This window comes from Lytechinus pictus, chromosome 3, assembly GCF_037042905.1.
Source record: "Lytechinus pictus isolate F3 Inbred chromosome 3, Lp3.0, whole genome shotgun sequence".
NCBI classification, from domain to species: Eukaryota; Metazoa; Echinodermata; class Echinoidea; order Temnopleuroida; family Toxopneustidae; genus Lytechinus; species Lytechinus pictus.
In genome coordinates this window covers 72853752-72997930 of record NC_087247.1, presented here as the reverse complement: position 1 = coordinate 72997930, position 144179 = coordinate 72853752, and the positions used below count along the sequence as shown (strand labels likewise).

The following is a 144179-nucleotide window of genomic DNA, read 5'->3' as shown; positions in this document are numbered from 1 at the left end:
GGGGGATTTCTGACAAAATAATCTAATTGTGAATTCTGATTGGATGTTTACTACATCACTACTTTGAAACTCAAGGCTGCTATATTGCTTGTATAATTCTCAGTTACATGCTTCAGTATGGGAGCTCATATTATAAAGATTGCATTGTACATACACAGACACATAAACACAGACTGTACATATACACAGTATTGACACAGTTTTGAACAAACTACACTATTTCATCCCATTGTAAATCATGAATTATTGATTATATCAATATCTTATCAATGTATCAAATCTGTGGGAGTCCACCTTGGTTCATGTACCTGGAGCATTTAGGAATTCCCCATTGTTAATATATACAATTTACTTCCTTTACACTAAGTTCATCAGAAAATAACCTTTGGTAAAAGATTCAATATATGACATGGGAGACATTTCCATAGGCTGTTTGTATTTAACTTGGCACAGGTACATACATGTACAAAAATAAAAACATCGCTTTGATTTCTTCCTGTGTTCTCAATAGATCAGCTGTTTGTAGATACATGTAATGCAAAATTTCAACTTCCTTGTTTTGTCTTGCATGGATTTGCACTCACATTGGTAGTTCATGTTCAGTGTAATAGAAACAGAATGATTAGCCAGATGTGCCTCAGTGAGTATTGTTTCAAGCCAAGATTGGTGGTATAGGTTTCATATAGATGTAATTACTTGCTTTTGAAAATAGAAATGAAAAATAATTTACAGTTTAAAGATATGAACTCTCTACCTCCTATTTTCAGTCTGCTTTTCAAGAACCCCTTGTAAAGAAATTTGCAGTGTTGAAAGAATTGTTAAAAGAATAGTGAATGTGATAACATCTAGACTAGAATCTGTTTTATTCATTGATTTTCCCGCCTTCAAATTCCGATGCATCGATGTTCTCGATGCATCAATAATTCCAGTTCTCATTCCTAAATACATGTAGCTAACTGTTAAATTCAACACATATGAGGCCAACTTGATCCATGGACCTAGAGTTCCACAAAAGGAGAGAGTTTTATTACCTGTTGAACCAGATGTTTAACCAGGTTATATCATGACTTGATATAAGACCCCTGTTACATCTGAGAGATTCCCTACCTCGGGCCGGCCCGGGGCCTACCTCGGGTCGGAAAGAAATCAGATGTAAACATCCCAAACCTACCTCTGGCCACCTTTTACCGAACCTACCCGAGACCACATCCAGAGGTAGTCTTGGGTAGGTATCGGGCCGGCCCCGGTCCACCGATTCGTAGATGTAAACGCACAAGCTTTCGAACCTATCTCGGTCCGTTCGCCAGCTGTCAAATTAAGTCATAGCGCGCGCTATCCCCTCCCCAGCCCCGTCGTTCTTCGAATGTTTTGCGGCATGTGAATTGTGATTGATAAAGTCTTTGATTTGAGTGGAAAGAAGGAAGCATTTTAAACGTATCCTTTTCAAGTCGATCATATCTTCAACTTCAAATGGCGAGCTAGCAGCCGACGAGTGTAACGAAATGTAAACAACTTCAATTAGCGCGCGCAAATTATTCAGAGCCTAGATCGAGAGCGCCCTTTGGTGTCAGCAATCGGATACTGCTCGAATTTGTACCGATAGGGGAGGGAATGAACGCTGTGATGTAAATAGACCACATTTCGGACTCTGTCCGTTCGCGAAGCTAATCCACCAATAATCCAGTCAAGGTTGCAAGTGGACTCGGTCGGGTCTCGGGTAGGAAACTTTCAGATGTAACAGGGGTCTAAGACACTCTTTATTTCTTGTCCTGATAAAAATTGATTTGGAGGGGGGGGGGGTTGTGGAATGGGTCTTACCACAAATTTGTTCCTAGTCCCTGTATCTATGGGTGTGCTCAATAGGCGGTGCTGCACCATCCCGAGTTTGCTCAATCTCAAGATTTTAGCCCGATCGGCCCTCTTCGCGATTAATCTCGAGATTCAAGAAACCCCGTCTCCACCATCGCAAGAAGAGCGATTCCTGCTCTAGCGAGGCATCGATGCATTATGGTCTGACGCTGTGAATAAATAATCCCGAGTGCGTCTGCACCTGCGAATTAGCGCGATAATTCGTAAAATAGCGCGCTATTTTGCAAATAATCCCAAGTTGACTTGGGATTGCAATCTCGAGATTAATCTTACGAACTAGCGCGATAATTGCATCTCCATTACAAATAATCTCGAGATTGTTTAGATCGGGATAATTTGCCGGATCAGAAATAGCGCGCTAATTTGAAAACTCGGGATGGTGCAGACGGCCCTATAGTCAGTCTCAAAATTTAAACAGCAACATGAAACATGATTGAAAACGTGATTACAAAATGTGGATGTAATGAGAAACAGAGTGTGTTCATTGTCCACTATTCCCGGTTGTAAAAGTAAACATCTTTCAAATCACGATTCAGAGGAAAATTCAAACGTCGAAAAAGATGCTTTGTAGACATGATCAGCTCAAATTTTAGTCCTTGAGCCTCATAAATGCGACATTGAACACAAAATTTTGCATTTTGAAACATCTTTAAATTTGCTCTCACAGGCGAAGCCTACACAAACAGGTGCCAGAACTGACCTTTCTTGTGATGGGTCAAACTGAGCACTAAAGCTACGCTAACGAAAGCGGGAAATATATAGTGATCAACATATAAACGGCTTTATATTTTTGACACTGAACAGTGCACCACTGATTGTGTTTGTGTTCGGTGTTTTGGAATTCAGTTTTCAATCATGATTCATGTTGCTGTTTAAATTGGAAATTCGACATTGAACACACCCTTATTTGATTCATTCAGCAGGAAAAAATTGGCTAGTATAACATTCTTGAAAGTATAGTGCTTGTCTGACTTTCACTCAGGAGATAGTACTTCAATCTGTGTTGCTTTTGATATATTGGGTCAGATGTATAGAAAGTAGCAATTGCTTCAAGCACAAGCAATGGTGAGCCAAGCAAAATATCATGCTTCAGCAATTGCTTTATTTCATATGCATAACCATTTGCTAGTGCACGAACCCTTTTCTTGCCTTCAGAAAGCAATTGCTAGCGGTTTTAACTTTAGCGACGTCATGCTGGTGTGAACAAGACTCACAGAGAAGGCAGGACTCGAACGCAAAGGTGGCAGTGCAAATGACCACTTCTTTCATCGATCATCTTTTCCTGAGACTTGGTGTCACACTAACTTGTGTTTTTTTATTTTTATTTATATATGTGGCATTTGGTTTTCCTTTTAGGAAGAAAAAATGTATATGTAGGGTATGGAACACCTTTGGGTTCTCTCTCAGGTGCATGAACATGATTAAAAAAAACATTAATGTCCTGATCAAGCAAACCCTCAAGCTGCTCTGACGAAGCTTGAAAAAACAAAAGCAAGTGCTTAAACGCACAAGCGAAATGCTCGCTTTATGCATATGCTTTTGGGCAATAGCTAATAAACCGTCAAGGAAATGCTGGCAGTTAGTTAGCGATTGCTTGAACTTAATAACAAAAGCATTTGCTCGCTCATTTTTATGCATACGTAATCAAGCTAAAGCAATTGCTACTTTTTATGCATCTGACCCATTGTCAAAGAGCGTTACTTAAGTCTATGACTGAGTAAAGAGAATTGGTCAAAACTAGCCACTCAAGGTGCCTCTGAAGCAGTTCTAACACAGTCTCAGCTTAGTTATAGCCAAGGAAATTTACCGAGTATGGGTAGTAATCATACAGATTCTCAAACAAAAAAAAATCACCAAAACTTGATTTTGATGTATGTTATTTCACAACCACAACAGTCATGAGTAACTTTAAAAGGATCTGACTGACTTTGACCCCAGCTGATGCCATTTCTGGATTCGTCTAATGCCAATTCGTCCAATTACCAACTCGTCTACTATCATTTGGTCTACCATCAGTTCGTCCACTCACCACATTGTCTACTTTCATTTAGTCTAATGCCATTCTGTCTAATGATCAGTTGGTCCAATAGTCATTTAGTCCATATACCATTTGGTCTAATTAAACTAAAGTGTTAATTGTGCAAAATGAATGAAAATGAAATGAGTATCAGACCAACTGGTTATCAGACAAAATGGTAATAGACGAACTGGTGATCAATATGAAGTGATGATTGGACTAAATGGTTATTGGACCAAATGGTTGTTGACGAAATGTTGATGGACGGAATGGCATTAGAATGAATGAAGGTAGACCATGTGGTGAGTGGACGAGTTGGCAGTGGATAAATTGGCAAGCAAATACCTGAATTTGATGCTGCAAAGTATGAATGTATGTGAATGGCCTTCTGTTACTCTTCGGTGTCCTCTTATTAATGCCATTTTATCTGAACTCATAGTAGAAGTCTCAGGATACTCCTCTTCCTGACAACCTCAATATGACAGGGAAGTAGTGAGTGGGAGACTGAACATCATTTAGGTTTTGCTTCTTGGCAACGAAATGACACGGTGGCCCCCATGGTGTAGAGAAGCTAAATACGTTCCTTCCTTAAAGTCATGAAACATTAATTGAGAGAATGTGAGTCAAATCGGATGACACCATTGATGGATTGATTCTGATGGCAATACACTCTTATATCTTAAACTTCAAGTGTTTCTTGTTTTCTCTCTTTATGCACTCTTTATATTAGAGTATGCATGTTGAGCCATGATGTTCATGGGGAGAGGCCCACCATTTGCTGCTATAATTTCATGTGGAGAAAATAACTTGATTCATCTTTTCACCATTTTGGTGAAGTCTCATCTATATGCACAAATATGTTTGTTTAATTCTTCCATGCAGTCTTGTACTTCCTAATAATTGTACTCGATAATAAAAGAGGAGTCTTGTTCATTGCAAGTTACTTTACATCTATGATGTAGACAGAGTTTGAGTCTGCACAAAAGGTGACAAACACGAAATATATATGATTGTTAATGTTTTGGGTTTGCTGTCTTTAGTGACTCAAATACACCCATTTATTCCTTTGAGGATTGCCCCCAGGAAAATAGTTGAATTCATATCACTCCGTCTTCACTTCTCAGTCGGTCTATATATACAGTATTGTAACATGTACAGGCGTATGTATGTATGTATGGATACTAGAATTTTGCAATATATCCAATGGTAGGGATAAAGTACATGTCTAGATTTACAGTCCTTCTTACATGTAAGTCTACAGGATTCCTATAGATGATAGCCAACAAGTTCAGGGTATCAAGTTTGCTTCTAAGATATAAATATCATGCTTCATTGCTTGAACTCTTGATGGTTACCAGAGATCTAGTAAACAGTGTTTCATGAAACAATTTGTCAATGATTATCACTGACAACTGTTATAAGTTACTGAAATCCTTGCATCTGATTGGCTATTAACTGTCAGTGAAATGCCAAGACTGTTCATGAAATGCTTGTTTGATAATCTACTGTAGATATGAAAGTATGCCATGTCAAGTGAATGCTTTTGGGGATAGGATTCTCAGAGTGGTAGAAAGGGTATCAAAGGGTCATAGTCTATGGTGAAATATGCAGATGACCGCAAAGTTATTGCAAGCAGAGAGATGAAAATAGATATGAAAGACAGCCAGCATAAATCACTATTGTGGGCAAGCTCTCCATGGAATGCAGAGACTTGTCCCTTTCATGATGTATTATGGTGAATCTAAGGCCGTGTTTATGCTTCCACTTTTCAGGCCAGAATCAGCGTTTCCAAACGTGATTAGTCCAAAACACGGTTGCGTTCATGCTTACTTTCATTTAAACGCTGTTTCAAAACGCCGATCGTAAACTCACAAAAAGGTGTGTTTGTAAACGTCGTTTGACCAGAATCAGGCTTTCTGGGGAAGTATAAACAGAACCACGATCGTAAACGTGTTTAAATGACGTCATTTGGTACATGCTTCCGGTGAGATGAAAATCCGCGGGCAAATACAGTCGCATTGCTGCATGGTCGCATGTTACCTCCACGGAATTACCTCTCATCTCCCTTGTTTTGCATGTGTAGTACTATTACTAGTATTACTCTTCCAATTTGTCATCATGATGAACGTTGAGGGATTTACACCCCAAAAACCCCCTGGAACATATGAGTTATAATGAGGAGACATCGCCAGATGCCCCAGTAGCATAAACAAATAGATATTTTATTATTTTCTACACTTAAATTCTTTATTTTTTCTTACTATTTTCCTCACCATGGTGGAAATTATATGGCTATATCAAGAAGCTCCATGCAATGACTAAAATATCGTAAATTGTTCGATGTTTATAAAACAGTCGACGTACCTTCCCCATAAACAACACTCGGAAAAAAAACTTTCGAAAAAGGGCGCGCCCAATTTGACCTCGCTTTCCTGCTCAACGAAAATTACGATGCGATGCCAGCTTGAGATCGTGATTTCGCCTCTGAAAAGTTCAGCATAAACAGCACTCCCAGAACCACGTTTACGATCGGCGTTTTGGATCGACGTTTGAAAACGCTGATTCTGTCCTCGCAATGGAAGCATAAACACACCCTAAGACCCCCTTCTCATCGTTCCTGAACTGGTTTCCCGGAAATCAGTTTAGGCAACTGGAATAGAAGATTGTTCCTTGAGCATTCTCATCACCATCTCCTGAACTGGTTTACAAGACCACTTCACGTAAAGTGGTCTATTTGCTATGGAAACACTTTCAGTGGACTGCAAGTTTTGCGTGAAATTTGAAACTTTAACATAAGCATCATCATGAGTATTCTACACACCTAATGTACCAAGTAGCGCGCCCAACTTGCACACAATATTCTGGGTGAATCCCGCAGACTGATTGTGTCCTCATCTATGTTTAAATCATTTTAACAAGTCAAAGCGGTTTTGAAAACCATTTTACAGGGTGGATTTCCAAACTGATTTTGAAGACCGCTTTCACTTCCAAGACCACTTCCAGTGCCCCAATTGAAACATTAACCTGGCCTCCACTAGTCTGGTTTAAGGAGGTAGATGAAAACAGGGTCCAAGGTTCACTATAAGAGTTAAAGGGCAAGTTCACCTCGGGAGAAAAGTTGATAAATGAATAGAAATGCATATCCTGGACAGTAAGCCAATTGATGATGCACCCACTCACTATTATTATTTTTTTTCTTATTTTATGAAATATGAAATATCTGAATATTTTCTTTATAATGATGTGAAATAAGGTATCTTTCTTGAATATATGGGATTGCTAGATTCATGAAGATGCTTTCTCATTGTCAGGTGTGCAAAAATTGAAATATTCTCTAATAAAAAAAGCAAAAGAAATAGTGACATCATCAACTCTCTCATTTGCATATTTAACTCTTTCGTGAAAAATAATTTCAGCATTGTTGTTAGATATTTTATTTCATTTTATTCAAATACATTTTTTGTTGGAAGGACTTAACCTTTATGGATTTTCACGAGATTACTTTTAATTCTTCAGTATAATTGAGTAAACCAACATCCATTCTTTTTTACCTATTTCTTTAGTGAACTAAACTTATTATTTGTGGTGAAAGCATAGTGCTCAAAAGATTATGTAATCGTCAATGTGGTTTCCCTATTTTAGAAGAATTCACTGATGATATCCCATGCAGTACTTGTCCAAGTAAAAAAAAAATGTGCATTTACTATTCAGGCAGACTGATGTTCAGAGTAAGAAAGGCACAAATTTCCCCACTAGGTTCCAAGCTGTCGTAGATGTATGATATAGGGTGTGTATTATCGCATCATCCGTCAGTTTCAAGACCACTCTCTATTTTTTTAATTGCTATCAGCTCTTTATATCTGTGTAGACATAATGCATGTATACATACTGTCAGTCATTAGTTTAGATAGACATGGATGTCATCATTGGTAAAGTAAAGGTATCTTATCATATCTGTTAAACACATATTCAGACCAACTCGAAGATCATGAATACCAGTATTTTGGGCAGTGGGAAAGCAATTACCGGTACTCATATTCCAGAAAGAAAATACCTGCTAAATAGTAGGTACTTATAAAAATTACAAGAACTTTCGTAGGGAATTTTCCAAGGTCACAGGTAATCTTGCAGTGTGAAAGCAAATTATGAGAACTTTCTCAACCCAGTGAGTAGTTGGGAGGTGGCCCCATAGGCTGCTGAGCTAGCGATTTTCAATCACGTGCCTCGCCTGCTATCTAGACCTTACTGCGCATGTTGTAACTTTGAAAACTTGACCCGAAAGGTTTTGCTTCAGGCTGGTGGGTGAAAACTGTGAATGCAAAAAATAATTTTAGGGTATTTTACTATTTTTTTACCTGAACAACTTCATGTATTAAAAATTTAAAAGTTATTCAGGTGCTTGAGCCGATTTGAATACGCCTTCTGTAAATCTCAGAGAGGGAAATTTTGGGGGATTTGTGTTATAGTAATCTGCATGCCACCCAATCTATGGATATCGTCCTTTTGTGTACTTTTCTAATCTAATCAGATTCTAACATATGATATTTGATAATTCATCTAATGATCAAAAGATGGTCTAACTAGTCTCCAGTCTTCTGTACAACCTCTTCTGATACAGAAAAAAATAATTACTTGTATTTTCATTATTGAGTGAAAAGTTTTTATTTAATCTTTTAAAACCAATATATATTATGATCTTGATTAGAAACCCTTTTAATCTTGCTCTATTCTGTTTAGATTTAATCAATATGGGAATCTGATACAAGCAACCTAAAATGAAAATTATTATGAAGTCATTCTAGTCCTCCCATTGTTATGCTACAACCAAAGATATTTGATTATCACAAACATGTGAGGTATTATACATGTACAGCAGGTTACATGAAATAGATGTGACATTGTTAATAGTTTATATCCCTCTTATGAATATTCATGAGTATTCTAGATAAACGATTGGTCAATTCGTGATCATGTGACAAAGTATAATTTCAATAGGAAAACACATCGCTGCGATTAGCTCCGTATAGTTTTCTTGTAGCTCCGTATATTTTTCGATATACTTTAATGGGCAGAACTGTGCATGCTCATGCTCGGTATTTTCTCTCAACTTTGAATTGTGCATGCTCCCTGACTTAACCCAGATATCGATCATCCGCAAAAAGTAAATAAAGTAAAATACAAGATCTCGCCCAAATTTCCGTACCGACAATCTGAAAATCAGTGTGGAATTGGGGCTAGATTACAATGCAGAAAATCTTATTCCGACGGCCATTCATATACAGGATCCTTTAATATGGAATAGACATACCTAACAAGGTGAGTCAAGATCCGATACTAATTTTTAGAGCATACATTTTAACTGCGAGTATTTAGTTTGAGTGCCACTGCAGCAACGGCCAACGCAGCGCAGCGGACCTCTCATTAAGTGCAGTCGGGTAGAAGCCGCGCGCAGCCTACCCATGAACTGCCTAGAAATTAGCTCGACACAGGCTGAGTAGGACTAGGTCCGGCAATGTTAGATTTGGTCGAGATTGGACAAAATCTAGGTCCACAAAGTTAAAGAGGGATAATATATAAAACAAATATATCAGGCGTTTCTTTCTAAAACATAGTGGGATTTATTAATCCTCGGTTGGACTGGCAATGTAACTATTTTTCCCTCGGGGGGAAAAATAGTAATTGCCAGTCCAACCTCGGATAAATAATTCCCACTATACTTTCTCAAAGCCTGATATATTTGTATAATGTCTGTTTTAGGCCAGTGGTGTTTGAGGTAAAGAGAATAGGAAATTACTTCTCTGACTCATCACATAGGGGCCAAGGAAAATAAACTTTCAGAAAGTTGATGTAACTGACAACTTTGCATAAACAATTGAATTTTGGTGTTTATCAGATGGTCATTTACCCAGTTTGTCACCCGTGATTGTGGTAGAATTAATTTCTAGAATGTTGGAAGGACATTCTGATTGGTTTGCAATTGATGTAGTTACCCTGCTTGCTGACAGTCACTGGTGCTCTATAACAGGAAAGTTGTATTAAATTTTACAATGTATTTTTGTCTCACCTGCATAGCAGAGTGAGACTATAGGCGCCGCTTTTCCGACGGCGACGGCGGCGGCGGCGGCGACGGTGGCGGCGGCGGCGGCGGCGGCGACGGTGGCGGCGGCGGCGACGGTGGCGGCGGCGGCGGCGTCAACACCAAATCTTAACCTGAGGTTAAGTTTTTGAAATGACAGCATAACTTAGAAAGTATATGGACCTAGTTCATGAAACCTGGCCATAAGGTTCATCAAGTACTACTGAACATCCTGCCTGAGTTTCATGTCACATGACCAAGGTCAAAGGTCATTTAGGGTCAATGAACTTAGACCATGTTGGGGGAATCAACATCAAAATCTTAACCTAAGGTTAAGTTTTTGAAATGTCATCATAACTTAGAAAATATATGGACCTAGTTCATGAAACTTATACATAAGGTTAATCAAGTATCACTGAACATCCTGCATGAGTTTCACATCACATGACCAAGGTCAAAGGTCATTTAGGGTCAATGAACTTTGGCCGAATTGGGGGTATCTGTTGAATTACCATCATAACTTTGAAAGTTTATGGATCTGATTCATGAAACTTGGACATAATAGTAATCAAGTATTACTGAACATCCTGTGCAAGTTTCAGGTCACATGATCAAGGTCAAAGGTCATTTAGGGTCAATGAACTTTGGCCAAATTGGGGTATTTGTTGAATTACAGCCATAAATTTGAAAGTGTGTTGGTCTAGTTCATAAAACTTGGACAGTAAGCCAATTGATGATGCACCCACTCACTATTATTATTTTTTTTCTTATTTTATGAAATATGAAATATCTGAATATTTTCTTTATAATGATGTGAAATAAGGTATCTTTCTTGAATATATGGGATTGCTAGATTCATGAAGATGCTTTCTCATTGTCAGGTGTGCAAAAATTGAAATATTCTCTAATAAAAAAAGCAAAAGAAATAGTGACATCATCAACTCTCTCATTTGCATATTTAACTCTTTCGTGAAAAATAATTTCAGCATTGTTGTTAGATATTTTATTTCATTTTATTCAAATACATTTTTTGTTGGAAGGACTTTGGCCAAATTGGGGTATTTGTTGAATTACAGCCATAAATTTGAAAGTGTGTTGGTCTAGTTCATAAAACTTGGACATAATAGTAATCAAGTATCACTGAACATCCTGTGCGAGTTTCAGGTCACATGATCAAGGTCAAAGGTCATGTAAGGTCAAAGAACTTTGGCCACGTTGGGGGTATTTGTTGAATTGCCATCATATCTCTATAAGTGTATTGGTCTAGTTCATAAAACGTGGAAATAAGAGTAACCAAGTATCACTGAACATCTTGTGCGAGTTATAGTAGTTTTCAAAATCAGCACTGCTGCTATATTGAATCGCGTGATGCAGGTGAGACGGCCAGAGGCATTCCACTTGTTAAAATTAAATCTCTGTTGAGCCAAGTTGTAATTTGGGCACAAATTTGTTTGTGGGGAAATATCCACACATTTAGTGACAGATCTTAGATTCTTATCAAGACACTGTTATACTAACTTATATTTGTAGTATGGTCTGTATATAACTGATTCAGTCCAATCTGGAATTGATTTAGTGCTATCTATTGCTTAATCAATACACTTGCTGATAAGACTGAAAAACAACAAATTTGTGTTCAATGTTTTTTACTCTTTTTGTAGGGGTTGCAAGAATACTGTTTAAAACACAAAATGTTTGAGCGATGTGATTGATATCCATATCTTTTTATTGTTCGAAAAACAAATCTGGAAAAAAAAACCTCTGAATTTTTAAACCCAAATGATCATGGGCCTGGCAGCCACTGTGGAGTGCCAGATCGACATTGCTGTATCCCTGTAATCACTGAATGTCAAACAATGTAGCAGCAACTCCCATCTTCTAACGTCTTTTTGGTTTGACGCGGCTGGGGCTTTGTAAACGAAGAAAACACAGAACTCAAGAAATCAATGAATTTATGGATATACATTTATAACTAGAAAAATTTGAGCAAACATGCATTTTATATGTTGACTTTGCTGGCTTTCTATAGTTGCAATTGATCGGATCAATTGCAAGTCTGTGTAAGATGGGTCCCCTGACCTAGATGCTGCGTGTATTCGGCACGCACATGGTATGCGCCTCTAAAAAACATGGCATCGCATGTATGATTATATGAACTGACTCAAACTGTGGTTTGTGCCACTAAAAAACAGTGCGCATGATTAAGAAACTGACTCAAACCCCGTTCTTTGCAAAAATTAGCAGCTTCTAAAATGCTTACAAGCGCTTCATTTCAAATCTTGAGAATATGATTACGAATTGCAGACCAGACCAAATTTTGTTTATTATGAAAGAATTGAATGTATGCTTTAATTGGTATAAATAATTGATCTGGTTTCTTTCAAAGCGCAAAGTTAGTATCAACTGAAAAACATAAAAACTTTGAACGCGATTTTCTCAAAATCATGTTTTGGAGACCTGCCGAGGTTTGAGCCAGTTCGTAAAATCACTAACGATTTATCATACATTTTTGTTAAAATTTGCAATAAGAACTTAAAGTACCTTTTCAACATTGATTTTTTTTTTTTTTTTGGGGGGGGGGGGGGAGGGGTGAAAGGGGGAGGCAACTGCCCACTTTGCTGTATCTACCAACAGGTACTGTACATGTTTTGTGTGCTTCTAATTCAAAGATTGTCATTGCCTTTGAAAAATAATGATAATCCTATAGGACAAATGCCAGAAACTTCACTTGGTTCACTTTGGTATAAAGTAATTCATAGACATACATTATTGACAATTCAAATCAAACACAATTACTTGAAAAGAACTGCTATATCAACTATAATCATTAGTTAACTGACTATTAATGATAATTGTTCTTTCAACTATCACTTTCAAGACCTTGAACATGATACCATGCTTCTGAAGAGCAATTGGTATGAAATGTAATTGAAATGATGATACTTGAAAGTAAATGGGAAAACTTTCATGTCATGTGCAATTAATGCTGATTAAAATGATAATTATAGGAAGTAACACTGACAGTAAATGCATATTTCCTTGTGCCTATTAGTTCCAATGCTGTAGATAAAAGATTAAACATTTTAATATCCATTAGTGTTTAAGTACCCTTTTAAATAAGCTAGCATGAGCATGGTTTACAATTACAGAACATCCAAATTCCAACTTAGGTGGCCGTTTTGAGAGGGCCTATAGTGGATGGAGAAAAATTGGCATATGCTGTGTATATTCAGAATAAAATTTCAAGAGTCCTTTAGTATTCTCCAACGATGAGTAATTGGTAGTAAACACTGGTTTAGTTTCTAAAATAGCCTTATAGGCTTTTTAAACAGGATTTTCTTAACCCTGGACTATTGCTAACCCCATACTATCTTTTACCCTGTACTATTTTGTTTTCCTTTTCACACACGCCAAACTTTCTGCCTAACCTTGGCTAAGGAATGCTTGCTTTTCACACACGAAACTCGCTAACCCCGGACTAGTAGTAGCTCATGAATATTCATGAGCGCACTGTGAGGTCATTCGGGTCATATCTAAGATTGCGCATGCCTTGAATCGATTTTGTTCGTTCTGACAGTACCGTCCAGTTGTTATGGACCTCCTCATCAGCCCAGAAATTGAGGAAACATGGCACCTCAGCATCGTCCCAAATTTTTGGTCTTTTACCTCCAGCCATGCTTTGAAAAATAATACAACAGATCCAGTGAAAAGATATTTGAACCACAGAAATACAATAGACCCAACGTTAACAATTCGTTGACTTGAACACGTGTGTGATGCGATGTGATATTGCTTAGCCAATGCCTGTTCTAGATCAAGGCTCCCAAAATAATAAAAACAAAAGTGTATTCATATTTCATCATAAAATTATGTTCATTAATCCATTATCTAATATTTAAATGATGATTTATGAAATACAATAAAAGTTTCGATTTCAATTGTATCAAACCGTAGACGCTATTTTGAAAACTAAATACATGTTGCCTCAAAATAGACTAGTTTAATTACATGTGGATGTCGATGAGGAAAGTAAACACGAATTTCAACTCCCGCTTTTTCTCGTCGCCCTGTTTGTTGTACATGAATATTAATTTGTGCTTACCTCTGATTGGACAACAGGGATGGGTCTGTTGCCGAGGCGAGCACCATCCTTGACTTAGCCCACTTTCATTTTACACTAGCGATCTTAACCCCGTACAATCCCTCTTAGCACAGCAATTGCTGGGCTATTCCTGCTTTTTTGCAGGGTCAAATCATAGAGCTATAGCTCTATGGTCAAATAATCCTGTACTAAAGGTTGGGTTAGCCGACTTTGCAAAAATGCTTTGTAAAAAGAAAGTGGGCTAAGCTTAACCCCGTACTATACATGTAGGTGGGGCTAAATGGCAATGTAGCCCCACCTATAGTACAGGGTTAAGGAAATTTTAGCGCATGTAAAAAGGGTATTAGTAGTTGCATGATGTACACAGTACTTAAAGGGATGGTCCAGGCTGGAGATATTTATATCTCAATAAATAGAGTAAATTTCACAGAGCAAAATGCTGAAAATTTGATCAAAATCGGGTAACAAATAACAAAGTTATTGAATTTTAAAGATTTGCATTATTCTGGTGAAACAGTTCTAGGCATGTCTTTATGAATATTCATTAGGTGGCCTGATGATGTCATATCCCCACTTTTTCATTTGTATGTTATTATATGAAATTAGGTTTATTCAAAAATTTTATACGAAGAACTAAAACAATTGGATTGACAAGTGATAAATTGCATTAGTTATTTATTGCTGCAACTTATTATTTCATAATGGAGACACATCATTTACACATGTATGAAAAAATGAAACATTTATGATTTCATGTAATAACATAAGAAAGAGGAAAGTGGAGATGTGACATCATCAGCTTAACTATGAATATTCATAACCATGTGCATATAACTGTTTTCACAAAATTAAACTTTAAAATTCAATAACTTTGTAATTTGTAATCCGATTTTGATGAAATTTTCAGCATTTTGCTCTGGGAATTTTACTCTATTTATTTAGATGTAAATATTTTCAGCCCGGACCATCCCTTTAAAAAGGAAACAGGAAAGTACATACATGTATACTGAGTTTTGGTAACTAACCCAAAAGTGCACATCACTATTACAATTCTTACAATATTAATATACCAGTAAATGTATGTGCCCTTAAATGGTTATGATGTGAAGGATATGAATAAAAATTTATTTCACTAGAAGAATTTACAGATTTTACATCAAAATAATAATCTGCACATTTTGTTTTGTTATATACATTCTCGAGCATGGAATAGACTGAAAATTTCAGGACATAATTGTTGTCTTTAACTTTCTATTATTTAATTACTAAATTTGTATAGTAAATGCTCAAAGAGCTATTTTTTGTCTCACCTGCATAGCAGAGTTGAGACTATAGGTGCCGCTTTTCCAATGACGGCGATGGCGGCAGCGGCGTCAGCACCAAATCTTAACCGAAGGTTCAGTTTTTGAAGTGACACCATAACTTAATAAGTATATGGACCTAGTCCATGAAACTTGGACAGAAGAGTAATCAAGTATCACTGAATATCCTGTGCGAGTTTCAGGTCACATGACCAAGGTCAAAGGTCAATGAACTTTGGCCATGTTGGGGGTATTTGTTGAATTACCATCATAACTCTGAAAGTGTATGGATCTAGTTCATAAAACTTGGACATAAGAGTAATCAAGTAGATATATTCAGATATTCAGATATTCAAAATTTATTGTCATGCTCAAAATAAAAATTACATTGGCACAAAAATCATATTCCGGCTGTTGGTATACAAAGAACAATATATAACATATAATAAATAAATTACAAAAATAATGGCATTAAATAATATACAAAGCAAAAATTACACAAAGACCTAATACTAACCCAGAACAGTATGATACCCTGCAAGGGCAGCTGCACTGAAAACTTTACCTGGTGCCGAGGGGGGAAATGCCTCGAGCACGGTGCCAGTCCAACACATCCATGGGCCCCGGTTCGACATTGAAACAATCACAACACATCACACTACAAAAACACAAAAAACCCATCCACACCACACCATGCCGATAAACACACCCCCAAAACTCCACACCAAAAACACACCACACACCACAGAAACATCTCACACCACAACACAACACACCATACCAACCCACACTACACACTACAAGTCATCGATAACAATGATGTCGAAACGGCACCCATCCAGTGCTGGAAACCACCACCACGCCCGGCGGTCCCCCCTCAGGACCAAGCAGCATTGCCTCAGCACAGCCGTCCCCGCAACGTATAAAAGTAATATAGCATGACAATTAAGTACAATACAAGAAATCAATTGGATTAAAATACATGTTGGAGTAAGTACTTGGCGGTATTTCGGTTTCAGTTTGAAGAGTATTGCCCACTAACAAAACAATATTGCACATGATATAAATTTAAGGGGGGGGGCTCATCGTTTAAACTCTGCATTGTACAGAACCATTGCATTTGTGAGGAAAGAACATCTAAACCTACTAGTCCTTATTCTTGGTAACCGGATCCGCCCAGACCTATTAAAAACTACAAAGTCATGGAGGGGATGGGTATCGTCTCTGATGATACTATGTAGCTTATCCAAGACTGCTTTGTAAGCTATGTCTTCCAACTGGGGTATTGGCAAACCTATCACTTTACTGGCATTTTTTATTGCCTTGCTCAGCCTATCCTTATTCTGGGAAGTTAGACCAAAAAACCAGATAGCACAGGAAAAAGAAATGATAGGTTTGATCAAACTTTCAAAACAGAACAGAAGAGTCTCTCTTTTGACGCTGAAAGATTTCAACTTCCTCAGAAAGTATACTCTCTGGTTCGCCTTTGAGACAATTTTTTGAGTGTTAACATTCCAGTTCAGATCATTATCTATGTGGGTGCCAAGATATTTGTATTCTGACACTATCTCAATTTCATCTTGATCAATGACAATTGGGCAAGGGTCATAATTCTTTTTCCGAAAATCCACTATCATTTCTTTTGTTTTCTTAGTGTTTAACAACAATGACATCTGTTTGCAACTTGCAACAAAATCAGCTACCTTATTCCTGTACTCAACTTCATTATTGTCTTTAACTAGTCCAATTATACATGTGTCATCTGCATATTTAACTACCTTACAGTGTTCTGTATTAGACTGATTATCTGAATCGCTTGTGAAAAGAGTATACAACATTGGCGACAATACACAACCTTGCGGAGTGCCTGTGTTGAGAATTTTTTCTTCAGAGAGCACATCCCCCATTCTTACTCTTTGGGGCCTATTTGTCATGAAATCTCCTATCCATAGTAAAAGCCGTGGGTTGACATTCATGTCATACAGCTTTCTAATCAACATGTGAGGTACAATAGTGTTGAAAGCCGACGTGAAATCTGCAAACAAAATTCTAACATATGTAAGTGGTTTGTCAAGATGACCTAATACAGTGTGAGTCAAAAAAGCATATGCATCTTCAACACCCCTGTTATCTTGATATGCAAACTGAAGTGGGTCCACAATGTTCTTTGTTTCTTCCTTTAAAATATCTCTAACAACCTTTTCAAAACATTTCATAATCACAGGTGTTAAAGCTATAGGTCTGAAATCATTTAACTGCCTTGGTTTGGCAACTTTGGGTACAGGGGATATAATGGCAGATTTCCACAACAATGGAATTGTGTGCGAGTCTAATGACCATTGGAATAATCGACTAAAAATGCCACACAACTGTTGACTACATGATTTTAACATTCTTCCGCCTAACCCATCTGGGCCTGTTGCTTTACTACTCTTTATTGACTTAAGCACCTTCCTAACAACCTCTTCAGTAATAACATTCCTGTCTTGCTCTGTTACATGACCTAATAGAACCCTCTGAATGTTTCCTAATTCTATCTTGTTCCTATCTACGTTAACATCAAAACGTGAGAAAAAGGCATTCAGATTTCCAACAAAGACATTTGGGTTATCAATAAAAGTGGTTTTCTTTTTCTCATACCCAATTATTCTTCTTAGACTTTCCCAGGCTTTCTTTGAATTTCCATTTTTTAAGTTATTCTCCATCTTAGATCCAAAATCTTTCTTCCTACGAACAACATACTTCTTGAATTCTTTCATAATTTCTTTCACTTTATTGTTATCATTATTACTGTATGCATTTTGTTTTTCCATTAATAACATTCTACTGGTTTTGTCCATCCATGGCTTGCTGTTTGGATATATCTTAATCTGTTTTGAGGGAAAAGCCATATCTTCGCAAAACTTAATGTAATCGTTAATTACAGTTACTGTTTCATTCAAAGATGATTCATTAACTAAAGTGTCCCAGTCCGTACATTCCAGGCAACTCTGCAAGGCCATCATATTGTTCTCATTCCACTCCTTAACGTTCTTCAACACTGGTTTAAACCTTTTTAATTTCTGCCTGTACTTGGGAACGAGTTGGATGACATTGTGATCCGAACTGCCAATTGCTGGTTTTGAAACTACTTTATATGCATTAGCAATGTTACCGTAGCACTTATCTAATATACGGTTACCTCTAGTTGGTGTATTCACATACTGGAAATATTGCGGTAGAACCATTTCCAATCCACAATTATTCATATCCCCTAAAACAAGCTGAACTGCATCTGGAGATTTTGTCTCTAGTTGTTGCACCACCTCTAGAATTTTCCTTGCTGCTTCTGCGACATCGGATCTAGGGTGAACATAGACAATGGTGAAGAAAATTTGTGTGAACTCTCTCGGTAAATAATGGGGCCTAACTCCAATGCTGAGTAGTTCAATGTCCTTGTTACATAACTGGAATTTGACACTTACATTGCTGTCATTACACCATCTGTTGTTAATGTAGGCGCACACACCACCACCCCTCTCCTTTCCAGATTCCGTCAAAGAACGGTCTTGCCTTACACATGAAAAACCATCTATAGCAGTGTCTAGTTCAGAGTCATTTGAAGTAAACCATGTCTCACTCATACACATGATATTACAATCACGGTAATCACTTTTATGACTCACCAGTGAGTGTAATTCGTCCATCTTATTTCTTAGTGACTGGCAGTTTCCCATAATCACAGAGGGTAGAGGGGAGTTGAATTTCCTTCTTCTCAAACGTTCACGCACACCTCCTTTCCTCCCTCTTTTACGTCTTTTAATTTCAGCTGGTATATCACAATCAGGTTTGGCTGTAGATCCATGACTCAACGCGAGATTCAAAAGCTCATCTCGACCGTACATTATCTTCGTATTGACCGGAAAATGCCGCTCAAATTTCATACCTGTCTCTAACGTGGGTAAAGCTTGTGTCGTTGCAACACCAAGTAACATGACCACGAAGAAAAGTCCCCAGTAGAGTTTCTCCTCCATGTTTTCATTAAAAAACCAGACACAGAGAACATCAAACTATTCACGAAACTTATGCACAGGTGAAGAAATGAAAAAGTCGTCACAAAAATGATAAAAAATAAGGAAAACGAAGAGACAAACCAACAGCCGGACAGTCGCCGTAGAACAGCGCCCTCAATTTATCACTGAACATCTCATGTGAGTTTAAGGTCACATGACCAAAGTTAAAGGTCATTTAAGGTCATTGAACTTTGGCCATTTTGGAGGTAATTATTAGATTACTGTCATAACTTTTATAGTTTATAAAATATGGATATAGGGGTAATCAAGTATCACTGACAAGTCCTAGGTTGCATGATCAAGGTCAAATGTCTTTTATTGTCAATGAACGTAGTAGTGTATCAAATATATGAATGGTGTTTTTGTGAATAATTATTTTATAGTAGTTTACTAAGTCAGCACTGCTGCTATGTTGAATCGCGTGATGCAGGTGAGACTGACAGAGGTGCTCCACTTGTTAAATGAAAGTTGATAACATTGAGGGAAGCCACTAGATGCCTGATTTCAATTCTAACAGCTGAAAATTGTCAAATTTGAGTTTTAACGACTAAAGTCAGAAGAAGCATACAATGACCACTACACTTTTATAATATTTGAATGTTTTATGATACTCTAGTATAATTCACATTTCTGATTCTTTTACCAAGGTGTTAGAAGACTTTGATAAAACATTCTGTTTATGGGCAAAAAGTTTTAGGGTGTTTTTATGCTTTCCTTTCGAAGACAGAATCAGCATTTTTCAGGCATTATATTTTCCCATCTAAAATTGGAATTCTGATTTTTTTATTATTTGTTTTTCAGATTTTTTAAAACGTTAAATGATCCTTTGCCCAAGAACATTCTCATACTGATGTTTTACTGCTTCCTTAAGTCAAATAGTAAAACTATGGAGACTCACCTTGAAATTTTTTCGATTACTTTACTATGCAAGAGCTTGTAACCCCGACCGAGGCGCCTCAGACTTCGGTGGTAACTTAGCGACCTTGGCTATTTTTCAGATTTTTTTTTCAGGGGGGAATATCATGCCTGATTTCCAAACGTTGTTTCAGAATGCCGATCACAAACGTGGTTCTTGAATTGCTGTTTATATTTCATTTTTCAGAGGTGAAATTACAATCTGCAGCTGACATCGCATTGTAATTTTCGTTTAGCAGGAAATAAAGGCTAAATTGGGTGCGCCATACTCGATTTTTGTTGTTTTGGTCAACTATTATTTCAACTTCAAACAAGTCCTGTCTGTATTTGCATGGAGCTTCTTGTCATAGCTGTAAAAGTTCCACTATAGCGAGGATAATGATAGGTCCACGATAATATTAAGACAAAATAAAGTAGATCTATAGTATATTAATATATAAAAAAATAAGACATCAGTGATGTGTTTGATAATCACACAAACCAAGGAGTTCATTCCCTGTTGTAACCATGCGACAGACATATATTTATGCACAGATTTTCATCGCACCGGAAGCATGTTCCAAATGACGTCATTTAAACACGTTTATGATCGTGCATGGTCTTGTTTATACTTCTTAGGAAACCCTGATTCTGGATAAACAATGTTTTGAAAAGAATCTTTTTGTAGGTTTACAATCGGCGCCCTGAAACGTTGTTTGAATTAAAACGAGCATGGACTCAATTGTGTTTTGGACTAATCACTTATGAAAATGCTGAGTCTGGCCTGAAAAGTGGAAGTCTAAACACACCCTTAGATGCCATTTTTAATTTGATACATTTTTAAAGTTAATAATTTTTTAAACATAAAATCACAGCCCTTTAATAGCTCATAGGCTAAACGATTTCTTACCAAATATAAGCTTAATGTATGATATAAGTTGCTTTTTTCAATTTCATATCAAAACAAATCCAGGCTAAGGTTTCACAAACAAGAGAGTGATTAAAGGGATGGTCCGGGCTGAAAGTATTTATTGCTTAATAAATAGAGTAGAATTGACTGAGCAAAATGCCAAAAATTTCATCAAAATCGGATAACAAATGACAAAGTTATTGAATTTTAAAGTTTAGCAATATTTTGTGAAAACAGTCGTCATGAATCAGGGCGCGACAAACCCGCTTGCCCGGGGCAAGTGAAAATGACGTGCGGGCAAGCATTTCTCAAAGTCAATTGCCCGATTGGGCAAGTGGTTGTTTTGAAAATGAAAAAGATAAATTGACAGTAAAGTTTAATAATTTTTTGATAAATTGCAATTATCGGCCAATTATCTCTCATACAATGTCATACCAGTAAAAAAACAGTGGAAACATGTCAAATCAGCGCAAATTTACCGACAAAAGGCGACAATTTATCGCCAGCGGTCCCGTTCGATGGAGGCTGCCATCTTTCTAAACTACAATGTGCGCATGCGCTACTAATCGACGAAGGAGCTAGCTGGGGAAACCCCTCTCTCGCACTCTGAGCGCATGTACGGACGTACACGAGCGATCGCGCCAGCCGAGTCTCGAGCTAGATCGCGCTGAATGCATGCAAGCTTCGGACTGACTCGGCCAGGACCAGACGTCCTGTATTTTATTCATTTCTAAAACATTTTAGTTTTTTTTTTTTTTTTTAAATATATAAAAAAAACACCAAATATCATTAGGATTTTTGTTATATGATTGGATTGTTTTTATTTGCTTGAAGTTTGAATTTTTTCCTCTTTCTTTCTTTTCTATCCTTCTATCTTAATTTTTCCTTCTTGCCCTTTCTCTGTTCATTTTCTTTCTTTCCTTCTTTCTCTTACTTGCCTTCTTTATTACATTTCCTTTTTTTGTTTCCTTCATTCCTTCTCCCTTCCACTCGTTTTTATTTTCGTTCTATCTCTCCTTCCATTATTTCTTTTTTTTCCATTCTGGCCTCCCTTCATTCTTTCCTCCCTCTCTTTCCTCCCTCCCTCTCTTTCCTCCTTTCTTTCTTTCATTATTTATTTCATTTTGTCCTTATTCTTTTCCCTTATACTTTCTTTCCCTTTCTTCCTTCCTTCCTGTTTTCTTTTTTCTTTGTTTCTTTCCAAGAATGAAGGAAAATTTGCTTTCCTTCATTCTTTCTTTCCTCCTTTTTTCTTACTTTCTTTTTGTCTTTCTCTTCTTTGTTTTGACTTTCACACATTCATCTTCCCTTTTCTTTTTTTTTATTTCTATATTAAATTCAAAGAATGACAGAAACCTTTTTATCTATTTTATTCTCTCATCCTTCTTTTATTAGAACTTTCTTATATTTTTATTATTTCCTTCATTTTCCCCTTCATTTCTTCTTTCTTTCTTCTCAATTCATCTCTTTTCTTTCTCTCCTTCATTCTTTCGTTCACCCTCCCTTCCAATTCTGTACTTTTTTCACAAGTCTAACACTGTGTAGCCTTCTTTCTTGATCTTTTTTTTTTGTCGATTGTCCCGTATTTCATTTTGTGAAATCTGGTCACCCTGGCCAGGACTCGGCTTCAACTTCAAACCAAATAAACAATGAGTCGTCAGACTAAAATAGGCGACTTTTGTCGTCGTGATCGGCGGCCAGAACAACTTGAACAAGAGTCAAGAAAAAGAAATGCCAAGGGCAGCGCCAGTAAATCAAGTTCAGCCAGGACAGAAAAGAATAATTAAGAGCAAAAGAATTTTTGAAAAAAATCGGGCAAGCAGTTTTTTCTATCGGGCAAGCAAATTTTTTAATCACTTGCCCGACAGGGCAAGTGATGATTTTTTTTTGTAGAGGCCTGATGAATATTCATTAGGTGGGCTGATGATGTCACATCCCCACTTGTTCTTTTGTATTTTATTATATGAAATTAGGTTCATTCAAATTTTTTCCTCCAAGAACTAGAAAAATTGGATTGACAACTGATTTAGTGCATTAGATAATTATTGCTGCAACTTATTTCATTATAAGGGAGACATATTATTCACACAAGTATGAAATAATGAAAAAAATATGATTTTATGTAATAACATAAGAAAACGGAAAGTGGAGATGTGACATCATCAGCCCACCTAATGAATATTCATGACGACTGTTTTCACAAAATATTGCTAAAATTTAAACTCAAATAACTTTATTATTTGTTACCCGATTTTGATGAAATTTTCAGCATTTTGCTCAGTGAATTCTACTCTATGTATTAAGATATAAATATTTTCAGCGCGGACCATCCCTTTAATGTTAATAATCACTCTTGTTTGTGAAACCTTATCCTGGATTTGTTTTGATATGAAATTGAAAAAAGCAACTTATTTTATATTATAATAAATATAGAGTCTTCAATAGGAGGAAATTATAATTTGTATCAAAATTTTCGGCATTACTCCTATGTGGTTAAGATCACGTGGTCTATCTGTAGTGAAAATCATAAGTCAGAAAGAGTCAGAAAAAAAACTTTTGATTTCCATTTTCTTCCATTTCCACAGGTCGATCAAGCGATCTGAACCACATAGGAGTAATGCCAAAAATTTGTTTACAAATTATATATTATACATTAGGCGTATATTTGGTAAGAAATCATTTAAACTATGAGGGAGGGGCTGTGATTTTATGTTGAAATTTTTTCCATTTGACTAGAGAGATGTTAGGAAGGAGAAGAGTCTTGTTGCTTTCCTTTTCCCCCATACTCAACACGGCTGATAACTTATGCACTGATCTGCATCTGTTGACACATGAATAATGAGTGTTTAAAACTCCCATATCTGAATATCATATCTCGATTTCTTATCAATGGTCAAATGTATAATGCGTCTCATGAGCGAATCCAAACTAGTGTAATTTCATACTTTTTTCAACTACAAAAATAATAGAAACATGTGGAAACAAGCACAAGCAAAATGCATGTATCCATTTAATATCAAAGATTGTAAATCATTGATTAAATTACAGGACATTAAAATGTCTGGAAATGACTGGAACATACTCAAATATTAAAATTTTGAAAGAATATAATTTTCCTTTGATTGACTCTGGTATGCAAATTATGAGATGGGCACAGCGCTAACTTTGAGAACTTGTTAAGTGTGCTATTTCTAACACAATCCATTCATGAGCATTATAATTTGAATTGCAATTTAACTAATATTTTTATTAATTCGAAACTGGTACCAGGGTTCCGAAAATCACCTCAGCAGAAGAATGGTGTGCCGCATGGAGGCTCAAAGCCAAACAGAATTTAGAATCCCATTGTGATGCTTTAGAACTCATGTATTTTGCATAAATTACACTTTCTAACAACTTCTTAATTTGACAGGATCAATCTAAATTGAATAATGGAACAAATTATATTTCAATTAGAAATAGTGAGTCATAGGGTGGTATAAAAGAGGAATTGGTATGGGAAAAAAATAAAACTTCTTCCTTTTCTAAGCATCATTAAGTAATGTTTATCAATGGCATATGTTGATTTGAGCATGGGGAGGTGCACATCTTGGAGAGGTAGAACTAAAGTGGTATGGTGGGTGCACATCTTGGAGAGGTGGAACTAAAGTGGTATGGTGGGTGCACATCTTGGAGAGGTGGAACTAAAGTGGTATGGTGGGTGTACATCTTGGAGAGGTGGAACTAAAGTGGTATGGTGGGTGCACATCTTGGAGAGGTGGAACTAAAGTGGTATGGAGGGTGCACATCTTGGAGAGGTGGAACTAAAGTGGTATGGTGGGTGCACATCTTGGAGAGGTGGAACTAAAGTGGTATGGTGGGTGCACATCTTGGAGAGGTGGAACAAAAGTGGTATGGTGGGTGTACATCTTGGAGAGGTGGAACTAAAGTGGTATGGTGGGTGCACATCTTGGAGAGGTGGAACTAAAGTGGTATGGTGGGTGCACATCTTGGAGAGGTGGAACTAAAGTGGTATGGTGGGTGTACATCTTGGAGAGGTGGAACTAAAGTGGTATGGAGGGTGCACATCTTGGAGAGGTGGAACTAAAGTGGTATGGTGGGTGTACATCTTGGAGAGGTGGAACTAAAGTGGTATGGTGGGTGCACATCTTGGAGAGGTGGAACTAAAGTGGTATGGTGGGTGCACATCTTGGAGAGGTGGAACTAAAGTGGTATGGTGGGTGCACATCTTGGAGAGGTGGAACTAAAGTGGTATGGAGGGTGCACATCTTGGAGAGGTGGAACTAAAGTGGTATGGTGGGTGTACATCTTGGAGAGGTGGAACTAAAGTGGTATGGTGGGTGCACATCTTGGAGAGGTGGAACTAAAGTGGTATGGTGGGTGCACATCTTGGAGAGGTGGAACTAAAGTGGTATGGTGGGTGCACATCTTGGAGAGGTGGAACTAAAGTGGTATGGTGGGTGTACATCTTGGAGAGGTGGAACTAAAGTGGTATGGAGGGTGCACATCTTGGAGAGGTGGAACTAAAGTGGTATGGTGGGTGTACATCTTGGAGAGGTGGAACTAAAGTGGTATGGTGGGTGCACATCTTGGAGAGGTGGAACTAAAGTGGTATGGTGGGTGCACATCTTGGAGAGGTGGAACTAAAGTGGTATGGTGGGTGCACATCTTGGAGAGGTGGAACTAAAGTGGTATGGAGGGTGCACATCTTGGAGAGGTGGAACTAAAGTGGTATGGTGGGTGTACATCTTGGAGAGGTGGAACTAAAGTGGTATGGTGGGTGGACATCTTGGAGAGGTGGAACTAAAGTGGTATGGTGGGTGGACATCTTGGAGAGGTGGAACTAAAGTGGTATGGTGGGTGTACATCTTGGAGAGGTGGAACTAAAGTGGTATGGTGGGTGCACATCTTGGAGAGGTGGAACTAAAGTGGTATGGTGGGTGTACATCTTGGAGAGGTAGAACTAAAGTGGTATGGTGGGTGCACATCTTGGAGAGGTGGAACTAAAGTGGTATGGTGGGTGTACATCTTGGAGAGGTGGAACTAAAGTGGTATGGTGGGTGTACATCTTGGAGAGGTGGAACTAAAGTGGTATGGTGGGTGCACATCTTGGAGAGGTGGAACTAAAGTGGTATGGTGGGTGCACATCTTGGAGAGGTGGAACTAAAGTGGTATGGTGGGTGTACATCTTGGAGAGGTGGAACTAAAGTGGTATGGTGGGTGTACATCTTGGAGAGGTGGAACTAAAGTGGTATGGTGGGTGTACATCTTGGAGAGGTGGAACTAAAGTGGTATGGTGGGTGCACATCTTGGAGAGGTGGAACTAAAGTGGTATGGTGGGTGTACATCTTGGAGAGGTGGAACTAAAGTGGTATGGTGGGTGCACATCTTGGAGAGGTGGAACTAAAGTGGTATGGTGGGTGTACATCTTGGAGAGGTAGAACTAAAGTGGTATGGTGGGTGTACATCTTGGAGAGGTGGAACTAAAGTGGTATGGTGGGTGCACATCTTGGAGAGGTGGAACTAAAGTGGTATGGTGGGTGTACATCTTGGAGAGGTGGAACTAAAGTGGTATGGTGGGTGCACATCTTGGAGAGGTGGAACTAAAGTGGTATGGTGGGTGTACATCTTGGAGAGGTGGAACTAAAGTGGTATGGTGGGTGTACATCTTGGAGAGGTGGAACTAAAGTGGTATGGTGGGTGTACATCTTGGAGAGGTGGAACTAAAGTGGTATGGTGGGTGTACATCTTGGAGAGGTGGAACTAAAGTGGTATGGTGGGTGCACATCTTGGAGAGGTGGAACTAAAGTGGTATGGTGGGTGTACATCTTGGAGAGGTAGAACTAAAGTGGTATGGTGGGTGCACATCTTGGAGAGGTGGAACTAAAGTGGTATGGTGGGTGCACATCTTGGAGAGGTGGAACTAAAGTGGTATGGTGGGTGTACATCTTGGAGAGGTGGAACTAAAGTGGTATGGTGGGTGTACATCTTGGAGAGGTGGAACTAAAGTGGTATGGTGGGTGTACATCTTGGAGAGGTGGAACTAAAGTGGTATGGTGGGTGCACATCTTGGAGAGGTGGAACTAAAGTGGTATGGTGGGTGTACATCTTGGAGAGGTAGAACTAAAGTGGTATGGTGGGTGTACATCTTGGAGAGGTGGAACTAAAGTGGTATGGTGGGTGCACATCTTGGAGAGGTGGAACTAAAGTGGTATGGTGGGTGTACATCTTGGAGAGGTGGAACTAAAGTGGTATGGTGGGTGCACATCTTGGAGAGGTGGAACTAAAGTGGTATGGTGGGTGTACATCTTGGAGAGGTGGAACTAAAGTGGTATGGTGGGTGTACATCTTGGAGAGGTGGAACTAAAGTGGTATGGTGGGTGTACATCTTGGAGAGGTGGAACTAAAGTGGTATGGTGGGTGCACATCTTGGAGAGGTGGAACTAAAGTGGTATGGTGGGTGTACATCTTGGAGAGGTGGAACTAAAGTGGTATGGTGGGTGTACATCTTGGAGAGGTGGAACTAAAGTGGTATGGTGGGTGTACATCTTGGAGAGGTGGAACTAAAGTGGTATGGTGGGTGTACATCTTGGAGAGGTGGAACTAAAGTGGTATGGTGGGTGCACATCTTGGAGAGGTGGAACTAAAGTGGTATGGTGGGTGTACATCTTGGAGAGGTGGAACTAAAGTGGTATGGTGGGTGTACATCTTGGAGAGGTGGAACTAAAGAGGTATGGTGGGTGGAACTTCAGTTAAGAAAATCAACTGTTGAAAGCTGAAGAAGGGGTACAAATTTTGTTTTGCTTGACAGTGTTGGAACTCTTCTGCCTCAGCGGGAGGGTCCTCATGAAACCCTGTATTGTGGGTCTTAGGAACTAGGGGGGGGAAAAAGGTGTCTTAGGAACAAAAAATATACCGGGCGGTGTGAAAACGGTATATGGAATGGGATCATGGTACTTTACTGTGTGGTACAGTGCACGTTAGCACTATACATGAATGTGGGTGCAAGCCGTGCATGGTAGCGGCTGGTTTGGAGGGATATGTGAAACCATGCTTTGTGGTGCTTGCGCCGGACAATTTTGGCAGGGCTGGGGAACTGAGATGTTTCGTTACTGGTCTAATGAGCAGGGTGGCTTCTGAATGGAACTTATGTCATTCAGAGTATCTAGAGAACTGAAGATTAGGTCTGAAAAAGGGGTCATCAAAGCGGCACGTCCCCGTACCACCGATATATGTGAGTGCCCCCCCCCCCCCCCCGGATGCACATGCACTCAGTGCACCTCCCCCCCCCCCCCTCAATCTATACCCTCGATCATCACAGTATGTCCCACCAGTTATGCGTCCCTGGTCCCACTCAGTTTCCTAGTATCCAAACAAGCTTTGGGAGATATGTATACATGTAGGCATATATGTTTACTTGAGATCACTGTAGACACTGCAGATGTTATTGAATGTATACATGTATACCATTTTGTATTTGATACCAACTTCCTCCTTTGATGCTCACTTTGATAGAATAAGACACTGTTCTCATTACTCTTCAGGAAACCAGTTTGGAAGATCGCTTTGCTGGAGTTCCCATTTGATCACACAAAAGTGGTTTTGAAAATCACTTTACATAAAGCGATCTTATTGCTATGGAAATGCTCTCAGTGGGGTGACATATTTCGCACAAAATTCGAAACAGGCTAGGCATTCTACATCTGTCGTGTGGAGTAGTGGCTCAAAATGTGTAAAAATCGCTTTTCGAAGAATGGTTGTGTTTTCACGCTAAAACCAGTTTAACGAGGCAAAGCAATCTTGGAAACTTCATCGCGAGGTGGTTTTATGAACCGGTTTAGAAGATCACTTCCAAGATCGCTTCGACCATTCTCATTACATGATAAACTAGTTTCCAATAAACTAGTTTTAGGAAAGTAGTGAGAACAGGGTCTAAATCAATGTATTGGTGCAATTCCGTGCAAAAACGCTGATGCGGTGCCCAAAAATGTTTTGTGGCGTTTTTGCACCGACACAATGAAATGAAATTGTATTTAATTCATGTTGCTAGCTCTGTACATTTACATGAATAAATCCTCATTCTTATATGTGACGAAGCTCAGCAACATTTGATTTCAGATATGAAAAGAAATTGCATTATTTATGCTAATTAATGCACATTAAACACTTCATTTCTTAATATATGGTTGGATAGAAGGTTAGCGAACAAACCCATGTTATACCATTAATGAGTATCATATTTCATGATATGTTTAAGTTTGGTCCCACATCTCTTGACAAATAAATCATGCTCTTGTTTTAATTTACACTAAATCTGATTGCAAATTTTGTTGCTGCATTTATTTGTTTTGTGACAAAAGTGTTGATGGTCACTGAAACATTTTATGCCTCATGTCCCGTTGGCTCTGCACACAGAATTGTTGCTGAGTGTTGTTATTGACTTTAATGAGAAATGCATGTCATACTTTGCGCCATTAGAATATTTTTGGGCAATAATCACCCTGTTCAGACTGTCCCCCGTCACCTGGGACATCCCCCGGGGATCCCCCGTTACCTGGGACATCTCCCGGAAAATCAACAGTCTGGACGGTCTGGAGGATTGTCCCCTGTCTCCCGGTTCTATCCCGCGTTTTTCGAAGGAAGAGCGACCTTGGCTTGTAATCCGAGATCGCGCACCTGTTTTAATCGTAGGTGCACATGCGCGAAATGTGGTGTCAAGAGAACTGCTTCCGCTCAGTGCTCGGCTAGCTGCAAGTAATTGCATTTCCCCCGTTATCATGTGCGGGCGCGCCTTACGTTACCATGCCGATGACCTAGCCCACTCGTCCCCTGGTGCCAATCTCCCGGACACCGGGGATGTATGGACGGTCGGTCGTAAAGAGATAAGATTTCTCTCCCCCTTCCCCCGGGTGGGTGACGGGGGACAGTCTGAACGGCCTGAAAAAGAGACCCTTTCTAGAAAAAGTGCAAATACTAATCAAACAAACATGAATCATGCCAAGGGTATTGTCTGTTGCCATAGCAATGCTAAAGAGTATACTCTATTTTTACCCAGCATGATTGAATTCCTAGGGCAAAGCAATATCTTTGTTCTATGATTTCCAACTGACTTTTGAATGTTTATTTATTTTTATGTGTAGAAGGGGTCAATATAACATGACAATATGACATGGAACTCAAGTTTACTTCAAATAATTGTTTACTCTTTTCTTTAATCTAACTATGTGAACAATGTGTGAAAACAGTGTGCCCTAGGTTTGTTTGACCGGGGGGGGGGGGGGGGGGGGGGACTTGCATTGACGAGCGGATACCATGCGCGACCAAAAAACATGTAAAAAGGATCTCCTTTTCAAGATAGGGCATGTTACGTAAGAAGGGTGTCAAAAACACTAAAATAATGAAAAAAGAGTATCTATTTCGCTAGGAAAACTACATGATTACGGTCCAATTTGCGAGGGTATAATAAAAGAAATACATTATAAAGGATGTACTTTTTGCCCCAAGAGTCAACACTACGTGTTTAGAGTACGATTTGCGCAAGATGTGGGAGGTGGGGCTGTAATACACCCAATGATGTAGGTATAAAAGGTAAAACCGACGTTTATTACATTACAATAAAAATATCGCTGTACTTGTTTAGGGGGTCTATTCAGGGAATACTTGGCAAGACTATTGGTTTGTTTCCAATACTTGTTAAGGGTAGGGTTTCACACGCCAATACTTGTTAAGGGGTGCATTTTCAGAATATGGAAAATATGTGTTTAGGGTGCTTTTGGAGACCCCATGGTCAATCACTTTCAGCTGATCAAATCACCTGCTGCAGTGTGAATGAAATTTATCCTGGGTCTAAGTCTGGATAACTCTTCTACTGTGAATGCATTTATGGGTTATGGGCTGGGATAATATTTTGAAGGTGTCATTAGGCTCTTGCATTATAGTGATTGGTTAAAGCCCGTCAAAAGTTTTGGTAAAGGGGCGGTAATGTGAATTATAACCAAGTATTGTCTGATTTTTCAACATTACAATATTGTAATAGTCGTTATATGTGTTATTCGTCGTTTTAAATTTGGCATATTTTCAGATGTCAGAATTTAATTATGGCTTATAGCGTGCTCTCCGTAATGTTTTTATTTTTTGTTTAAGATATTCCTTTGAGCACTTTGCAGTCTTAGTAATGTATAATAGAAAACTACTGACAAAGATTACATCTTGACATTTTCAGTACATTCCATGCTTGCCTATATATACAAGACAAAAACATGGAGATATTTTAATTTGATGAGGCACCTGATTGAAATAAATTTTGATCAGTAAATTTATCCAATAAAACACATTTTAGTTTACCCATCTCATGATAGTTTTGGGGCACGTGCATTAAAGGTCAAGTCCACCCAAGAAAAATGTTGATTTGAATTAAATAGAGAAAAATCAAAGTAGCATAACGCTGAAAATTTCATAAAAATCGGATGTAAAATAAAAAAGTTACGACATTTTAAAATTTCACTTATTTTTCACCAAACAGTGATATGCACAACTCAGTGACATGCAAATGAGACTGTCGATGATGTCCCTCTCTCACTATTTCTTTTGTCTTTGTTCGAATTATACAATATTTAATTTTTTACAGGTTTGACAATAGGGACCAACTTGACTGAATCATATTGGATTAAGTAATGCAAATTCCACATGTTCATGGAGGAATCAATCGTTTCACTTGACAATGAGGAGAAAATTAGAATAGGGATTCTCTTCATCAGCCTTAGTGTGCGCAATCTCAAGACTCTTGCCTGATAAGCCCTCTTTGGGCCTTGTCTCAAGATTCCAGATATCCTATCTCCATCAGCCTCAGTGGTAGCCTAACCCCCGGGGGGGCACTCACATATATTGGTGGTACGGGGACGTGCCGCTTCGAAGACCCCCTTTTCAGACCTAAATTTCAGTTCTCTAGCATCTACATTTTACAAAAGTTCCGTTCATAAGCCACCCCAACCAGCTCCCAAGACCCCTGTTACGAAACACCTCCGTTCCCAAGCTCTGCCAAAATTGTCCACCGCGAGCCGTGAAAATCTACCGTACCCCGGATCGGAGAGCAAGCTACACGCACGGCTCCATCAAGCCAAAAGTCCTTAGCTACAATACAGAGCCAGCTATAGAGCGCGCGCGATCGCAGTCGTTACGGTACAATGTGCCGTTCCCACGACCTCATTTTCCCCGCCCTGTTTGATTTGATTTAGTTCCGTAGACCCTGTTTTTCACACGGCCAGGTACATTTTTAGTTCCCAAGACCCCGTATTTCACCCTTGTAGTCAGTTCCTTAGACCCCCATTTCACTGTTTCGCGAGGCACACCCCCATCAAAGAATAATTTGAGTGCAGACTAGTCTATACCCTCCCATCTCATTGTTTACTTATTATCAACAATTGTCCAGTCATGGCCTTAGGAAGCTGGGGATGCTGAATGTTATACATCATATGCAGCACCCCCAGAAAATCAGGTTGGTATTGTGAAATTTAGAAATTTGACCAAAATCACCTTTATTTCATCTTTTTTTTTTTTTTTTTGGGGGGGGGGGGGGTTGTCAGTTTTTCAGTTATTTTTTAAACCAGCATCCCCTCTTCAAATATATAGCTGTAGCCTCTGCATAGATTATCATCTTGTTAAAATTGGATAATTTGCTGGATCAGAAATTAGGATAATAATTTTGAAAAACTTTGGCTGATTGATAGAGATGTGCTTTTAAGATCATATTTTGCTTTCTGTGTTGAGTTTCGGAAGCTACTTAACAAGTCAAAGGAAACGTATCCTCATCAAGGACTGAACTACATTCATTTCCTTACACCCATTTCCTCTACATACGTAAAGGGAAAGTACACTCACAAATTAAATACATTTGAATAAAAGGAGTAAAATGACAGAAATATATCAATGAAAGGTTTGAAACTTTCAATGGTGCCAAATGGTTCAAAATTTCTTCCAAACCCAAGGCATGATCAATGCTCAGTCTACCTTGTGAAACCATCCTTCCTTACTGACCCTTTTTATCTTTCTAATTGAGCTGGACCATTTTTGATTTTTTTTCTTTAAAAACGATTTTGTGGTGGCATATAATGAATCATATATATTTGGAATTCAACATCTTCCACCTTTGATACATTTTAGCTCGCCATTTTTATCTCTCTTGGCAGAGTAATAGTTATTACTGGCAAAGTGAAGCTTGAAGAAAATTCATTTTTGTCTCGGCTGCATAGCAGAGCGAGACTATAGGCGCCACTTTGTGACGGCGGCGGCGTCGTCAACATTGAAATCTTAACCAAGATTAAGTTTTGAAATGTCATCATAACTTAGAAAGTATATGGACCTAGTTCATGAAACTTGGACATTAGGGTAATCAAGTATTACTGAACATCCTGCCTTAGTTTCAGGTCACATGACCAAGGTCAAAGGTAATTTAGGGTCAATGAACTTAGACCATGTTGGGGGACTCAATATCAAAATCTTAACAAAGGTTAAGTTTTTGAAATGTCATCATAACTTAGAAAGCATATGGACCTAGTTCATAAAACTTAGACATAAGGGTAATAGTGTATCACTGAAGATCCTGCCTGAGGTTCAGGTCACATGATTAAGGTCAAAGGTAATTTAAAGGTCAATGAACTTTGGCCATGTTGGGGTTATTTGAGGGATTGTCATAACTTTAAACTTTTATGGATCTAGATCATGAAATGTGGACATAAGAGCAACCATGTATCCTTAAACATCCTGTGCGAATTTTTGGTCACATGACTAAGGTCAAAGGTCATTTAAAGGTCAATGAACTGTGGTCGTGTTGGGAATATGTGTTGAATTGGCATCATATCTTAGAAAGTTTATGGATCTAGCTCATGAAACAATGACATAAGGGTAATCAAGTATGAATGATTGTTTTGCACATGTCTTAGGTCACATAATCATGGTCTAAGGTCATTTTAGGTCAATGGACATGATATTTTATTATCATATTAGTGTTTTCTTCTGTGAATAATTATTCATTAGCTGTTTTCAAAAGCAGCACTGCTGCTATATTGAATTGTGTTAAGCAGGCGAGACTGCCAGAGGCAGGGTTGTAATAAAAAACGTTTTTTATATAAAAAAACAAATAAAACGATTTTTATTGTTTTAAAAAGTTTTAAATAGTTATAAAACGTTTTTTTCTTACGAACAATGTAATTTTCTGTAAATAAATTAAACTGTACACTCAATACAGTATGATTTAAGCTCTTGATGTTTTCAATACATTTTTGGAGTAAGTAAGAGATGACTACAATTTTTGTTACTGAATTTTCAACTGAAAAGTTCATATTTTTCCCAAAATTACTAAATCAAGGAAAGTAAATGCCGAAAAAGTAAGTTGACATTTTATAAGTTTATTCCTCATAAATGTACATACATGTAGTCTTAGGGTATTTGAGTCTTGTCAATCTAGGGGGTGAGAAGAATTTGCACAATAAAGAAAATGACATAATCTAAAGACTATAGGCTTTCAAAGCTTAATTTCATTTACTCAATATGCTTTATTTCATTTGAATCAATTTTAAGTAACATAATGATAATAATAGTCCACTTTTATACAGCGCTTAATACATCGGAACGACGTGTCTATGCGCTTTACAGATATATTATTACCCCAGTCATCGGATTCAATCAGTTATTCCCGCACACAATGTATGCACATCCTCCACTCCCTGGGTAGTATTCCAGTAAGTCGCCAGTGAGGCGCACACAGTACTGGACAAGCTACAATGACTTTCACATCCTACCGGGTATCCATAAATACATGAAATACAAGTTTGGGTTTAAATCTATTAATGTTAGGCCCTTGAACTGCTTATTTCTTTAATTGAGGAATTTTGATCAAATCGTTTTTTTTTATGTTTGTTTTAACTTTTTTTTTTATATTTCTTATTTACAGTTTTGTGGTTACTTTTTGTTTTTTTATCGGTTTTATTAATGGAAATTATTGGCAATAATTTTCCAATCATTAACTAAAAGTACAAATATTGATACAGATAAAAATGTTGGCGAAAAATTTGCAATGGCTTTATACATGAAATCACGATATTGAGCAATGCTGGTCTGACATGCACTAGTGTAATATCATGGAGCTATCAATGTTTTGATAGCTCCATGGTGATGTCATAACCGCATATCCATGCATGTATCCAAAAAATGGTCTTGAACAATATGGCGTGGCCCTGTTGTGCTTGTGGATTTATCATCAAAATTGTTAAGGGGGCCATTACGGTCCCCTGGGATTGTTAGGGTTAAAGGTCAAGTCCACCCCAGAAAAATGTTGATTTGAATCAGTAGAGAAAATTCAAACAAGTATAATGCTGAAAATTTCATCGAAATCAAATGTAAAATAAGAAAGTCATGACATTTTAAAGTTTCGCTCACTATTTCTTTTGTTTTTTTTAATTGTTTGAACAATACAATATTTCAGTTTTTACAGATTTGATAATAATGACCAACTTGACTGAACCTTTATTTCACATGACAATGAGAAAATAACGATTTACAAAATAAATAGTGAGTGATGTCATCAGTCCCCTCATTTGCATACCGACCAGGATGTGCATATAACTGTTTTGCGAAATTAAGTGAAACTTCAAAATGTAATCACTTTATTATTTTACATCCAATTTTGATGAAATTTTCAGCATAATACCTTTTTCTTGGTTTGCTAGCTGATTATCTTATTCTAAATTAAAGTACTTTTCATCATCTTTACGAAGCACAAAGTTTCACCTACTTTCGTGTGTACCTCAAGGTTACAATGTCCGTTATACAGTCTATTTGCAAAATATTATTATGCTTGTGCAACACTTCCATTTCATTCAAGTACTACTATTACATATTTGAGCTTATTTTGAATAGCGTTTCTTTCCTTGTCTAAAAGTGAGCACAACACTCGGATGTTTGTTAAAATGATTTATTAAAGCTACGCGGGTCCTAAAGCTACGCACCACTCATCGCTCATGCAGTTTTTAATGGAAAATGCGCACTCTGTGTGGAATTGTGACTGCAGTGTGACGAAAGATTCCTATTCATTTTCTACAGAGGCTGCAGTATTAATCTCTAAATGCATAGAAAACCCACAACTGTTTGGAATTTTGGAGTTACATTCGCTTTAATTTCATATTATCCTATAATAATATGAAAATACTTTATAAATTGAGGCACAGGAAATACTATTTTTTGCATGATAAATCGAGAGTGTAGCTTTAGGACCCCTTCTACATCGGGCGGCGAAATCAAGAGGTGTTCGGAAAACACGGCGGAATTTTCGTATTAGTGAGTTTTGTGATATTTTCTCCTTGGTTAATGATCTTTGGAATGTTTGCAACGAATTAGTAAAAGATAGTTTGTTCAAATATTAAAATTGGCATAGTTTTTATCATTTGTAAACAAAGTGCGTAGCTTTAGGTTCCCCCATCATAGATTGATGTGCACAATTGAACAGGAGGAAAGCAACATGACAAAGCAATGGAGAAAGGGAGAATAAGGGGGAAAAAGAGAAAGGAGAAAAAGAGTGGTGTTGAGAGAGATTTAGTTAGAATAAAATAATATACCATTTAAGAAATAAAAGTAAAAAAAACAATATTCATTTAAAATCACATCCATGCATATGAGGTGTTTTAAAACATGTTTTTTTTGTAAAAAAAACGGGTGTTTTAAAACGCGTTTTAAACAGTGTGTTTTAAAACATGTTTTAAAACGCATTTTAAAACATGTTTTAAAAACACTGTTTAAAACGTGCCAAAGAGGCATTCCAATTGTTAATGTAAAATTATTATTCTATGATGTCATGTGCAAGGTGGTCTGTCTTATAGGCATAGCCACAAACTAGTATTTTTCCAGAAGAAATATTGAACTTACAAAAACTTGTTAGTTTAAGAGTATTTGCTAGTCTTGCAGATAATAAATTGACGATTGGACAAAACCAGATAAAATGACTCTCAAGTAAACATGTGATGTATTCACATGAAAATCAGATTTTCCACCCTTGAAATGATAAAAGGTACTACCTGAATGGGAAGATATAGGCCTACTTCACGTACAGGTCAGTTCACATTTGTTTCTCCATAGTAAACCAGTATCAGTAAAGTTGTTGGAACTTCTGTAGGTAAGACTCCAGCACTTGATGCTGTTCAAAAATAAAATTAGAAGTGCTCCCTCTCTAGCCATCTTTCTACACAACCTTTCGTGGACATGCATTTTCCCTTTGTATTTATTCCCCCACCAATATGTAATTTTTTTTAATTATATTGTATTGTATTGTTTTATTTTTCACATTTATTCCTCCTCTGTCTCATTATAATAATCATTGATATTACTATGTTTTAGAATCTGCATTACATTTAATTTTCTGGAGAGCTTCAAATGACAGGAGTGCAGGATTAGGCCCTCTCACAATATCTGCTCTACAATGTGTATAGTTGTTTCTGTATATGTTGTTTCTAAATTTTCATGAATTCATAAAAAAAAAAGAAGTATGATTTCTAATAGCAAAAAAAAAAAACCTTTTTCATTGCCTAGAAAATATAAACATTAAAGGAGAATGAAACTCTTGGAGCAAGTTAGCTTTTGTGAAAGCAGAAAAATCAAAGAATAAGATCAACAAAAGTTTGAGTAAAATAGGACTAGCAATAGAAGAGTTATGAGCATTTGAATGTCGAGATCACTAATGCTATGGAGATCCTCCCATTGGCAATGCGACCAAGATCTATGATGTCACAGATGAACAACTCTCCCCTTTTGGACACTGAAAATATACCCCAAAACATATCTTTTTGCTCATTCTAATCATATGACAAACGATTCATCAATGATATAATGTTGTGAAACCTCTGTACTTGTCTTCTCATAAAGAGAACACCTCACCTTGTGATAGACTCTATAAAAGTGAGAATATAAGTGAAATAAGTACTAAAGTAATGAGGGAGTTGTACGTGTGTGACATCACAGATCTTGGTCGCATTGCCAATGGGAGGATCTACATGGCATTAGTGATCTCAATATTCAAATGCTCATAACTTTCTTATTATTCATTCAATCTTCCTCAAACTTTCAACAATATGTTTCTTTGATTTTTCTCTTTGATATGGATTCAGCTGGTTTCAAGGGTTTCATTCTCCTTTAAATCCATTTTCATTTTTTAACATAGCATTTTGTGTCTTATATCGTTTTTGTCTCGCTGCATAGCAGAGTGAGACTATAGGCGCCGCTTTTCCGACGGCGGCGTCAACACCAAATCTTAACCGAAGATTAAGTTTTGAAATGACAGCATAACTTAGAAAGTATATGGACCTAGTTCATGAAACTTGGCCATAAGGTTAATCAAGTATTACTGAACATTCTGCCTGAGCTTCAGGTCACATGACCAAGGTCAAAGGTCATTTAGGGTCAATGAACTTTGGCCAAATTGGGGTATCTGTATAATTACCATCATAACTTTGAAAGTTTATGGATCTGATTCGTAATAACTTAAACATAATAGTAATCAAGTATCACTGAACATCCTGTGCAAGTTTCAGGTCACTTGATTAAGGTCAAAGGTCATTTAGGGTCAATGAACTTTGGCCAAATTGGGGGTATTTGTTGAATTACCATCATAACTTTGAAAGTTTTATGGTCTAGTTCATAAAACTTGGACATAAGAGTAATCAAGTATCACTGAAAATGCTCAAAGAGCTATTTTTTGTCTCACCTGCATAGCAGAGTTGAGACTATAGGTGCCGCTTTTCCAATGACGGTGATGGCGGCAGCGGCGTCAGCACCAAATCTTAACCGAAGGTTCAGTTTTTGAAGTGACACCATAACTTAATAAGTATATGGACCTAGTCCATGAAACTTGGACAGAAGAGTAATCAAGTATCACTGAATATCCTGTGTGAATTTCAGGTCACATGACCAAGGTCAAAGGTCAATGGATTTTTGCCATGTTGGGGGTATCTGTTGAATTACCATCATAACTCTGTATATTGGTCTAGTTCATAAAACTTGGATATAAGAGTCATCAAGTATCACTGAACATCTCATGTGAGTTTCAGATCACATTACCAAAGTGAAAGGTCATTTAAGGTCATTGAACTTTGGCCATTTTAGAGGTAATTATTAGATTGCTGTCATAACTTTCAAAGTTTATAGATATAGTGTATAAAATGTGGATATAGGGGTAATCAAGTATCACTGACAAGTTTTAGGTCACATGATCAAGGTCAAATGTTAATGAACGTAGTATTGTATCATTATATGAATGGTGTTTTTTGTGAATAATTATTTTATAGTAGTTTTCAAAGTCAGCACTGCTGCTATATTGAATCGCATGATGCAGGTGAGACTGCCAGAGGCATTCCACTTGTTTTTAAGTGCAGTAACTTGCTGCATTCATTGAATAACACCTTTTTTATATAGCTCCCTCTTAAGATGGTTTATGAATAATGGGTGTGACCTGCATGAAGTTATGTAAGGAGCGCATGGTTCAATTTAACTGTTGATAAGGAACTTGTCTGGTGTACCATGAATCTACTACTGTATGGGTATTCACATCTCTATGGTTTACAATAGTGTAGGGTACTTTTGAGTCTTGACAATACTTTAAATTAAAGTATAATTTGCTCTTTTCCCAATAATCTTCTTTTGTTTTTCTTGTTGTAAACTTCCTCTATTTGTTGTAGTGCTTCTCTTTTACAACCCTGATTCTTTGTTTTTTGATGCGTTTATGCGCCACTTTTTTTAACCCTAGAATCATGATTTGAATCATGATTCAAATAATGATTCTGCAGAATCACGATTGCGTTTAATCAAAAGTGAAAATAAACGTCTTTCAACTCACAAACATGAAACACAGAAAAAGGGATGTTTGGAAAGATGTTTCTGTAGAATCATGAACGAAAAAATTGTATAAAAGTAATTGTAATTTAAATGATTCTATGACGTCACGGTGCCGGGCTTCTTCCGGTATGACTCTTGCAGCTCAAGGTGTGCGCTATTACATGTGCTATGCATGCATTTCTTGTCACATGCATTTTAACTTCAAGTTCTGTGTCGGTCATCGCATCGTCCACTGTTTTTTTGTTGTAATGGCTTCAACTACAAGTTCTAGTAAATTAAATAAATGGACAGACAATGATCTCAGTTGTTGTTGAGTTGTCAATATTAAATTGGATTACGCTGAAATTCACTTCCGAACAACATTTTTGATAAACTGACAGGATGAATATAAGTTAACAAAATGAGGCATAATAGACTGAATTCTGGAAGCAAAAGGTTGATTTTTCGAGAGCTGAAACACACATGAAACAGTTGACCGTACTTCTGCCCACTGTGATGCACACTGGATCGGCCTGAATCTGAGGAGAAACAGAGTTAGAATGAAGATCGTCTAAATGCTCATTCTGTGGTGTTGTGATTCAAGTTGGTGCTTTGAATCATATTCAAATCATGATTCTGGCTTGAAATTCTGTGAAACGGATTATTAAGTAGGTCCTATATCTCAATATGCAGGGATCAGACTTTCAGGTACACAAGAAACTGTCAAATTTTGTTTTGAAACAATAAATACCTGGACATTTCTGTGATGAATAAAGAAGAATAGAGGTTTATTCCATATATTTTAAAGACCTACAGTCTTCTTGAAGTCAAGGCTGGGCAGCTTGACCCCCACCCCCTTCTCTACAGGCCTATATGTTTCTTTCTTCAGAGGAGAGAGTCAGTGTGCCCTTATTTCAATAGGTTGCATATATATTTTTGTTGATTGATTTGCAAGAATGAGACTTGAGATAAATCTTTGAATACCCTGGTCAGTTGAAATGAATAGAAAACTGAATAGGTTAGAAGTATGAATGAAGAAAGGAGTGAATAAATTGTATGCAACGTAAAAAAGACTCTCACTTCACAATGATGAGCTAAAAATTCTTGGCAATACAAATTAACATGTGAATGGGAGGTTACCTTTGTGAAAAGGTGTGTGGGTTTGGATCTCCACTATACCCATTTGGCAAAGCACATGGTCCTCTCAATAAATTGAATCCTGGATATTTACCATCAGAATGGCGGGAACTGCAGTATACAGCATGTGAGGTGTGGTAACATGCTGATTCGCCCCACCCCCTGCCCTTTAAGGGTAAATGAATGGAATCATTTTGAGTACATTAAAAAACAAGCAGAGGGAAAATATATTTCCTCTTTTCACCATTTGCATTCATGGAAAAGAAAGTTTAGTTTCCAGTCACTTTCTTAGTTATAGCATGGACCTATTACGAATGGACATTCAACGAGAGTATTTTATGACCACCACCTGTTTCCAGCTGTCAAAATCGCTGTCTAACCCTTAACTTTCTCTTTACGCGGTTTTTACGACCACCGCCCGGGCGATTGTTTACACAAGCTCCTTTCGCCCATTGATCGTCACCGATCGATCACTGGCCCTCTTTCGACCAAAGGCGGTCATGTTTTAGCCCCGATTGCCAAAAGGGAAAGTCCCTACATTACCTAGAATGCAATGCGCAATTCATATCCGGTTTTTCAGTACATTATTTTAGGCTGTCTATAATGTGCGATGGTCGTCTGTCCATCAAAAAAAATCCTGTTAAATTTCATCAATCCTGTGGAATTTTATGCCCAAATGAAAATCAACTTCTGACCGAAGGAAAGCGCTACTATCGACATCAATACTGTCCGAAAAAGATGAAATTTTAACGTTTTTCCGCAGATTTTTTCGTCGAATTTCAAGTGCTTTTTTGCCATAGATATACGGATCTGCAAGGTGATGTCAATGCATTTCATTTCCGGTTGTTACCGATGTACGTAAAAAATACGTTTATGCACGCCTGTTTTCTTGTTTCTGCTATCATTTTCATAGCGCTAACGTTCGCTATTGTGCGTTGCTGTTGATAAAGCTAAAGTGAACGAACAACATCGCAATGTGTAGGAGCAGCGTACAATTGATTTCCGCTGTCCATCAGTGAGAGCATGGTGAGAGCGTTTTTTACGACCGGCTTGATGGGTGTCAGCTGCCAGCGCTCTGTTTATAAAAGGATTAGCGGCGACGGTCTTTGTGTCAAAGGAGGGGATTCATTGAATGTCCATTCGTAATAGGTCCATGGTTATAGTCACCTTCAAATCAGCTAGCATGCATGGAATCTTTATGAATTTGAACCTTTTGAAATATTTATAATGGATTTAACAGCCTACTTTTAAGACAAGTTAAAAGTTGTAATTTTTCAGGGGTACTCCAGTCCACACTGTAAATAGTAAACTTCCAATTTCTGTCAGTTTTTTAGAGGCAAATCCTTTAGAACTTGCAGAGTGATAAATTATTAATCAATCGTGACCAGTTTTGGTTGTTAAAACAAATTTCATAAATTATTAAACAACCAAAACCGGTGTGTTGGCTCAGTTGGTAGAGCGTCCGTCTCACAACCGGGAGGTCGGGGGTTCAAACACCAGGCCGCGTCAGACCGAAAGACGTTAATAGATGGGAGTTGCTGCTACCCTGTTTGGCGTTCAATGATCAAAGGGATAGAGCTTCGTCGACACACATTGCTTGCTCGCCTTGGCTGAGAGAGTAGATGCACGTGTTGCACAGCTCTCAATCGGCATTTGGGATGGTTTGTTTACAATCACATACGAGCTACGCATGTTGGGGAAGATCTTTTACACCTAATTTTAATTTACCTCAACTTTTTGCTTCAAAAAAGGTTTTATCGTAATTTAAAAATAGTACGAGGTGTTACTATAGTTTTATATAGATAAATAATTCCCCGAGTTTCGTAATTTTGTCAAAATAATGAGGTAGAAATTATATGTAACAGAACGAGTGACAATTTATCCCAGCCACGTGAAGTTTATCGTCAGTGAATATCGTCTGCTGCTATTCGTTGAGTTGATTTGCCTTCAGATTCAGATATATTCACTTGTTTGTAAGTACAGTTATATCATTATTTTCCTTCTTTAGAGCCTTGACAGAGGGAAGAGACTCTGTATGGCTGGTCAGGCTGGAATTTTCATGGATTTATTTTGGCCCGCGGTAGGCCTACGTGCAGCTAGCACTAGCAGCTGCATGAGTTGGTAGCGAATCGGCATGCAACTAAGTTGAATTGTCCGACTCATCATCATAGACATAATTCCCCTAATTTACCTCCATCCACGTCACTAGAGCTAGAAACTTCATCATCATTCTCTTCATCTTCAAAATCATCAATTTGAAAATCCAAAATCTAGATAAACTTCTGGGTTTTCTTTCATTTCGTGATCGAAGTATTCAGTGACAGTGTGGAGAAAATGTACCCTCGCGACAGGTTTTGCATGCAAGTGGAGCTTGACGTGGGAGAGCCAATCACGTTTCTCGTACACTTATACACGTCATAAAAAAAAAACAATTTCGCGGACGTAATTGAACGTGTTTGAAGCATTCAGAGAGAGAACTTTAAACTATCAATTAAGTGAGTTTCATCGGTCTCCATGATAAATGATGTACACCATCGTGTTCTTCTTATTTTCCCCTTCAATTTGATATATAATTCTTCATTTTTATGATTTTCAATATATTTCTACTTTAATGATAAATTCTGAAAATTGGGCCATCAACTTTTACCTATCAGTCACTTAATCAATTTATCAATAAATCAACTCTATCAATGTGTAATGTTATCAATCAAACATTCATTTTTTAAAATAAATTATTTCATAAAAATCGTAATCAGTCAATTTTTTGGTAATCATTTAATGAAAAAAAAACTGACCATCAGCCACCGGTCACTTGGCAGTTATGTTTTGAATTGGCTACCTTCCAGGAAGTGAGAGAGAGCATGGACCTATTACGAATGGACATTCAACGAGAGCATTTTATGACCACCACCTGTTTCCAGCTGTCAAAATTGCTGTCTAACCCTTAACTTTCTCTTTACGCGGTTTTTACAACGACCGCCCGGGGTGATTGTTTACACAAGCTCCTTTTGCCCGATGATCGTCACCGATCGATCACTGGCCCTCTTTCGACCAAAGACGGTCATGTTGTAGCCCCGATTGCCAATAGGGAAAGTCCTTACATTACCTAGAATGCAATGCGCAATTCATATCCGGTTTTTCAGTACATTATTTTAGGCTCTCTATAATGTGCGATTGTCGTCTGTCCATCAAAAAAAATCCCGTTAAATTTCATCAATCCTGTGGAATTTTATGCCCAAATGAAAATCAACTTCTGACCGAAGGTAAGCGCTACTATCGACATCGATACTGTCCGAAAAAGCTGAGATTTTAACGTTTTTCCGCAGATTTTTTCGTCGAATTTCAACTGCTTTTTTGCCGTAGATATACGGATCTGCAAGGTGATGTCAATGCATTTCATTTCCGGTTGTTAGCGATGTACGTAAAAACTACGTTTATGCACGCCTGTTTTCTTGTTTCTGCTATCATTTTCATAGCGCTAACGTTCGCTGCTGTGCGTTGCTTTTGATAAAGTGAACGAACAACATCGCAATGGGTAGGAGCAGCGTACAATTGATTTCCGCTGTCAATCAGTGAGAGCATGTTTTACGACCGGCTTGATGGGTGTCAGCTGCCAGCGCTCTGTTTATAAAAGGATTAGCGGCGACGGTCTCTGTGTCCAAGGAGGGGATTCGTTGAATGTCCATTCGTAATAGGTCCATGGAGAGAGAGAGAGAGAGAGAGCGCGCAGGAGAAATGGAGGTGGAGGGGGGGGGGGAGTACATATGAATTGTAACTTGTAAAAGGACACAAAGAAGAGGAATGCCCTTTTAACCAAGTCTTTCCTTATCTCTCTTGCTTGTAACAGGTACCATCACATTATTCTGACTCTCACAAACACACTGCTGAGGTCGACAAGAAAAACTTAAAATGCTACGCTAAAATTACAATTCTTGTTCACTCATGCATTAAATTTCAATTTAGTAACTCATGAAATTTGCCTAAGAAACTAAAATTTATCTCACTAATTTAGCATAACACCCTTAACTTTGCAAGTTCCAAAGGACTAACCATGGGGCTCAATTGACTAACCTCTAACAAAAACCAAGTGGGGGGGGGGGGGGTAGAGATGGAGAGAGGGGTGGCTAAATTTGTTGTTGACCGTTATCCCATCAACCTACTTCACCTATCTTACCCCCTATTCTCCTGACTCTCATGAACACATTGCTGAGATCCATATGATTAAGTCAAAATGTTGCACTAAAAATTGCAATTCATGATCACTCATGCATTAAATTTCATTTTAATAACTCATGAAATTTTCTCAAACAACAAACTGATCACAATTGATCATTAATTCATCATAATTCATCACAAAACCCTCAACTTTGCCAGTTCCAACAAAAAGAAAACAAAAGAAAATGGAAGGCTAATTCCTGCCCAGTCTCATTTTCATACCCCTGGTTTAAAGGGATGGTCCAGGCTGGAAATATTTATATATCAATAAATAGAGTAAAATTCACAGAGCAAAATGCTGAAAATTTGATCAAAATCAGATAACAAATAACAAAGTTATTGAATTTTAAAGATTTGCATTATTCCGGTAAAGCAGTTCTAGGCATGTCTTTATGAATATTCATTATGTGGGCTGATGATGTCATATCCCCACTTGTTCTTTTATTTTTATTATAGAAAATTAGGTATATTCAAAATTTGTCTACCAAGAACTAAAACAATTGGATTAACAACTGATAAGTGCATAAGTTATTTATTGCTGCAACTTATTTCATCATAATGGAGACACATTATTAACACATGTATGAAAAAAAATGAAACATTTATGATTTCATGTAATAACATAAGAAAAAGGAAAGTGGAGATGTGACATCATCAGCCCACCTAATGAATATTCATGACGATGTGCATATAACTGTTTTCACAAAATATTGATAAACTTCAAAATTAAATGACATCGTTATTTGTTATCCGAATTTGATGAAATTTTCAGCATTTTGCTCTGTGAATTTTACTCTATTAAATTAGATATAAATATTTTCAGCCTGGACCATCCCTTTAAGCAGGGAAGTGAGAGTTCCTGGTTTAAGTGGACAGTGTTCACTCAAGCATGTATAGATTTCCAACTTTTTGCTGTCATTTGAAAGTTTATTTTATTGGCTTTCCATATGAGTCTTTCCCCCCAAAGTGATATATTTTTTATTTGGCAGCCATTTTAAAAGTGTATAGTTTTGGGGGGATGCACTGCAGTTTAATCAATTCAATCAGTTCAATCAATGAATCCCAGTTGTGGGTTGGTCATTGGAGGTGCACACCAGTTTTAATCTGTTAGTATTTTTTTTCTTTTTTCATGATTTTTTTTTGTCATACCTTGTGTTAATATGCCCATTTAATATTTTTTCCCCCATGTAAAGTTAAATTCAGAACACAGTGCGCTTAGAAACGCCCGTATTAAGCGCCCTATAAATGTTTTGTATTATTATTATTAATGGAATCCAGTTTAACATGTAATGGAAATGCTTGGAGTGGTCCTCCAAATCAGTATGGAAAACCATCCTGTGATATGCTTTGCTTTAAAGGAGAATGAAACCCTTGAAACCAGCTGAATCCATATCAAAGAGAAAAATGAAAGAAACATATTGTTGAAAGTTTGAGGAAGATTGAATGAATAATAAGAAAGTTATGAGCATTTGAATATTGAGATCACTAGTGCCATGTAGATCCTCCCATCGGCAATGCGACCAAGATCTGTGATATCACACACGTACAACTCCCTCATTACTTTAGTATTTATTTCACTTATATTCTCACTTTTATAGAGTCTATCACAAGGTGAGGTGTTCTCTTTATGAGATGACAAGTACAGAGGTTTCACAACATTATATCATTGATGAATCGTTTGTCATATGATTAGAATGAGCAAAAAGAAATGTTTTGAGGTATATTTTCAGTGTCCAAATGGGAGAGTTGTACGTGTGTGACATCACAGATCTTGGTCGCATTGCCAATGGGAGGATCTCCATAGCATTAGTGATCTCGACATTCAAATGCTCATAACTCTTTTATTGCTAGTCCTATTTTACTCAAACTTTTGTTGATCTTATTTTTTGATTTTTCTGCTTTCACAAAAGCTAACTTGCTCCAAGAGTTTCATTCTCCTTTAAGCATAGGTGAGGACACAACCATTCTTCAGGAAGCGATCTTCGCATTGAAGTAAGAGAGTGTGCATGCTTGGATGTGCTACTTGGTACTGAGAGCATTCCCATAGCAACAAGACTGGTTTGAGTGAAATGGTTCTGGAAACACTTCAACCATAGAGCTACTAGTTATTTTGCTAAACCTTTATGTGTATGGACAAGGAGATATCCTTGGTATGGATGGGTGGGGCTCTATAGTTTTGTGTTCATGTTCCAGTGTGGTGTTGATGTTCTGTGACATGTAACTAAATTTCCAATGTGTATTGCACTTGTATCAAATGACCAGGTATACAAATTCCTTTCTCTAGCTCTTCCTGCATTTTTGCTGACCATCTGGGTGGGCTCAAGGTCTCTGGTCAGCGAAGCATATGAGAGAGAGAGAGAGAGAGAAAAAGAGGGAGGGATTGGTTCACCATTCACTCTGAAGAAAGTTTGTTGCCAAAATAGTAGAAAAAATGATAAAAAATAATTTGAAAATATTGGTGAAGGTTTGAGGAAAATCCATTGAAGATCAAGAAAATTATTAGAATTTTAAGTTTTGGATTCGTGACATTAACGAGCAGCTCAATCTTTAATCAGTTTTCCTCAAATCTTCACATATTTTTTGATTTTTGCAGTAAACACTGATTTCATGAGAAAGTCTGTAAAACCAGGCTTAATTGTCAGTATATCATCGAGGATCTAGATCTGGTACAGTTACATAAACTGAACTTTGTGAAATCTTGAAATCTACGCTGAAAAATGTTCAGACTGAACTTCCCCAACACAGATAAGCGCACGTGGGACAGTGTATAATTATTGCTTTGAGCGTCGGGCCCGACGCTCTACCCGAATCCTGTGCTTATTTGCTGATTTCTCAGCAATTACACAATTTCTTCCAGAATCCTTTGGCACATGCGTTTTATTTATACAAACAGACACTTTGGTGGTCATTTCATTGGATTCTGTATGAACTCATTTTGATATCGTTACCAAAACTAGCATTTACCTTTAAGGGGCCTATATTCTTTCCAGTTCACTTTTCCTTCTCTCTATCCAGTTTTGTGTTTTTCGCCGGGGGGGGGGGGGATCTTTTTTTTGCTTCTATTTTCTCTATCATATTTCCCTGTTCTTATCTTTTTCCATTCTTTTCCTTCCTACTCTCTCTTTTCCATACTTTTCTTCCCCTCGCCCTCTTTTACTTTTCTTTCTCTGTCCAGTCTTTTCATCTCTCTTTCCCCCCTCTTTGTTCCTTCTTCCTTCTTTTTTTTTTTTTTGGGGGGGGGGGGGCCAAGGCTTCCTTGTGCTTCCAGGTATCCCTGTCTGGTTGTCTGTCTCTTGGGATGACTCAAACTTTTCAATGGCTTTAGAACTTCTTTTTCAAAATTCAACTATGGGATTGTAATCCTGGTCATCTTCATGAGGTGGTTTCAGACCGCCTCGAAGTTCGTCAGTTCCAGGTATTCTCTGATCGGGAAATTTACCCCGATCAGAAAATACCAGGTATTTTGGTAATGTGAAAGCAAACTACGCGTAATTTCCCCGAAAGGAAATACCCGCTAAATAGTAGGTACTTGGCGAAATTACGAGAACTTTCGCGGGGATTTTTCCAAGGTCGCAGGTATTTTGGCAATGTGAAAATAATTTACGGGAACTTTTAGCCCAGCGTGTCGTTGGGCGCGGGCGCCGTGGGTGGCTGCTGGGCTAGTGGTTTTGAATCTCGCGCCTTGCCTGCTTATTAGACCATACTGCGCATGCTCCTAACTTCAGGAATTTATCCCGAAGGGTATGTTTCGGGGCGATGTGAATGCAGGAATAATTAATGGGTATTTTTCAGCCTTAAAATGTTCTCGTAATTTAATGGGGATTCTTGTGATCGAGGCAGTTTGCGGTTTGAAACCGCCTATGGAGTGAAAATAGAGAGTTTTAGGAGCAGTGAACGAGAACAGCGTAGCAGTCGTCTGATCGTTCGAGTCACCGTCGTCTGCCCTTGTTCACTACAGATGCGAATACTGTAGATTTCACTCGACTTGTACGTGTCCATACGTCCACGTGAGTCAGCGCGATAACCAGCGGGTCATGACACGTTGCCCGACCCGGAAGATTTGGCGTACCATCTCCTGGCGACCCGGTTGGGTGATGCGAAAGTGCAACTTGTGCACACTTGCCCTTTCACTTGCTTTGATTCCTTTTTACGCGAGTTAGGATATATATCGATATATATTTTGGAGATCAGAAATCAGTTTCAAATTTGATAAACATAATGCAGAGTACAACTTACATTAATTTTTTGAAAAGTCACTGAAAACTGTTTTAAAAGGGAAAGGTTGATCTTCATGCTGACTGGACTTCGTATGATCACAGCGCATCTCGTGATTACCACAGACTTTGGTTCTAATCTAAACGGCCGTCACATGTGTACCTCGTGTTTTGATTAGGAATTTCATGCCGTGTGACACCTTCTGATTTTGGCCGCCGTTTGTGAGATGGCGCCGAAATTTGACATGCACATTCTTTACCGCATAAACTACAAACCAGTATAAAAAAAATTCTGAAAATAATTATTTTTTATGTATTAGGAATAAAATATGCAAATTTATTCGTGAAAACCGTTATTTGCATATTTAACACCCAATTTCACTTCAAATTTTTCTTCTTTTTTTTTCCAGATGTCATCTTTGTTAACTAATTTAAAGGTTTCCACAAAGAAAAATAGCTAAAGCTAATTTTGTCTCACGTGCGAAGCAGAGTGAGACTATAGGCGCCGCTTTTCCGGCGGCGGCGCAGTGGCAGCGTCAACACCAAATCTTAACCGAAGGTTAAGTTTTTGAAATGACAGCATAACTTGGAAAGTATATGGACCTAGTTCATGAAACTTAGCCATAAGGTTAATCAAGTATTACTGAACATTCTGCTTTAGTTTCAGGTCACATGACGAAGGTCAAAGGTTATTTAGGGTCAATGAACTTAGACCATGTTGGGGGAATCAACATCAAAATCTTAACCTATGGTTAAGTTTTTGAAATGTCATCATAACTTAGAAAATATATGGACCTAGTTCATGAAACTTGGACATAAGGTTACTCGAGTTTCACGTCACATGACCAAGGTCAAAGGTCATTTAGGGTCAATGAACTTTGGCCAAGTTAGGGGTATTTGTTGAATTACCGTCATAATTTATTGATCTAGTTCATAAAACTTGGACATAAGAGTAATCAAGTATCACTGAACATCCTGTGCGAATTTCAGGTCACATGACCAACGTTAAAGGTCAATGAACTTTGGCCATAATGGGGGTATCTGTTGAATTACCATCATAACTTCAAAAGTTTATGGATCTGATTCATGAAACTTGGACATAAGAGTAATCAAGTATCTTTGAACATCCCCTCCGAGTTTCAGGTCATATGACCAAGGTCAAAGGTCATTTAAGGTCAAAGAACTTTGGCCATGTTGGGGGTATTTTTTGAATTACCATCATATTCGTGTAAGTGTATTGGTCTAGTTCATAAAACATGGACATAAGAGTAACCAAGTATCACTGAACATCTTGTGCAAGTTTCAGGTCACATGACTAAGGTCAAAGGTCAATGGACTTTTGCCATGTTGGGGGTATTTGTTGAATTACCATCACAACTCTGTAAGTATATTGGTCTAGTTCATAAAACTTGGACATAAGTGTCAGGTATCACTGAACATCTCATGCGAGTTTCAGGTCACATGACGAAAGTCAAAGGTCATTTAAGGTCATTGAACTTTGGCCATTTTAGAGGTAATTATTAGATTGCTGTCATAACTTTCAAGGTTTATAGATATAGTGTATAAAATGTGGATATAGGGGTAATCAAGTATCACTGACAAGTTTTAGGTCACATGATCAAGGTCAAATATCAATGAACGTAGTATTGTATCATTATATGAATGGTGTTTTTTGTGAATAATTATTTTATAGTAGTTTTCAAAGTCAGCACTGCTGCTATATTGAATCGCGTGATGCAGGTGAGACCGCCAGAGGCATTCCATTTGTTTTCCTTATGTATTTCTTTGTTTTTAGATTTTTTTAATGTATTTATTTGTTTTTCATCTTTTGTTTTTCATTGTTTTTCATCTTTTGTTTGTCATTGTTTTTTTCAATGTTAATTATTACAGACTATTTAACAACTAAATTAAACCCTAAATTAATTAAGCAGACCAATTAGAATGAAAAATAATCACCCTTTTATGAATTTCATCTCCCATAGACTTTGTACACAATGACATTGTCTCATAAAAAGTCACGTAGCGTCACGATGCTATACCCGTAGGTCACGAATTTGGTCTTAAAAAAATAGTCATAAAATTTTATGGTCCTACCTTTTTGCTTTTCGGAAATATTGCGTGAAGCGTCGAGGGGGGGCCATCATGGCCTTCCAGTCCTTTCAGGGTTAACGAGTTTTTATCTGCGTACAAAATAATTGGCGTTCTTCATGTAAACATTTTGGCCCCTTAACGATTAGTCATGACCCCCTAAACAAGTTTTGTTTTTTTCTACTTCCTAACAATAATAACTTAAATAAATTAAAGGGATACGCCAGGCTGAAGATATTGTATCTCAATAAATTGAGTAAAATCCATAAAGCAAAATGCCGAAAATCTGATCAAAATCGGATAACAAATAACGAAGTTATCGAATTTGAAAGATTTGCATTATTCTGGAAAAACAGTTCTAGACATATCTTCATGAATATTCATTTGGTGGACTGATGATGTCATATCTCCACTTGTTCTTTTGTATTTTATTATATGAAATTAGGTTTATTCAAAACTTTTCTACCAAGAGCTAAAACAATTGGATTGACAACTGATTAAGTGCACTATTTATTTATTGCTGCAACTTATTTCACCATAATGGAGACACATCACTTACAGACTTATGAAAAAAATGAAACAATTATGTCATATGAAGCGGAATACATTTATCAAGAACTTACTAAATGCCAGTGACTCTCAAGACATTGACCCTTTGAAATATATTTTTTTCTGAACGTAATTTTATAGGATTGTGTCATAGTAACTGAAGGTATAAAAGCTATAATAAGGGTGATATTTTCCTCACCCTATTTCATGATAAAACTCTGGTTCCTTTTACATCTCCTTCACTGTGTTCAATGTCTCTGTTCTTTTTTCTTTTGGTTTATGAATGTTGCACAAAGTGAAAAGATCCAAAGATCCTTGAAGAGTTTTAACCACAAATTGGTTGGAATTTACAGTTTCCTCACCTCCCATGGTTTTTTCTACCAAGGAGCAATAAAAACTGGACAATGAGGCCCAGAGAAGGGGTAGATCAAAGAAAATGATGGAACAAAACTCTTGATTCCTTGCTGGAACATGATGTGGTTTCTCAAACCACCTAGATCACAAGAATCCACATTAAAGAGAAATTCCAGTATTTGCAGTAAACACTGATTTCATGAGAAAGTCTCTAAAACAAGGCTTAATTGTCAGTATATCATCGAGGATCTAGATCTGGTACAGTTACATAAACTGAACTTTGTGAAATCTTGAAATCTACGCTGAAAAATGTTCACACTGAAGATCACCAACACAGATAGGCACACGTGGGACAGTGTATTATTATTGCTAAAATAAAGACCCGACGGAAGTGACCGAATCCGCGCTTATTTTGCTTATTTCTCAGCAATTACACAATTTCTTCCAGAATCCTTTGGCACATATTTTTTATTCATACAAACAGACACTTGGGTGGTCATAATATTAGATTATGTAAAAAGTCATTTTTAGATCGTTACCAAAACTGGAATTTATCTTTAAATGACAAGAATTTTTCAAGCTACAAAATACCTGATAATAATTTTTGCATTAACACTGCCCTGAAACATATCCTTCAAGTTCAGGGAAAGTTTCCAAAGTTACAAACTTGCGCAGTGTGGTCTGTTGAGCAGGCAAGGCGTGAGATTAAAAATCCCTGGCTCAGCAGCTGCCCACGGAGCCTGTGCCCAATAACATGCTAGGCAAAGAAAGACCCATTATTTGCTTCCACACTACTAGAATATCTGCAACCTTGGAAAATTTCTCGTACTTTTGACAAGTAGGGCCCTACCTTGTATTCAGAGGGTATTTTCTTTCGGGGATATTACGCATAATTTGCTATCACACTGCCAAAATTACCCGTTATTTTCTGATCGGGGTAGATCTGGGCAAATTTTTATACAGTAGGCCCTATGTGATTTAAAATTTCAGTAGGAATATGATAAAGCTTTGAAAAAAATTTGCCAATATTGAAAATGACATTAAACTCTATAAGAAATGTAGACCTACTAGTTGCCTTTGCTATTTCGGTATTATCATGGAGCTATTACAGAAGGAGGACTGGCTCTCTGGAACACTTTGCCCCATGCCGCACCGCTAATCCCCTCACAGCAGGGTGGTCCATCACGGCACTTTCACACTTACAGGCGCAGGCCGCCCGTAAATTAGCCCTAAATCAGATAGGGAAAGTTGATCGAATGCAATTTGAAACGCTGTCATTCTTACCCATTCAGTAATATTGATATAAATAATATTTACAGATCATAATCAACGAAATATCATAAAAAATAGGTCTAGATCTATCTCTTCAAATGCGTCAATTCTAATATTTTTCCGAAACGGCCCGAAGCCGAGGCCTGTACCGTGTGAATGAGCTGAGCGCGCGAGCTCGGAGCTCTGGCATCACACTCACCTTCAACTTACACAAATATGAGTATGTGGGGCACCAGAGGATACTCGACGATGCAACAATCGTTGTAGAAATGCCCCCTAGATTTGTTGTTATATTTTCAAGGCGAACATGACCAAATAGTCTTACCATCGAAATCAAGTTTAAAGTATGCTTTTTCCCCTCATTGTAATTTTTAAGACAGTGCACAGGAAAAGGTTTAGTCCAGGATAGGCCCCATAGAAAACCGACCAAACCTTGTTTTTTCATATATACAATATTTTTTGATGGTTTCTTGTCAATTCGAGGGTGCTGAAATAATATAAGAAATAAAAAATAATTCTTTGTACAGGGTGTCTCAGAGGCGTTCTCATCACGCTTTCTAAAACTAGTTTCTGGAAAACGATTCAGGAAACCAGTTTGGAAGATCGCTTTGCGAGCGTTCCCAGTTGATCACATGTAAGTGGTTTTCAAATCACTTCATGTAAAGCAATCTTGTTGCTATGGAAACGCTCTCAGTGAGGTGACACGTTTCGCGCGAAATTCGAAACCGCAGCGTAGGCATTCTACACATGTCGTTTGGAACAGCACGCTAAAAAATTGCGAAGATCACTTCCCAAACGGTTGTGTCCTCACGCTAAAACCAGTTTAACGAGGCAAAGCGATCTTGAAAACTACATCGCGAGGTGGTTTTCTGAACTGGTTTGGAAGATCATTTCCAAGATTGCTTTGACCGTTCTCACTACATGTAACTAGTTTTAGGAAAGGTAGTGAGAACTGTGTCCTAGAATGTTCAGGTAGTGCATTTTCATCTTAATAGGCCGGGGGGGGGGGGGGGGGGCTATGCCTTGACATATGTTTTTTCCCTATCCAATGTGATGTCTCTCAAAGGGCCGTCTGCACCAGCACGAGTTTTCAAATTAGCGCACTATTTCTGATTTTCGATAAACCAACAAGATGAATAGAAGTAAACAAAATGAGGTATAATAGACTAAATTCTTGAAACAAAAGATTATTTTTTTGACAGCTGAAATACGCATGAAAAAAGTTGACCTATACTTCGGGCATAGACCCCTGTTACATCTGAGAGATTCCCTACCTCGGGCCGGCCCGGGGCCTACCTCGGGTCGGAAAGAAATCAGATGTAAACATCCCAAACCTACCTCAGGCCACCTTTTAGCGAACCTACCCGAGTCCACATCCAGAGGTAGTCTCGGGTAGGTATCAGGCCGGCCCCGGTCCACCGATTCGTAGAAGTAAACGCACACAAGCTTTCGAACCTATCTCGGTCCGTTTGCCAGCTGTCAAATTACGTCATAGCGCACGCTATCCCCTCCCCAGCCCCGTCGTTCTTCGAATGTTTTGCGGCATGCGACATGTGAATTGTGATTGATAAAGTCTTTGATTTGAGTGGAAAGAAGGAAGCATTTTAAACGTATCCTTTTCAAGTTGATTATATCTTCAACGACTGCTGGGATCATCAGCATTCTTCCAGAATCTCGGGTAAAGGTGAAGTCGTTTGGACTTTCTCTGGAAATGATCAGCACATGTCCCACCCTGTCATTTCTGTGTAGCAGCCGACGAGTGTAACGAAATGTAAACAACTTCAATTAGCGCGCGCAAATAATCCTAGATCGAGAGCTGTCAGCAATCGGATACCGCTCGAAACCGTACCGATAGCGGAGGGAATGAACGCTGTGATGTAAACAGACCACATTTTGGACTCGGTCCGTTCGCGAAGCTTATCCACCAATAATCCAGTCAAGGTTGCAAGTGGACTCGGTCGGGTCTCGGGTAGGAAACTTTCAGATGTAACAGGGGTCTTAGAGCTATTAACAGAAGGAGATCTGACTATCTCAAACGCTTTGCCCAATGCGCGGCACCGCTAATCCCCTCTCAGTAGGGTCCCTCACGGCGCATTACGCAGGCCGCTCGTAAATCAGATAAGGAAAGTTGATCGACGCGGTCGACAGCTCGGGTTTGCGCTTGCGCAGAAGCGTTTTCACCCATAATGCATTTCACATCGGCTTCACAAATTTTATGCAAACATGGTGGCTCATGATTTCGAAGACGAAAATCTGGTTTTTGAACCAGCTGAATGCAGGGTGACCAGATTTCACAAAAAGAAATACGGAACAATCGACAAAGTACGCTGCATGAGCGGATCGACCGAGCCAGGTCTTAAAAAAAAGATCAACAAAGGAGGCTACACGGTGTTCGACTTGGGGAAAAATGTACAGAATTGGAAGGGGGGTGAACGAAAGAATGAAGGAGGGAATGAAAAGGCGAAAGAAAAGAGTTGAATTGAGAACGGAAAGAAATAAAAAATGAAGGGGAAAATATATTTTAAAAAAGGAATGTTAGAATAAAATGATGAAAGATAGAATAAAAGAAAAAAAATGTTTCCGTCATTCTTTGAAATGAATTAAGAAGGAAAGAAAAAGAAAAGAAGGAAGGGAAGATATGTGAAAGAAAACATAAGGGAGAGAAAAGAAAAAAAGAAGCAAGAAAAAAGGAGAAGGAAAGAAAGAACGAATAAAAGAAAAATGTTTCCTTCATTCTTTGAAAGAAAGAAATAAAGAAAGAAGAAAAACAGGAAGGAAGGGAGGGAGGGAAAGAAAGAAAGAAAAAAGGACACAAATTAGAAGGAAAAAATAAAATAAATAAAAGAAAGGATGAAAGAGAGGGAGGAGAGAATAAATATAGAGAAAATAATGGAAGGAGAGAAAGAACGAAAAGAAAAGGGAGAAGGAGAAGGAAGCAAAGAAAAGTTTAATGAAAGAAAAAATGAAGGGAAAAAAGGAAATTTAAAAAAGGAAGGAGAGTAAGACAAAGAAGGAAAGAAAGAAAAATAAACAGAGAGAGAAGATCAGGAAAGAAAGATAGGGAATAAAGATAGATGGAATAAAAAAGGGGCAAAGAGGAAGGATAGAATGATGACGAAAAAAGGATATGAAAGAAAGAAAGAAAAAAAGTACAATCTTAAAACAAACAAAAAATCCCATAATCTAACAAAAATCATAATGATATTTCGTATTTCTAAATATATTTAGAATAGAAATATAATGTTTTATAAACGAGGGGGGGTCGGGTGTCCGGACACTTTATATTTTGGAAGCCTTCTTTTTTTTCTTTAGATTAAACTAAAAATATGAATTCAATAGTTGTAATCATCTTTTATTTTGTTCTCTATAATATCTTTTAAATCATAATTATTTTTTGTACTAAAAATTGTAAAACTTCGCTTGTAAATTTTTCCAAATGACTTTGTAACTTAAAATGAATCGTCCTGACACAGAACTGGGTATACTTCTTTGTGGTCCCAAACATGTTATTTTTAAGTTCTTTTTTATGTAGAATAACAATTTTTTGTACTTCGTTCTCCTTTTTGCTGGTTTGTAAATTGAATTTATTCGCTCCGCGGCCCGTGCTTTTTTCCAAAAACGATCCTTGTCAACGAGACAAGAGCTGAGCGAGCACGGAGCTCCCGTCATTCATTACACTCACTTTCAACTTACACAAATAGGAGTACGGTACGTGGGGCACCGGAGGGTACTCCACGATGCGACGATCGCCAGAGAAATGCCCCGCAGATTATTATCAAGACCATTGTAAACACGCAAATGATTTTTGCATAAAAATAAAGCTCAAAGTATGCTTTTTCACCTTATTATAATTTCTAAAACATGTACGAGCAGGGAAAGATTTAACTACGTAAGACAGACAGACATACCTAAAATGACCAATCTCCAACTTCCTCCGTTTGTAATTTTGTTGAGTCAAATCAGATTGTGACGTATTTGGTATGTATGCAAAGGGGATCATCTCAGAAGTTCAACCATACATAAAAGACGTACATCAGGAATCCGTACGAAGAGATATGGATGTTAGAAGAACAGCAAGACGAGCAAGTCGTGTTTCAATTTTGAAAAAAAACTGAGCTCGGAGAGAAGTTATGTGGGAGAACGTCGCTTACGGCGGTGCCTCGCAGGGTCCTTCAAAAAATCTCTGACCTCGGATTTTACGAGGGGGCTTATCGCGTTATGTAAGCGGGCTCTAACTTTCGCCTGGCGGCTCGCCGATTGATGTTAGATATCGTTCCTTCGCCCGAAGGAAGCGATAACAAAGGGTTAACAGAGGATTTGGAAGATGGTTCTCCTTCTCTTAATAGCTCCATGCTTCGGGTGTCAAACTGCTCACTTTGAGAATGAAGGTTGTCTAAACCTTTATTCTATGGTATTGCATACAGATTTGACATTAAGGACCAACTTGACGATAAATTCCAGTTTTGGAAACGATCTCAAAATGACTTTTTACAGAATCTAATATAATGACCATCCAAGTGTCTGTTTGTATGAAAAAAAAATATGTGCCATATGATTCTGGAAGAAATTGTGTAATTGCTGAGAAATAAGCAAAATAAGCGCGGATTCGGTCACTTCCGTCGGGTCTTTATTCCAGCAATAAGAATACACTGTCCCACGTGTGCCTATCTGTGTTTGTGATCTTCAGTGTGAACATTTTTCAGCGTAGATTTCAAGATTTCACAAAGTTCAGTTCATGTAACTGTACCAGATCTAGATCCTCGATGATATACTGACAATTAAGCCTGGTTTTACAGACTTTCTCATGAAATCAGTGTTTACTGCAACTACTGGCATTTCTCTTTAACCATAAACTGTTAGAATAATGGTCATTTTACTTATTAAAGGAGGAATATATTGATTTTTTTTTTCATATAAAAATAATTGCACGATTAGAATTATTTTTTTCATCACGATTAACACTTTGTTGAATGAAATATTTGAGATAAATTAAAATGAGATGTAAAACTAAAAGATCATCCAGCTAGCTTGCATGTGCAGCTCTCGTTTACAAGCTAGCTAGCTGGTTGATCTTTTAGTTTTATATCTCATTTTAATTTATCTCAAATATTTTATTTAACAAAGTGTTAATCGTAATGAGAAAAATAATTCTAATAGTGCAATTATTTTTATATGAAAAAATTCCATGAATTCAGTTAGTCAGGATAATGATATCGAAATTCAAACAGAACGAGCGATCGAGGATCCATCCTACGCATGAAGTTCACTTTCTCGTCAGTGCATATCGTCTGCTGCTACTCATGAATTGATTTGGATACATACATTATTTGGTCCGGATCCCTTTCGGACATATTATTTTACTTGTTTGTAAGGTAAGTACGTGCGATCACTATTTTTAATTATATTTTATTATTATATTTCGAAGTTGTTGAGTGAGTGAAGAGACTCTGTCGTGGACTTTTTTTCATTGTTTGGGCTTTTGAGTGGTGCTATAAGTGCAAATGAATGTGGGTTGACTTGATGCGATGGGTTCGTTCCACTCTCCATCACCGGCACAATTCCCCTAATTTTCCTTTTTCCATTTCGCTTTGTTGTCAACTCGATCGAACTACTCAGTGACAGTGTGGAGAAATCGCACGTTCACTAGCATTCACAATAGGTTTTGCACGCAAGTGGAGCTCGATGTGGGAGAGCCAATCACATCTCTGGTACCATCATACACGTCATCAAATTTGAGTCAATTCAGAGACCGATGTGAGGTATATTTCGGAGAGGCATTTTAGCGCTTTTTAATCTGCGATTTCCATCTTTTGTATTATTTTCGTTATTTTCAAATGGCCTAATGATAATCCCCAAATCATTACCTTTCCATTGATATATAATGAGGCATATGTTCATAATCAATATATTTCTCCTTTAAGGGAAGAATAAAATTTTGTTTCACATGACAATTAGGAGAAAATAAGAATTTTTCATATTTCATATAATAAAATACAAAAGAAATAGTGGGTGACGTCATGAGTGTGCTCATTTGCATACCAACCAGGATGTTAATATAACTGTTTTGTGAAATGAAGCGAAAATTTAAAATGTCATAACTTCCTTATTTTACATCTGATTTTCGTTTCGCCTGCATAGCAGAGTGAGACTAAAGGCGCCGCTTTTGTGATGGCGACGGCGGCGGCAGCATCGTCAACATCAAATTCTTAACTGAAGGTTAAGTTTTTGAAATGTCATCATAACTTAGAAAGTGTATAGGCCTAGTTCATGAAACTAATGGTCATCAAGTATAACTGAACATCCTGCCAGAGTTTGATGTCACATGACCAAGGTCAAAGGTCATTTAGGGTCAATGAACTTAGACCATGTTGGGAGAATCAACATCAAAATCTTAACCGAAGATTAAGTTTTTGAAATGTCATCATAACTTAAAAAGTATACACAACAAAAAAAGGGGGGCTGGGCGGGGGGCTTCAGTCCCCCCCCCCCCACTTTTTTCCAAAAGCATGTACAAAAATGTAAAAATGACCATACGATTGTGATTTTTTGCATGGTCAGCCCCCCCCCCCCCCACTTTGAAAACCCTTCCCCGGCCCCTGTATTGTGACGTATCATCATAGGGGTTTATGGTAGTATCCTCTACAACTTGTTAGATCCATGTTAAAATTTGAAAATGTTGGTGGCTCCCCCGATTATAGGCCCCTCCCCCATTTTAAAATTCTGGATCCACCACTGATTTGTCCATAAATTAAACTGATCATGAGAAATTGTTAGGAAAAGAATAAATTTATGCAGTATAAAGAGAATTCATTCCTAAGTTTTCGAATGTGCTCGCTCAACCATGAAAATGTTTAAAGTTCGGAAAGTGTGTGGTGATAGAAATGATGAATGATAAAAACAATAGCAATTAAAGTAACATTTGAAACCGAATTTGCCCCCAATATCACTTTATTACCCTTTAAAATGAGTCTGTGACATTGAAAATACCAATTTTCCCACTTTGATGCATGCTCACTCATCCATAAATAAACAAATCGATTTCATTTTTGCACAGAATTCTGCCCATAGGTTGATAAACATTACAGCCAAATGACATTGCTCAAGACAGCCTTGAAAAAAAGTTCCACCATATTGAATAAGGGGTTACTTATTCTTAAACATGTGCACCCATAATGTACACAAGTCTATGAGAGACGAAGTCAAAATTTAAAAAAATATGAAATGAGGGTTTGTTTCATGGACGGTTTTTGTTACTTCTGCCAACAGTTATTTCATGAAACTTCGTACATGACTTCAGAGTAACACTATCCAAAAGGCGCGCACACCAAAATAACCATTCGATACGACACAGAGTGGGGCCAAGGCCTTGAACTTTCTTCTCATTTGCATAATTTTCGAATATTGTGTGCTCACTGATGCATTAAACATCGGGATTTTCATAAAAATCAAATCAAATGAACTATGCAAGGAGGTTTGTGACAGATATCCATAGTAACAAATTGCATTTTTTCCAATAACGTAAAAAAGAGCTAATCGCATTCCACATGTTCATTCAAGCGTGGATATTTAATTAAACGCCTTTGAATCATTGAAGCATGTTAATTGGTCATGATCATAACAAAAAAGTAGAGAAAAGATCATTTTCAGTAACAAAAATGAAACAATACTTGCCTATGATATTTGAAAATCATATTTTTTGTTTTCAATATATGTTTATTGAACCGTGAAACGATGAATATTGTTGAAGAAACTCTTCCAAAAATAATTGTCATCATTTTCTATCATTTGTATTGATATAAATGTGTAACAAGTTTAATTATAGCAAATTTGGACTTGTGTTTATTCAACCGTGAAATTTAGCCAAAAAAGTTGTATTGTCTTTAAGAGAGTACCTTTTACAAGCCTTCTGACTATTTTTTATGATGAGAATGTGGAATTAGTTCCAATAAAATGGAATCAAAGTCATGATATTTGGCTTGTGACTTTTGAAAAGTGACATTTTTGCCTTCTGACGGTGCTCACTGAAGCATGACGTGAAATACATCCATAACGTTTACTCAGAGGGTAGCTTATAAAATTATCTACACGCTCATGTAAAAATATATTAAAAACTTGATGTTTGTTTAAGGGGGGACTTACTTTTTTTGTTGTGTATATATGGGCCTAGTTCATGAAACTTGGACATATGACATAAGAGTAATCAAGTATTTCTGAACACCCTGTTTGAGTTTTAAGTCACATGACCAGGGTCAAAGGCCATATAGGGTAGACAAACTTTGGCCACGTTGGGGGTATTTGTTGATTTCCATCATAACACTAAAAGTTTATGGATGTGGTTCATGAAACTTGCACAGAAGAGTAATCAAGTATCACTGAACATCATTTGTGAGTTTCAGGTCACATGACCAAGGTCAAAGGTCATGTAGGGTCAATGAACTTAGATTATGTTGGGGGTATTTGTTGAATTGCCATCATAACTTTGAAAGTTGATAGATCTAGTTAATGAAACTTGGATCTAAGAACAATCAAGTATCAGCAAACATCCTGTGCAAGTTTCAGGTCACATGACCAAGGTCAAAGGTCGTTTAGGGTAAAAAACTTTGGCCATGCATGTTGGAGGTATTTTCTGTCATATGTGAGACTTTGAAAGTTTATGGATCTAATTCATGAAACTTAGACATTAGAGTAATCTAGTATCATTGAACATCCTGCTCGGGATTCAGGTCCCATGGCCAATGTCAAAGGTCGTCTAGGATCGGTGAGTGTAGTATTTTATTATCATATGAATTGTGTTTTTTTTTAGATAACTATTAATAGTTGTTTTTCAGCAGTGCTGCTCTGTTGAATGACGTAATGCAGGTGAGACTGCCAGAGGCCCTCCACTTGTTATGAAATCTTCAGTGTTATGCTCGTTTTTTTTCTCCTTTTATTCAAATCCAATTTTTGTTGGGGTGGACTTGTCCTTTAATGGACAAATGAAACCATCAGCGTCATTGAACTCCACCTCAAATCCTAAATTTCATATTTTGCCAGGTTCATTACTTATTATGCAACATTCTGTGCAGAGTAGTCGTATGATATTAGCCAATTTGAATGATAACTTATTAATTCACTATACAATACAGTATATTCATATTCACATAGGGTCGAGCTCGTAGGTCGTATGATTCGTGGGCTGTAAAACTCTTGGTTATCAGTCTCTACCTGCTAAAACACCCTCTGTGAATTACAGTATATCAGAATATCTATCATTCTTATCTTATAAGCAAGAATCGCAAACATGAATCATGGTTCAAAACACAAACATAAATCATAGTAACTGCAAAATCAGTTAAAGTACACACCCGAAGAATCAAAAGTATTTCATAATGAGTTTTTGTGGTCATCATTGTAAAGGGGAAGTATTACTAAGAGATATATAACTTCACTTTTTAAGATAGTGATTAGAGTTTGCAGAAATCAGCTCTAAAAAATGACTTATTTTCATGGCATATTTCTGCCTTCGTCGGTCCTCCGGCGAGCTCCAGCTGAGTGACGTCACACCAAGAGCAGTGAGCAACTGAGCTGACAGCAGCCCATTGAAGACGATCTTTCCAATCAGCGTTTTTTGCTCTTATAATTGTTTATTCCTCTCAAGATTGGTCTTATTATATTGATAAAAGTTTGAATTTTCTGAACAGTAAAATGAAATGCACATTTAACATATTTTGGTAACCGATATTTAGCTTAGAAATTTTTTTTTTTTCAAGAAATATATGTGAATAAACAAAGCATATTTTCACTTAGAAATCACACTTGCGCCACATTGATATAATCAATATAAAGCATAAACATTCTTCTTCACGACTGAACAAAAATTATGAAATTTCATTACGTAGCAAAGTTAGGAACCACAAAAAAACATGGCAATATCAATCGCGAAATGATTGGAATTGCAGTTGAATTGCCGAAGCATTATGAGGCAACAGCGGCGAACGGACTTTGTTTCATATATCATTAGGGGGTTTCAACCGCCTCGATCAAAAGAATCCCTGTTAAATTACGAGAACATTTACATGCTCAAAAATACCAGATAATTATTCCGGCATTCAGACCGCCCCGAAACACACTCTTTGGGGAAATTTCTCGAAGTTATGAGCATGCGCAGTACTGTCTGGTAGCAGACGAAGAAGCGCACGCTTTTAGCGGTACGATCAGGGGACAGCCGGGGAGGGAAATCCACCTGCGGCCAGCCTAGCTCTAGCACGTACAAACTATACTCGATCGTATGCGTAAATCATTTGTTCCCTTGATCATCTGCAATTGCACTAGATTTCTCTCCACATTGAAATCAAGGCCTTGGTGGCCTCCTCACTCCAGTGCGATGTCATCTGGTATGAAAATTCAGAATACCGGTAAATATCACCCTTAATTCGTAAAACTATCTTTTTAAAGGAGAATGAAACCCTTGAAACCAGCTGAATCCATATCAAAGAGAAAAATCAAAGAAACATATTGTTGAAAGTTTGAGGAAGATTGAATGAATAATAAGAAAGTTCTGAGCATTTGAATATGGAGATCACTAATGCCATGTAGATCCTTCCATTGGCAATGCGACCAAGATCTGTGATGTCACACACGTACAACTCCCTCAGTACTTTAGTACAAATTATTTCACTTATATTCTCACTTTTATAGAGTCTATCACAAGGTGATGTGTTCTCTTTATGAGAGGACAAGTACAGAGGTTTCACAACATTATATCATTGATGAATCGTTTGTCATATGATTAGAATGAGCAAAAAGAGATGTTTTGGGGTATGTTTTCAGCGTCCAAAAGGGGAGAGTTGTTCATCTGTGACATCATAGATCTTGGTCGCATTGCCAATGGGAGGATCTCCATAGCATTAGTGATCTCGACATTCAAATGCTCATAACTCTTCTATTGCTAGTCCTATTTTACTCAAACTTTTGTTGATCTTATTCTTTGATTTATCTGCTTTCACAAAAGCTAACTTGCTCCAAGAGTTTCATTCTCCTTTAAGAAGAAGAATCAACCGCCTAGTCAAAGTCAAACCCCGAGTCACGTCGCATGAAAAGTTTACGTATGTTTATCGCTGCATGCACTGGCTTGCTCGCTCGGTAGGCCTCACATCAGCTAGCCTCGCATATCCATGCATATCGAACAGCGCGGGCTATGAACCGGAAATTCACTTATCGCGGTGATCGATGGGATACAAGTTCCCGTAGTTTGCTTTCAGATTGCCAAAATACCCCGACCTTGGAAAAATCCCCGCGAAAGTTCTCGTAATTTCGCCAAGTACCTACTATTTAGCGGGTATTTTCTTTCGGGGATATTACGCGTAGTTTGCTTTCACATTACCAAAATACCTGGTATTTTCTGATCGGGGTAAATTTCCCGATCAGAGAATACCTGGAACTGACGAACTTCGAGGCGGTCTGAAACCACCTATTAAAAACCCGGTAGAGAATGAGAAACGGTCTGTGGCCAAATCTGTAAGAACGTTGTTTTGATGAGTGCGGGGACCCTGGTTCGAAACTCTGATTTTTTTTGCTTCAGGGATTTTTTTAATATTATATTCCTTCCCCGTTCCTACCCAGCTCTTTTTTTCTCTTTTTATTTTCATGTGAGATTCTATTCAGACCTGCATTTATTAAATCTTACTTCTTAATTGCTGCTTTTGATTTTCAAGTTCTTGATTAGATTCTACACTTATTTGGGCAGGGATGGGAGGGGTAGAGGATGAGTTAAATGTCAAGTCCACATCAACTAAAAAATTATTTGAATAGAGTAATTTCCCTTGTTTTTTTTTTTACTCAAATCAGTTATATACACAAAACAATGGTATGCAAATTAGAGTTGATTATGTCACTCACATCACATTCATTAAAAAAAAAAATTGGCACTTTATTTTGTATTATTTAAATTTGAATCAAAGTTTTTATGAAATTTTCTGCAATATTTTATTATTTTTCTTTAAATTCAAATGAATTTTTGGTTGGGTGGACTTATCCTTTACTCTTCACATGGAATGCATAGCAATATTCATCCAGAAACAAAATTGTCTTAAAATATGCAAACCAGTAATTGGACACATGTTCACTTTCCTTTCATTCAGGCCACTTCCTCACATCCACCAGGCTTACAGTCTTATAACAAACATGATGAACCATCACACAACTGCACACAACATTCACAATGCTTCACAATAAATATTTCACTTTTGTTCATACATGCAATGAATATTGTGGAAAACAAATAAAAGGCGTACCCATACTCAAATACCGTTTAAAAGGACAAATATATTATACCTTTCGAGAAAAAAATTGTGACAATATATACACGACACTTAACTTTCAGCAATCAGCACGTTTGATAACTGATACAGAGTTGCTAACAAAATATAACTATGGGGCATTGCAAGAAACTTATGTTCAAAGCGTAAGTCTCAAACTCAAATTTAAGCCTAATAAGGTCGAGTTGCACGTGCAATTCAACTACATGTTTGGGTTTAATCAAAGGACTTACCCTTGATTTGGGACGTGTGATTGAGTAGAAAATTTCTCACAAAATGCCCTAGTTACATTGAAATTGTTCTTTCGTTTTAAATTGTGTGTTCTTATTTTTGACAAGCTGTATTCCTGTCAAAGTCAATGTTATAGTCCTCTCCAAAACTGCTCTAAATTGTTGTTTCCAAGATCAATAAAGATAAATTTCCTGTTGTATCATTATCAGTCTAAAACTTGCAAACCGTAGCTCCAGGAAAGCAGAGTGAAGGAAAAAAAATGGCTACATGTCCAAATCAGTTAAAGGACATGATGGAATCTCCCAGATTGAAGTAGTAAGCAGAGACCAGAGTCAGCAAGTGTGCAGATCTGTATGTAGAAGAGAAAAAAAAGAGAGGAATAGTCTAAATAATCAAATCAAAGTATGAATTTTATTATGTTGATGATTATGAAGGACTACAAGAAATACTGTCTGCAACAGCCACAATATTCTTTAACAAACTGGTTGATAAATGTACTACAGGCTACGGTAGGAAGTATGTACACCAATAAGAAGCCTACCAGACATTTTTAGTTTGACTTTAATCAGTTTATATTCTAGTTTTGGTGCACAGATTATCATCATCATCATCTGATACAGGAATAAGTCAGTGCAGTGGCATGTAATTCCCGGTCGACGACAAATAATAGTAGGTTTAGACTGGGAAAAGTTCCACTCAGAGCACCAGTGCTATACCTCAAGTGATGTTCGTGTAGGCTCCACTCCACTTCACTACCGCTACACTACATGTACGCTACCCGGGTAGGTAGGTCATTACAAAGAGTGCATTTATCTTCATTGTTGAAAGAAACACCAGACTCTAATTTTGGTCAGGAATCAGGGTAACCACTGCTGAAATTTTGTCTGGCTTCATGACATCCTAATTCTGAGTAGAATAAAAAAATAGCTTAATTAAACATTCCTCTGAAACAGCAGATTTTTCAGTCTAACCAAGCCAAGCCATTGCCTGGCCAGTTTATTTAGAAATCTGACTGAAGAAAAAATCTGCCGCAAAAACATTATAAAAAAGACTTACGTAGTCATTGATGGTAGATTGGTAGTACAGCACGAAATAATGCATGATTCTATAATGATATTAGATCTGTATCTGTCATCTGACCTGAATGCATCGTCAGTCAGACGCCAGAACAAGTACAATTTCCAAACATGCTTACCTTGACTTTAAGGTATGACGCCTTTTGTGGATGGATCAAACAGCGTAACGTGCAGCATCGGCTCCCCTGCAGTGCCCCAGCGGCAAGCAGTGAATGGCCCGCTACAGCTTGGAGTTTTTCAATAAACACTGACTGACTGGAGTGGAGCAACACAACAACGACTGTCCAGTGGACAAAATCGGTCTTTACAGTTCACAATTCACAGAGAGATGATGAGCTCGTCGATTATGTGACGTCATTATTCTCTACTGTTTTCGACTGCGTGATTGTCGGTTTGGGGGGCTGAGAAGGGTCTCTAATAATTTAATTTCTTGCATTTCCTCGACATCTATAAGACTTTTTAGTGACATATTTGTGTATAAAAAGACAAGACATTTCCAGCCATATAAAATTTGTCTATAATCATCACTTTCGTGAATTTTCTTCTTGTGTGTACTTTAACCCTCTCTCCAACACCGCTGTTTCTCCCTCACTTCAGGCCTCGCGAGTGTGCATTGTAGTGCAGTTTGTCAACTTCAACGCGGGTTTAATTGCAAAGATGCACATGCACATCGATTATCAATTTGTGTGTACAGCTACTGTGTGAAGCGAAAATGAAGAATACCCCCGGGGGGGGGGGGGGGGGCACTTCCATTGACGAGTAGATACCATGCGTGACCATGGGGTTTCGAAAAGCACCCTAAACAAGTATTTTGGCATGTTCTGAAAATGCACCCCTTAACAAGTATTGGTGTGTGAAAACCTACCCTTAGCAAGTATTGTAAACAATAGGTTACCCTTGACAAGTATTCCCTGAATTGACCCCTAAATAAGTACGATATCTGAATTGTGTCACAACACACGACGTCGGCTTTACCTTTACTGTAATTGGGTTTAGTACCACCCCACACACCTCGCTCAAATCCGACCCTAAACATTAGTGTTGGGGCAAAAAGTACATGCTTTATAAAGTATCTTAGTTTTTTAGGTCTATACCCTCGCAAATTGGACAGTAAACATAGTTTTCATAGCGAAATATATACCCTTTTTTCATTATTTTAGTGTTTTTGACACCCTTATTACGTTATGTATGTAACGTGCCCTATCTTCTGTGTTTTTGGGGTCACGCATGGTATGCACTCAATGGAAGTGGCCCCCGGGGGAATACCACTGGCTACGCGCAGTATTGCACGAACACGAAAGTAGGCTGACACGATGACGTTATAGAATCATGATTTATATCACTGTTAAGTTTATTTGACCTTTTTAAGATGTGATTCTGCATCAACATCTTTCCAAGTCCCCCATTTTTTGTATTTCATGTTTGTGATTTGAAACATGTTTACTTTTACTTTTGACTAAACATAATCGTTGATTCTGCAAAAACATATTTTCGTGTTTCAAATCATGATTCTAGGGGTTAGGTAGTCTGCAGGCATAGACCATGATTGAAACTTTGATCAACAAGTATGTCTCCATGCAAAGACTGGCACATACAAAACTTGCTGTTGAGAGGGCCTTCGGTACACAAGGCATAAGTAGGCTGCAATTCAGACCCTTTACTTGAGTGAAGGGTGGCAGTCTAGGGGTTAATAAGGAGCTTTCGATTGTCTGCGACTGCAACGTAGTCCTAGTTCACCGGAAGTGGTGACACCGCTCGTTTAGTATCACGTTCGTACATTGATGAAAACAGTTTCGATTTAAGTCGACGTACCCGTACCAGGCCACATCATATACCAGCGTGATAGCGAGCGGGCTGTGGGCCGATGCTCGCCCGGAGAATCGGGCGTAGCATCACGCTACGAACCAGTGGGGCGACTGTGGGTGCAACATTTGCACTCTTGCGCAAAAAGCCGAAAAAAACACAGTTGTTTGGAAATAGAACATCAATTACCTATCGGATATGTAGTGTCTGAAAACAGGACACACTAAATGTAATGGAAAAGCTGGTAACAAGAAGTAATTTGCAGTTTACCGGCCCTGCTGAATCAACGAAACTCGAATGTTGATGCGGCTTCATTCATTTTTGCTAAGCTTGGATGACGTCATCATGTACGAATTAGCGCTCGTTCGAGCACTATGACACCGAACGTCAAAACCCTCAAATACGAGTCACAGATTTGGGCAGTGAACGAGAAGGCTCGAGAAGCGCTCCCAAAATTCCTTAATCTCGTACGTCCACATGGCTCGTCACAGAAAACGAAAGGTCTCCAATAATTACCCCAAATCTGATGAGGGAAATCATTTACAGTGAAGAGTCGAGATTATTATTTCTTCTTCTGTCAGTGTGAGCTGAACATTAGGGAGGGGGGCAGCGATAGGAATCTATTTTGAGATGCCAACCTTGAACAATAGTTCCACTAATTCAGGAGCAGTTTAATGTGTGTAGGTCCTCCCCCACCCCATCATGCATATGTATTGGGGTACATGAATCAGGGGACTAATGGATAATTCGTTTTTCCTTTCCAATCATCGCAGAGCAAAAACGGAAATCAGCCCCATGGTTCGGTCTTTGAAAACACTAAAACGAAATCACAACGAGAAAAACGTGTTGTGATTTCGTTTTTGTAGATCAAAAACAGAATATTAAAATCAGAAATGCTTTTGGGCTCTTTCTGATTTCTCATTCTATATTTGTGTTTGTTATATATCAAAAACAAAATCAGAACACGCTCTCCGCTCCGTGATTCTGTTTGGAAAAACGCAGACAGCGAAAACGAAATCGGAAACTAGCTTTGTACTTCCTGCTCTTTGATTTTGTTTTTCGCACAGCCAACAGCCTTATCGAAATACGGTTTCCGCTCGTCCTTTCTTTCAAGTATATTAAAGAGCGCCCTTACGTTTCCGATCGTTATACACGTGCATGCGTGACTATTAAATCTTCTCTCATAAATCTTACTAGTAGTATTTTAATAACTTACAGGTTTCTTTACAGATTTTTTTTTGTGATACAACCAGCAAGAAATGGTGAATATTTTGTTTGACTTTAATAGGTTGTACTGCTTTTCAATTAGATATATATATTATGTATGTTCATCAGTGTAATACCCCTTTCATAAACCCAATTATGCGGCTAATAGCAGCATAATTTGGTCGAAAAATTCGGAGGAGGACCAAAGTTATCCGCATTATTTTGATGCTGCAATTATCCGCATAATAGCAGCATCGGGACAAGATTTTGAGTTTATGAACGTATTTCCAAATAATGCGGATAATTGCCATGGTGCGGTCACAAGGTCACCCTTTTCCAACACAACCGCATCGGAGGGGGCGTGTCCAGTTGTCATGACGATTATCCGCCTTTTTCAGGACGGGCGCTCGTAAAAATAATGCGGATAATTTTCGGAGTTTGTGAACGCAATTTTTATTGAATTATCCGCATTACTATTAGGCGGCTAATTGGAGGATAGGCTTATGAAAGGGGTTTAAGAGACTAACTAGGGGATTTAACAGGTGAAGCGCGTCTCGGACAACCATAAAAACACTGGCATGCCCAAATGCAAGAACATTTAGGGGACCAACTTGAGTGAATAAAAGGGCATACAATTTTTGATTTTTTTTTCAAGGGGCCCCCAGGGATATCCCAACGGCCTAGCCGGGGTAACAAGGTATACTAACTCGTAAAACTCGACTTCGGCAATGAGATAAACACTAGCTTGACCCGATGCATGCATATTAAGGGGGCTCAAATTTGCAAATTTAAAGGAATAAAGGGCTCTTTCAAGCATTTTTTTTTATTTACAAAAAGGAATTTTTTCAAGGGGCCCCCAGGGATATCCCGACGGCCTAGCCGGGGTAACAAGGTATCCTAACTTGTAGAACTTGACTTGATGGGCAACCAAACACTAGCTTGACCCGATGCATGCATATTAAGGGGTCTCAAATTTGCAAATTTAAAGGAATAAAGGGCTCTTTCAAGCATTTTTTTAATTTACAAAAAGGATTTTTTTCAAGTGGCCCCCAGGGATATCCGACGGCCTAGCCGGGGTAACAAGGTATCCTAATTTGTAGAACTTGACTTGGGCAACCAGATAATTACTAGATTGACCCGGTGCATGCACATTTAGGGGGCTTAAAGTAACAAAACTAAAGGAATAAAGGGCTATTTCAAGCATTTTTTTATTTAAAAAGCATTTTTTTCAAGGGGCCCTTTATTCCTTTAATTTTGTTAATTTGAGCCCCCTAAATGTGCATGCGCCGGGTCAAGGTAGTGTTTATCTGGTTGCCTGGATACCTGGTTATTCCGGCTAGGCCATAGGGATATCCCTGGGGGCTCTTGAAAAATTATTATTTTTTTTTTTAATACTTGAAATAGACCTTTATTCCTTTTATTTTTTTAGATTGAGCCCCCTAAATGTTCATTGGCCGGGTCAATCTAGTAGTTATCAGGATGCGCGAGTCAAGTTCTACAAGTAAGGATACCTGGTGGGTGTTTCATAAAGCCGTTCGTAAGTTAAGAGCGACTTTAAGAACGACTGGTGATCCTTTCTTGTGGTAAATGGTATATTGATTGGCGATGGTTTAGCGCGTAAAAAAGGTTCACCAGTCGTTCTTAAAGTCGCTCTTATCTTACGAACAGCTATATGAAACGGCCCCCTGGTTACCCCGGCTTGGCCTTCGGAATAACCCTGGGGCCCCTTGAAAAAATTCCTTTTTGTAAATAAAAAAAATGCCTGAAAGAGCCCTTTATTCCTTTAAATTTGCAAATTTGAGCCCCCTTAATATGTATGCATCTCATCAAAGAAATTGAACATAGTAAAATATTACATTCACTATCATAAATTAAAAAGCGATGTAAAAAAAAATTTCACCATAAATACAAAGCTTGGTTTAAATGTACAAATATTGTGATCAACACATCCATACATTTGACAATTCTTAACGAAAATGAAGTAAAACGATGTCATGAATAAATTCTAAATCAATTTGATTTGTTCTCAAAATATCTGATATACATTTTTTTCTAACAAGATCTTACATTGATCAACATACATAACATATATGTCTAATTGAAAAACAGTACAACCTGAAGTCAAACAAACTATTCACCATTTCTTGATGGTTGTATCACAAAAAAAAACATCTGTAAAGAAACCTGTAAGTTATTAAAATACTACTAGTTAAATTTATGAGAGAAGATTTAATAGTCACGCATGCACGTGTATAACGATCGGAAACGTAAGGGCGCTCTTTAATAATTATACTTGAAAGAAAGGACGAGCGGAAACCGTATTTCGATACGGCTGTTGGCTGTGCGAAAAACAAAATCACAGAGCAGGAAGTAGAAAGCTAGTTTCCGATTTCGTTTTCGCTGTCTGCGTTTTTCCAAACACAAATATAGAATGAGAAATAAGAAAGAGCCCAAAAGCATTTCTGATTTCAATATTCTGTTTTTGATCTACAAAAACGAAATCACAACACGTTGTTCTCGTAGTGATTTCGTTTTAGTGTTTTCAAAGACCGAACCACGGGGCTGATTTCCGTTTTTGCTCTGCGATGATTGGAAAGGAAAAACGAATTATCCATTAGTACCCTGATTTACATGGGTTCCTCTCTTCTTTGCTTTCCTCATTTTTGATTACCAGGGTCTCCTTACCAGGCATATTTAGAAGGTCACAGAAGAGTCAGGGTGATCTAATGATAATGGGCCAAGATTAACTGGGTACCCTGTTATATAATAGGTAAATTGATAGCAGACTCTTTTTATTTATCCCTTGCAGCAGTGGTTATCCTGTTTGTTGGTTGGCCCACCATGGTTGGCCTGTCTGTGATAACATTTATTGTTCTATTTTAGTCTTGGATACCAGTTGTTTGAAAGGGAAAACATAGTTTTAAGGTTTTCTTGTTTTCTCTCCTTGCACCACCCCTGTACCCTTTTCAGATTAGTAATTTTCCCTTTTTGTATTAAAAACAAAGTCGAGAGCAAGATGGAGCCTAGATAACAGGCTAGCCTGATAAGTAGGCCTATTCTTCTATTAATCTGATACTTAAAGGACAAGTCCAACCCAACAAAAAGTTGATTTGAATAAAAAGAGAAAAATCCAACAAGCATAACACTGAAAATTTCATCAAAATCGGATGTAAAATAAGAAAGTTATGACATTTTAAAGTTTCGCTTAATTTCACAAAACAGTTATATGCACATCCTGGCTGGTATGCAAATGAGGAGACTATGACGTCATCCACTCACTATTTCTTTTGTAATTTATTATATGAAATATGAAATATTCTAATTTTCTCCTCATTGTCAAGTGATACAACGATTAATTCCTCCCTGAACATGTGGAATTAGCATTGTTTAATACTATATGGCTCAGTCAAGTTGGTCCTTATTGTCAAATCTAAAAAAATGAAATATTGTTCAATTCAAACAATAAAAAACAAAAGAAATAGTGAGTGATGGACATCATTGACTGACTCACCTAGTTGTGCATATTACTGTTTTGTGAAAAATAAGCAAAACTTCAAAATGTCATAACTTTCTTATTTTACATCCGATTTTGATGAAATTTTCAGCATTATGCCAGTTTGATTTTTCTCTTTTTATTCAAGTCAGCATCTTCCTGGGGTGGACTTGACCTTTAAAGGGGTATTCAAGGCTGAACATTAAATGATTTGAACAGATTAAGAAAAATTAGACAAGTAATATTCCTAAATTGTCATGAAAAATCGAACAAGGAATGATGAAGTTATAGCATTTTAGAGATTTCATTATTTCAGAGAATTCCTAGTTCTATGCATATCTTCATGCATATTCAATGAGCAAACTGAAGATGTCATATTCCCTGTAGTTCTTTTGTAATGTTTTACATGAAATTATGTTTATTCGGATTTTATCCCCCAAGAACTAAAAAAATAGATAACTTCTGATTTATGCAATTTGATATTCATTGCTGCAAATTATTATATTATAAGGGAGACATATCATATACACATGTTTGAACTTATTAAATAATTATGATTTCATGTGATAACATAACACAAAGGGACAGGGGATGTGTCATCATCAGCCTACCTATTAGATGTACCCCTTTTACCTTAAAAGAGCAGGGTTATTTGGATCCCTCACACAGCCGGGGGGGGGGGGGGGGGGGTCCACCCCCCCTTCGGAAAACCACCTTGTGATGTGATTTTCAAGACTGCTTTTCCTCGTTAAACTAGTTAACACTGTGTGTAGAAACTATCTATGCTGTTGTTTCAAATTCTGTGCGAAACATGTCACCCCACTGAGAGCATTTCCGTAGCAACAAGACCTCTTTCCATGAAGTGATTTTGAAAACCCCTTTCAGGTGATCAGATGCGAATGCTTAGCAAAGCTTTCTTCCAAACTTGTTTCCTGAACCGGTTTCCATTTAACTTGTCTTGGGATTGTAATGAGAACAGCGTCATAGGGTCCATGCTAGACCAGCCTTGAAATTTGATTGGTCAAGAATTGTGATTTTTCACCCCTTGCTGTACCAGCAGTTTCTAGATATTTCATGTGAATATTGTGTTCAAGGTCATTTTCAGTTGTTTGAGTTATATAATTCCTTCCACTTGAGATTGGATGGAAATTATCTAAGCAAATGCAGAATAATGCAAATACTAGTAAAGTAGGAATATAAGCTTTGAATTGATTAATTGAGAATGCCAAAATAGGATATCCGAATGTCCATATCTTTGACATTCCCATAGAAACCAGTTCAACGTGCAATTGGAATGCTGGCGATGGTCTTGGAAGCGATCTTAAAGATGAATGCCAGGAGTCGTTTCGATTTCAAAATGAGTTTATACAGAATAAAATGACCACCCTAGTGTCTGTATAAATAAGAAATATATGTATGGAAGAAATTTTGTAATAGCTGAAAAAGTTAGTAGAACAAGCATGAAATTGTTGGCTGAAAAGGGATTCATTAGCCGGGGGGGGGGGGCAACTTCCATTGACGAGTGGATACCAGGCACGTAAAAAGGGTCTCTTTGTCAAGATTCGGCACGTTACGTACGTAGCGTAATAAGGGTGTCAAAAACACTTTAAAAAAGGTATATGTATATCATTAAAGTTGAATTAAGAAGACGATTCCAAATATTGAGATATTTACATTAATAGCAACCTTACAACCCCCCAAACACTAATAGGTGATTCGACCCCCCATTTTCTTTTTTCAAAATAGTGAATTTGAACGATTTATCCCTACCCATTTTCCCTGAGTTCGCTCCTGCAATGCCTACCGAGACGGGTGTTCTTTGAGTGTGACGTCACCGGGGGGTATTCGGTCCCGGTGTAGTAAGCAAGGCAGTGCCGTTTTGTGTACTATGCACGTACTCCTTCATATGGAATAACTGCAGTTGAAATTGTATCTGCGAGCCATAGAACTTGCAAAGAGGAAATGATTAAAATATTTGTGGCCGTACTATTATTCCAAATATGTGAATTCCCTCAGAATGATACCATAGACCCTAAAGGAATAATTTCAAGGTGAATAATATGAAATTTGATCGAGATCTTCTCACCAGTCGATAACGTAGCAGACGTGTTATTATGACATATTTATCCGCGTGTGACGCGGCTCTTGCAAAAAAACACAGTTGGTTGCGGAATTGCTTTGTGCCGACCGGCCGCCCGCTCCGGCGCAGCTAGCTGTCGAGCTACCGTACCGTTCTTGTTGTCTTCAACCATAGAGATGTATACTAATTACTATATATCTTTCTGTCTTCAACTCACTTCCGAATTGCGTTTGTATGTGTGACGGTGACCCCTAGCGTAATTAAATATAGAAAACAACTCAGAAAGCCGAGAAAGAATACTATACGTTTGGTTCAAGATTGTTCTGTGGAACGAGCTATGAGTGGAAATGATCCAGAGGATATAAAAGTGGAGTCAAAGACAAAAGAAAAGAAGAAAAAACGCCAGGGGATCGCTGCACGGCCATGAACTAAGTCGACATACCAGACCATAACAGTACACTCAATGCCTGGGTGTTGTGTGTACTAGTATTATGCGTTCAGCGCGCGCTGAGCTAGCCGCCGGAATTACTTTCCAGCTACTCACTTGATTGAACATCGTGATAAAATAAATGAGAAATAGTGAAAATATCATTCAATAACTCACTGTTTGCTATCTTACATCATGATTGAAGAGTTCATGGTGGTTATTCATACTGTTTTTTATACAGGGAAAGTAAAGATTTGTACATATCAGTCCTATTTGTTTGATTTGAGTTGCTTTGAAAAAAAATTGTAAAATATCTTTCTCTCTCTGCATAGCATTTCTGTATGACATTCAGGCACCTCTTATACTAAATTCCCCCCCGGTGACGTCACACTCCGAGTGACTTTTCTGTACACTCGTCTCTCGGGCTCTGACAGGTGGCTAATTTCATAGACTTTCAAAGCAAAATATCGAGAAGGCAGAGGATTATTGTGACATGCTATGTGTTTGAACAACTTATATATACTATATATTGTATGTAGAACCTATATTTATGGAAACTCACCCCCTTCTTAATTCAACTTTAAGAAAGCTATGTGTTTACCGTCAAATTTGCGAGGGTATATAAAAGACTAAAATGCTTTATAAAGGATTTACTTTTTGCCTCAACACTACGTGTTTAGAGTCCGATTTGAGCGAAGTGTAAGAGGTGGGGCGGTACTAAACCCAATGTAGGTAAAGGTAAAGCTGACATCCATTAGGGAATTTCAGAGAATAGGCCTATTTGTCAAGGGTACCGTTTTGTTTCCAATACTTAAGGATACGGTTTCACACGCCAATACTTGTTAAAGGACAAGTACACCACAACAAAAAGTTTATTTGAATAAAAAGAGAAAAATCCACCAAGAATATCACTGAAATTTCATCAAAATCAAATGTAATATAAGAAAGTTATGACATTTTAAATTTTCACTTAATAATTTCACAAAACAGTTATGTGCACATCTTGGTCAGTATGCAAATAAGGTGACTGATGATGTCATCCACTCACTATTTATTTTTGTATTTTATTATATGAAATATGAAATATTCTAATTTTCTCCTCATTGTTAAGTGAAACAACAATTAATTCCTCCCTGAACATGTGGAATTAGCATTGTTGAATATGTATATGGTTCAGTCAAGTTGCTCCTTATTGTCAAATCTGTAAAAAATGAAATATTGTATAATTCAAACAATAAAAAACAAAAGAAATAGTGAGTGATAGACAGAAAACAAAAGAAATAGTGAGTGATAGACATCAACTGTCTCATTTGCATGTCACTGAGTTGTGCATATCACTGTTTTGTGAAAAATAACCAAAACTTTAAAATGTCATACCTTTCTTATTTTACATCCAATTTCGATGAAATTTTCAGCATTATGCTAGTTTGATTTTTCTCTATTTATTCAAATAAAATTTTTTCTGAGGTGGACTTGACCTTTAAGGAGTGCATTATCAGAATATGGAAATTACTTGTTTAGGGCACTTTTCGAAACTCCATGGTCGGGCCTGATATCCACTTGTCAATGGAAGTGGTCCCTGGGGGTATAAACAGCAGTTCCAGAACCACGTTTGCGATCGACGTTCTGAAACGACATTTGAAAATGCTGATTGTGTCTTCGAAATGGAAGCATAAACATCGTCTTAGAAAATCTATTTAGCTGCTGCATTGTTCATTTAGATGATGCTAAAAAATGATTTGAAATAATTTTTCGTGAAATATAAATACATTTGAAATAACACATCTGACATGACACAGGGACTTAGTATTGTGACAGCATATTAGAGGGGCCTACGAGTACTGGTTTCATCTAAATATGTATGGTACTGTATTATTATGTTGCCTGTATCACATTCATCTAGAATTGATAACCTGGGCTCATCATTGTAACTGATTCCCTTTTTGTCTCACCTGCATAGCAGAGTGAGACTATAGGCGCCGCTTTTCCGACGGCGACGGCGGCGGCGGCGTCAACACCAAATCTTAACCTGAGGTTAAGTTTTTGAAATGACAGCATAACTTAGAAAGTATATGGACCTAGTTCATGAAACTTGGCCATAAGGTTAATCAAGTATTACTGAACATCCTGCCTAAGTTTCATGTCACATGACCAAGGTCAAAGGTCATTTAGGGTCAATGAACTTAGACCATGTTGGGGGAATCAACATCAAAATCTTAACCTAAGGTTAAGTTTTTGAAATGTCATCATAACTTAGAAAATATATGGACCTAGTTCATGAAACTTATACATAAGGTTAATCAAGTATCACTGAACATCCTGCATGAGTTTCACGTCACATGACCAAGGTCAAAGGTCATTTAGGGTCAAAGAACTTTGGCCGAATTGGGGGTATCTGTTGAATTACCATCATAACTTTGAAAGTTTATGGATCTGATTCATGAAACTTGGACATAATAGTAATCAAGTATTACTGAACATCCTGTGCAAGTTTCAGGTCACATGATCAAGGTCAAAGGTCATTTAGGGTCAATGAACTTTGGCCAAATTGGGGTATTTGTTGAATTACAGCCATAAATTTGAAAGTGTGTTGGTCTAGTTCATAAAACTTGGACATAATAGTAATCAAGTATCACTGAACATCCTGTGCGAGTTTCAGGTCACATGATCAAGGTCAAAGGTCATGGAAGGTCAAAGAACTTTGGCCACGTTGGGGGTATTTGTTGAATTGCCATCATATCTCTATAAGTGTATTGGTCTAGTTCATAAAACGTGGAAATAAGAGTAACCAAGTATCACTGAACATCTTGTGCGAGTTATAGTAGTTTTCAAAATCAGCACTGCTGCTATATTGAATCACGTGATGCAGGTGAGACGGCCAGAGGCATTCCACTTGTTTATGAATAAAAGGTGATTAATGAAAACAAATTGGGAGGTACTATATGTACATTATTGTCATGATTAATTCTTTTTGTCACTGACCCTGTATAGGAAAGCAGCAACAGTAATAAACCATGATTACCTGTCATTTGTTGTGTACTAATAAGTAAATAAATTCTGTATTTTGGACATTATTTTGTGTAAAAAAGGGAGATTAAACCATTCTATCATCTCATGATATTAAAGATTAATCTGTATCTATAGACTTGAAACTATGAATAGTGTGCTGAGAGTCCTTCTTTCCCTTTATTTCCAAATCGAATGACGCAAAACCCCTCTGTTAATCAATTGTGCAAATAATCAGCATACAGGTCAGTATCTGCTTTGTTCTGGTTATTACATAACAGGGTAAAGAGAAATGAGCCCTTGATTAGTGATTAGCACTAAGGAGAGTGGTGTTGTTAAAGTCTATTACATCTCTCTGAATCTCTTATTTCCTCTTGAATATTCCCTTTAATGAAGCACAAATTATAATGAGATCCAGAGAGTACAGAAATGAATGGGAGAGAAAGCGTGTAAGTGTTGGTAGTAGGCCTATTGACTTTCATTATTTTGGAAAATCTCATACAAAAATGCATATTGCATTTTTGTATTCATGTCAATTAGGGCGTGTTTATGCTTCCACTTTTCATATGTGATTGGTCCAAAACACGGTTGCGTCCATGCTTAATTTCATTTAAACGACGTTCAGAACGCCTATCGTAAATTAAAAAAAAGGTATGTTTCAAAACGTTTGATCAGAATCAGGGTTTCTGGGGAAGTACAAACAGAACCACGATCGTAAACGTGTTTAAATGACGCTATTTGGTACATGCTTCCGGTGAGATAAAAATACGCAGGCAAATACAATTATCGCGTGGTTCTATAACGGACTTACCTCCACGAAATTACCTCTCATTTCCTTGGTTCTAATCATGACCAATGTACATTTGCAATTATTAAGTTAAGTCTATCACTTACTACTCATCTAATTTGTCATCACGATGTATGTTGAGGGATTTACAAAAAACCTGTAACATGAGTTATGATGAGGAGACATCTCTGAGCCAGTAGCATGAACAATTGAATAGATATCTTTTTATTTGTTATGTGTACTTTGATATTCTTTATTTTGTCTTATTATCCTCACCATGGTAGAAATTGTATGGCTATGTCAAGTAGCTCCATGCAATCTCTAAAAGATTGGAAATTGTTCGAAGTTTAAATAACAACACTTGGAAGAAAAAACTGGCGCGCCCAATTTGACCTTGCTTTTCTGCTCAACGAAAATTAACGATGTGAAACCTGCTGCAAATTGCGATTTTGCCTCTGAAAAACGAAGCATAGACAGCACTTCCAGAATTCCGTTTGTGATCGGCGATCTGAAATTACCTTTGAAAACGCTGATTCTTTCTCTGCAATGGAAGCATAAACACACCCTTAGATGTAAATAAAAAAAAGGATGGGCCTGTTGCCCTATGGTAGTTGATTCTCTTTTACCTTTTTCTGTTCGTTAATTAGTGAATGTTAGAGGCCATATTGGACCAATGTGAACTCAATGGATGCTCCTTAATCAGTGGGAAGAAAATACACAAGAAGAGAGGAATTTATTTGCTTCCATCTCTAAAAGCTTTCATTCAAAAGATTTAGATTGGAAAGGAAAATAAATCATGAATGTAAACAAGATAGACATTCAGTCTACATGGGCTTCTTTTAGAATTTGTTATGCTCTTTCAGGGAATGTTGGGCCATAAATAAGCGCCATTAAAGCCTGAATTTTTTTAAAGAATCAAACATAATATTGGAAAGAGAAGAAAAAATGCATTTTTGTCTCACCTGCATAGCAGAGTGAGACTATAGGCGCCGCTTTTCCGACGGCGGCGGCGGCGTCAACACCAAATCTTAACCTGAGGTTAAGTTTTTGAAATGACAGCATAACTTAGAAAGTATATGGACCTAGTTCATGAAACTTGGCCATAAGGTTAATCAAGTATTACTGAACATCCTGCCTGAGTTTCATGTCACATGACCAAGGTCAAAGGTCATTTAGGGTCAATGAACTTAGACCATGTTGGGGGAATCAACATCAAAATCTTAACCTAAGGTTAAGTTTTTGAAATGTCATCATAACTTAGAAAATATATGGACCTAGTTCATGAAACTTGTACATAAGGTTAATCAAGTATCACTGAACATCCTGCATGAGTTTCACGTCACATGACCAAGGTCAAAGGTCATTTAGGGTCAATGAACTTTGGCCGAATTGGGGGTATCTGTTGAATTACCATCATATCTTTGAAAGTTTATGGATCTGATTCATGAAACTTGGACATAATAGTAATCAAGTATTACTGAACATCCTGTGCAAGTTTCAGGTCACATGATCAAGGTCAAAGGTCATTTAGGGTCAATGAACTTTGGCCAAATTGGGGTATTTGTTGAATTACAGCCATAAATTTGAAAGTGTGTTGGTCTAGTTCATAAAACTTGGACATAATAGTAATCAAGTATCACTGAACATCCTGTGCGAGTTTCAGGTCACATGATCAAGGTCAAAGGTCATGTAAGGTCAAAGAACTTTGGCCACGTTGGGGGTATTTGTTGAATTGCCATCATATCTCTATAAGTGTATTGGTCTAGTTCATAAAACGTGGAAATAAGAGTAACCAAGTATCACTGAACATCTTGTGCGAGTTATAGTAGTTTTCAAAATCAGCACTGCTGCTATATTGAATCGCGTGATGCAGGTGAGACGGCCAGAGGCATTCCACTTGTTAAAATTGAATTCTGTTTGAAAGGGATAGTCAGCCCTGAAAATCAAGAAGCACTTAACTGTGAAAGTTTGAGCAGATTCTATTCAATGCTACTTTTAGGAGCACAAGGTGGACCCAAGATCAGGCCAGACGCAGACCTGAGAAGTGCTGAATTAGGTAGTACAAATGCCTGAGCTCAAATTTCCTGCGTGGTCAAAATCAAAGGTCTATCGTTAAGCAAGCAAACCGATTTGCTAGTTATGATTCATTCATTAAAACATCAATTTTCTTTTATGTGTATATTGGATCATTTGCATGTTGATAATAGAGTTATTCATTTATATATCCTTAAAAAAACTGTAATGCTTAAAACATTAATAACCAAACAATGTTTCTAAATTCCCCCATTTTCTATTTTATCATTTTTACAGGGGTTGCAAGTCCACCGTCTCATCCCCCGCTTCCAAAAAAGCCATCCCTTGCCCCGAAGCCAAAAGTACTTGCTGTAACATCACAACACAACACACTCATAGAAGGAGAGAGCATTGAGAGCATCTGCAGTTCTTCCTCCTCAGATGCAATTACCAATGACTCCTCTCATGTAACGCAAGAAATACAGGTACAGGCTAGTACCCCTGAAACTTCTAAATCCACTGGCAACCCAAGCAGGCCAACTCCAAAGCCACGGAAGACTATCAACTTAAACGCAAATGGCACTCCAAGTGAGGTTGCACCTAGTCCTCGACCTCGAGTGCTGCCAAAACGCAATGCCCCTCAACGAGAATCAGAACAATCTACACCTGCAGAAGAGTCATCAGTATCCTCATCATCCACATTTCTCAATGGTAATGAAAAAGATGTCACTAATAGTTCCCCTCCAAATACTCAGGAGAGACCAAACACACCTGTCAGAAGATTGACATTGGGTTCGTCTGATTTTACTCCTAAGGTGTCTCCAAGAAATCCTAAATGGTCTCCTGTACGAGGTCCATTGCAACGTTCTAATTCTTCCACATCAGATTATTCTGCTTCTTCTAGCACAATACTTGATGTGGATGTGGACACAAAGTCAGATAATCTAACACCAGACACCAAAGCTAATGGGCAAAATATATCATTGACAGATACACTGATAAAAACTGAGAACAAAGATGAAGATGCAAGTTCCAGTGTGCCTACACATAGACCAAAGCCAAATGTTAGTCCCAAGAAGCCTAGTCTTGCTCTACTCTCGAAGAGAAAGACTATGTCTTCCATTGGTCACATTTCTTTAGATAAAGATAATGAAAAGTTACTTTCTGAGAATGGCAAGAAAGCAGTACCTCAGCGCCCATCTTTGCCACCAAAGAGACTTTCTGCAATACCTATTCAAAATGGCTCTTCTTCCCAATTAACTGGGAAATCAAAATCTCATGCACAGGAATTGCCAAAGGAGGATCCTCCACAAAGTAATGGCAATAAAACACAAGAGCTTTCAGAAGATGTGTCTTCCAGTAGTGAATCAACGAACAATAACTCTCCAGCAACCAAGGAAAGTGCTGAGCAAAATAGTACTGTTAAATCAACAAAATGTGAGTCAACTTCTGCAACAATTTCAGGAACTAACATCAGTAAACCTGCAGAGGATTCTAAGGCCCCTCCGATTCTCCCCAGGAAAGCTATCCTGCGCAATCCTGTAGCACCACCAAGACGTGTTAAGAGTATGTCCGAGAGTGATCCTAACTCTGAGTTGAGTACTGATATGAAAAGAAATGGAGGTTTTAATAATGAGAGGTCTTGCCAACAAAAGTCACTGGAGAGCCAAACAAAATTGCAGAGCGAAGGAGAAGAGAAAACTGAAGACAATAGTAACACCGAAAGGAGTACTCTGAAGAGAAATAGGAGAGCTGTGAAGTCTTGTGATCCACTAGCTTTTGAGAATGTGAAGCCTTTCAAGGATAAACCAAATGTTCCTAATGGTGAGGTTCAACAGAAATCGAAGCCACCAAGGCCTCCTCCACCAAGTAAACCTTCAGGACTGATTCATCAAACATCGCTTCAAGGGCCACCTCCTAGACCAAAACCAATTAGAGCCAAAACCATTGATGTAACATCACATGTGAATGAAAACTTCAAATCAACATCAAATAAAACACACAATCAAAACTCACCATTAAGAAGCAAGAAAATCCACCAGGTCACCTATGAAAAGTTTGACTGTTCGGATTGGGAAATTGTTGATATAACACCCCAACAAAAGCAGAAGATTGATGAAAAGGGAAGAGAGAAAATTATTTCCAGTGAGTTCTTTGAAGATGTGGCAGCTCAGAAGTCAAAGAGTGATGCTGAAATTGAACCAGAGTTAAAACAGTCCTCATCAAAGAAATCTAATGATGAACAACTACAACAACCTAAACAATTGTCTAAAGGAGAAGAAACCATACTGACAAAAGTATCAGAAACTGAAAATCAGCCAGAAGGAGAGGCAGTGTCCCAGCTAAAGCTAAGAAAGGCACGACCTCCTGTACCAGCTCAGAGAAATTCCATTGAGGGAAGCCCTGTCCACAAACCATCCTCTACTTCTGTCCTTGAAGAAAAGGATGTAAGTTTCAATGATGGCAACTCACAGGAGATCAATGGACGTCCTTTGAGCCAAGGAAGTCCTATAAATGGACGTTCTCCTAACTCGTCTCCGAAGAAGATGCTGAAAGACAGGGGAAGAGGCTCCTCTCCAAGGAGACCTAGTTGTCCTCCGCCTCCTCCACCTGGTGTACCTCAACCAAATGTTGCAACACCGCGTGCACAGTCACCATCTCCAAAGATAACACCAGCTCAGCCGAAGTCTCCAACTCCTTCAGAACTTTCTCCAGCCATCAAACCAAAGAGACCAGCTCCTCCAAGACCAAATGCTCCTCCAGTCAAAATGTCTCCAAATAGCCGTAGTAATTCACCTAAGCCTGCTCTGCCCCAAAACAATGATGCTGAGGAAGACCAAAACAACATTTACTCCGAAGCAAATGTTAACTTCCAGAACAGGGATGATGATGATGAAGATTCAGAAACATCCAGTAGAGACCATGACTATGAACTTATCCCAGATCCCAGGAGGACACTTACCAGAAACTCGGAGCCAACCTCATGCAGTGATGGAGAAACAAGAAAAGATAGCTCTAGTAGGGCGAGTGGGTACATTGATGATGGATTATACTTAGAACCCAACCAAAGAGAAGATGAGGAACTTAATGATAATGAGTATGTGTATCCCGAATTCATGCCTGCAAATAACATTCCAATCTCACCCCCTACACCCCCTCCTAACCCTGAACTAGACCCAGTTTTTACCCAAGAACACCCACCTGTGGTACCTAAAAATCGTCTCTCGTCTGGAGCTAGGAGGAAAGCACCTCAAAAACCCAAGAGATCTCCCAGTGTTCAATCTGATGCATCTTTTGATAGCCATAGTTACTATGACATGACAGGTGGCATGGAGCACATTGAAAGGTAATAATTATCAAGTTCATTTAAACCTATCTTAGTTTCTTCCACTTCTTTTCCTATGTTGTATTGACATCTTGTTGATGGAAATTCTCTTTTGTCTTTAGGCCGACCTATTTATCAGGACTTTGTGGTTTTTTCATAGAGTACCTTTACTTTTAGTGGTTATCATATTATTACAAATGTAGCATATTGTTTAACTTCCTTATTAAAGGTCAAGTCCACCCCAAAAATGTTGATTTTAATCAAAATAGCAAAATCAAACAAGCATAACGCAAATTTTTTTATCAAAATCGAATGTGAAATAAGAAAGTTAACGATAATTTAAAGTTTCGCTTATTTTTCACAAAACAGTTATAATGCACAACTCAGTGACATGCAAAAGAGAGTGTTGATTGTGTCCCTCACTCACAATTTCATTTGTATTTTCTCGTTGGAACTATACAATATTTCAATTTTTACAGATTTGACAATAAGGACCAACTTGATTGAACCGAAAATGTTAAAACAATGGTACTAATACCACATGTTCAGGCAGGAATCAAACTTTGTTTTTCAGGATAATGGGAGAAAATTTGAATATTTCATATTTCATATTTAACAAAATACAAAAGAAATAGTGAGTGAGTAATGTCATCAGTCCCCTCATACCAACCAGGATGTGACTATAATTGTTTTGTGAAATTAAGCAAAACTTAAGAATGTCATAACTTTCTTTTTTAACATCCGATTTTGATTAAATTTTCAGTGTTATTCTTGTTGGATTTTTCAATTTTATTCAATTCAACCTTTTATTGGGGTGGACTTGTCCTTTAAAGAAAATCATTGTGACTAAATGGTTTGAAAAGATGACAATTTGTTTCAATTTTGGAAATGGGGTCCTTCCTATACCGTACATTATTTGCAACATTATCCCTTTACCCTTTTCTCATGAGACAAATTTTCCTTAAATATAAATTGTTGCCCACTAGGATGGAATCATTGCATCATAAGGGCTCTTTGAGATGGGGAAAAGGGACACTTTTATTTTAATGAATAGGCCCAGGGGGCCACTTCCATTGACGAGTGGATACCGTGCGTGACCATAGGGTTTCGAAAAGCACCCGAAACAAGTATTTTCCATGTTCTGAAAATGCACCCCTTAACAAGTATTGGCATTTGAAACTCTACCCTTCAGGAGTATTGGAAACAAAACGGTACCCTTGACGGGTCCTTGACAAGTATTCCCCGAATTGAACCCCTAAACAAGTACAACGATCACGGACATCAGCTTACCTGTAGTTTCATTGGGTTTAGTATCACCCCACACACCTCGCTCAAATTGGACCCTAAACACATCGTGATGGGGCAAAAAGTACATCCTTTCATCATAAATTATTTTAGTCTTATTAAACCCTTGTAAATTGGACCGTAAACAGGTAGGTTTCCTCGCGAAATATATACCCTTTTTATACACTCGTCTAGACGTGACGTATTATGGTATCACGCTCAGTGTCCGTCAGTTAAATTTTCCTTGTAAACGCAAGAACTTAGTCAGTCCGCAGCCCGTCCGAAAGTTTTCTATTTTATTCAACGGTATGCATAACCGTCCGTGGTTATGCATACGTAATGAGCTGTGAAGACGAACTTTTCGATCAGTGTTTTTTGCTCTTAGAATCGTTTATTCCTCACAAAATTGGTCTTATTTTATAGATAAAACTTTGAAATTTCTGATCAGTTAAATAAAATGCACATTTAACGTATTTTGAAGACCGATATTTAGCTTAGAAAAAATGATTTTTTCAAGAAATATATGTGAATAGATGGAGCATATTTTTGCATAGAAATCACACTTGCATCATTATAATCAATATAAAGCGTAGACATTCTTCTTTATGACTGAAAAAGAATTATGATATTTCATGATGTAGCAAAGTCAGGAACCACAAAAAACCACGGCAATGTCCATCGCAAAATGATTGGAATTGCAGTAGAATTGCCGACGCATTCTGATTGGTCAACAGCGGCGCACAGACTTACAACATTTCATATAGCATTAAAAACCCGGAAGTAGTACGAAAATGATCTATGGCGACGTGCGTAAACGTAATGTTTTGACGTGTGCAGAGACCCTGGTTCTAACCCACCGGGTTGTATTTTTTTTTTTTTTTTTTTCGGGGGGGGGGGGGGGGTGGTGGGGATATATTTTTGCTTTTTCTTTAAATCTTATTCCTTCCCCATTCCTACCCAGCTTTATTCTCGTTTTACTTTCATGTGAATTTCTATTTAGGCCTGTATTTATTAAATCATGGAGCTATCAGTATTAATAGCTCTATGATTAAGTCTTACTTCTTCTTAATCACTTTTGATTTTCAAGTTCTTGATTACACTTATTTGGGCAGGGGTGGGAAGGGAAGTGAGTTAAAGGTCAAGTGCACATCAACAAAAAATTATTTGAATAAATAGAGAAATTTCCCTTTTTTAACACAAAACAGTTATATACACAAATCAATGGTATGCAAATAGAGTTGATTATGTCACTCACATCACATTACTTTCTTAATTTTTGTTGCATTTTATTATATAGATTTGAGCAAATTTGATATAAAAACTCTTCATCGAATCACAGTAGGTTACATTCATGGAAACTATTTAATGTTAATGGAGGAATTAAAATCCCTCTCAAAATTTGTTAAAGAAAATTAGAAAATTAAAATAAAATATACATGTCACGTACATGTATCAAACAAAAAAATACACAAGAAATTAGAGTGTGTGTGACATAATCAATTCTGTAATTTGCACATTGACCAAGATGAGCATATAATTGTTTTATAAAATTAGGCAAATTTCTTAATGTCAAAATAGTAATTTTTGTCTCACCTGCATAGCAGAGTGAGACTATAGGCGCCGCTTTTCCGACGGCGGCGGCGGCGTCAACACCAAATCTTAACCTGAGGTTAAGTTTTTGAAATGACAGCATAACTTAGAAAGTATATGGACCTAGTTCATGAAACTTGGCCATAAGGTTAATCAAGTATTACTGAACATCCTGCCTGAGTTTCATGTCACATGACCAAGGTCAAAGGTCATTTAGGGTCAATGAACTTGGACCATGTTGGGGGAATCAACATCAAAATCTTAACCTAAGGTTAAGTTTTTGAAATGTCATCATAACTTAGAAAATATATGGACCTAGTTCATGAAACTTATACATAAGGTTAATCAAGTATCACTGAACATCCTGCATGAGTTTCACGTCACATGACCAAGGTCAAAGGTCATTTAGGGTCAATGAACTTTGGCCGAATTGGGGGTATCTGTTGAATTACCATCATAACTTTGAAAGTTTATGGATCTGATTCATGAAACTTGGACATAATAGTAATCAAGTATTACTGAACATCCTGTGCAAGTTTCAGGTCACATGATCAAGGTCAAAGGTCATTTAGGGTCAATGAACTTTGGCCAAATTGGGGTATTTGTTGAATTACAGCCATAAATTTGAAAGTGTGTTGGTCTAGTTCATAAAACTTGGACATAATAGTAATCAAGTATCACTGAACATCCTGTGCAAGTTTCAGGTCACATGATCAAGGTCAAAGGTCATGTAAGGTCAAAGAACTTTGGCCACGTTGGGGGTATTTGTTGAATTGCCATCATATCTCTATAAGTGTATTGGTCTAGTTCATAAAACGTGGAAATAAGAGTAACCAAGTATCACTGAACATCTTGTGCGAGTTATAGTAGTTTTCAAAATCAGCACTGCTGCTATATTGAATCGCGTGATGCAGGTGAGACGGCCAGAGGCATTCCACTTGTTTGAATTTTGAATCATAGTTTTTATGAAATTTTCTGCAATACTTTATTTTTCTTTAAATTCAAATTAATTTTTTGGTGTGGTGGACTTCTCCTTTACTCTTTGCATGGAATGTAGGGAGTGCTCATTAATATTTATCCATGAACAAAATTGTCTAAACATATGCAAATCAGTAATTGGACACATGTTCACTTTCCTTTCATCCAGGCCACTCCCTCACATCCACCAGGTTTACAGTCTTATAACAAAAATGATGAATTAATTATAATACCATCAAACCATAGCTCCATGATCACACAACATTCACACAGTGCTTCACAACAAATATTCCACTTCTGTTCATACATGCAATAATTACTGTGGAAAACAAAAACAAGGCGTAACCACATTCGAATACCGTTTAAAAGGACAAATATATTATACCTTTCGAGAATTTTTTTTTTTTAACATACATATCTAATGTGCTGAATTAGATAACATTTAACAGAGTTGCTTGAGAATAAAATATAATTATGGGGCATTGCAAGAAACTTATGTTCAATTGCAAATCAACTACATGTTTTTGTGTTAAATCAAAGGACTTACCCTTGATTTTGGAATGTGTGATTGAGTAGAAATTTTCTTGCAATGCACTATTAGTAACATAAAAAATGTTCTTTGGTTTTAAATTGTGTATTCTTATTTTTGTCAAGCTGTATTCCTGTCCAAGTCAGTACTCTTAGTCCTCAATTTTTTTGTTTCCAATATCGATAAAGATTGATTTTCTGTTGTATCATTATCAGTTCTAAATTTGCAAACGAAAAAATGGCTTTGTCCAAATCAGTCTGACCGTTATAGTACATGATGGAATCTCCCAGAATGAAGTAGCGAGCAGAGACCGAACGTAATTTTTGCATTATTTTGTGCCATCGTAGAGTGAACGAGAAGGTTACTTCCGGGTATAACGTAAATTTCTTGATTTTTAGGGTATAATTTTCTCTAAAATAAAAATATAAGGTGAGTTTGCGTCAAATTGATCTGACTTATTTTGAACAGTGACTTTTCTTCTTTCGAAACAATTTGGTTATGTAGCAAAGTCAGGAACCAAAAGTGAAATTCCGACTACAAAATCGCAGTTAAAATATTACTAAAATAAGCATCAATTAAAGAGGTAAAAATGGTAGGTTGAAAATGTCGAAATATGGAAAATTATATATCAAAATGTAGATGAAGGCCTTGAGAATAATTTACCACAATTCATTTTGACGTAAACCGAAGTTAGCGACCAGTACAGAGCTATAACTTCAGCCCCTCCAATTCACTGGGAAAATCAAGCCAAATTGATCGCACGTTTTTCTTCGGAGACCGCTAGAGGGCCGCTAAATAAATCTTCGTGAATATGCTCATTATCGCGCGAGCTGCGGCCTGACTGTAGTTGTTTAAATATATTTCACCAATAAACTGCTTGGCTTTCAGTGTGAATAGGCAGTCTAGCTGTACACTACATGTCACCCCCCCCCCCACACACACACACACACACACCTTAATAAAAAAAAAATGATATACCCCTGTGCTGCCACAGGTAATTGCTGCTAGTAACTTCAGTTTTAACTTAACCTAATAACCTAAGCTCATTTAGTTTGGTGTGTATGATACTAGCATGGATCCCAGGAAGCCTATTGATTTTGAGGTTAAAAGGTCAAAGGTCAAGGTCACAGTGACATGTTTCATCTTACCCTTCTGCAGTCCTTGTAAACTTGATAACTTCAGTTTAACTTAGCGTATTCTCATATAATTTGGTGTGTATGATACTTACTAGCATGGATCCAAGGAAGCCTATTGATTTTGATGTAAAAAGGTCAAAGGTCAAGATCACAGTGACATGTTTTCATCTTATCCTTCTGAAGTCTGTAAACGTGATAACTTTAGTTTGACTTAACCTAGGCTCATGTAATTTGGTGTGTATGATACTATCATGGATCTCAGGAAGCCTAATGATTTTTGTCTCGCCTGCGTAGCGGAGCGAGACATAGGTATCACTATTTCCGGCGTCGGCGTCGTCGTCGTCAACATTTGTGTTGTACACCCAATAACTTTCTATAGCTTTGAGGTGGGATCACCAAATTCATACCAGAGGTCCATCTCCTGAAGGCACAGGTCAAGTTCGAATATGAGTCAAATTGGAATAAGGTCAAAGGTCAATGAACTTTCCATGATTGGCACTGCTGTGTTGTACACATAATAACTTTGTACACCCAATAACTTTCTATAGCTTCGGAGTGGGATCACCAAATTTATAACAGAGGTCCATCTCCTGAAGGCACAGGTCAAGTTCGAATATGAGTCAAATTGGAATAAGGTCAAAGGTCAATGAACTTTCCATGACTGGCACTGTGCTGTGTTGTACACATAATAACTTTCTATATCTTCGAGGTGGGATCACCAAATTCATACCAGAGGTCCATCTCCTGAAGGCACAGGTCAAGTTCGAATATGAGTCGAATTTGAATAAGGTCAAAGGTCAAAGGTCAATGAACTTTCCATGACTGGCACTGTGCTGTGTTGTACACATAATTTTCTATATCTTAGAGGTGGGATCACCAAATTCATACCAGAGGTCCATCTCCTGAAGGCACAGGTCAAGTTCGAATATGAGTCGAATTTGAATAAGGTTAAAGGTCAAAGGTCAATGAACTTTCATGACTGGCACTGTGCTGTGTTGTACACATAATTTTCTATATCTTAGAGGTGGGATCACCAAATTCATACCAGAGGTCCATCTCCTGAAGGCACAGGTCAAGTTTGAATATGAGTCGAATTTGAATAAGGTCAAAGGTCAATGAACTTTCCATGACTGGCACTGTGCTGTGTTGTACACATAATAACTTTCTATATCTTCGAGGTGGGATCACCAAATTCATACCAGAGGTCCATCTCCTGAAGGCACAGGTCAAGTTTGAATATGAGTCGAATTTGAATAAGGTCAAAGGTCAATGAACTTTCCATGACTGGCACTGTGCTGTGTTGTACACACAATAACTTTCTATAGCTTCGAGGTGAGATCGCCAAATTCATAACAGACGTCCATCTCTTGAAGGTACAGGTCAAGTTCGAATATGAGTCGAATTTGAATAAGGTCAAAGGTCAATTAACTTTCCATGACTGGCACTGTGCTGTGTTGTACACACAATCACTTTCTATAGCTTCGAGGTGAGATCACCAAATTCATTCAAGAGGTCCATCTCTTGAAGGTGCAGGCCAAGTTCAAATGTGAGCCGAACTTATATAAGGTCAAAGGTCAATGAACTTTCCATGACTGGCACTGTGCTGTACTGTACACACAATAACTTTCTATATCTTCGAGTTAGGATTGCCAAATTCATACAAGAGGTCCATCTTTTGAAGGTGCAGGTCAAGTTCAAATGTGAGTTGAATTTGATTAAGGTCAAAGGTCAATGAACTTTCCATGACTTGCACTGTGCTTTGTTGTACACATAATAACTTTTTATATCTTCGAGGTAGGATTGCCAAATTCAAACAAGAGGTCCATCTCTTGAAGGTGCTGGTCAAGTTCGAATGTGAGCTGAATTTGATTAAGGTCAAAGGTCAATGAACTTTCCATGACTGGCACTGCTGTGTTGTACACACAATAATTTTCCAGAACTTCGAGGTGGGATCGCCAAACTCGTAACAGAGGTCCATCTAAGTCATATAGCATACATGTAGTTTTGACATGCAGTCTCTTCATGACTGCAATATGCAGGCGAGACAACGCTTGGCGTTTGCCTTGTTAGGTCAAAAGGTCAAGGTCACAGTGACATGTTTTCACCTTACCCTGCTGCAGTCCTTGTAAGCGCGATAACTTCAGTTTAATTTAAACTAGGCTCATATAATTTGGTGTGTATGATACTAGCATGGATCCCAGGAAGCCCTTGTAAATGAGATAACTTTAGTCTAACTGAAAGGTCAAGTCCACCCCAGGAAAATGAATAGAGAAAAATCAAACTAGCATAGTGCTGAAAATTTTATCAAAATCGAAGGAAAAATAAGAAAGTTATGACATTTTTAAGTTTCGCTTATTTTTCACAAAACAGTGATATGCACAACTCGGTGACTCAGTCGGTGATGTCGATCACTCATTAATTCTTTTGTTGGTATTGTTTGAATTATACAATATTTCATTTTTCATAGATTTGACAATAAGGACCAACTTGACTGAACCATATAGTATTAAACAATGCTAATTCCACATGTTCAGGGAAGAATTAATTGTATCACTTGACAATGAGGAGAAAATTAGAATATTTCATATTTCAAATTATAAAATACAAAAGAAATAGTGAGTGGATGACGTCACAGTCTCCTCATTTGCATACCAGCCGTGATGTGCATGTAACTGTTTTGTGAAATTAAGCGAAACTTTGAAATGTCATAACTTTCTTATTTTACATCTGATTTTGATAAAATTTTCAGTGTTATGCTTGTTGATTTTCCTCTTTCTATTCAAATCAAATTTTTGTTGGGGTGGACTTGTCCTTTAACCTATGCTCATATGATTTGGTGTGTATGATACTAGCATGGATCCCAGAAAGCCTATTGATTATGAGGTCAAAGGTCAAGGTCACAGTAGGTGGTTTCAAACCGCCTCGATCACAAGAATCCCCGTTAAATTACGAGAACTTTTTTAGGCTGAAAAATACCCATTAATTATTCCTGCATTCACACCGCCCTGAAACATATCCTTCGGGATAAGTTCCTGAAGTTACGAGCATGCGCAGTATGGTCTGATAAGCAGCAAGGCGCGAAATTCAAAATCACTAGCCCAGCAGCAACCCATGCACGGCGCCGCACCCAACGACACGCTGGGCTTAAAGTTCCCGTAATTTGCTTTCAGACCGCCAAAATACCCACGACCTTGGAAAAATCCCCGCGAAAGTTCTCGTAATTTCGCCAAGTACCTACTATGTATCGGGTATTTTCTTTCGGGGATATTACGCGTAGTTTGCTTTCACACCGCCAAAATACCTGGTATTTTCTGATCGGGGTAAATTTCCCGATCAGAGAATACCTGGAACTGGCGAACTTCGAGGCGGTCTGAAACCACCTAGTGACATGTTTTCATCTTACCCTTCAGAAGTCCTTGTAAATGCGATAACTTTAGTTTAACTTAACCTATTGATTTTAAGGTCAGACAGTCAAAGGTGAATTCGCCACCTTCCACTTTTCTTTCTTGACCAATAACACCATTTTTTGCTTTACAGGCGGGCGTATTATGTGCTCGCCTTAGCGACACTCTTGTTCACTGATCATCTTGTATTAGTTTCCGGTCACATGGTCAAGGTAGAAAAAAATCATTTAGGGTCAATGCATTTGATCATGTTTCTTAACCAATGTCAAGTTTTTAAAATATGTCTTCATAACTCTGAAAGTCCAACTTTTACATATGGGTAATCAAGTATCAATGATCATCTTGTATGATTTGCAGGTCACATGATCAATGTCAAAGGTCATTTATAGGTCATTAAGCTGATACCAACTTTGACAAATTACCAAATGATAGGACAGGCCTCTACAATTTTTTTTGCCCTGTCGGGCAAGTGATGAAAAAATTTGCTTGCCCAATAGAAAAAACTGCTTACCCAATTTGTTTTATTTTCTTTGTTTTTTCATTATTTTTTTATTAAGATACTACTCTTTTTTCTAAAGGTCATACAAAATAACAACAATTGGGAATCGTGTACAGTAAAGAACACACATTTAAAAGTTATTTTCAGCAAAGAAGGCCTGAGCCATTATGTTAATTTTGAAAAAACTTTTTTCTATTTTTAAATGGGCGATAAAGGTTTAAAAAAAACTTCACTGAAAGTTGCCAAAATTTCAAATTTCAAATCTTTAAATCCATGAAATTGTCATCTGTTTCTTATATTTCCTTGGAATTGTTTTGATGTAGTTAGAAACTATCAAGAAAATGGAGAATATTCAGCTCTTTCTTGACTCTGAAAAAGATCGTTTTGTGATGTTACAAAAAAAAAAACCTTCACCAAAAGCAGAGTAGCTAAAATTTCACATGTTGCATCTTTAAATCCATGAAATGGCCATTTATTTTCCATATTTCCTTGAAATTGTTTTGATTTAGTTGGAAACTATCAAGAAAATTAAGAATATTCACCTCTCTCTTGTCTTTTCTTCATTTTATGATGTAACACTCGGTCAATATATATTTTTTTTTAGTCCCACATGTAGACTTACATGGTGTTGCAACATTAACTGAAAACGACTGTTGATTGTTTTTGATCGTTTTACACTTGGTGAACACCATAAAAGTCTACATGTGGGACTACAATAAAAAGAAAATATTTACAAGTGTAACATCAGAATTCAGAGTCAAGAAAGAGCTGAATATTCTTCATTTTTTCGGTAGTTTCCAACTAAATCAAAACAATTTCAAGGTAATATGGAAAATAGATGGCCATTTCATGGACTTAAAGATGCAAAACGTGAAATTTTAGCCACTTTGGGTGGTTTTTTTGGGGGGGGAGGGGGGTTGTGCAAGATAGTAGTGCATGCGCACATAGAACGTAAGATGCGATGGCACGGTTCTTCGAACGAGTTACCTGGCGATAAATTATCTGTATTTGATGCTCATTTTACATCAGTTTTAGCCTATAATCTAGACGGAGGCTGCAGTTGTTGTCTTTGCTGTTAAGCTGAATGCAAGCGATACGTCTGATCTGGCAAAGACTACGCACTGTGGCTGCGTTAGCAGACACCGCCTATACACTCCCGTCTGCCCAATCAATATTAATGTATTCATCTCGTCGTTTGATGTGTTGTGCTACCGGGAACCGTACCGGTACCTGTATTGCTGTCATGTGCCAATGACTTGAGATCATAAAAGCGAAGATATTGTCGTTACACAGAGGGATTGCCTGGTAGATTTCACTTTTCCACATCCCTCCGTCGTCAATAATGCTACGAATGGCAGATTCTTAAAGGTCTCTGAATTTTCCACTAGGAATGCGGAGTTTATTGGCAGCATAATCTAAACTCTTGCAGAAGTTTCTCGCGTGTACTTATATGCGCCATTGTGGATGAAGAAAGTGACGTCATGTCAAGTGACTTATATGCATTACCTTCTTCTTTCCAACGTATTTCTGATTGGTCTGATTTATTTCTTCTCATACATATGCATGATGATTTTTCGTACGAAAAACTGGCGTCATTTCAAAGTTGATAATAAAAAACAACATCCAAAGCAAGCCGGGAGTGTATAGGCGGTGGCTGCTAACGCAGCCACAATGCGTAGTCTTCGCCAGATCAGACGTATCGCTTACGTTCAGCATAACAGCAAAGACAATAACTGCAGCCTCCTCCTAGATTATAGGCTACATCAGTTTCCACTGTTTTTTGACTGGTTTGACATTACATGAGAGATAGTTGTGATTATCCAAAAGATATTGAAATGAACAGATATTTTATTATTTATTACCAAAACAACCACTTGCCAGATCATGCAATTGACTTTGAGAAATGCTTGCCCGCACGTCATTTTCACTTGCCCCGGGAATACGGGTTTGTCGCACCCTGGATAGGATTTAGAATTTCCGAAGATAATTTTGAAATTATCTGTCAGTGTTTTATAAAACATGGATATAATTGATAAAACAGGTATCAGAAATTGGTGAGTATTATTTCAGGTTACTGGCTACAAGGGTCATTTCAGATCAATTACCTTCGATAAGAATTGGTATCTTGTTCAGTAGGCCTATTAAAAGAATAAGAAGATGGTTGTTCGATATCACAAATGTTATGAAATGAAATAAAAGTTTCTTAATCAAGGTCAATGAACTTAGACACCATTCTCATTATACTTTCTAAAACTAGTTTACTGGAAACCGGTTCAGGAAACCAGTTTGGAAGATCGCTTTGCTTGCGTTCCCATTTGATCAGCCGAAAGTGGTTTTCAAAACGACTTCACATAAAGTGGTCTTGTTGCTATGGGAATGCTCTCGGTGGTGGTGACATGTTTTTTTACCGCAAAATTCGAAACCGCAGCGGACATTCTACACACATTGTGTGGAGTGGCGCTCTCAAAATGTGCGAAGATCGCTTTCCGAAGAACGGTTGTGTCCTCACTTCCGCCTAAACCAATTTAACGAGGCAAAGCGATCTTCAAAACTACATTGCGAGGTGGTTTTCTGAACCAGTTTGGAAGATCGCTTCCAAGACCCCTTCGACCGTTCTCATTACATATTAAACTAGTTTCCAGTAAACTAGTTTTAGGATGGTAGTGAGAATGGTGTCATAGGACTTTATTGTCTAATAAATGTTCATCTTACATGGTATTATCAAAGTCTGCACTGCTGCTATATTGAAATTGGATAATACAGGCAAGACTGCCAGAAGCATTCCACTTGTTTTAATTGAGTGATAATATTTCTAATAAGGCACTTTGTGTTTTCAAAAATATATCTAATTGCAGAAAACTTTTATACATGTTTAAAGTCATAAAAATGACTCACCAGTTTGATGAATGGATGGTTATCAGGGCCATGGAAAAGGACAAATAATGCAGGAAATTCTCTGATGTGGTTTTTGACATTGAAATGATAACAGCTAAAAAGTTCTCCATGGAACTTCTCAAAAGCCATTCAACTTCCAATATCTTAAATGATAAACATTGTCCAAAGTGAAGAGATTGCATTGTGAACTACTGATGAGACATTGTGAAATTAAAAGGAATTAAGTCAAAATGTATGACAATATTTTATATTAATTGTTAATATATGATGCCGCACACTCACCTTCCATTTATACTTGTAGGTTTATATATCGTAACATTAAATTAAAAATGCGAATTTCATAGATGTGACAAGGATCCTATCCATAAATCCATAATGATTAATGCCTATAAATAATAATGATTGAAATAATTCACTCTTTTTATTTATACCATACATTAATATGCATTCATCTGAAGGAAAAATGGAATTGTTTAAAGTCTACATATCATTTTGATGAAAAGTGGTTCTTCCAAGTCATCTTGAAATTATGATGGACATGACCTTTCCCTACTTGAAAGAATGAGTGTGACACTGTCAACACATGACTATGTGAAAATGTGTTCACATTTTTTTTCCAGTCTGTTCTGTTAACTGAAAAGAGTGAAGTTGCAGCAAACAATTATTTCATGAAAAAGTCTTTAAAATCAAGGTTAATTGTCACTTTATTATCATAGATCTACATCTGGTACATAAACTTATCTTTGTGAAATCGTGACATCTTATACCCCTTCATACTGCCCTCTTCATTTTTCACCGGCGAACTTCTCCGCCTCGCATTCCTCACTTCCCCGGCAAAGAAAAAAATGTACCCTTTCGCACTGACATTTCTTCCCCGGCGAAAGTCAACGGGCGATTGCAGAACAAACGAAAGAAAATTGTAAACATTACTTCTTACCTATTACAAAAAGGTATCAAAAAAATTAATTACAACATAATTTGGAATTATTACGATAAAAACAAACAATATCACCTTGTTTTTATATTTTAGCGCATTTTATACATGTAAAAAGTGCTTTTTAATAAATATTGTTAGTAAAAAAAAATCATGTTCGAGGGTATCTACTTGGCCATAGCATTCAGCTGAGCTTGCAACTATCGTGCGCGGAATCTCGGTACAGGGGACTTCGGGAGAGAAAAAAATTGATCTCTGATGTCATTAAAGAGGAGAAGTTCTCCGGTTTGCTTTCATACTGGCCTTTTCACCGGCGAACTTCGCCGGTGAAACAGTTTTGCCGGCGAAGTTCACCGGTGAAGTTCTCCTGTGTACCTTTCAAACTGGACACTTTCCCCTTCGCTGGCGAACTTCGCCGGTGAAAAGCGCAATATGAAAGGGGTATAAGTTGAAACCCGACAACACTTATGATCAATAACGCAGAGAAGCATATGTGGGACAGTGTATAGATATCGCTAAGAGGGTTTATTTCCAGTTTGTCAAATAATAATACCAACATGCTTATATAGCGCATATCACTGCCAAATGCATCCCTATGCGCTTAATTGGATATATTATTACCCTGGCTTTAGCCCCGCAGCCTTTTGCAGCGCGGTGGCATTTCAAGGAATAAATTCCTGCCAGGTACCCATTAACCTCACCTGGGTCGAGTGCAGCACAATGTGGATAAATTTCTTGCCGAAGGAAATTACGCCATGGCCGGGATTCGAACCCACAACCCTCTGTTTCAAAGTCCGAAGACTAATCCACTGGGCCACAACGCTCTAATGCCAATTCGTCCAATTGCCAACTTGTCTACTATCATTTGGTCTACCATCAATTCATCCACTCACCACATGGTCTACTTTCATTTTGTCTAATGCCATGTCGTCTAATAACCAGTTGGTCAAATAGCCATTTAGTCCATATACCATTTGGTCTAATGGGACATATACCCTTTTTACACAGGATTTTCTTAACCCCGGACTATCGCTAACCCCGTATTATCCTTAACCCCGTACTATTTTTTTTCCTTTTCACACATGCCAAATTGTTATTGCTAACCCCGGATAAGGAATGCTTGCTTTTCACACACGAAACTCGCTAACCCCGGACTAGTGGTAGCTCATGAATATTCACGAGCGCACTGAGGGGTCATTCGGGTCATATCCATAATCGCGCGCGCTTTAAATACATTTGTCGATCATTCGTAGTACAAGTACTTCACTCGGAATTTCTCATCGCCGTGTTCGCTGTTCATGAATATTCATTATGCTTACCTCTGATTGGATAACAGGGCCTGCTCTGTTGCGGGGCATGGATGGGAGCGCTTAGCCCACTTACGTTTTACACTAGCGATCTTAACCCCGTACTATCGCTCTTAGCACCGCAATTGCTGGGATAACCCTGCTTTTTTGCAGGGCCAAATAATCCCGTACTAAAGGTGGGGTTAGCCCACTTTGCAAAAATGCTGTGTAAAAAGAAAGTGGGCTAAGCTTAACCCCGTACTATAGGTGGGGCTTAGCCCCACCTATAGTACGGGGTTAAGGAAATTTTAGCGTGTGTAAAAAGGGTATAAGTGTTAAATTGTGCAAAATGAATGAAAATGAAATGGGTATTAGACCAACTGGTTATGAGATGAATTGGTCATAGACGAAATGGTGATTAGATGAAGTGATGATTGGACTAAATGGTTAATGGACCAAATGGTTGTTAGACGAAATGTTGATGGACGGGATGGCATTAGACTAAATGAAAGAAGACCATGTGGTGAGTGGACAAGTTGGCAGTAGTCAAATTGGCAATTTACCCTTGGAAAGTCCCTGACATTTGATGGAATTCCTTCTTTATTTTTCTCAGTTTTCAGCAATTAGGCTCACACATTTTCTTCCAGAGCCATTTGGCACATATTTTATATTTGTACCTACAAACATTTGGGTGGTCATTTTATTGCAATCTGTTCACACTCATTTTTGAGATCATTACTACAACTGGCATTTCTCTTTAAAGGACAAGTCCACCCTAACTAATTAAGTTGATTTGAATCAATAGAATCAAACAAGAATAACACTGAAAATTTCATCAAACTCGGATGTAAAACAAGAAAGTTATGACGTTATAAAGTTTCATTTATTTTCACACAACAATTATATACACATTCTCGTTGTTATGCCACTGAGGGGACTGATGGCATCAACGACTCACTATTTCTTGTGTATTTATTATATATTTGAATATTTTAGTATACATAGTTAATTAGATATTTTAAATATTTTAATTTTCTCCCCATTTTATGGGAAACAAAGTTTTATTCCTCCCTGAACATGTGGAATTGGCATTGTTCTAACATTTAGGGTTCAGTCAACCTTGGTCATTATTGGTCAATCTGTGAAATTGAAATATTGTATAATTCAAACAATAAAAAACAAAAAATAGTGAGTTAAGGACTCTCTCATTTGCATTATCATTGGGTTGTGAATATAACTATTTTGTGAAAAATAGGCAAAATTTTAATGTGTAAAAACTTTCTTGCTTTACATCCTATTTTGATGAAATTTTCAGAGTTATGCTCTGCTCGTTTGATTCTATTGATTCAAATCAACATTTTTCTGGGGTGAACTTGACCTTTAAGATTTCATGTTAAAGGTAAATTCCAGTTTTGGGAACGATCTCAAAATGGCTTTTTACAGAATTTAATATAATGATCACCAAAGTGTCTGTTTGTATGAATAAAAAATATGTGCAAAGGATTCTGGAAGAAATTGTGTAATTGCTGAGAAATAAGCAAAATAAGCGCGGATTCGGTCACTTCCGTCGGGTCTTTATTCCAGCAATAATAATACACTGTCCCACGTGTGCCTATCTGTGTTGGCGATCTTCAGTGTGATCGTTTTTTAGCTAGATATTATGATTTCACAAAGTTCAGTTTATGTAACTGTACCAGACCTAGATCCACGATGATATATCAATACTTTACCTTGGTTTTACAGACTTTCTCACGAAATCAGTGTTTTATTGCTACTACGTTCATTTGGCTTTAAACCACTTATATTTCTTGTTAGATTTGATGAAGAATCAATGGCATTTGTAAAAATGGTTTGAACATATTTGAGTAGGCCTGAAATGAAAATCTTCAGAATGTTTCAAATTGTAATTAATATTCATGGGATTTGATAGTAAAAATCTGAGCCAATCAGTCCTTCCTATCAGTGGTTGTGTGGGACTTAATCATACAAATGCAAATTTATTATAGGAAACAATATTGCTGTAGTCTAATAGGTAACTATCCAAAACCCATGTCATTCACTTTTTTATTTACTTCTGAAACTATGTAGGCCTATGCAATTCATCCCGACTTAAATTTATTTTTTGTTTTATTTTATTCTCACATTTTCCCCTTATGTCTTTCATAGATTTTGTCACGAATTATGCAATGATTTAAATCCAGCCAGCCTTCTTAACTTATTTCAGGCAAAGAATATGAAGGTGATATTGATGCTTGGTAGATGTTTGTGAAATGTGGTCACAATTGCAAGTAAATCCTTGAAACTGCTGGTCTGTCATTTTAAGGGGGGACACATATTATCTTTTAATTTTCATTTCTTTCAGGTCATTGATCTCACTGATTCATTTTTTGCTACAGTTTGTTTCATACATTATTCCATGTGACTTTGTGTGGGGAAAGCATTATGAAAGAAAGAGAAAATGGCTGCCATTTTCTTAGGATTTATTTAACCAGCTGCCTAGAGCAGTCACACACTCATTACCCATAGCTTTAATAAGGCCCCCTTTTCCTCATTACAACAGCTGAGCATTTCTATGCAATGCATTCATTGGACCTGTATATTATTACAACTGCCTGCCATCTTTTATTATCAGCTTGCCCTTTACCACAGCATTTTATTATGCAACATTACATAACCATCCTCTCTTAATCCCAGCATATTATTATTACTGGAGGCACACACACACAAGCACACACATTGATTACTATCTGTGGTTTGCATTCATTTTGGATGAGAAAAAGGGTGTGTAGTTTACATTTGTTATGCAGTGTCAAATACATGGAATGCCTTGGCCAGTCCACAGAAGGAAAGGGTAAAAAAAGCTAAAGGAGGAGGATCTGGACAAAAGAGCCACAGAGAGAGCCCCCTAAGAATGTGAATTTGCATACTAAGCACACTGCGAGTCTTTATGGTTTGTGGCAAGCAAGTGATTTAGTTTGGTGGTGTTGGTCAGCAGCTTAGGGTGTTGGTGGACCATGCTTGGAGGAAACTTGTTCATTTATCATATTGTTGGTTTGCCTTTTGCTGAGAGAGCATGGTCCTGGGCCAGTGTGGGACTGACTCTCAATCATGGGACTTTTGAGTTTTACCAAAGATATTTGGCATAGAACTAAAGCCAAGGAAATGTTACCCATCCCTTAAATACTTCTGAGTCCTTGTGAAGATTTCATCTGCAAAATTCTGCATTTCCTGTGGCTGTGGGATAACCTCATTGCTGAAGTATTACTTTTCTCTAGTTAACACAGGTAACATGTTTTATTCATCATAATTTATGTATGTTGGTTTCATGTTAGGCATTTATTGCACTAGACATTCATTGTAACTAATGCCAAATTTTGCTGGTTATTTTGCACCATTTTTACCTTTTTAAAATTAAACTTTGGTCATCATGTTCATTTTGCTGAATTTAGTCGAGTCATGTTGGATATTAAATTGGTAATCTTGTCATTTATTATTTATGTATATATAATTCTCTTCAATCATGAAAGTACATTAAAATGATTTTAGGCCTTTTAACACATCATGAAAAACTTGTCAAATAAAGACCTATAATCTATATCTATGAACATAATGAAAGAAGGAAAATGAAGAGTACGATTTCTAGTTTTTCCTCAGAATTGAAAATGATTAAGTTATAAACTTAGGCTCCTAAACTTATGTTAGGTATATCTCACATGGTTGTAAGAATAATTCTATATAATTTGTAATTGTATGTAGCTTGCCTGACTGTTAAAGTAGATGGAAATTCTTATTAAAGCCAATGTTTCAGGTTATAATAAGTTCATTTGAAACTGGAAAAAAATAGGTTTTTAATTTTAGTAAGATGAGCTAGTGTAAAGAGAAATTAAATGTGCAATCATAGCATTGATGGGAGGCATGGGAGTGGTTCAGTTATACTAGTATTTGACCCTTTCTGAAAGTTAATCTTATTCAGATAAAAAGAATCGCAAAGAAATAGAGAAGTACATCTGTAAAAGAAATTACATGTACCACACAACCTGATACCACATGGGTAAAACAAAAAACTCAACCCCCAAGCAAGTGTTTGACCTAGTGGAACTGATATTGTGTGATACTTGGAAGAATAGGAGGGGGAAATAGGCAGGGGATGGTTCAGAAAGCACATGGTCAAGACAACACTAAAGGCCCTTGTCTTTATAGTAATCTCATTGTCCATTGCTTCAATTACCCTTCCAGATACTTTATGTCTGGTTTTAGGAGCCAAATACCTCTTTTGTCCATGTGGAGGGATTGTTCAAAAGACACCATTGATTGGAGGCCACATAAAAGGATTTGCCGCCATTTCGAAAATGTCCACCCCTCCCCTCCCTTATAGCATACCTTGAAACCCATGCTGGCATTGCACACTGCACATAGCAGCGTGTTGAGATACACCCACCGCCCAAGCATTACATAATCATCCTCTTCAAGCTTGGCTTCTCTATGGCTGAGTGTATTGACCAATGGGCAGTCAGCTGTGGCTTGGCTTCAAGCATGGCTTGAGTGACTGGAGTGTGAAGTGACCAATCCTGGTTGGACAAGTAAGTTCCCTCAGACCATGGAGATAACAATATTTGAGTCTCCATGCGCTTACCAGTTGGTATGATTGAACAGGATCATGTTCTCATGTTAGTACCCTTCACCATGTTCCAAGTTTGCTTGAATAGTGCTGCTGGAAACTGGGTTGAATTCTGTTCACCATCTAACTCGTCTTCCTCAGTGTATGTCCTAACGACCAGAATGTTACCACAAACATTGGTAAAGCCCCCATCACACTTATTCAGAATCAAGCAGAATTATAATTCGACCACCAGTTTCGTCATTTAAATATATTTCGAACACCAAAAATACCCTCAAATGTTTTGAACATGACCAAAACCTTCGGAACGGTCAAAAGAAATGACAAAAATATTTTGAATGCACTCAGAAGTAAGTCCAAGAATGTACTTGGTATGATGTTCCTCCGAAATACTCCAAGGAGAGTTTTAACTGGAGGTAGCATGAATTATTAATCTGACTCCATTTTGGTTCATTTTGACTAGTGTATGATGATTCACTTGGTCAATTTACTGAATTTCAACTCCAGTTTGGTGAATTCATTAGTTCCTCTAAAAAAATTTCTATGATTTTTTGAATATTTTTCTCGTTCCAGCTTCTGCTTGATTCCTGTTGATGTGATGGAGGCTTAATGTTGGTTCAAATACATATAAAGCCGAGTTTGTAAGAAAACAATGAATAGTCTTAACTTCTATTTTCAGTGTTTCATGAGTTTCAATCTTCAATTAACATTTTTAACGTTAGGGGACAGAGACAAAAAAAAATGAGACATGGTATTTAATATCAGTCCATATGACTAATTTGCATTTCCATTGAAAATTTATACGAAGAAGAATGGTATGCATGTAATGGTGACTCATTATCTAGTGGCCAAAGGTTGCAGAGGTCAAAAGAAATGGCTTGACCACTTGGTTAAGGTGTGAATTGCTTTTGAGAAGCCTGCCTACTAAGTATCAGGGAGAGAAATAAAATATTAGTACGAGCATAGTGAAACCCCATAAATATGACCCCTTGCAATTATAGTCAATTATCCCTTCTGCCATTGGGCTTGGTTTCTTGGAAAGAAAGGTCAAAGACTTCATACAGAATGTTCATTGCTTACTCCCCTGCAGGGAACACTAATATGTACAAGGACAGTGGTCAAGCTTTTTTTTCCCTCAGGTATTGACCATTGAAGTGATCAACCAGTTAATGACTTTTCCTTTTTGGTATGGGTTTGTACTAATAAAATTTACAGTTTAAATGATTGATATAGGTTTATTCCTGTTACTTTTGTCTCTAATGCCTTTGGCTTGTGTGTATTTTCCAAGGACTTGGATGATCATTCTTCCAACCACTAAATGGACAATGGTAGCGATCACAATTTGATATATCTGAGCCTAGCCCAAGTCATTGGGTTCAATTAAATGGGTCATAAGTTTTATTTAAATGACAAGTCTATTCCAACAAAAAGAGGATTTGAATAAAAAGAGAAAAATTCAACAAGCTTAACACTCAAAATTTCACCAAAATCGGATGTAAAATAAGAAAGTTATGATAGTTTCAAGTTTCATTTAATTTCACAAAACAGTTATGACATCCTGGTCAGTATTCAAATGAGGAGGCAGATGACATCATCCACTCACTATTTCTTTTGTATTTCATTATATAAAATATAGAAGCATCAATTAATTTCTCCCTGAACATGTTGAGTTGGCAATGTATAATACTATATGGTTCAATCAAGTTGGTCCTTTTTGTCCAATCTATAAAAAAATGAAATATTGTTTAATTCAAACAACAAAAAATGAAAGAAATAGTGAGGGACATCGTTTGCCTCATTTGCATATCACTGTTTTGTGAAAAAATAAGCGAAACTTTTAAAAAATGTTTAACTTCTTTAAAATCTGATTTTGATGAAATTTTCAGCTTTATGCAAGTTTTATTTTTCTCTATGTATTCAAATCAACATTTATTTGGGGTGAACTTGACCTTTTACAGAAAGTTAGCAATTGGTTTATTTCAGTGGGTTATACAGTAAGTATCTATGGTTTAGGGGTTTATAAGTATTAATTCTAAATTACTATTGGGGAAAGCAATGACCAAAGAGTTAATGACCCTCGTAGTTTCTGTGATTCAGACTTTCTCTGTCTCGTTCTCAATTTAGGGTCGATGTGAATATATTTTATTTCGGATTGCCTTTTTATGTATGGTGAAACACCAAGCAATCACCTGTGTTCTTGAGTCATTTATCCTGTCACCCATATAAACCTTTTGAACTTCCTGGAGTAAGATGGAATCATAGAAATTGTATGAATAAAGTGGAAGGATATCCTGACACAGTATCAAGACATTGTTTTGATTTGGTAGGAAGATAGTATTGATCAGTCACATGTCAAATGGAAAGCTCTCAAGTGTGTATGTGTAGGTGGAAGAGGAAAAAGAGACAATGTATTTTCTGCTGTCTTCATTTGGAATATCAAGGGCAGTTTATTGCTATTACCAAGGATTGCTTATCAGAAATATGTAGATTAAGAATCTCATGAATGTGGTATCTTTTTGCTTTCCTGTTGTTGATATGACGGTATGGATTTTCGTAAATTGCAGTTATTTTGGTATGTATTGACTGTTAAGGAAGAAATGCCTGTAATTAATGCTGTTGTGTACCTGAATGGAGAGTCTGTAACAGTTTCTAATGTACAACACATAAGTACCTAGCTATTTCCTTGTTCATGCAGTGTACACTGTACTGTGTCTATCACGCTATACAATGTTTTTACAAACATCAAATCTACTTATTTTATTTTGGCTGAATATTTTTTCAATGAGTCTTCATTGGATTACATATATTTGAAAAGAATTGATTTTAACTTAGTCTACAAATTATATCTACCGTGCTTGCTTTTTTTTAGATTAAGGAAGTAGGTGGCCTTTATCAGATCTCTGATGAAACATGTGGTAAACTACAATCTTCACTAAAAACTCATTTATTTCGATCTTTTAAGAGGTAGTACCAGCTCCATGCTCATACCATGGATCTTACTAGGTAGACTGTCATAGAACTCCATTTGTACTTTGAAGTAGGCTAACTTTTGAAAGTGAGAACTATAACTTACACAAATTTTGAGCAAGTTTATAAGAAGAGATTATAAATGTAGTTTGAACTTTGTTTCAGGACTCACAGATCACCATCAGACCGGAGTGGTGGGAGCCTGACTGATAGCAGTGGTAATGAAGATGGATCTTTATCAGATGACTTTGATGATGATGAAGGGAACTATGCTGGAGTTGCTGATCTCCATGACAGTGAGGACGGCTTTGATGAGTTTGAGCTCCCGGAGGCTCGTAAGAGGTTACAGAGTCTTGGGAGAAAGGCTCAGAAAGCGTTCATGGTCGCAAAGGAGATTAAAGACTCGGAGAAGGTGTTTGTTGATGTCTTGAAACTACTTAATGTGGTAAGTACTAGGCCTTGTAAGTACACCATTGTCCTTAAATGTTCCAGAAGATAAGTTTTAAAGGACAAGTCCAACCCGACATAATGTTGATTTGAAAAAACAGAAAAATCCAACAAGCATAACACTGAAAATTTCATCAAAATCGGATGTATAATAAGAAAGTTATGACATTTTAAAGTTTCGCTTATTTTTCACAAAACGGTTATATGCACAACTCGATGACATGCAATTGAGAGAGTTGATGATTTCTTTTGTTTTTTTATTGTTTGAAATATAGAATATTTCAATTTTAACAGATTTGACAATAAGGACCAACTTGACTGAATCATAAAATGTTAAGGCGATGGTAATTCCTTGTGTTCAGGGAGGAATGAAACTTTTTCAAGGACAATGAGGAGAAAATGGGAATAAATCATATTTCATATAATGAAATACGAAGGAAATGGTGAGTGTAACTGTTTTGTGAAATTAAGCAAAATTTAAAAATGTCATAACTTTCTTATTTTACATCCAATTTTGATGAAATTTTCAGTGTTATAGTTGGATTTTTCTCTTTTCATTCAAATCAACTTTTTGATAGGGTGGACTTGACCTTTAAATGAAGCGACTAGCAACTCGCAAGTGTACTTTGTATAAATCAATTCTTATGTATCCTGAAGTCTTAAGCTGAATTGATTCCATGTTTGCTCAGAGACAGAAATTTCAGACAGTGAAACCCAATCAGAGATGTTACTGATAATGTGATACAATTTTATCTTTTATTTATTTATTTTTTTTGCAAAATGCATTACAGAGAAATAATGAAGGTGATTATAAATGATTAATGGTTTTATACCCCCAAAGGAGAAGCTGACATGTTTTTATAACGTTTACATCCTCCTCCAGTGGTATGTTGTCTGAATGGCTATTGTCCAACAAAAAGTTCCTTGGACAAGGAAGCATAATTACAATCTAGATGTTTGTTTACATTTGTTGCTGTCTGCCAAGTCCTTTATTTTACAGTGCATTAGTTAGAATAGATAAACAGTATGTTGATGAAATCATGTGTAAAATCAGTTAGAGGCAAAAAGATTCAGAACTTTTCTGAAATGAAGTACACGTTTTAGTCATTCTTGAAAAGATTTTAACAATTCTCATTTCCACCCAAATCAAAGCATTTTTTTCAAAGATGCATTCTATAGGATGCAGATCAGTTCATGTTCTCGTCTTGATTAAACAATGTGCATGATTAATAAAACTTGTGGAATCTTATGTAATTTCTTGTATTTGTATGTATCAGGACTTGAGGCAGGTTATTGATGATAGTAGTGCAAAGAATGGAGGCAAGCCAGTGATAGAGAAAGCAGCATTGGATCAGATTATTGGTCATCTACCACAACTTCAGAAATTCAATGAAGATCTCCTTACTGATCTGGAAACAAGAATACGCAATTGGTAAGTCATTTAAATTAACAAGAATGTGACTGGCACCCAAGAAGATGTTTTAGTTCATGGATTTACATGTAATTATGAATAGCATAATTAAATACCACATTGTGTGTTATAATCTGTCCTATTGATATTATAAAAATGAAGAATTATATATCAAATTAAAGGGGAAAAAAGGAAGAACACGATAGTGTACATCATTTATCATGGAGACCGATGAAACTCACTTAATTGATAGTTTAAAGTTCTCTCTCTGAATGCTTCAAACACGCTTAATTACGTCCACGAAATTGGGGTTTTTTGATGACGTGTGTAAGTGTACGAGAGACGTGATTGGCTCTCCCACGTCAAGCTCCACTTGTATGCAAAACCTGTTGCAAGGGTACGTTTTCTCCACACTGTCACTGAATACTTCAATCACGAAATGAAAGAAAACCCAGAAGTTTATCTAGATTTTGGGTTTTCAAATTGATGATTTTGAAGATGAAGAGAATGATGATGAAGTTTCTAGCTCTAGTGACGTGGATGGAGGTAAATTAGGGGAATTATGTCTATGATGATGAGTCGGACAATTTAACTTGCATGCCGATTCACTACCAACTCATGCAGCTGCTAGTGCAGTGCTGGCTGCATGTAGGCCTACCGCGTCCAAAATAAATCCATGAAAATTCCAGCCTGACCAGCCATACAGAGTCTCTTCCCTCTGTCAAGGCTCTAAAGAAGGAAAATAATGATATAACTGTACTTACATACAAGTGAATATCCGAATCTGAAGGCAAATCAACTCAACGAATAGCAGCAGACGATATTCACAGACGATAAATTTCACGTGGCTGGGATAAATTGTCACTCGTTCTGTTAGATATAATTTCTACCTCATTATTTTGACAAAATTACGAAACTCGGGGAATTATTTATCTATATAAAAATATAGTAACCCCTCGTACTATTTTTGAATTACGATAAAACCTTTTTTGAAGCAAAAAGATGAGGTAAATTAAAATTAGATGTACATGTAAAAGATCATCCCCAGCATGCGTAGCTCATGTGATTGTAAGCAAACCATCCAAAATGCTGATTGAGAGCTGTGCAACACGTGCATCTACTCTCTCAGCCAAGGCGAGCAAGCAATGTGTGTTTGTGAAGGTTTGTTTACAATCACATACGAGCTATGCATGTTGGGGATGATCTTTTACATCTAATTCTAATTTACCTCAACTTTTTGCTTCAAAAAAGGTTTTATCGTAATTTAAAAATAGTATGAGGGGTTACTATATTTTTATATAGATAAATAAAGAACGAGTGACAATTTATCCCAGCCACGTGAACTTTATCGTCTGCTGCTATTCGTTGAGTTGATTTGCCTTCAGATTCGGATATATTCACTTGTTTGTAAGTAGTTATATCATTATTTTCCTTCTTTGGAGCCTTGACAGAGGGAAGAGACTCTGTATGGCTGGTCAGGCTGGAATTTTCATGGATTTATTTTGGCCCGCGGTAGGCCTATACGTGCAGCCAGCACTGCACTAGCAGCTGCATGAGTTGGTAGTGAATCGGCATGCAAGTTGAATTGTCCAACTCATCATCATAGACGTAATTCCCCTAATTTTACCTCCATCCACGTCACTAGAGCTAGAAACTTCATCATCATTCTCTTCATCTTCAAAATCATCAATTTGAAAATCCAAAATCTAGATAAACTTCTGGGTTTTCTTTCACTTGTGATCAAAGTATTCAGGGACAGTGTGGAGAAAACGTACCCTCGCAACAATGAGAGCCAATGAGAGCCAATCAATGATTTGCTCTCTCATGTCAAGCTTCACTTGCATGCAAAACGCATGCAAGTGAAGCTTGACATGAGAGAGCCAATCACGTCTCTCGTACACTCATACAATTCTCATCAAATTCGAGTCAATTCAGAGACCGATGGGAGGCGCATTTCGGAGAGGCATTTTAGCGCTTTTTCAGCGAGCGACAGCGCGCGACACTGGCACTGGTCCGACGGTCCCAGACCAGTAAGAATTGCTGTCGGACCAGTAACTTTTCAGAAATAGCCAGATTTACTTCACCAACATGACCAGTAGATGATATTTTCTCTTTTGTAAATCACAAAAATGGCTCTCATGAATTATGTTGTGTGTGTGTACTGTTTGTATAGGTTTTTTTTTTTTGGGGGGGGGGGGCAAGGGGTAATAAAGCAATAAAAGAGAGCAAAATAAACTCATTTCTTTTTTATGTTTTCTCTACTTTTGCGGACCAGTAGATGTTAGGTACGGACCAGTAAAATTGGAAAAAATGGGTATCTACTGGTCCGACATGAACAGGTTGGACCAGTAGAAAAAAAGGGTTAGTGTGGAGCCCTGGCTTTTTAATTAGCGATTTCCACCTTATGTATTACTTTTGTTATTTTTGAATGACCAAATGATAATCCCGACATGACCTTTCCACTGATATATAATAAGGCCATATTCATAATCAATATATTTCTCCTTTAAGGATGGTCCGGGCTGGAAATATTGATATCTCAATAAATAAAGTAAAATTCACAGAGCAAAATACTGAAACTTTGATCAAATTCGGATGGCAAATGACAAAGTTATTGAATTTTAAAGATTTTTATTATTCTGGTGAAACAGTCCTAGGCATGTCTTTATGAATATTCATTAGGTGGGCTGATGATGTCATATCCCCACTTGCTCTTTTGTATTTTATATGAAATAAGGTTTATTCAAAATTTTTCTACCAAGAACTGAACCAATTGGTCTGACAACTGATCAAGTGCATTAGTTATTTATTGCCGCAACTTATCTCATCATAATGGAGACAATCATTTACACATGTATGAAAAAATGAAACATTTATGACTTCATGTAATATTGTACAAGCTGTTATTTTGGCAAATCGCGGAGGGTCCAACATTTTCTCAGGTTGTTAAATTCGCGATCGGAAGATGTACAATACACTTCCACAGCATTTTAAAGAATCAAATCCATAGGGTTAAGCAATCTTTGGAATTTGTGTTTTGTGAGATTCATTTTTCAAAAAGTTGGTAAAAGTGCAAAAATTTTGAATTTTTTGAGCAGACTCTTCTAAAAGCTCAAGTCATGTGACTTATGAATATTAATGAGTATGCAAATGGTTGCCAGTATGTGTGTGTAGTGTCAATCAGATGACATTTAAATCAAATTATTTCATGGAAAATACATTTTAAAGGTACTGTTTAACTTTGTGAGCAGCCGATTTAAAAAATTCTCAAACCAAGATGAAACATGTGTACAAGTGCATGTATTAGAACTAATAAAACCCTGAAAACAACCATTATTGAGAATGAAAAGCTAAAACTACAAGGCAAACCCCAATTTTGTAAATGGGCGTCTAAATAGTACACATAAGTGTATGGGATGAAATTAAGATGGCGTTTTCGGTCACTTTATATTTCAATTTTTTAAGCACTAAATAATTATTTTCGAATGCAATTTTTTCTGGGCTTCATTTTTGTTACATATCACAGACACAGGTGACAAGTGTGACCTTCTAGCTCAGATTTTTTAAAGTCAAACCAATGTTAACCAATCACTTTAATATTACAGTGAGTGAATAAATATTGATAAAATTATGTTAGAAAATAGTTTAGGCTCTTATTTTGTTTGAGAAATAAAAAAAGTGAAATTCTAGCTAACTTTTTGAATCACGAACTGTACTTTCTAAGCCTTATTTTTTGTACATATAGAGGTGCATATCTCAACTTTCTGACAACACAGAATGTTTTCAATAGCAGAGCTTTGCTGTTGGGGGCACTGGCTAAGAAATAATGTTTTCGCGGCTGATTGGCAATTCGCGAAATTGCGAAAATAAAACCCCCGCGAAAATAACAGCTTATACAGTACCATTCAGAAAAAGGAAAGTGGGGATGTGACATCAGCCCACCTAATGAAAATTCATGATTATGGTCATATAACTGTTTTCACAAAATATTGATTAATCGTAAAATTCAATAACCTTTATTTGTTATCCCATTTTGATGAATTTTTTTTTAGCAATTTGCTCTGTGAATTTTACTCCATTTATTAATATAAACATTTTCAGGCCGGACCATCTCTTTAATTGATTGAAAATTAATTTATTTGATTGCATCTTAGTAACACAGCAAACGAAAAGCAGGATTTACTTGAATTAAAATGAGTATTTTATTTTAATCATGACTTGGTAAAATAAGAATCCAAGAAGAGGACAAATCTCATCAGGAAACAGTTTGTAAGATAGCTTGAATATTCCATTTCTCTTTGATCTGTAGGTCTACTAATCCAAAGATAGCAAACATCTTCCTCACCAAAGGCCATTTCTTGAAGCTCTATTCTCAGTATATCCAGGCCTTTGAACGGATTACTGCAGCCTTTGATGAAGCTTGTAGTAAGAATCCAATCTTTACACAGGTTGTGAAGGAATTTGAGGTAAGAATGTGTACTGTTGTACCATGGCTTTTGACAATGTCATATAAAAATATTTGTTCATACCAGATAAAAAGGAACGTATAGAGTTACTCCTTTTTAAGACCCCGCAACTTCTGAAACCTAATTTGTGACACCCGAATACATGATTACAATATTAGGCAATATTATACTAGGGCAGGGCTCGACATTAGCAGTGGCCCCGGGCAACCAAAAATGAGAGTTGGGCCACAAAATTCTGTAAAAGCCTGCAATTGGTGGCCCAGTTGGGCAATCAAAGTTTTGATAAATTGTATTGTTTTCTTATGTTTAAGGGCCACCAAATTTGCTTTTTTGGCCACCAAGAATATGAAATTGATGATTTTGTGGACCGATCGGGCCACCAAGAATATAAAATTGATGATTTTGGTGGACCGATCGGGCCACCAAGAAAAAAAAGTGTGGAGCCTTGGCTAGGGTATGTCATACCCGCTGGAAGGTACGATTCCATGTACTAATCAATTGCAAATTCTGTTTCAAGCTAAGATTTGTAACATCTCCTAATGGTTAAAATCTATTTATCTTGTGTTAATGATCGCAACAATTCAACCAATCAGTTTTTTTTTAAACAACTAACTTTTTTGTTTGTAGAAAAGCGAAATATGATAAATGTCCTCTTTATAAAAATGTTGTTATATAGATGAGTGAACGATGTAGGAATTTAGCGATCAAGCACTACATGTTGAAACCAGTTCAGAGGATACCACAGTACAAATTGCTACTAACAGGTAAATCTTTCTGTTTGAAAATAATCATCCCCCCCCCCTCTTAAAAAAAGGAAAAACCTGCATGATAAAGTTCTGATTTACAGAAGCTATTATCATTTTCTTTTAGTGTAGTTTGATTTGATTTGATTTATTTATTTCCGTTTCACAATTGTACATAATATGATAAACATAACATAACAAAATCGAAAATACTACAAGACAAAATATAATATATATAACATAATCATAGATTTAAGGAACACAATTCAGTAAGACATCTCAAATGACAATTGTATTTAAAAGTAAAACGGAGGGACTTGCCGAAAAAAAGCAAAGCTTGTACAAGAGACAAGCCCATATCTTAGTTACATTACAAAATTACAACAAATAAATATTGGGTCTTAATAATAATTTTGTTTAAAAATAAATACAAATAATTTTTGTGCACTTGACAAAAACGTAACTGATGGATCGTGTGAGAAAAAATTACGTTTTACAATATTATAAGAGAGGGGGGAGGTGAGGGGGGAAGACAGGAGGGACAGAGGAGTGCAGACACTAAGTAGAAAGAAAGAAGTAGGCGGGCAGCAGGAGCAGGTACTTTGGCTAATTGCAATTTTAAGTTTGTTGGTCTGGCAATAATACTTTCTCTGGACTACTTTGTAGAAGATAAATCAATATCTGATATCAAATGAAAATGTATCACAGTAATACATTAATTATATTAAATGAAATAAATGTAGGTGCAGATGACCATGATTTCATGAGTCTGTAAAACCAAGGTTGATTGTCACTAATCATAGTTGATTTAGATCTGGTACAGATGCATCAACTGAACTGCTAACCCCCCCCCCCCCCCCCCATATTTCTAACACAGATAAGCACATGTGGGAAATTGTATTATTATTGCTTGAAAAAAGACAAGCCATCTCATCTTTTTAATCTTGCCCCTTGTTATGATAAACCAGAGATTTGACACTTCCTGAATTGCAAGTACACTTTATCAACAATACTGGTATTATTGACATCTGAAACTTGATTGATTTTGGTTGCTAATTAAGATGGGATTTTCCCAGTATAATATTGTGGCATTTGATAAGCCCACAAGTTATTACTTTGTATCCTACGTCTAGGTGTTTGCATGTGAATGTAATGTTTTTATTTTTCTTTTTTTCCACAGATTATATAAAACATTTGGATACGGACTCAGAGGAATTCAAAGAGACAAAAGGTGGGTGGGAATCTTCCTTTTATGTTATCATTTACTTATCTCTTTTAAATGGAAAGGTTTTAAATGCCCTTTCCCAAGAGACATTTCTTCTGTCTATCCCACATGCACAGGGGTGAATTATTTACTTTGTTACTCATTTATCTAGTTCAATTATCTTGTCGAATATCATATCACACAGTATTTGAAGTAGTTCTGAGTAGTTTTCAATTGTCTCACTTCCTCTTGTGCAGTGTTTAGGTTTGTAAAGTTATATTCATGATGACTGAAATCCTTTTTTTTTTTAAATCTTTCTCTAGATGCCCTTGCCATAGTGAGTATGGTAGCAAGCCATGCCAACGAGAGTATGAGACAAGGGGTGAGTACTTCAAATTAAGTAGTGGGATGTGGTTTTTTTTTTCAATAAACAATATCAATATTAAAGTAAAATGTGCGTAAGCGAGTTCTTTTGGGACTAGAAATGACCAGGAGCCTGGTGCATAAAAGTTACTATTATGGTAACTTTACATTCCAGTGGTAACTATGCTCATCAGCCAATCAAAATTAAAGATATTACCTTAATGGTAACTTTTATGCAATGTGGCCCAGGACTATGACAAAATGATAGATGATAGCATTTACAGACTCCAGCGAATACCCCCAGCTGAGTTTTGTTAATAGCAAGTCACTTTGAGGAACAAGGAACTATTATTATTTTGTAATAACATTTTATGACCTGATCGATTTGGTGACATAACTTATTTTCTTGGCAAGCGACAGATAAATGTGGGCTGCTAAGACGAAGAGTACCCTCCTAATTCTTAATCTCTCTTTTTTTTCAGGATAACTTTGAAAAACTGTTAGCTATCCAGCACAGTCTGATTGGCAGTCAACAGATTGTCAAACCAGGCAGGGTGAGTTCCTCTATCTCAATTTATCTTAACCATCAATGTCTTTGTAGATCTACCTTGTTCATGAAAAAAGAATTGTATTCTCAGAAGAAATGATGTTTTATCCTGACTAGAGTGGCTTGGAAGGGCAATTTAATATTTACATGTTTATGTAGCTCTTACTGCAGCAAATCATTGCATATTAATCTAAATTATTTAGTTAACGAGTTAATGGTAAAAGAAATAGTTGCAGCAAACAATCTTTTTATGATAAAATATTTTAAATCAATTAAATGTCACCATATCTAGATAAGGTACATTATTATCAAGTTGTCTTTGTGAAATCACGAAATCTTGGCTGAAAACCAATAATTCTAATGATCACAAACACAGAAAACCATACGAGGGGAAAGTGTATTAATAAACTGGACAGGAAAAGAAAGTACCCACCCCTGTCAAAGGCCGCACACAAAAATTCACGACATAAATATAAACAATTTTTGTACACAGGTGTGCTACAATACCCCTTACTAATCACATGTACATAAGCAATTGAATATCTTCATAACAAAGAAGAACTTGACATGCATAGCATCTTTGTCTCTGAATCAAAAGTCCCACACAAAAGCACTTTCCACCAAGCAAAAATGATATCCCTATCAGTGCTGACACTGAGACGTCGCTTGAGGGAGCAGGACCTGCAGGTATCAAGACGGCCTTGCAGAGGTCAGGAGTTGACCGCTATCCATAGAAGGAATAGACTGAGGTGGTGCGTAGAGCATAGCCGCTGGACCAGAAGACAATGGAATGCAGTATTGTTTTCAGATGAATCCAGGTACTGCGTCAATACAAGTAATGGACGGGAGCGTGTGTGGCGCAGAGCAGGAGAGCGATATGCAGAATGTTGCATTCGTGAAGTTGATCGGTGGGGTGGACCTTCTGTGATGGTGTGCGCAGGCATATCAGCCAACCATATGACTCATCTGGTTATCCTGGCAGGTAATCTGACAGCTCAGCGCTATGTTTGATGAAGTATTGAGACCCCACCTGCTCCCTTTCCTGCAGGCACATCCTGGCATCACATTGTTTCAACAGGACAATGCAAGACCCCATACAGCACGGTTCACCACCAACTTCCTTCAGGAGCAGGACATTGACGTCATCCCATGGTGTGCATGCTCTCCTGACCTCAATCCCATTGAGCATCTGTGGGATGAACTTGGCAGATGGGTGAGATCAAGGGAACAGCCTCCTACCAATCCGCAAACATTGATCCAAGCTCTGCAGGAGGAATGGACAGGACTACGCCAGACAACTTGTCCAAAGCATGCGTCAGAGATGCCTGGAATGTGTCCAGGCATGAGGACATTGTTGTTTGTGTCTGGTTTATTTCATCCTTTGACATTGACTTTCGTGTAAAACCTGGACGGCTCATTCTGTTACATTTTGTGACTTTTGATACAGTGACCAAGATGCTGTACATGTCATTTTATTTCTTTGTAATAAAGATAATCACTTCCTGTTGGGTATGTGATTACTAATGGATATTGCACCATACCTGTGTACAAAATTGATTATTTCTATGGAGTGAATTTTTGTGTGCAGCCTTTGAAAGAAGTGGGTACTTTCTTTTGCTGGCCAGTTTATTCCTCAGGAAAATACCTGACATTTAATGGAATGCCATGCTTATTTTGCTCATTTCTCAGCAGTTACAAATTTTCTTCAGAGTCATTTGGCATATACTTTGTGATTTATACATATAAACACTTCGGTGGTCATTTTGTTAGATTATGTTCGAACTCGCTTTTTTATTGTTGACACAACCGGTATGATTCACCCCCCCCCCCCAAACATTTTTCTTGATAAATCTGCGGCACAAATTTTATTTTACTGTGTCGCTTGCTGGCTTTTTCTTTTAATCCTAACTAGGCCGGGCTTTTTTGGCTGTTCTGTGGCCGGGGGGGGGGGGGGGGGTTGATTTAACCCCCCCCCTGAGATCTCGGCCGCCGATCACGTGAGCGCCGCAAAAATTTGCACGCTGGTAGTGTGCGATGTAATCTACAAGGCTGTATGGTAAAATTTTCCAAAATAATGAGATTTTATTTTATATGAATTAATGATGCTAATTTATGCATAAATCATACTTTTTCCTCTAATTCACTAAATAAAGCTCCTAGAATGCTAATTTTTGGTAAAAAAATATTCTCTGTAGCATTCTTAACAATCGCAATTGAAAAAAACTTCAGTTTGGTAATCAATTTCTAATTTTTTTTATTGTTTTATGAATTTCTTATGTATTTCTTTGTTTTTCAACCTTTTGTTTTTCTTTGATTTTTTCACCAGATTTATTGCACAACCTTTTTGAAGCATAATTATGCTAAAATCAATTGATTTCAGCTGTTTAAAGCAAAAATAATCGTATCTCTATGAATAAGATGAGAAAACTCAATTTGCATTGACTTTGTACACAAAATCATGTTTTGGAACAATTTTTGGTCTGACATGCACTTACAAAATGTTGCGTAATTTCTGACCGCGTACCCGGGCGTCGCAAATTTGGTCTCAAAAGATGCGCGAGACATGAAAGTATAAACTCTGTGAGTGGCGTGGTCAACAAATTTCGCGCGGCGGAATGATCACAGAAAATGTTGAGGGGGGGATGATTCAACCCCCCCCCCCCCCCCCCCCCGGTCAGTAAGGGTTAAATCTTGCGCGACTTTTGAGGCAAAAAATTGCGATCCCTGAGTATTCAATTTGGAAATATACGCAACATTTCGTAAGTGCATGCAGACTCGAAATTGCTCAAAATGTGAATTAGTGAACAAATCCATTGCAAATAGTGTTTTTAGCCGAAATTTATTAATTTATTATTATTTTCTTTTCTGATTAAAATCAGTTAATTTCATCTTGTTTATGGTCAAAATAGAGTCCCCGACATTTTCCCTTGACAAAACAAAGTCTAGAAAAAAGGAAATAAATATAAAATATGTGGTTTTGAAGTTTTTTTTTAAAGTACATTTAAAGAACATTTATCAGATTCCTATAAAGAGTCTGAACCAAAAATAAGCCTTTAAGGGGCATTATTTAGTTCATTAGTGCAAACTTGATTTTAGGCATAAATAAGCATAAATAATTATCCCAGAATTTGATCTTATAGTTATGTTGATAATGCCATGGGTAACGCTCATGCCAATTTTGTCACGATCGCTTGATCAATGGCTGAGATCACAAGTCCAAAGATTTCTTTAAAAATTATATTTTGTAATGTCCCTTTGTTCAGAGACTTGTCAAGGAAGGAGAACTTCTGAAAATGTCAAGAAGAGTTAATCAACCAAGAAAATTCTTCCTGGTGAGTAAATATTAACAAAATTGATTTCTATATGGGCAATTAAGAAATGTACGTTCCATGCCATTATGCAAGGTGGTTGAAGTAAACAATCACTTGATTCTGATATCGATGCATGAGCCAGGCTAAGCAGAACTTCCAGTCAGCTACTATGCCCAGAGCTTTCTCTGCCAGGACGGCAAGATTGGAGCAGTAAGATGGGAGTAGTAAGATATATTATCAAATTGCAGAAGCGGATCTAGAGGGGGGGTTGGGGGGGTTGCAACCCCCCAAAAAAAAAATCCGGGGACCATTTTTTTAAATCTTATCTTTTTTTTTAAACTTATAATTTTATTTTATTCTATTTCTATGTATTTATTTCAAAAATTTTCCCTACTGTGGGAGGGGGGACACCCCCCTCCCACACCCTCCCCCCTCGCTTTCAATATGGCGACAATAGTCAAATATGACTAATCGCCACTCAAACCAACATAAGAAGAAGAAGAAGCTCGCTCCGCTCGCTTGGACTCGGTCGCTACGCTCCCGCGCATACCACCCCAACCCCCCCTTTATAAAAAGCTGGATCCGCCCCTGAATTGTATTATAAGTTTTTTACTATAGATATCATATAGTAAGCACATACTTTTGTGTTCAGTACATATCATAAGCCAAACGTCTTTTTGTTAAAAAGATATAGTTATAAGGACAGGTCCACCCCAGCAAAAATATTGATGTGAATAAATAGAGAAAAAATCAAACAAGCATTATGCTGAAAATTTCATCAAAATCAGATGTGCAATAAGAAAGTTATGACATTTTAAAGTTTTGTTTATTTTTTACAAAACAGTGATGTGCACACCTCATTGACATGCAAATTAGACAGTAGATGTCCCTCACAATTTTTTTTTTTTTTTTATTGTTTGAATTAGACAATATTATTTTTTACAGAATTGTACCTTGATTGAACCATATAGAATTAAACCATGCAAATTGCACATGTTCTGGGAGGAATTTATCTTTGTTTCACACAACAGGGAGAAAATTTGAATATTTCATATATAATACAAAAGAAATAGTGAGTGATGTCATCAGTCTCCTCATTTGCATACCGACAAGGACGTGTATATATATATATATTTTTTTTATTCCCATAGGCTTACAATTTTTTTTATAGTAAAAAAGCCAAGAAATCATTCTTCCCCCTTTCTTTTCAGCTAACTGATGTTCTTCTTCACACAACACAATTACCAACTGGTCAATATAAACTCAACAATGATCTTTCTCTCGCAGGTATGAAGGTAAGTGGTACACTCCATTTCCTTGAAATCAAATTCAAACATGAGCACAAGGAAAAAGTAGATACATAAAGGAAAGAAATGTTAAAACCTATTGATATCATGCAGATATTTTCTAGAATGTCTGAAAGCTTGTCCACATCAACATGAGTGTCAAAGCTAATCATTAAAGGTAAATGCTAGTTTTGGTAACGATATCAAAATGAGTTCGTACAGAATCTAATGAAATGACCACCAAAGTGTCTGTTTGTATAAATAAAACGCATGTGCTAAAGGATTCTGGAAGAAATTGTGTAATTGCTGAGAATTCAGCAAATAAGCACAGGATTCGGGTAGAGCGTCGGGCCCGAAGCTCAAAGCAATAATTATACACTGTCCCACGTGCGCTTATCTGTGTTGGGGAAGTTCAGTCTGAACATTTTTCAGCGTAGATTTCAAGATTTCACAAAGTTCAGTTTATGTAACTGTAACAGATCTAGATCCTCGATGATATACTGACAATTAAGCCTGGTTGTACAGACTTTATCATGAAATCAGTGTTTACCGCAACTACTGGAATTTCTCTTTAAGTGATGCAGTACTCTTCCAAGCAAGTACATATACTGTATCATATTGATAATAACTTGATTATTTTTCTTGTAATTATTTTTGCATTGGAGGAATTAATATTTATTTGTAGAATGAACAATATGAGAGAGGATGTCTGCGAGGTTTCATTTAACTCGCTCTCGGGTTTCATTTGTAGGAATATTATCATTTACAGATTATTGTATTGCTAGCATGATGTATATAACCTGGTATGAATGTGTTATGTGATCTAGCCTGTTACAGTGAAATGTTCTACTAGATATAGCTTTGCATTTTCTTCCTATACCTATCTTTGAAGTCTGTCATTTGTCATTTCAGGTTAATCGATCAAGCCAAGAGGATAGCTATGAACTGGAAATTATCAGCGTTCAGAGATCCTTCACCCTCCTTGCTGCGTAAGTCATCTAAACCTTTGAGTCCATAGGGCTTTACACTTGATTTGCAAATATTTCAGAAAATGTACAGATAAGTGTAATTGTGATTTGTAATTCTTTATTTCTAGTTCAAAAGAGGACTGTGAAGCCTGGTACAATGCACTGACCAAGACAATTGATGAATATGAGAACAAGAAAAGCACCTTTGACCAGAACAAACCAGAACATAAAGTAAGTCACTGTCCTCTCTCTTGTCCTTCTTTATCCCCCCCCCCCCCCCCAGTAGGAGAGTTTCTCCCCTCCTTGGCTTGTGAGACTGGTCCAAATAACCTGGCTCTATTTGACAAGTGGTCAAATTTGCTACATGCTGTAAATATATAATTTTTTACAAGGATCTACTCGGCACAGAATCATAACTTGGATTTATAAATTTCAACACCATATTTGTTATTGTGACATCTTGCTACCAACAACTTTGAAGGAAGAAGAGCTCAGCATCATGCATTATTTCAGGCAGTATACTGGTAAAGGGTTTTTGCACCATTCTTACCAGTTGCCACCTGAAATTAATGTAAGATGTGAATAATTCAACCAACATCAAGAAAGAACAGATGGGACTAAGTAGCAGTAAACAACCATCGAGGATCTCTCAATCATAGAGGACAAATCTTTGTTACTGCATATTCAATATATTCTTGCAGATGTTGACTGTGCTATAGATGAAACAGTGCGTAAATCCATATTTTTTCTTCCTTTATTTCCTGTTTTACAACTTCAACTATTTTTGTATCATGGAAAAAACGTTAATTCTTGGGTCAATGAGTACTTGATAGCAAACTTTTTTATTTGCTTTTACATAGGGTTTGACTGAGGGTGATACATCAAGTCTTGGACGTAAAGCACCCTTATGGATACCAGACAGTAGAGTTACCATGTGCATGATCTGTACAAGTGAATTCACTATTACATGGAGAAGGCATCATTGTAGAGCATGTGGAAAGGTAAGTCTAAGGTTAACTCTAGTAATTCTTATCTGTCAGACCTACACCCTAAGAAGAGGGGGGGGGGTGTTTTAGCCCCCCTCGACATTTTTCGCGATAAATCCACTGCGCAAAATTTTTCAACCGCGCCGCTCACTGACTTTTTACTTTCGAATCTTGCTTAACTTTTGAGATGATATTTGCGATGCCTAGTTACACGGTTACCAAATCATGCAACATTATGTAAGTGCATGTCAGACTCAAAGCTGCTCAAAAACGTGAATTCATGTACAAATCCAATGCAAATTGTGTATTAAGCCAAATTCATAAATGTATCATTATTACTACTTTTAGTGATTAAACTTTATCAATCTTGTCTTGTTTATGATCAGTATTAACCCTATCTAGGCCTGGGTATTTTGGGAGTTCATATGGCCGGGGGGGGGGGGGGAGCCTCCCAGGCCCCCCCTTGAGATCTCGACCGCGCTATTGCACCGAAAATTGGCGCGCGGGTTGTCTGGGACATAATCTACAAAATTGTATAGTAATTTATTTCACGCGAATTGCTACTTAGTGATTATGCACATTTATGTGTAATTAGTATGCAAAATCATATTTTTTCCTGTAACTCCCTAAAAGTTCAAAATGTTCTAATTTTTGGTATAGAAACTCTTTGTGTTCTTAGCAAGTGTACATGAACAAAATTGCGATATCAAATCATTTTCTTATGTATTATATTGTTTTTTGCAAATTCTTATGTATTTCTTAGTTTTTTCACCTGTTTTTGTTTTTCATTGTGTTTTCAATGAAATTTGTTGGGGACTCATCTGAGATCATAAAAAGCATAAAATAAGTACATTTAGACCAGCAAAACTAAAAATCATACATTTATGATTTATGGTTGAAAACACAATTCGCATTGGCTTTGTACACAAAATCACGTTTTTGATAAATTTCGGAACCACTTACCTGAGTGACACAAAATTGTGTCACAATTGTGACACAAAAGTTGCGCAAGACTTGAAAGTAAAAAGTCAGCGAGTGGCGTGGTAAACAAATATTGCGCGAATCGTTGAGGTGGGGCCTCTTCACCCCCCCCCCCCCCCCCCCGGCCTAGATAGGGTCAAGACATGCACATCAAACACCAAATTGCTCAAAATAGTGATTTTGTGTATATTTTGAACCTTAAGAATGACAAACATGCATGATTTTTGTATTTTGCTGGTTATGATAATTTAGATCACAGTAAAATCCTTTTTCATAAAGATCTTGAACTATAGTACTGTAAATTTACCATGTGGCTCAGCAGTCAATCAAGTTTACCTATACCATGGAAGTTACAATAATGACAATTTCAGACTACCAAGAGACAAACATAGTCTGTCAAATATGTGATTTTAGAAAGCATCTTAACCTCATCCATAAGTTTATTAACAAAATATTTTCAACACAATTCGGCAATATTTAACTGCAGGCAATGTCTAAATGAAAGTGTTGACAATAACGTTGTATTCCTACCTGACCCTGCAGGTGACATGTGGCCATTGTTCCAAGAACAAAGCACCATTGATGTATCTGTCTGATAAAGAAGCCAGAGTGTGTGATAAATGCTATGAAACACTGGTCTTATGTAAGTATATTTACCTCTCGACATATTGGATTACCATGATGTATATAAAAACATACCATCTTATTTCATTAAAGGGAATATGGCTAGAGTTTTCTAGAAAAGCTGGAGTAGAAGCCATCGTCCAAGATGTTATGACTCTTTTTAGACTTATTTTTCCTCTATATTTTTTTAACTTTCAAATAAAATTGCTCAAATCAATGTTCAGTCTGATTAGTCTGATTGTTACTGTGTTGCCAATATCCGGATATTCAAAATTTGGTCTCTATAGATGCTATAAAAAAATTCATGAAAAGTTCTTGCCAAAGCTTTTCACATTCAGGGATGCCACTTTTCCGTATTTATACGGAATTCCGGCTTTTTTCCTGCTATCTGTCTTATTTCCGACTTTTCCTGTTTTCTGTGTATTAAAAAAAAACGGAAAGTCCTCCTTTTTTTCCCCCTATCTCTCCCGATTGCGATGCATGTCGATCGACCGAGTGAGAGATATTTCCCCGAGATATTTGCTTTTATACAGTACATAATTTATAAACGCGTGCACTGCCTATACTACGTTCATTGAGTTATGCTTGTATCAAGGCTTTCTGATTAGAATTATCGATATCCTGGCCAATCAATGCGAGCGACAAGTTCGGAACGCATGCACATAAACAAGCGCAAAGCAGCGGCACGAATCGCGGTATAATAGCGACTGGTAAATACGTCTGTAAAGATGATGACATCATCCAAGATGGCAACTTACGATGACCAACGAAGGAATCGAGGATGACTAAGTTTTGATCATCATTTGAAAGGAATTAGCGGTAACTGCGGTCTAAGGTACCATGTTTCTGAATTTTATATATTTTCTCGTAAGTTTGGATGTAATTATCTTTTTATAATGTGACATTTTATGTACCAAAAACGATCCGAAAATCGGGTTTCCGCCGAATGTTAGATCTAACGTTACTGTTGCATGCTGATACGGAACCCAGGGAGCTCCGGCCCGGAGCTCCTTGGGTTACGCAGAGCTTCCAAGTCTCCCGGATCCTGCGGGAGAATACTGGATTTCAATCCAATCTCCCGTTCTCCCGACCCCATGCCAAAATCTCCCGGATAATTGTGATTTTTAGCTGTTAAATTGTAAAATTCATACAAACGACTGTTTTACGAGTCTAGCATGTTCAACTCCCTTTACACCCACGTGGAAACTCCTTATCACATTTTCATTTTACCCAGTTACTTTTACCAGTTTTTGTATAATCGTACATTGATTTCCAATGTAAATGAAGATAATTTTACCGAACGACTGGTGAATTAGTCTAACAAGCAATTTTTTTTTTTCTGGTTCTGCCCTGTGCATATCGTGATGGAAACACTTTAGCGGCACTCCATGCCTATGCCCCCCGGCGCGGCACTGCCTGGTCTCCGGCATACTGCGCCGCGGCAGGAGGCTATGCGAGAAGGGAAGTCCGATGCATTTTTCGTAAGCTTGTGTGCGCTTTATTCGAGCTGAAACTGTGGATAACGATGGGTTACTATTATAATTACACCCTGACTTTTAGGAATAATTTTATTGACAATCCTGAAGAACAGAAGCAAAGTGGAGATTTTTTTTGCCTACTTTTACTTGGGTTGATCTGGTTTGAACATTTTCTCTTTCGTGAGTCAGCTAGCCTGGCGCTGGCTGGCTGCGCGTGCTTGCTACAAAAAGGCAATTTTCACAGGAATCCCTCGGCCCTCAGAGACTTTAAACAGGTCACATATAAGTCTTTACAGGGCCAGGCAAGCTCATCTTCCACTACTGCAGCCCTTTCCCCCTCTGGACAATAAATTTTCTTGTTGAATGCATTCTTTTGTGAATCATATGTTCTACTGTATTGCCTGAAGCTTGAACTTATTTTTTTAGTCAATGACAGACAATTCATCATTTTATGAAATCTCTCTAATGTGCATTTAATCTATGTGCCAAAAGTTTTGATGGTTTAGACAGCTGTCGGATACTATCAAATGTTGTTTCTTAATGAGTTTTGCTACCCAAAAGTCCTGTCCGTGGGACATTTCGCCGCGCGCTCCCTCACAAAATCATACCTCCGCGAAATCTTCTGGATTCTATCATCCCAATGTTGGCAGCTCTGGTTACGTATCAGCTCCCTGGGTTAGCTGATACGTTGTCTTAATGTACGGGCCAACAACTCTTCAGTCTATGTATTGGTGAGTGGAGCCAACGCGGTTCAGCTGAACAACCAAAATAGAGACTGAAGCTTTTGGTCTAGCGTTCTATGAGAAACACACAACTAACTACCGTCAGTTTTTCAAACCTAATTGACTTCAAAGTCATCGATCACAACAAGGTAAGAAAAAAAGAAGCCACTTGGTCCTCCCCCTCCCCTAAATTTGAGGTGGGGGCGGACCTCCCCCCCCCCCTCCTAATTTTTTTTTTTTTTTTTTTTTGCTTGTCAAATTTTTTACCTGTGACATGTGTCCATCCCAAAATTTAAGGTGTACCCCCTAAAAAAAAATTTCTTGGACACTATCCCGGCCCACGATAAGTTTCAGTATTTTCGGAGGACACCTAGTGGCATCCCTGCACATTAGAAACCGTAAGAAATATTGGTTTTGCTTAAGGGTTTTACAAGGTTCTTGTGAGAAAACCTTTTAATGAGTATCTTCCATTGAAAGGTTTAATTTTTACATTTAGAAGCATGCTATCTGGAACAAAAGAAGTGACTAATTAATTTTTTCTTTTTCTTAATTTTTCTTAAACTCTTTTATTAAGTTTTTCTAGATTAATGAAGAGTACTTTTTCTTTGTCATACATACATGTAGCTCAACAGAAAGATGGGCAAGAGAGAAAGGAGAGAACCAAAAATAAGACGAATAAAGCCAAGAGGAAAAAATCTAACAGACAACCTGTCAGATCTACTGTTTTGCAGGTAAGTGGTCTCATTCTGGGAGTTAGCAGCAGGTGTTATTACCTCCTCTTGGATATATATTACTATTAGATGGTACCAGTTAAAAGATAAAAGAAAATGAATATAAAAGAATTTAAAGGTCAAGTCCACCTCAGAAAAATGTTGATTTGAATTGAAAGAGAAAAATCAGACAAGCGTAATGCTGAAAATTTCATCACAATCGGGTGTAAAATAAGAAAGTTATGACATTTTAAAGTTTCGCTTATTTTTCACAAAATAGTTACATGCACAATTTAGTCACATGCAAATGAGAGAATCGATGACGTCACTCACTCAGTATTTCTTTTGTTTTTTATTGTTTGAATTATACAATATTTCAATTTTTACAGATTTGACAATAAGGACCAACTTGACTGAACCATTAAATGTTAAACAATGGTAATTCCACATGTCCAGGGAGAAATAAAACTTTGTTCCACAGGACAATGCAGAGAAACTTAAAATATTAGGTATTTCATATAATGAAATACAAAAGAAATAGTGAGTGAGTGATGTCATCAATTCCCTCATTTGCATACCAACCGGTATGTGCATTTAACTGTTTTGTGAAATTAAGCAAAACTTAAAAATATCATAACTTTCATATTTTACATCCGATTTTGATGAAATTTTCAGCATTATGCTGGTTGGAATTTTCTCTTTTTATTCAAATCACGTTTTGTTGGGGTGGACTTGCCCTTTAAAAAACAAAGCAAAATACTTAGATTAATTTTGGTGCCAAATTTTTTTTCTTTTACAAGATGTTAAGAATGCCATCACAAACATTTTCACCACAAATTAGCTTTCTAGGAACTTTGTTAGTGAATTCAAGCAAAAAGTATGATTCATGAATGAATTAGCATTATTATATAAAGAATTTTGGGAAATATGCCTGTGCAACTTTGTAGATAACGTCATTCCTTTACCTTTTGTAACGACTGCGTGATCCATGGCTAAGGAGGCATTGGCCCCCTTAGGACGTCAAGCTCGCAATACAGCCCTGGGGCCCGTTGCAGAAAGAGTTGCATTTTTGCAACTCTTTCTGCAACGGGCCCCAGGTTAGTTAAGGTTTACCTAATCCTTTGTATTTAGGCCAAGACTTGAGAGGTAATAACTTGACACCTGTTGAAATGAGAAGAATCAGCAGTTACATAGCTCATATTGGTCACTTGATTTTAAACACTGGTCCATATGCTACTGGTATTACAAAGAAAGATGCCAAATTTTTTTAAATAAATCGTTCAATCTCATCATCTGTGAAATGTGATAACTGCTCAAGTATCAGGTGGCAAAAATCTTGAATCTTGTGTAACATAAAATACCCCAACCTCCATAAAAGTAATTTAAAATATTTTGCTATTAAATGTCTCTTTTTTTTTTAAGGAGAGGTCAGTGAACATATTAACTGATGTTAATGATAATTTTTGTTTGGAATTCAGGTTGGTGCAAGGGACGAATCTAATTCTTCAATGAGTGGATATCTTTGGTTGAGGGTGAAGAAGAAAGATTGGAAGAGAATGTGGTATCGCATCAAAGACAAGGTTCTCTATACATATAAAGCAAGCGAAGATGTTGTAGCCCAATCTACTACACCACTACTTGGCTATGCTGTCTGTGTTATTAATGAGGTAATTCAGGAGTGTTTGCAAGAAGGCATTTAGTGATATTTTCCTTGTGATCATGCAGTCTTGAAATCACACTGCACCATCCATAAGCTGACTGATAGGTGTGGCATAGTTTTGTTTGAAATCCAGATACATGATATGTCATGTACTGAAAATAATCTTAATACAATTTAAGACAAGATGTACAAATAAATATCTGATCTTTGTCTTAGATCAGCAAAAATTCGCTGCAGAAAAACATTTTCTGCTAGACATTCATTCCATCTTTTTGTTAAGGAACCTGTGCCTTAACCCTAATTCTCCCGGGGGGGGGGGGGGGCCATAATGGGCCCCCCCCCCCTCAACAATTTTCGCGATATATCTGCTGCGCAAAATTTTTTGACCTCGTCGCTCACTGACTTTTTACTTTCCAGTCTCGCGCAAATTTTGAGACCAAATTTGTGACGCCCGGGTACGCGGTTACGACATTACGCAACATTATATAAGTGCATGTCAGACCCAAAATTGCTCATAAATGTGATTTCATGTACAAATCCAATGCAAATAGTGTATTTAGCCAAAATTCATAAATGTATCATTATTTCTACTTTTACTGATTAAACTTAATTAATTTTGCCTTGTTTATGATCAGATTTAAGTCTGGAACGATTTCCATTGAAAAAACAATAAAAAACAAAAAGTAAAAAAACAGAAATACATAAGAAATTCTTAAAACAATAAAATACATAAGAAATTGATTTCCAAACCGAAGTTTTTTTTTATTGCGATTGTTAAGAATGCTACAAAGAATATTTTAACCAAATATTAGCATTCTAAGAGCTTTATTTAGTGAATTAGAGCAAAAAGTATGATTTATGCGTAAATTAGCATAATTAATTCATATAAAATCTCAATATTTTGGAAAATTTTACCATACAGCCTTGTAGATTACATCACACACTACCAGCGTGCAAATGTTTGCGTCGCTCGCGCGATCGGCGGCCGAGATCTTAAGGGGGGGCCATAATGGCCCCCCCCCCCCCCCCCCCCCCGGGAATGACAAGAATAAAAATACCCCGGGAGCTTGAGGGTTAACCCTAAATAGACTGGGCTATTTTGATGCCTAAGAAGACTGGGGGGGGGGGGCTGATTCAGCACCCCCCATGATCTCGACCGCGCGATCGCGATGAAAATTGGCACGTGCATTACCCATGGCATAATCTCCAAGACTGTAGGATCAAATTTTCCGAAAAATCTCATAATTCATTAATTATGCTAATTTATGCGTAAAATCAAAGATTTGCTCTAATTAACAAAATAAGGCCTCTAAACTGCTAGTTTTTCTTCACAGACTCTTTGAAGGATTCTGATCAATTGTACTTAAAAAAAATTCAATATCACAATACTTTTCTTATGTATGTATTGTTTTTAAAATTTATGTATTTCTTTATTTTTCGACTTTTTGTTTTTTATTGTTTTTTCAATGGAAATCATCCGCTACTTTATTTTGACCATAAACAAGATGAAATTAATTGAGTTTGATAAGTAAAATTGAAAATAATGATACATTAAAGAATTTTGGCTAAAAACACAATTTGCATTGGATTTGTACACAAATTCACGTTTTTGAGCAATTTCGGGTCGACATGCACTTACAAAATGTTGCTTAATTTCGGAACCACGTACCCGGGCGTCGCAAATTTGGTATCAAAAGTTGCGCAAGACTTGGAAGACAAAAGTCATGGAATGGCGCGGCGCCAGCTTTTCGCGTTACAGATTTATCGTGAAAAATATTGAGGGGGGGGGCTGATTTGCTGAATCAGCCCCCCAGTCTTTTTAGGGTTAACCCTGAAAAGATTTGGAATCAGCCCCCCAGTCTTTTTAGGGTTAACCCTGAAAAGACTGGGAGGGGGCTGATTCAGCCCCCCCTCGACATTTTTCGCGAGAAATCTGTAAAGCGAAAAGCTGGCGCCGCGCCGTTCCTTTACTTTTTCTTTCAAGTCTTGCGCAAATTTCAAAATTACGCAACATTTTGTAAGTGCATGTCGACCCAAAATTGCTCAAAAACGTGAATTTGTGTACAAATCCAATGCAAATTGTGGTTTTAGCCAAAATTCATAAATGTATCATTTTCAATTTTACTAATCAAACTCAATTAAGTTCATCTTGTTTATGGTCAAAATAAAGTAGCGTACGATTTCCATTGAAAAAACAATAAAAAACAAAAAGTCGAAAAACGAAGAAATTAGAAATTTTAAAAACAATAAAATACATTTAAAAAAATTCTATTTTTTTTCAAAGTACATTTGATCAGAATCCTTCAAAGAGTCTGTGAATAAAAAATTAGCAGTTTAGAGGCCTTATTTAGTTAATTAGAGCAAATCTTTGATTTTACGTATAAATTAGCATAATTAATTAGAGATTTTTCGGAAAATTTTATTTTACAGTCTTGGAGATCATGCCATGGGTAATGCCCGTGCCAATTTTTGTCGCGATCGCGCGGTCAACGGCCGAGATCATAGGGGGGGGGCTGAATCAGCCAGCCCCCCCCCCCCCCTCAGTCTTCTTAGACATCAAAATAGCCTATTTAGGGTTAAATGTTAAATAATGAGTGAGTCAGTATTGGACATAATTGCCAATTTATGAAAAAAAACACACAATTTTCTTATATTGATAGTTTATTCTTCAATATAATTTAACACCATATTCTTTGCTGCGATGTAAAATTTGATTTGTCAGTCAGGCATGACTGCAATGATGAATCCAGATGTCTGAAGTAATAATCTACAAGAGTTGCAGTCAAATTTTTTTTGCAAAATAACAATTATATTAACCCTATCTTAATTGGGCTATTTGAGACCAGTAAATACTGGGGGGGGGGTCAATTTGACCCCCCCCCCCCCTCAGATCTCGGCCGCTGATCGCGCGATCGTCGTGAAAATTTGCAAGCGCATAGAGCCGGATTTAAACTACAAGACTATGGTAAATTATGAAATTTGCCCTAAATTTTGTTTTTTGTGTATGTTTTTGCCTTTAACTCAATTCATATAGCTAGTAGAATGCTAATTTTTGGTTGGAGTATCAATTATTAAATTTCTAACAAATATCTACCAAAAAATTTCAAAAATATAATTAATTTCTTATGTATTTTATTGTTTTTTAAATACTTATGTATTTCTTTGTTTTTCAAACCTTTGTTTTTTATTGTTTTTTCCAAAGAACTTTGCTGGGGATCCTTCTGCGATCATAAATAGCATAAAATAAATCCATTTAAACCAACAAAAGTAAAAATAATCATACATCTATGATTTTTGGTTGAAAAACACAATTTTTATTGACTTTGTACACGGTATCAAGTTTCTGAGCAATTTCGGGTCTGACATGCACTTACAAAATGTTGCGTAATTTCAGAACCGCGTCCCCGGGCGTCGCAATTTTGGTCTCAAAAGATGCGCAAGACTTGAAAGTAAAAAGTCAGAGAGCTGCGGGATAAATAAATTTTGCGCGACGGCGTAGTGATGAAATTTGTGGAGAGGGGGTCAAATTGACCCCCCCCCCCCAGTTTAATAAGGGTTAACATATGAAATGTTTGGAGTTTTTCAGGATGCGAGAGACTTGAAGGAAAAAGTCACAACATTGCAAACAAAAGCTTATGTTCCAAAAATATTTTATGCCCCTCGGCCTAGACTCCAATCCAGCATAAGTCATGCCTTTACTTACAAAATAGTTCATAAAGATTTGAATAGACTATTAAAGATAAATTCCAGTTCTGGTAACGATCTCAAAATGACTTTTTACAGAATCTAATATAATGACCACCCAAGTGTCTGTTTGTATGAATGAAAAATATGTGTCAAAGGATTCTGGAAGAAATTGTGTAATTGCTGAGAAATAAGCAAAATAAGCGCGGATTCGGTCACTTCCGTCGGGTCTTTATGCCAGCAAGAATAATACACTGTCCCACGTGTGCCTATCTGTGTTGGCGATTTTCAGTGTGATCGTATTTGAGCTTAGATTTTATGATTTCACAAAGTTCAGTTTATGTAACTGTACCAGATCTAGATCCACGATGATATAGTCTTACTTAACCTTGGTTTTACAGACTTTCTCACGAAATTAGTGTTTTACTGCAACTACTTTCATTTAGCTTTAATATTTCACTTGTGCATTTTTCCTCACCAGGCATTTGAAGGTTTTGAACCAGGTTTGATTCTGCAACTCACCCAAGGAAGAATGAAACATATTCTTAGATCAGAGACACCCGAAGCATGTGCGAGGTAAGGACAAACACCCTCCATCACTCCTACACTTAAAAATATTCCCAGTCTTTTTTAGGGTTTGCTGACGGATCACTTTTATAGAGATAATAGCTCACAAATTGTTATTCTTAAAACTACTAATTGCTCTTACAAATATTGAAGGTTTAATATGCAAAGTTCAACTAGAGGAATTGTGGGTCTGATCCTTCTTTGTGTCAATGGGTGTGATCATCACTGGGGTAAATGGTCGAGGTCCTCCCTGGTGACAATGAGTGTGGCCCTCCCAGGTGTCAATGGGTCCCAGGTGTAAATGGGTCCCTGGTGTACATAGGTGTGGTCCTCCCAGCTGTCAATAGGTGTGGTCCTCCCAGCTGTCAATAGGTGTGGTCCTCCCAGCTGTCAATAGGTTTGGCCCTCCCTGGTGTACATAGGTGTGGTCCTCCCAGCTGTCAATAGGTGTGATCATCCCAGCTGTCAATGGGTTTGGCCCTCCCTGGTGTACATAGGTGTGGTCCTCCCAGCTGTCAATAGGTTTGGCCCTCCCTGGTGTACATAGGTGTGGTCCTCCCAGCTGTCAATAGGTGTGATCATCCCAGCTGTCAATGGGTTTGGCCCTCCCTGGTGTACTTAGGTGTGGTCCTCCCAGCTGTCAATAGGTTTGGCCCTCCCTGGTGTACATAGGTGTGGTCCTCCCAGCTGTCAATAGGTGTGGTCCTCCCAGCTGTCAATAGGTTTGGCCCTCCCTGGTGTACATAGGTGTGGTCCTCCCAGCTGTCAATAGGTGTGGCCCTCCCAGCTGTCAATAGGTGTGGCCCTCCCAGGTGTCAATGGGTGTAGTCCTCCCTAGTTTATTTTTTAATGTAGAAATATGCAAATCCAGTACTGCATTTATTTTGAAATTTTTCTAATGAGATTTTGAATAAGACATGTTTTTTAGCCAGGAATAATTCATGTCCCAAAATAGTATTGATCTGAAATTGAATAGTGAAAGTTTACAACCCAAACGTGAAAATAAGAGGAATTTATAAAATCCAAAATACAGAGTTTATTCCAACACAAAATTATCGAAGATATACATCAAGAATATGACCCCATGAGATTGACAAAGAAAACTTTTTTCTGTAGTCCTACATGTATGAATAATCAATTGTTTTCTCTTTCTTTTGACCAGATGGAATGAGGCCATGGTGGAAGCCAGTTGTTTGGATTGATTCATCAGGTTTAGTCAGTATGAATTCACCTGTGTTGTCTCTGTGAAGGGACAAATTAATAACATTGAAATTCCATTACGCAAGCAAAAAGATGAATCTCATTGTGAATACTTTACTAGGTGTAAAATTGTCTTGCCTATTTTGATAACTGAAATTATTGTTGTAGCGTAATTTATACAGATGAAAAAAAGGTGTCAATTTTCTGTTATTCTTAGCCAAAGGTCACATATATCTTGAATGTTAGCACTGTATGTTGATTGCACTGTGTCGTATCTATAGATCAAACATTCATTGGGTTTTTTTTAGTTAACATTTCAGTGCAGGGCTCATTTTTGTAGCTGTACATGTTTTCTATGCAACCGTATCATTCCAGGAGGCCATATTGTGGTTGATGTTATTTCAAGTATAGAATAGACTTGTCAATTTTTAGCATGTAAAATTATTATGGTTGTATTGCAATAATTGGTTTCTGTTATTCCTTTGTGAACTAAAAAGTAGGCATAAGGCACTTAACCTTAATTCTCCCGGGGGGGGGGGGAGCTATAATGGCCCCCCTCAACAATTTTTGCGATATATCTGCTGCGCAAAATTTTTTGACCTCGCTCCTCACTGACTTTTCACTTTCAAGTCTCGCGCAATCACAACAAAAATTTGCATGATGGTAGAGAATGACGTAATCTACGCAGTTGCATTGGTAAATTTCACTGAATTCATATATTTTTATTATATATGAATTAATTATGCTAATTTATTCATGAAATCATACTTTTTGCTCTGATTCACTAAGCTCCTGGAATGCTATTTTTGGTGAAAATATTCTTTGTAGCATTCCTAACAATTGTGAATGAAAAAAATTCTGGTACCAAGACCGATTTCTTATGTATTTTATTGTTTTTTTAATTTCTTATGTATTTCCTTGTTTTTTTTACTTTTTGTTTTTTATTGTTTTTTCGATTGATCGTTCCAGACTTAATTCTGATCATAAGCAAGGCAAAATTAATTAAATTCAATCAGTAAAAGTAGAAATAATGATACATTTATGAATTTTGGCTAAATACACAATTTGCATTGGATTTGTACATGAAATCACGTTTGTGAGCAATTTTGGGTCTGACATGCACTTACATAATGTTGCGTAATGTCGTAACCGCATATCCGGTCGTCACAAATTTGGTCTCAAAATTTGCGAGAGACTTGAAAGTAAAAAGTCAGTGAGCGGCGAGGTCAAAAAAATTTGCGCAGCAGATATATATCTCGAAAATTGTCGAGGGGGGGCCATTATGGCCCCCCCCCCCCCCGGGAGAATTAGGGTTAACAACTAAATTAAACCTTATATTAATTGAGTAGACCAATTAAAAAGAAAAATAATCACCCTTTTATGAATTTCATCTCCCATAGATGCAAAGTATGAAAATGAGCCATTTTCGGCATGACATTGTCTCATAAAAAGTTATGTGACGTCGCAATGCTATACCCATATGTCGCAAATTTAGTCTCAAAAGTTGTGGAGACTCAAAAAGAAATAAGTCAAAACATTTTGGGGTGCTATCTGTTAGCGTTATGGAAATATCGCACGAAGCGTCGGGGGGCGTCATGCCCCCTTTCCAGTCCTTACAGGGAAGGATTCATAGATTGAATTTTTTTTTAGTACATTTGATCAGATTCTTATAAAGTGTCTGTGTACCAAAAATAGCATTTTAGGGGCATTATTTAGTTAATTAAAGCAAACTTTTGATTGACCCTCCCCTCCCCCTAGATCTTGGCCGATTTGCGATTTGGCAGGCACGTCCCATGATGTAATCTCCACAATTAAATTGTCACTTGTACCAAAATTATTCGAGAAGGGTTATTTATTTTAACCCTAAGAAGACTGGGAGGGGCTGATTCAGCCCCCCCCCCCCCCCTTGACATTTTTCGTGATAAATCCGCGTCGCTCTCTGACTTTTTACATTCAAGTCTCGCGCAACTTTTGAGATCAAATATGCGACCCCCGGGTACGCGGTTCCGAAATTATGCAACATTTTGTAAGTGCATGCAGACCCAAAATTGCAGAAAAACGTGAATTTGTGTACAAATCCAATGCAAATAGTGTTTTTAGCCAAAATTTATAAATGTATCATTATTTTTCCTTTTACTGATTGAAATCCATTAATTCCATCTTATTTATGGTCAAAATAAAGTCCCCGCTAATTTCCATTGAAAAAACGTCGAAAAGCGAAATACATAAGAAATTTAGAAAACAATAAAATAAGAAAACAGTGATTTTGAATTTTTTTAAGTTCATTTGATCAGATTCATGTAAAGTGTCTGTGTACCAAGAATTAGCATTTTAGGGGCATTATTTAGTTAATTAAAGCCATTTGATTTTACGCAGAAATTAGCACAACTAATTAGATTTTTTGAAGAATTTGATCTTGTAGTTTTGTAGATTATGCCATGGGTAATGCGCGTGCCAAGTTTCGTCGCAATCGACGGCCGAGATCATAAGGGGGCTTAATCAGCCCCCCCCCCCCCCCCAGTCTTCTTAGGCATCGAAATAGCCCAGTCTTTTTAGGGTGAAAAGATAATAAATCACTTGCTTTCCCTAGTATATTTTGTTTGCGTATATACATGTATGTACATATCAGATGAAAAAATATTTAATTTGTAAGATAAGTTGTACAGTAATGGAATATCTATACCTGTTCATCATGACTTAAATATGAATAACTGTCAGATATGTATGTTTGTCATGAAAGGTGTTTAATCTATGAATCCTTGCATGTAATGTCTTTAAATTTTGATGTTTTTTTCATTGTCGTATTCGGCAACACTTGAAGAAAGTGATGATTTCTGAAATGGCCAGTGGTCTGAAATTGATACCATTCACAAGGTGATGAATTGATACACAGAAACTTGTATTAAGGCACATTATATTCAAGAAAGAAGGGAACAAATTATCTCGTTGCTAGGAAATTTGCAGGTATTAACCATTGGAATGTGGTTAAAATTTATTTTGTAAAAAATTGTAGTAGGATTTAGACTTTCATTCACATTGCCATACTCAACATTTGATGCAACTCAGAAATGTACTTAAACATTCTATATCTACACTGTACATACAGCTACGTTAACATTTTTTTTCTGAACTGTATCACATGGGTAGATAAAGTTTTGTAATTACATATGTAACCATTAAAGTCTTGCCTAGATCTATGGTATTAAAAAATTATTACATGTATATATATATGTATATATATATATGTATATATATATATGTATGTATATATATGTATATATATATATATTAGTCTACAAAGGTCAAGTAAAGCCAAAGCATTTTATCAGACAAGAATATGTGTATATTCCAAGAAATTTGACTTTTATTTGAATTCTATGTGTAGTCAAAAATGAAATGTCAGCATTCATAGAAGATGAAACACCATTCTGGTGCAAGACCAGTAACCATATGTTATCCAGAGAAATTAATGTTGATCATTAATTTGTACCTGCATGTATTAATCTTCAGAGGTGATGTGAGGAAGTCTCGAGACTGAACTATCTTATGTTAGGTATGCACTATACAAGAATGATTATTAATATATTGCCTCATGTATGGGAGAAGTTTTAAAGTCATAGTAAATTACTCTTTGGCAGGATGCTTGTTAGCTGAGATGTGCTTTACAAAGTTTGGTCTTAGTAAATTAGAATGCCTACACGTGGAAGCTTCTGATGACTTTTATTTAAAAATACAACTGTATGTGTAACTTAAAAAAAACTCTTAATTTGAACTAAAATTTGTTTTTGCTTGTATCCTATGTATTTTGTTTTGAATGTTTTTTTGGTTACACTTCGTAATTCCGAAGGTTCTTTATTCCAAAGGTTCGTAATTCCGAAACACGCAAATTGTCTATACCTCGATGTTCGTTAATCCGAAAACGTAAAAGGGTTCGTTAATCCGAACATTTGTGGCGTTATTCCGAAGGTTCGTTATTCCAAAGGTTCGATAATCCGAAAACGAAATTAGGTTCGATGTTCCGAAGGTTCGTTTATCCGAAAACGAAATAAGGTTCGTTGTTCCGAAGGTTCGTTAGTCCAAAAACGAAATAAAGTTAGTTAATCATTCAGTTTTCGGACTGACGAACCTTCGGAATTACGAACCTTATTTCTTTTTCGGATTAACGAACCTTCAGAATTACGAACCTCATTTCGTTTTCGGACGAACAAACCTTCGGAATTACGAACCTTCGGAAATACGAACCTTCGGAATAACGAAGCTTCGGAAATACGAATGTATGCGGTTTTTTTCCCTCTCACTTAACAAGCTTTATGAATTTTATCTTTATCTTGCTACTTACATGTACAGATATTGTATATACAAAGTATATTTTACCTTAAAATGTTATATGAATTGTGTGGATTTATATTAATCTGATACAATGGATTGAAATGAAATTTCCATTTGGATATATAAGCATTGTAATGAAAACTATATTTTTTAATGGTTTGCACATCAGACTTATATTGCAATGCATTTCATACCTAATGATCATGTTCACTGCAATAAATAAAATGAATCAAATTGAATTTGCTTGAGTTTTTTTTTATATTAGATACTACTTTGTATTGAGACCAGGGTAATAGAACTGTCCACTTGACATCTAAATTTTATGCATATATCAAATGAAGAGAGCTTGCCAAACAATTGCTTCAAGTGATATAGCTCCCATGGAAGAAGCGCTCATAATTTGAATTGCTGTCTATTTTATAATGTAAGTTGGATGAGAAGGGGCAAATTTTGATATTTCTATACCACTTTCAGTATTTTGTGGGCGTTGACTGTAGATGAACTCATCTTGTCCAATCATCAATGAAAAAGAGACTCTAAAATAGTGCAGTATCATTTGTTTTCCCATGTACATTGTGGTCTGATTTACAGGACAAGCCCACCCCAACAAAAAGTTGATCTGAATAGAAAGAAAAATCCAAGCGTAACACTGAATGTGTTGAAATTCATAATGTCACTTAAGTTGATGATTACTTAAAAAGAAGAAATGCTGAAAATGTGACATTAAAACGAAATACATAACAATCAACTTTTTGAGGTTTGCTAGGAGACTTTGATCAAATTTGGACAAGGAAATACAAAATTTTGGCATTTTAAATATTTCCATTATTCCGGTGAGACAGTTCCAGGCATGTCTTCATGAATTAATGAACAAACCGATGATGTCATATCCACACGGGATCCCCAGTTGTTCCTTGGTATTTTATTACATGAAATAAGGGGGGGGGTCAAAAATATTCATCATGTTATATTTTTTTACCGGGCATGGTTGCTCAGTGGCAGAGCACCCGCCTCATGAACGGGAGGTCGTGGGTTCGATCCCTGGCCGAGTCATACAAAGGCTTATAAAAATGGGACCTTCTGCCTTCTTGCTAGGCGCTCAGCATTTAGATTGGAGAAGGGTAATGATAACATGTTATGTTAGAGCAGTTTCCTAACTGAAGTGGCTACCCTGGGTAAATTAAACATTATTATTATCTAAGAATTTAAAAAAAATGGATTGACAACTGATTTAGTGCATTAGACATTTATTGCTGCAACATAATTCGTAAGAGGGGAGACATATCGTTTACACATGTGAAATCAAACAATGATATCATGCAGTGGGGTAACTACCCCCCCCCCCCCCCCCCCATCGGCTGGCAAAAAAAATCAAGGGAAATGAGAAATAGGAGAAAGGAAGAGAAATGTAGTGGGAAAGAAAAAATTATGGTACATGTGATATGTTACATTTTATTTTATATATTATGTTACATTACATAATTAGCTCAGCCTATATGTTCATCGTTCCTGGAACTCGCATTGTCTGTTTAACGAGATACATAATCCTGCTGTACTAAAACATTCCGTTTTCTCATCAAATTTACACCAAATGTATTTCCTCGCACTTAGAGTTATTATTTTATGTAGTGACGAATGATTCGTTTTTTCTGAAGTCTGAATATTAAACATTTCCAGTCCGTGCTTACGTTCGCATTAGTGGATTGATATGAGACACGCCTGATCTTCATGAATTCCTAAAATCAGTCCTTAAAATGTCCCTTTTTCTGATCTGAATATCAACAATTTTCATTTAGCGCTTTGCGTTCGCATAATTTTGTTAGTGAAATTGTGAAATACTTATGGTCTTAGTGAATTCATACAAACAAGCCTTAGAATGCCCCTCTTCAGGTCTGAATTTCCTAAATTGTCAGCTCTCGCTTCGCGTTCGCAATATTTGATTCCCGGATTTGATCAGTGAGATGCGTATGATAATCATGATCACAATGACTGCAAAAAGTGTTCAAATGTAATTCTAACAAAATCAGGAAGCGCTTGGCACTCCCATTAGATAACAATGGTGAGATATGTATACTCTTAATGGATTTCTTAAAAATAGTCCTTAACCCTATTTAGGCCGGGGTATTTTGGGAGTTCATATGGCCGGGGGAGGGGAGGGGGGCCTCCCAGGCCCACCTCAACCCCCCCCCCCCCCCCTTGAGATCTCGGACGTCGACCGCGCGATCGCGCCGAAAATTGGCACGCGGGTTGTCTGGGACATAATCTACACACTTTTATAGTAATTTATTTCATGTGACAGCAAACTTTTTCATCTAACTCCCTAAATAAAGCTCGAAATGTTCTAATTTTTGGTATAGAAACTGTTTGTGGTGTTCTTAGCAAGTGTACATGAACAAAATTGCGATATCAAATGATTTTCCTATGTATTATATTGTTTTTTTGCAATTTCTTAACTTTTTTCTTTGTTTTTTCTACCTTTTGTTTTTCATTGTTTTTTCAATGAAATTTGTTGAGATCATAAAAAGCATAAAATGAATACATTTAGACCAGCAAAACTAAAAATAATCATACATTTATGATTTTTGGTTGAAACCACAATTTGCATTGACTTTGTACACAAAATCATGTTTTTTGAGCAATTTTTGGTCTGACATGCACTTACATAATTTTGCTTAATTTCGAAACCACGTACCCGGGTGACGCAAAATTGGTCTAACAAATTTCGCAAGACTTGAAAGTAAAAAGTCAGCGAGCGGCACAGTAAAAAAAATTCGCGCGGCGAAAATATTGCGTGAATCGGTGTGGGGGGGAGGGGGGCTCGCATAGATAGGGTTAACATGTCCCTGTTTTTTACGACTGGAGTTGCGACTTGTTACAAATTTATTCAAGCAGATGTTCTTTCTATATACCAGATAATGAAGATATATGATAAAATATCAATACCAAAGCTTTATTGCGCCAAGAATTTAGATCAGATATAGGTCTTACCTCAAAATTTTTTTTTTTTTAATTATTATTTGACCTTCATTGAGACCAGACTTTGACACTTTTCCCAATCACTCCCAAAAAGTGAAATTTAAAATATGGCTGTTAAAATATTGTCACAAAATATAATATGCCAGATGATTGACCATACATACTCAGTATTTAAACCTGAGTCATCTTTCAAGAAAATATTGAACCATTCCTTTGTGCATACCAGTGAAAGGGTAGAATCCACTGCATAATTACCAAGCGAAGATGCATGTACTAGCGATAAGTAATTACTGTATCACATATATTTATTTTCCTTCATAATGATTATCATAACCCTATGGGGTCATGCATGGATGTATTATCTGCATGCCCATCTGCAAGAAGTTTAGATTGAGCCAGCAAAGCACAAAGTTTCAGATGGCGGCCTCTTACTAGTCTGCTGGGCAAACCCTTCACTCGAGTTAAGGGTCTGAATGTGCAGCCTACTCATGCCTTGTGTACTGAAGGCTCTCTCGCTCAGGAACAGCAAGTTTTGTATGTGCTAGTCTTTGCGTGGAGGCACACTTATTGATCAAAGTTCCAATCAGGGTCTGTGCCTGCAGACTAACTCGGTCCCGAGAGTAATAAAATACAAAGAAGGACCTAAAGATGCACCCGGACCACTCAAAACAATCCGACTCTCAGATCTCAAGAACGCCAAAGATGATGAACTATTCTAACTGGCTAAATAATATTGAGACCTTGGAGACAAATCTGACAGCATTAAGTTTACTTCATAAATGTTATTATAAATTTTAAGCAAAAATTATATGATCCGGCGGACGTAAACTAATTTTTTTCTTTTTGTTTACAAATAATCTTTATTTGAAGTTAAACAAAAATAATAATGCAAAAAGAGAATCCTCTTTTTTCACTGTTTACATTCTCATGGTAAGCGTGGTAATATTAGGCCTATACTATGCGTTACAAATAATGCTCCTTTTACACTCCGTTTTGATGATGGACAGATCAATCAGGAAGGATTTGCCGAATCCTCTTTTCAAAAAAAATTTCTGAATATTTTTGAGTAATGTACATATGTTAATATCTTATTTTAGCTTTTATTTCTTTTTATACCTATACATGCTTAATATACTGCTTCATCAAGTTCTAAAATATACAATGTGTACAATTGAAGATACAATGAGACTTATATATTATGATGATGGAAGAGGCAAGTCTTGATATAAATCTATATTCTTTGAATGTTAGAGGTCTCAGAGACAAAGTAAAAAGAAGATGCATGTTTGATTGGTTAAGAAATACACAATATGATATCTTTATTTTACAAGAAACTCATAGTACCGCCGAAGTTGAAAGATATTGGTCAAGTGAGTGGGGATCCAAATGTTATTTTTCACATGGAAAATCGTCCAGTGCAGGTGTCTGTGCTCTATTTAAACCAAATGCTGATTTTAAAGTTTGTTCAATACAAAAAGATGACGCAGGACGGATCCTTCTTTTGAATATTACATATGGTAAAACTACTTTTTCAGTTGTGAATATATACGGTCCAAATAATGATATTAACAATATTTTTATTACTTTACATGAAATGGTAAGAGATTATGCATTTGAACCTTTGATTATTGGAGGTGATTGGAATCTAGTTCAAAACCCACATTTAAATAGAAATCCAACCTCAAAACAATATCACCCTAAATCATTTGATTGCATCGATACTTTAAAACGTGATTACGATCTAATTGATA

The 144179-nt window shown here is 37.2% G+C and overlaps 2 protein-coding genes across 2 annotated transcripts; both read left to right on the top strand.

Annotated features, from left to right (window-relative positions):
* Window positions 1-77694: 77694 nt before the first annotated feature.
* On the top strand, window positions 77695-87535 carry LOC129256727 (serine/arginine repetitive matrix protein 1-like). Its single transcript, XM_054894893.2, has one exon. It carries the CDS (start codon window positions 82575-82577, stop codon window positions 85668-85670), a length of 3096 nt encoding a protein of 1031 aa, XP_054750868.2. The 5' UTR covers window positions 77695-82574; the 3' UTR covers window positions 85671-87535.
* Window positions 87536-102965: 15430 nt separating this feature from the next.
* LOC129256728 (FYVE, RhoGEF and PH domain-containing protein 6-like) lies at window positions 102966-135664 on the top strand. Its single transcript, XM_064097701.1, has 18 exons — window positions 102966-103464; window positions 107931-108210; window positions 109490-109644; window positions 113933-114089; window positions 114766-114853; window positions 116013-116063; window positions 116360-116418; window positions 116882-116953; window positions 120210-120278; window positions 121469-121552; window positions 122456-122532; window positions 122640-122742; window positions 123372-123512; window positions 125022-125121; window positions 127927-128033; window positions 129491-129679; window positions 133838-133932; window positions 135086-135664. Exons 2-18 carry the CDS (start codon window positions 108145-108147, stop codon window positions 135123-135125), a joined length of 1653 nt encoding a protein of 550 aa, XP_063953771.1. The 5' UTR covers window positions 102966-103464; window positions 107931-108144; the 3' UTR covers window positions 135126-135664.
* Window positions 135665-144179: the final 8515 nt, after the last annotated feature.

Coding starts and splice junctions, on each gene's coding strand:
- LOC129256727 (XM_054894893.2), top strand. CDS start 82,575: ATGTTTCTAAATTCCCCCATTTTCTATTTTATCATTTTTACAGGGGTT.
- LOC129256728 (XM_064097701.1), top strand. CDS start 108,145: ATGGTCGCAAAGGAGATTAAAGACTCGGAGAAGGTGTTTGTTGATGTC. Junction 108,211..109,489: donor TCTTGAAACTACTTAATGTG/GTAAGTACTAGG, acceptor TGTATGTATCAG/GACTTGAGGCAGGTTATTGA. Junction 121,553..122,455: donor TTTCTCTCGCAGGTATGAAG/GTAAGTGGTACA, acceptor TTGTCATTTCAG/GTTAATCGATCAAGCCAAGA.